We start from the raw sequence: 121896 nt of genomic DNA, 5'->3' as shown, positions 1-121896 counted from the left end.
TTTCCTGATGATGCCATGCAGCTGTGTCTTCTGTGCTGGGCCTCAGCCTGAACCTCCTGGCTCAGGTGTGTGGCTTCTGCCAGCTGCTTTTCACTCAGAAAGCAGAGCTGGAGGCTGCACAGTGCTTTCTAAGGATGGTTGCAGTGCCCAGCTTTCTTAGAATAAGTTTAACTGATTATTAAGGTTTTTTTCTTAAAACAAATAATCACTGCTGCAGATGCATGAAAATACTTCTTACCAGGGAAGAAATAATACGTTGAAGAAATGCCTCCACAGTACAGTTGTTCATTATTAGTTTGTGCTACTCTTTCAGATTTACTGCTGTAGTTAAAGTGTTTTCATCTGGATAAAAGGTTTTAGTTTTTGATGGCTTATTCACTGAATTAAGCTGGCATATTTTTGAATTCCAGTTTAGACATTTATAAACATTTGTTTCCTTGATGCCATCAGTTCCCTCAGCCCCAGCTCCAGCACGGAGGTACTTTTTACAGTGGGAATGTAGCTATTTTCACTTAATGTTATGTTTATTTTGACATTTCTGCCTGTGCTCTTCCCCAAACACTCACTCTGGGGCACCTTCACAAATGTTTGTTGCACAGAACATGCTGAGGTCCCAAAAGAAAAGCAGAGCAGAAAGACTTCATTTCAAACCAAGTCTCAAGGCAGTGGGAATTTTAAAGAGGCAAGCACATATTTTTTAACTTTTTTTCCCTCTTAATTGTCTATAATTTGTCATTTTATTTTTTAGTTTCTTGAGGATTGTTATGAGAGAATGGCAAACGAGTAAAATGCAGTGCAGTTCAAAGCAGACTGACTGCCAACTAGATTTAAAAAAAAAAAAAGGCTGTAATAAATCAGTGAGTCATCTGGCATTCAGAGGAAAAATGTAGGATGTACAGTAGGAAGGGAAAGTACACCACGGAAGGGGTTGCTGCAGCATGCCCCATTTTCCTGCCATGCCCATGTTACTGATGGCTGGAAGCAGGCTGCTGGGCTTGGGCCTTAACCAGCACGTAAGATAGAAGCTGCTTCTCCAGCATTTCACAGTAGCAAAGGGAAGAGGAAAGTTTGGCACTTGCATCGAGGGTATTGTCAGAAAAATGGTGGAGAAAGAAAAAAATGGTATGAATTACATCTAGGTATTTGTATGCATGGCATAGATTGACGTAGATCGGAAAACATTTCAGAAAGACAAGCAAAAGTCATTAGTGACTGTGACAATGGGGAGACAGTAGGGCATGAAGAAAAATGTCTTCTCTTTTAATTATACTGTAGACTTTTTCCCTTGGGTTCTCTCTTGGTTAGAGTATTAATGCTTTGTAGTTAATTAGCAATTCTTTCCTTGAGAGCAATTGTATTATATTAATTAATATAGCATTGTTAACTTATTAATCCTGCCAATTGGCTTGAGGTATTGCACAAATGGTTAAAAACAAATGACAATTAAAATGGATCCGTTATTTATCAGTGTTTTAACAATGAAGTAGACGACTCAGCCCAGTAAATGGAGACTGCAGGAGCCCTGCCTGTAGGGGATTCTCTGCAGGCACACTAAAGGCCATTTAGAAATGCAGGTCCCAACCCTGAGATACTGTCTCAGGTGAAGTTAAATCCTGATTCAACAAGCCTTTTCAAGTCATACATAGCTCTCAAGATGTGAACTGTCTCACAGGAATTGAAGGAATTAAAACATTTCCAGAGACCCAAGTGGTGTATTGCAACCCTGGTGATGCTGACCCAGCTATCAAGGTTCACTTCAGGAGGATTTTCATGTGCATGTGGATCTACAGCATCAAGGCCACTTTGGCCATCAGATGGCAAGAAGTGCTCAAATTTTCAAAACAAACCTTCAGACATCATTATAAAATAGCTTCTGGGAAGATGTGGGAGACAGTAAAGCAGGAAGAAGACTTGGTTTTGAGACAACCAGTAATTTAATGTTCTGCAGAGGGCCATCAGTAAAATATAGGGAGTACTGTGGTTGAGTCTAGACAGCACTTGCACTGAGCTATACTCGTGGTACGACATATTGGCACCTCCTATAAGCTGCTATTTTATTCTCCAGAAACTCAAGCTTCGTTAAAAGAAATATAGAAAGATAGAGAAAATATTTGTATAAATAAAAAGGCACAGTCTGGGCAGAGAGCAGGGCTGAACTTGCACAGGGTTTGGGACACTGCCACGGGGAGGTCAGAGGAGTCAACACCGCAATGATAGGTGAACTATCAACATTTTAAGTGCCGTATATACTTGTGTAATGGCTGGGTGCATGGAACAGGCACACCCTGCAATCACACCCCCGGCTGCCAGGGAACAAAAGATCTCTGGTAGTTTTAGAAGGTGTGCATGCAGCAGCAAAGCTGTCTTCTTAAACCAAAATCACAAGGTCTACCCTGCTCACTGTGACTTGCCATCTTGTAGAGATATTTTATTTTTTCCTCCTGTAAAGAAGGGACCAATCCTTCAACATCTACTGGAGTTCTCAGGTACATTTGACACATTAGGCAAAAGCAGAGTTCTGCCCTTGTAAGCTTTCCATCCTCCCAGGTGAGGGTAATTATCCAGAAAGCTGTGGGAGTCATTTGGATGGGTCAGTTCCACGTGGAATTTTATTTTGAAGAAAGGTATGATTCTGACAGAATATCATCAGCATTATTTTTTGTATTATATTGGACAATAAACTGTAATGCATTGCAGCCTGGTTTTAACAGAGAAGCTTCACAGTCATATTATAAACAGGAACATTAGCAGTTTTATCATCTTGTTCCAGGTAATCATCTTGTTCCATGTAATTATTAGCTTTCGCTTCTTGGATGAAGTAATCTTTTAAAATCTGTACCTATTTAATTAGCCACATTCCCTACTGACTGCCACAGGCATCTCCTGTGCAGGTGTAGTCTTGAAGCTGTAAATTCACTTTCAGAAGTGATTCCAAAAAGGAGCTACTCAGGCCGGAATCAGCAGCAGAAAACCTCTTCTCCGTCAGTCTTGCCATTCAAGACAAGAAGGCGATCAGGATGTGTAACAAGGACTACAGCTTACTTTTGGGCAGGAGACCAACCAAGCAGTGAGACCTGGTCAGGGGTAGGTGAAGGGATAATCATTTAAAAGATGGAGCAGAAAAGAAGGCATGCTGCACTGCATTGGACTGTACCGCAGACTGACTTTTCTTGTAATGCCTCTGTGCTCAGTGCTTAGAAAGCTTGATTTTAGCTCCCATGTTACTCGGGGTTTAGGTGTTCTTATCATCTTGTCACTTACTTAGCATCATCCAAAAGTAGATCCTAATTAGCTGATCAAAAGGCAGGTCTCACAGTGAATAATAGCCTGGGGATGGGCTTTATATCCCCACTGAGGGATAAATCCAGTGATCACACGTGCACGTTCATATCCTGCCCTTAGTCCATGATGATCTGCTCCATGTCATCTCAGGCTTTAATGCCAATGTAAAAGGCATTAAATCTGACAGCAGCATACAGCCACTCCCAGGATTTCAGCCTTTCCTGACTGGCTGTCTTTTTTTTGGTTGGTTTTTTTTTTGTTATTAAGGCAAAGAGGGATGGTGCAGCGCTGATTGTCACGGAAAGAAGAGAGTGGAAAGAGAATTAAGGATATAGGAAAAAAATGGGGCTTTACTATATTGCACAGTAAAACACAAATTAGTCTTTGAGCACCTCTGCCATACCACAAAGTAGGGTGCGATTAAATATATTCAGTTCTACCAGTCACGGTGATCCAGCAGTCTCCAGCATTCAATGAAACCAGTGTCTGAGGGGAACAAAAAGGAACAGTAACTCTCTGTCCTGGTTGGACCCCTTAAGGAGATGCTGCTGGCAAGTGTGGTATCCCTGCATTGAACACCTTGTCCATGAGTTTCCCGTTTGCTACCTCAGTACATTTGTGCCTACTCTGAAGCACCCAAACTTTGCCCAAACAGAGCTTTAGATGACGTCTGACTTAGTGAAAGTAATGACCGTCTGCTAAGAAATATAAGCCACTTTAAAAAATGGAAGCTGGATCTTCCTAGTGGTAATCTTTTCATCTCCACAAGCAGCTGATTTTCTTTAGGTGCTATAAAAAGAGACTTCTGGGTCCTCTGTAAGGGAGAGACTGGTAGGTCACATTCTGGTCTGTTTTCACAGCTAGAATAAATAGCCTAAGGTAAAGGGAATCCTCCTCCACTCAAAAAGGTTTATTCTCCTGACCCCAGGCTATAGCAACAAAGAAGTCCTTTGAAATTACTCCACAGTCCATGATAACCCTTGTGAATCCCACATCAGGAAGGGATCTGGCAGAGTTACAGCCACTGGTGGTGCCATTATACTTTCTTTGACCCCCATCCAAAGCACCTCTGTGTTGCAGAAGACCGAGTCCTCGCTGAATGCCTCTGTACCGCGTGGGCAGGGAGAAAGCCATGAAGGATCTCCTCTCTTCTCTTCTTGCTCCTCTCTCCTCCTTGCTGCTGCACTTGGCTGCAGTAGGTGTAAAAGACAACCTTCATGCGATAGTATCGTAATTATTATTGGTCTTGGATGATATCCCAAAATGATATCAAGCTCACTATAACATATAAGAAGTCATTAAAAGGATTAAATCAAACTTAAGCTCTGTCTAGTTCTCAATATCTACTGCCTACCTACTTGCATCTGAAATGGGAGGAGACTGTTCTTTGACAGAGAGCCTGTTTTTATTTCCACAGAAGGAATTTCACAGAGGTAAATCCATCAGTTTCAGGAGAGATGCTCTTGGTTAGAACTAATATAAAAAGAATGACAATCAAGCTCATAATATTAATATATTAACTTTCTCCTTGGCTAACCACCATCACTCCTTGTCCCCGTCATAAAGACATTGATGCTGGTGTGATTTCTGGATATAGTTAAATGGGGACCAACTCAATGAATTTTTCTGTGGGTGAATTGGTCACATACCATTCTGTGCATGTGGCTGGCATGACTGAAGGACCGTCAGACCCCTTTTCTGCTTTTTCTACATATTTTCTTTGATAGCCTGACAGTGTCTGAGCACTTCAAAAGCATACAGGGGTTCAACCTCACAGTGACCTTGTGCACTGGGATAGTATCCCAGTTCACAGGGGGTTACACATTCACACTGCCAACCTTTAAGCTTCTCACTCGGTCCATAGGAGCCTTAGGCTCCTTACAGAGTCAGTTAAGGCTCAAGCTACCTAAATTAGGTATTTTGAATTATTGCAAAGAGATTAAAACCCTGACTTTCAAGCATGGCTTCTGATATGGGGAAATGCCATTTCTTATTGCTCTTGAAGCATCTTGTCCTTGATGTGCTCATAGGAAAAACTGCAGATGCCAAGGACTTCAGCTGGAGTTGGAGGCATTAAAGGCCAGGCCACAGGTAGATCAGACTGACACACACAAACGCACACAACGGAAGCAGAAGCCACTTTTGAAAACAAGCCCTAAAGCTTTCTACTGAAGGAGGTCTGGGATAAATAGAGATTACTCCCCAAAATTTTGAGCCAGATGGCATGCCTTCACCACAATATTGTCCCTTGCTCTTCATCAGAGAAGCTGCAGAAAAGTATGAAACCTACAGGTCAAGCCAAAGTATTTCATATGTTTTTTAACCCATAATGCAAACCTCTGAAAAAGAGTGTATGGCAGGTACGATCAAGTACTTCCGTGTGGGAAGTTACTGTCCATGTAAAGAGGGGCAAAATAATTTTTGGGAGTGGCATCTTCCTGTGGCATTTGGCATCTTCCTACAAATAAACCACTTGTTCATAATGACAAAGATATGAATAAGCATGTTAGCATCTTGATCTGCAATTATTGATTTTTTTCCGTAAACGATCTTGTGGTTGCACTGCCTCTGAGAAGTGCAGGGTAATATTGATTATTATGGAGTTGTTAACTACTCGGTAAGGTCTCTATCATTGATTTTGTCTTTTACCTTTTCTCTCCTCTATTTCAGATTTTCTTTCTCTTTCCCAGAAATTCTGCCTGTCTGCTTAATATTGTGCTCTGCTTTATATTTCACTGCCTACAGTGAAACATACTTCCCAGATACCATAAGCTATAACGTGCTGGGCCATGCAATAACGTAGCTCACATGTATTCGCTGCATATCTTTGGTGCACCAAGCATCAGTCACTGCTGGAAACTTGCATAGTCTAAAAGGATTTTCTTGTGATGAAAGAATAGGCAGGAAGTTAAATGTTAAGGTTGTGATCTGCCTTGTGTCCTCAGAATTCAAGGAGAATGGAATTCAGAATAAAATACCACGTAACTGCAGCAGTCAGTACTTCTGGATCCCCGTGTAGAACTGACAATGCAGGTGAAATAGTGTGAAACATGAGAAAGCAAAAGCTGTGCAATGTGCTGGTATACATTAAAGCTGAGAAAACATATTTTTTATTTTTTTTCCATTCTCTTCCAGTTATTTTATCATCAGACATTGCTACAGGGAATGGAGGGATGAAATAGACTAAATCCTGGCATTTTCTTAAGTCATTGAATTATTAATGGAAAAACAAAACAATAACATCCCTATTAACCTGTATGAAGCACCTCTTGACATAAACAAAACAAAAACAAAGCCAGTAGGGAATCCTGAAATTGCTGGCATAAACTACTTGATAGTGTAGAAAGAAAAACACTTTGAAAAGACTTCTACAAACCCTCAATAAGTCCCTATATCTTATGTAATCCTGAAGTGCCTAACTGAATGATATAGATGTAAACTTTCATATCAGGGATCAAAGGTAAAAAATGTCCCCAAATTCCTCAACAAAAAATCTCCAAAGTCCTCTGCTTCTCTTGTGAATCTGGTCTGCGTTCCTTAGCAAGCAGAAAACTAGATGAGTTGTAAGTCTAGGGACAGGAGAAGATTTCACAAGTTCCAAAGCAGTAGGTTTCTCCTCTCTGTTTTTAAGGCTATCTGCCTTGAAAAAAAAATTAAACTCTGTTTTCCTTTCTCTTTCTCCCTTCCTCTCCCTCTTTATGATGTTGAAAGGAGGCCTGAGAAAACTGAACCTCTAAATCATGTCGCCTTGCTTTCCTTTCACCTCATACTATTTGGATTGTTGATTCTCTGTCTTTACTAGCTTTGCATGAAATCTGTTGGCATCCTGTAAGGGTGTGTGTCGATACATCTCACGTGTTAGGTAAAATCGACAGGAGGATGTGATGCAAAGGGAAAGATATGGTCGGTGCTGGATAGCTTCATAACAGGGACTTCCTTCCACCAACATGTTAATGAATTCAAAATCCAGACAGCAAAATACTTAGGAGAATATATAAAAAGAAAGATAGAAGCACCTGCAGCTACATCTGGGCCTGGATTTGGGCAGAAGGTTAGAGAGCACCTTTCAGGTAATCATAATCACAGAGAATTAAAAAGAAAATATCTCTTTCAATGTTTTTTAATTCTGTATTGCAGGTCACTTTCAGATGATATTCTGGGGGCGGCACAGGGACTCGTCCCGTGTTCTCACCTTCAGACGTATTTGCACTTTTTGAAGAAGGCTGTGTTGCTCGTGTCTGTCATCGCTTGTTGCCGTAACTTTTTAATTAAAAACTGACAACGTGAAGAAGATTGAATTTGCAGTTGTCAGTGATTGATTTATATGAAGTTTCTTGAAAGATCTCTCTATGAATGGAGGCTCTTTGTTACTCAACCAAAAGGAGAACGTGCAAGCCATGGACATGTTCTCAGAATCTGAAGAGGCATTATTAGTCATGACAGAGCATGAGCTTTCATTTGAAGTGCTCATGAAATTTGGCACGATAGGTTCCATTTTAAAATCAATCTGGTGGATTTATAGTTTCCCCAGGCAACTAGTCAAAAGTAATGCTGTATAACTATTTTTGGGGTAAAAGTACCATGCAGTGCCCATGGTTTTATCTGCTCTTCACTGGTGCAGCTAATCCTTTTTCTCAGCCTCGGGGGCACAAAGTGAGACATGGAGCAGAAATTTGACATCATCCAGCTGTCTGACAAATCAGATGACTTGATGACTTGTAGAATTGTTGTTAGAACAAAAAGCTGGGATAGGCAAATGATTCATAGCGCAATCCAGCTAATGATCTATGTGGAGTCTCTGGAATATGAAATCAGTCAGTGGCATTTTTAAGAGACCAGCACCATGCTCATCTCTACCAGTAGTTGCTTGTATTTGTCTTCATTTCTTCTGTTAAAATTATCTGTGCAATGCTGTTGGATGACATCAACAGCAGTTGACAAAGATGTTCCTACAATATATATTGCTGTGATGATTTGTTCAACTTCCTAATTAACTCTCTTCCACTTTATTAGTTATTTGGCCAAAGAGAATTGCTACAGTATTTTTGTTCTCCTAATTCTGTATGTTCATCAAATTACTTTGTCAAACGATAATCAATGTTTTTTTTTGTTTTGTTTTTTTAATGTCCCCTTTAAGAATGCTAAAATGAAATTCAGTATTACTAGGTACTGGTACACTATCACTTTAGCTTGAGTTTGTGAAATACACCACTGTCTTTACTGGTGTTGCAGGCAGGGTTAGCTGGCATGGTGGTAGAAGCCTCATTACCAACCCGCAACAATTTTCCTTTAACTTGTGCAGTGGAGTGGCCTGAGAGATTTTAAGGGAAAGCTTAGTGAAGATGGATCATTTATGATTTTAACAAAACAGCCAAGTTTTACCTTTTGGATCAGAACAGGAGATGTGTGCGTTGGTCATGGAGCTTTAAATCTCCAGAAAACACCCAGCATGTGAGTAGCTGCATGGAAGGTTACAGAACCTGTATTTTCTCACAGAGAGGCAGGTAGCAATCTGCTATAAACATGCAAATATTTAGTCTGAAGAAATCAGAGCTAGCTGCTTTGGTAACAGAAGTGCTGACTATGAAGTTACAGTGTGCGGCTAGTGACCATTGCAGGCTGTGATATGAGAGGATATATTCAGTCCTGCAGTGGTGCTAAGGAACAAATCTGAATTGATGTCTTAGAGTCGTAAAGCAGTTTTCAGAGGTAAAATGAAAACTAGCAGAGCATTAAGCAGATGTGTCATACAAGGTCTGTAAGATATTTACTGTGAGGAAGTAGTTACCAAAAGCAACCAAATCCTAATGGTCCTGCAGAATTTCTGTAGTCAGAACCACATCCCCCCTACATCTGTTTCCTACATTGGCTGTTGCAGCTCGTGGGCTCAAATACAGGACAGAGATGCTGCCACCACACACTGTCATCGTTGGCAAGCTGTGGATTTGGGACTTGCCAGGTTCCCCAGGCTAGGCTTAGATCAGGAGATAGAGGACTTGGGGTCAGACTTCATATAGGGCTAGTTTGGGGGTCCCCAGGTTAGAATATAATGTGTGAAGTTACCACTTTTTGATATTTTAACAGTGTCACTACCAGCATTGTAGCAACTGTGCCCTAGCATGTCTTTTCTATGAGCTAAGGTTTCACTGGCATTCCTCCAGACCTTCAACATCTCTCTCAGAAGAACCACCAGAATATGGAGTCCTTTAAAGAACTCTTCCAAGACAAATAGGGAATAATGAAGACCCTGTGCTGGTTGCTCTACCAAGGCAAAGCTAGAGAACACCAGATGACTTACCTACCAACAAGCTAGACCACCTTTTTCCAAGCATTGCAGGAAGTGACTCTGAACACTATGTGGTGGTTATCTATTCATAAAGCACCAAAGACTGCAGGTCAGGTACTGAAGGCAGCAAAATAAACAGTGTAAATCCCACTGAAAGCTCTTTTGATCTTGTGTATGCTTTGGGATTCGATCAGGAGACTTACGAGCAGACAACACTGCACAAACCTTCAGGGCTGAAAATTGCACAAGAGCACAGCACAAAGAGGAATACTGAAGCCACTAGGCCACCACCGTGACAAAGTCCTTTCTCTTGCACAAGGCCTTTGTAAGACTATGATTCCTGAGACTTGCCCTCACTGTAATGTCCTCCTATACAAAAAGAAGCTGGGGTCACAAGGGAATGACTGATCTGCAGACCAATGTCCTGTATTTACATGAAATACCACGATCCCCCCCCAGACTAAATTACCCCTTGCCTTGCCATGTTCCAAGGCATCTCCTCTTTGCTACACGAAGCCCTAGAACAAGCACAAATGATTTGTATTACACCTCACTGCCACGTCTGGACTCCAGAGTGTGAAATGAAGACGGAGTGTTGTTAGGAAACAGAAACATTTTATTGTAGTTGGCCTGTGACGGCACCCCAGACTGCTGCACTCTGGAGAAGATAATACACCATTCAGGGGTAAACACAGGGCCCTCCCACAACAAGAGACATACAGTCCCACCCCCTGGAGGATGGAGGAGAACAAATGCATTACCTATATTGGTGATTCTTAACCTTTTTGATTTGCAGACCTCTAACACTTTTCCAGCGGAGGTCCTGATTTATACAAAATTAATTTGAACCCTCTGCTTGCTTTATTACTTACCTACATAATTACCACAAGGTGAATTCAATAGAGAATTATGGGCTGCTTATACTTTTACATTTATGTTGTTATTATTCATCTTGAAATAAGCTTATCCTGATGCCACTCAGTTGCAAAATTTCATCGCAATACAACCTATAAATAGCATAATATCCTTCTATGCTGTTAACTCCAAATATGAGTAAATGCAAACACATATTCTTGGTTACACAACATTCCTTCCCTCCAACTATTTTCTGGTCTCTAAAAGCAGGCATAGGATCTTTTTTCCCTGACCACATGAGACAGCTTGCCAATGTACCCTCTTTGGCTTACATATGTCCAGAGGATCTCTTGACCTACTGTTCCACACAATCCTTCAAAATCTTTCTTTTCCACTCACAAATGTACAAAAACCATCAGGCAGCTAGCATCACAGGCTCATAAATCTAAGAAACATCAGCTTTTACTCAGGGTTTCCTACTTATTTCTGCTATTTCAGAGCGTATTTATAGCACTCTGTAAATACATAGTTCAGAATTAGACCACTGTTTTCCCCTGCCCAACCAACAGGCAAACAGTTTCAGAAAGTAGAGATGCATAGGGCAAGCTGTTTTTTCTGTAATGGTATGGAGCACTGAACTGACATGTCAAAAGCCACTGAGAAATAACCATTCTCACTGATGATGCCATTGCATGAAGGGTGTGAAAAGAGCCTAGGTTCATATAAATAACCTCTACAAGAAGGAAACCAGGGAGGTGATCATCCCCCTGTACTCCGCTCTGGTGGGGCCGCACCTCGAGTGCTGTGTTCAGCTTTGGGCCCCTCACTACAAGGAGGACATCGAGGCCCTGGAGCGTGTCCAGAGAAGGGCTACGAAGCTGGTGAGGGGCCTGGAGCACAAGTCCTGTGAGGAGCGGCTGAGGGAACCGGGGTTGTTTGGTCTGGAGAAGAGGAGGCTCAGGGGAGACCTCATTGCTCTCTGCAACTGCCTGAGACGAAGCTGTGGGGAGCTGGGGGTCGGCCTCTTCTCACAGGTAACCAGTGACAGGACTAGAGGGAATGGCCTCAAGTTGCACCAGGGGAGGTTCAGGTTGGAAATGAGGAGACATTTCTTCTCAGAAAGAGCAGTCAGGCATTGGGACGGGTTGCCCAGGGAGGTGGTGGAGTCACCGTCCCTGGGGGTGTTCAAGGCAAGGTTGGACGTGGTGCTTAGGGACATGGTTTAGAGGGTGATACTGGTGGTAGGGGGATGGTTGGACCAGATGGTCTTAGAGGTCTTTTCCAACCCTAAAGATTATTTGATTCTGTGATTAGTAATCAGAGTATTAATGTGTGCTGAAGGTATCTGATAAAACCCATTTGTCTGTCAGTAAAGAAAAAAAGGCCTTTTCCTAAACTGTTTGAAATGCGGTACCAGTAACAACCTCCTGTGCATTGCTCTGCCATGGGAAGTGATGCAGCAACAACCTTCTCACAAAACCACAGTCGCTCATATAACAGGCACCTCCACAGCTGACCAGTCATTATAAAACTGGCTTGCTACAGCCACCAGCAATTCAGAGTGGCAAAGGGAGAGGAGCTTTTGTGTCTGTGCCTGTTGCTGATGCAGGCCTGAGTGGAGCATTTAGATCTCCTGGGGACGAGTTGCTCTTGTTGGTCATCCCAGGAGGGTGTCCACATCGTGCTCCACTCACCACTGCACCAAAATCGGTGCTGCCCCGAGCTGAGCTGTTGCAGATGAATGCTCTGCTGAAGTACTTGCTCAGTTTCATCGTGACCAACGCATAGAGAAGAAGCAGGGCCGTTTGTTTCCACTTCCCCAGCCCCTACACTTTGTGGTGGCCACTCCGTGGTGTGCTGTGCGAGACATCCCCGGGTACAGGACAAAGCAGTATGTCACCACAGCAGGGGCTGTATTCCCAGAACACCATGCTGTTCATTCAAGCAAGATCATAGCTACGTAAACACAGTGGTCAACAAGGAGGATACTATAAACCAGCATTGTGGCTTGGCTATATTTAAACTCCACAAAGTTTAACGAGGCTTGAGCAAACAGAACAACGCAGCGCAATATCTGTGTGTAAACGTGTCTCTGTCACAGAAAATAACGCAGTGCTGGTTCTGCAGGGGAGGCCTCTCCCTCACCCGGATCCAGAGTGACACCTATGAGCCACTCCAGCAGCCTTCACACAAACCTGCCTTCCACTAGAAAGAATCGCATGAATGCAGCAGGCGATATAAATTCAGATGTAGCTCATGGAAAATGTTTCAGAAGCCGTTTGGCCTCGATCCAGCCTCGGGACAGCTGAGCGCCTGTGCGAGCTCCGGGCTCCTCACTGCGAGCGTTGTCCCAGTGCTGACAGTGCCGTGGCTGTGCAAGCGCACACCGAGGAGGCTTGGCAGGACATTTCACTTTACTCAGTTTGTGCAAAATATTGGTGTAGCATACGATGTTTTGGAGTAACCGTCTGAGTTATCAGTAAAGCTCTTTGAATGTGGTGATATTCCTCCACTGCCTGAGGCGTGCAGAGCCATCTGTTTATCGGATGTGAGTATGAGGGACTGGATCACGCTCCAGACATTTTTCATGTCATCCCAGCACACGCTGCCTTAAGAAAAAGAGAAATTGAAAAGGAAATTCCTGAATAAAAGCAAAAAGTTCATGCCATATATGGTCATGAGCATTTGAGGATGACATGCCGATAAAAAATGAAGATTAGAGTTGCACAGTAGATTATTGCCAACGTTCTGATGAACACTTTTGGCATATCTCATTTTATGGTGTCCAGTGCCTCTGAAGTATTAAAAAGAACTGCTCTAGAGACAATTAAAATAAGTGGGATCCACCTTGTGACTCCATTGGGATTTGGAACTTAAGTGCTAAACGCTGTCACTGTTTTATCACAAGCTTGGGTACTTCCTAGTGAATGTTACGTGTCTTAGATTTGAAGATCAGAACCCTTGAACAGATCACAAGAATTCCAGAATGAGACAGGCATAGAAACCTTGATAAACATATCGGATGGGAAACAGATAGATCCAGTATACTATAAGCATGACAGCAATGGCCATAAGTAAAGATGCCATCATGGTCAATATCAGTTTTTTGTGTTTTTTTTTTTTTTTTTTGTAATTGACTAATTGACTTCTAAACTGCCAGGGGTGAAACTCTTGTCCCACTGAAACCAATGGGATTTGTGTCACTGACTTCAAGACAGCCAGGATTTTACCCCATGCAATTAGCTATGAAACGAAGCCAAATCCCATGTCTGCCTTGAACTTTGACTGACTTGAAATCCAGTTTTGAACTTCATAGCCCATGTTCAGCTTTGTATGTAACAGATGCAAAGCAGAGGCTGTCATCTTGAGAAATACATCCGTAAGGGAGCTAGTCCCAGAGACAGCTTTAGGAAAAAAGAAAACCACAATCAAAAAATCTGTTTTTCATGTTGGTCTTGCTACTGCAGCTAACTGTACTGGAGTATTTGTCTCCACTTCCCTCCAATCCAAATGAATTTTCCCCCTTTTCTTGAAGGAAAGCATTTGAAGCCACCAAAATATTGCCAAAATTCTGCCTGTTAGTATCACAGACCAGTAGGAGTGATTTTTACTAACAAAAGATGATTTATGACCATATTTAGAAGACAACCAGGTTCATGATATTTTCATGGTAGATGGGAGTTTCTCTTGGAGAATCTTCCCACATCCAAGCCCCCATTTAATAGAAGAAAAAGATTCCTCTGTTGATGATTCTGTAACACAAGAAGAGCTTGGGTTTTAAAGTGCATATTTAATATACATGCATGATTTTATTTGCAAGTGTAATAGCTAGTTGTACATAAAGGAAGGTCTGTATCACCTCATTGGTGGTAAGCAATAAATTATTGACAGTAAGAATATGTGCCCAGTGGCTGCAATTCCTTTCTAGAGGGAATATGGAGGGACCTTAGTTTCTGGAGGATGTCCCCAGGTGCACTAATTAGTAGGCTGTTTTTCACTGTCCTCTCTCTCTCCTTTCCATCATTAATCTGTCTTCTCATGTCCATGTACATTGTACATCGAACTTGGTGGAATTTAATCTCAAATGAAGGGCAGAGTGACACACAATGACACCCTGCTGTGGGGAACTGAGAAAAATATGCTGCAATCAAAAATTAATAATGGATTTACAGGCTTGTCATGGCACACTTATCCATCTTTCTAAGCTGCTAACTGCAGAAGTGACAGTACAAGGAGCCAGCTGAAAGTTGGGGTGCATCCTGGACTTGTTCCTGACTGAGAATATTAAGAAATAAAAGCTGCCTGGGATGAGAGTACTTGCAGAAGGCTGTTTATATGATTTACTGATGGGAGAGAGGAAATTTTGTTATAGTCGGGCTGTGACAGCAGCACCATGAAAATATTTAGCAATGATATGTTTCCTTTATACTCAAAATATGCTTTAAGACAGCTATCCACACACTGTTGCTCATCAGTTGCATGCGATTATCAATATCCTTTCCCACGCATACAAGAGTAAAGACAGAAACTTTCACCTAAATGTCATCTTTGAAGCTTTTTAGCAGTTGTATATTTCTGTTTAGTCTTTTCCTGGATTTTATTAAAATCTCAGTGGTAAAAGCACTCCACTTTTTTTTTTTTTATTCTGTACTCTACGGCTTGATAAAATATTTTGCCACCAGGGAAATACAAGTGAGGTATTAATGGAAGCACAAAACCGTATCATGAATATGGTATAGGCTGTTTACCTGTGTCAAGAAGAAATGACACGCTGCAATGTGTGTGCTACCATGAGATAACACGTGCCTTCTGGGAATTAGGAAACACTGCTTTGCTTGTGCCTTCAGCACACCAGGAGGAATTATCTCATGATAATAAAATAAGTAACCCAAAATGTCTAATTCCTGCGACAAAATGGCAAGGAAAAAATAAACAATTACTTCATTGTTATGAAAGATCACGTTCCTTCCCACTGACAGAAACATTAGTAATTGAAGACGTCTTTGGGTTTTGTATGAGCTGTCTATATGACTGTACATAGCATATCCATGTATGTGCAGTTTATTATGCATACAGATGTAAATATATAGTGTTATGTACCATTTTCAGATGTGTACAGACATTTGAAAGAAATCACTTACACCTACGTCTTATAAATTATGCCAATATCTTTAACTTTGTAACTGTTTAACATGACGTTACCCTTTAATTGGAATTTGGAATTGTTTTGAACACGTAGCGTGATCGCACCTTTTAAAATGCTCTAAATGCTAATGCTGCAATAAAAGAACAGCTTTTCACTGCCAGGATTTACGTACAGGCTTATAACTCCGTTTTGGAAACATTTGACGATATTTAATTTTGCAAATAATTAAGCATATTTAAAGGGTGATATCAATGTAATTGTTTCTATAAATTGATTTTATTTATTTTTTTACAGAATGGTAGAGGGAAGCAGCTTTAATCCACAATGGAATACCTTTTGTCCCTAACTTTTCTTGTTTTATAGGTACTAGTTATTGAACTTTCTGTTGATTATCCTGCAGGATTCTGACACATTGTAAACCACTGAACTTTTGAGCTTACAGGGAACTTAGATACTTGAAATATGTCACAGAAAGTCAAGCACATGGCTGTTTGTTCTCATCAGCTCTGGGTAAAATTCTACTACGCTGCACCATGGCTTCTTTAGGAGTTTGCTGGAAGCCAAGAAACGGAGAGGAGAGGAGAGGAGAGGAGAGGAGAGGAGAGGAGAGGAGAGGAGAGGAGAGGAGAGGAGAGGAGAGGAGAGGAGAGGAGAGGAGAGGAGAGGAGAGGAGAGGAGAGGAGAGGAGAGGAGAGGAGAGGAGAGGAGAGGAGAGGAGAGGAGAGGAGAGGAAAAGGTAAGGTGACACTGGGATTTGACTTTAGGATTAGGAGGGTTTTCTGTTAGTTATTTATTTCTGTCATTTAATGTATATGATGTCCATTGAGAATGAAAAGACAGCAGTGGACTACTTACATTCCTTCCCTCAACTAACATTGAGCAAAATATTAATAACAAAAAATGCATTCTTCAGCATTATTATTGGTAAGAGACCAAAGAACAAATCTGTAAATAAATGAGCTCCATAAATATGACCATCAAGACACATTCCTTACACTAGAGTACAGGAATCAGCCCCATTCATCCATCTACAGTATCCAGCCTTCAGTGCGCATTACTATTTGATAAATGACTAACAAGGATACTTCAGCCAATGGCTTGCTCATGAACTAGGCATTAGGACTATTGCTTAGCATATCAACTGCCTATAGTTTGGCCTGATTCATCACATGGCACTGTTTCTAATCCCTGTCCGCACAACTGGTCAAACCATAGGAAGGTTTCCAGATGATCATATCATGCAGCTTATGAATTGCATGACCATTTGCACAAATATTTGTAAAGCTTTTTTGCTTGCAAGTGAAATTCTATCAATTAACATTGTCAGAGAAAACAAAAACACATTCTTACTGAAAGACCCAAAAATATGGGAAAAAGAAAAGAGAAGCCTGGATTAACATGTAGAAAGCACTGCTCCACAAAAGAACTCTGGGTAACAGCCTGCATGTGAGAAGATCCTTCCCTTCCCTTCCCTTCCCTTCCCTTCCCTTCCCTTCCCTTCCCTTCCCTTCCCTTCCCTTCCCTTCCCTTCCCTTCCCTTCCCTTCCCTTCCCTTCCCTTCCCTTCCCTTCCCTTCCCTTCCCTTCCCTTCCCTTCCCTTCCCTTCCCTTCCCTTCCCTTCCCTTCCCTTCCCTTCCCTTCCCTTCCCTTCCCTTCCCTTCCCTTCCCTTCCCTTCCCTTCCTCCCTTCCTTCCTCTCTCTTTCTCTCCCTTTCTTTCTTTTTCTTTTTTCTTTCTTTCTTTTTCTTTCTTTCTTTCTTTCTTTCTTTCTTTCTTTCTTTCTTTCTTTCTTTGTCTCTTTCTTTCTCTTTCTCTCTTTCTCTCTCTCTTTCTCTCTTTCTCTCTCTTTCTCTTTCTTTCTCTCTTTCTCTTTCTCTTTCTCTTTCTCTCTTTCCCTCTTTCTTTTCCCCTTCCTTCCTTCCTTCCTTCCTTCCTCCCTTCCTCCCTCCCTCCCTCCCTCCCTTCCTTCCTTCCTTCACAGTATCACAGTATCACAGATTTCTAGTTTGGAAGAGACCTCAAGATCATTGAGTCCAACCTTCGACCTAACACTAAGTACTCCACTAAACCATATCGCTAAGCTCTACATCTAAACGTCTTTTAAAGACCTCCAGGGATGGTGACTCCACCACTTCCCTGGGCAGCCCATTGCAATGCTTAATAACCCTTTCGGTAAAGAAGTACTTCCTAACATCCAACCTAAACCTCCCCTGTCGCAACTTTCGCCCATTCCCCCTCGTCCTGTCACCAGGCACGTAGGAGAACAGACCAACCCCCACCTCGCTACAGCCTCCTTTAAGGTAACTGTAGAGAGCGATAAGGTCGCCCCTGAGCCTCCTCTTCTCCAGGCTGAACAATCCCAGCTCCCTCAGCCGCTCCTCGTAAGACTTGTTCTCCAGACCCCTCACCAGCTTGGTCGCCCTTCTCTGGACTCGCTCGAGCACGTCCATGTCCTTCCTGTAGCGAGGGGCCCAAAACTGAACACAGTACTCGAGGTGCGGCCTCACCAGAGCCGAGTACAGGGGCACAATCACTTCCCTAGACCTGCTGGCCACACTGCTTCTTATGCAGGCCAGGATGCTGTTGGCCTTCTTGGCTACCTGAGCACACTGCTGGCTCATATTCAGCCGACTATCAACCAATACTCCCAGGTCCTTCTCGGCCAGGCAGCTTTCCAGCCACTCATCTCCCAGCCTGTAGCTCTGCTTGGGGTTGTTGCGCCCCAGGTGCAGGACTTCCTTCCTTCCTTCCTTCCTTCCTTCCTTCCTTCCTTCCTTCCTTCCTTCCTTCCTTCCTTCCTTCCTTCCTTCCTTCCTTCCTTCCTTCCTTCCTTCCTTCCTTCCTTCCTTCCTTCCTTCCTTCCTTCCTTCCTTTCGACTTTCTGAACAACTTCATTGATTCTTTCAACACTTCAGTTCCCATTAGTAAAAAAGACATAAGATTTCCCATGAATGCCAAGTAAATTTTGTGGTGGCATGGAGCAGGTCTGAAGGGGGGGAGGACTGGTAAGATCAGTGACATGCAGATGAGGATAGGAAGAGTAAGAGGTTTACTCCCTTTCCCACCTCTCCAAAAGCAGCAGCTCTCTCCTTTCCCCTGACAAGCAGCAGTCCCAGCCTATTCTCTTTTTTCATGTACCTACCATGAGGCCAGGAATAGGAGGAAACAAGGCTGAGATCAGGGCTTGGTCCTGCTGTAGGGAAGCCAAGAATGAAGGTGAAGAGAAGGATGGGATGGGATGGGATGGGATGGGATGGGATGGGATAGGAGTGGATGGAAGAATGGAATAGGGAAGGCTTGGAGAGTTGCTTCTAGAAGATGGTGCCAGCAGCTGTGCTAGTAGGAGGTAAGCATTGGCCACCCAGCCTAGGACAACCCATGAGGGCTGCGCCACCCCCAGCAGCCTGTCTCCCCAGGGATGGCTGCTCCTGTGGGCCTGCTCTAAAGCTTCCCAACTGCATGAGATACGAGGACTGTTACAAGCAAAACAGTCAGGTACCAAGGTACAAGTAGTTGTGTAAGTACTCGGACAGGATTATATCCCTTCTCACCTTGTTAAGGAATTTCCATATTCATTGATAACATTATTCTGAATCTAAATTAAGGAACAGTCATTTGCTAGTCATTAATATTTTTCTTGTTGCTGGCCACAGTAAATGAACCTACAGTGAGCAATGACTGTTAAATATTAGTCAATTTTGTTGGATCATCCTCCCTAAACTGAACAACCTTTTTCTTGGCCTTGCCCCTTTGTATTTCATTTTCTCCCTGCTACTTACTATGCCCATTTATTGCATCATTTGTATTTTAGACTGCCCTTCCATTTGTCCTTCATGTCTTGGCATGCTGTGTACTGGTGATAATAATAACCAAGATCCAGATTCTGAGCCTGTTAATAGAAGAATAAATCCGAAGCATTTGTGTTGGCCTCAGCTAAGGTTTACAGAGCTTGCAAGGACCATGATCTTGACACTGAAGTTGCAAATATGCATGGGCTTTTAGCACATATAGTGCTGTAGCATCCAAGCTTTTGTTTGTATGGAGACTTAAAAACACTAGGCTCCCGATCTCTAAGTGTTAAAACAAATGAGTGTTATAAAGAATTAGCAGCACTCCTAATTAGCAACACAGCTACAATGAGAGTGGAACCTATCACCATGCACTAGTTTGTTACTATTACTGGGGATTAATGCTTGCTTTGGCCTGTAAAATGAGTCACGCCAAGGACTGTCTGCATTAGAGATGACGGGGAGCAGATTGCCTTCTGGTATATACTGGGACAGCCCCAGTGGGGTCAACAGAGAGGAGCTGTCTCACAGCGCCGGGGGTGATGGCCTTGGGGACTCTGCCATCAGCCTCACCGGGAGCAGGATGCAGTCTCCAGAGTGTTTTCTCTGAGAGTGAAACAAAATGAATAGCTAACTAGGAATGAAAACTAGGGCAAGAAAAAAACACTTCCACAAATGTGCGGTTCACTTTCAGTGATTCAAGTTTACTGTACATGCTACATCAAAACAAACCTTTGCAATTAAATTTTTCTTGGGGGAAGGGAGGTATTTTTTTTCTGAACTCCTACACCCTTGTTAAAAGCTTAAAACAGGCCAAGTTGTGCAAGGATCTGTTGAGACTGATGCGGCAGGAAAGCGCGCTGTGACCACTCCCATCCGTGTGAAAGAAGAAAGGACCAGCTCCTGAAGTGAAGTCTGCCCTCGCGCAGCTTCATCTTCCTCCCACGTGCTCGTGTCAGCATTCCTGACGCGGGAGCAGGAGCCCTATCCAGCCCTTACTCAGCAACAACTGCGATGGAAATCAGAGGGAAGGGCGCGTGCTCAGCTGCTTTTTATCCGTCAGGATTAAACTACTGCGAGTTTTGTTTCCAGTAAGAGCTCCATAACAAATGACCAGAAGGCCTTAAGATTTGGTCGGGTGGACTTGTAATGTGCTGCTGTGGGGCAAAATCAGCAATGCAGTAAAAATGCCAAACATTAGGCTTAAGACACAAATCTAACCTGAAAAATTTGTATACCTTTTTTGCAACTGGAATAAACTCTGGTGTTCTTAAAGCTGGACTTGGAGACCTTACTGGAAAATTGGTTTAGTACTCCAGTGAGATCTTCTGACCCATGCTTCATGCCAAACATATCAGATCTCTGTTAAAAAACAAGCAAACAAACAAACAAACAAATATTTTCTTAAGTAAACCATTGGTTTACTAAACTTACTCTCTTCTATTTTAGTTAGTTTTTTTTTAGTGCTCATAAAATGTGCTGGACTTTATGATATTTCAGCTGTGTGTCTTTAATTTATTTTACATCACTATCACTAGCACTGCTTAGCTGTGTTTTGAACAGGATATTCCAGAACAAAGACTGGCATTTTCCTCCACCCGTGTGATCACTGGCATCACCACAGAGCATTTTCCTGGGATCTGAATGGAGCTGATGAGTTACAGAGGGGACAACTTCTTCTGTAGCAGCAGACGCATACTGGGTGTCAGATACCAATGACTGGCCACGCTTGACCCTGACGGATTTGAGTCGTGACCTAGATGTGGGAAGCAGCGGATCACTTAACAACATGAAATACAAACATAATCCATTACCTTTATTAAATACAGTGTTGCATTTCTTCCTACTACAGATATGTAATGACCGTGCTGTGGACAAAGATGAAAATAGCATGCTTGACATTATGCATTTATATAATACATAATAATGCTTAGCATTCATATAGTACTGCTCATTTTCAAGACCCTCAAAATCATTTAAAATTAAAAAAAAAATCAACTGTAAGATATATCAGTATATTGCTTCATAATTTTTAATTTTTTAAAATTTTTTTTCCACTAAAACTCACATGTAAATGCATCACATGAAGGAGTAATAGATCTATGGCCAGATTCTGATCAAATTTCTTTGGTGAAAATATTAAGCATCTTTGAAGTCAATGGAAAACTCCCAGCAATATAACCAAAATCAGAATCTGGATCGTATTTCTACGTGCCATAAAGCTGAGCTGTTATTGGATAGCATGGCACATCTAAAAATAAACCTTTGGGTTTATTTTTAGCTCATTCTGGAATTGTGTTGCCATTCTTTCTTTCTTTCTTCTCCAGCTAATTTAAAATGTTAAATCCAACGCTGTGCTTCTTTTCTTGCCTTTCATGTTCTTGTATCTGTTTCCATGCAGCCTCCCTTCCGAGACTGGGTGAGCAAGACGATGTGTTTGTGCAAGGTGATGGCACTGGTTGCAGACTTAAGGCCCTGCAGGGTCACTTATCACATCGTGTGTGTGTTGGGGGGGGGGGGGGGGGGAGTGCATTTTAATATGATATTTAACGCGCCCTGAAAACGCACAGGATGAGGCCTTAAAGTACTTCTGGACAACAAGGCTCTAGCCAGCAGTGCAGTTGCTTGCTAAATGCTGTAAGCTCTTTGAAGGAGATCTCTAGAACCTTTCCTCCTTTATATCCATCAGTAAAGCCATGACAGGCAAGGATATTACCAGCTCCGGCTCAGCTGCTGCTACAGGATGTCTGATGGCCTTTCTCTGCTCCCGATAACCTCAGAGAAGTCGGTACAAATTTCAATCCGGCCTTCAGTCTGCTGTGAGACGCAGTCAGTATGATTCGTGGCAGTAAGCAGTTGTTTACCATTTTGTTCCACAATCAAGTTCAGGGAGGGATAAAATTTACTTTCTCTTGTGGGAGTAACTCATTCATTTCAACAGGCCATTGTGGTTTAACTGTTAAAAAGTCCAAGAATGCCTGAGTCAGATATTTCCTTCCAACATTTTATTCCATCCTGTCATTTTGTCAATTATCTTTATGACTATTCTGCCAATTTAATGCCGTCAGCATAAAACAAAGCAGGGGCACTGCAATTTTTTCGGGGGGAGGTGGAAAAAAAAGTACCCAACTTCCCAAGACATTTGAAAATGGCAGAATGACTCAGTAAAAAATGAAACCCAGTCCACTCAGCAAGGTATCTTAACCAAATAAGATATTATAAAAATAAGAAATAATAGTAAAATAAAAGTTGTCCTTAATAGGTAAATAAATAAATTCACTCACGCAGACACACTCACATGCTTAAATCTTTCAGTCAGGAGTTTAGCTAAAACCTTAAAGCAAAAAGTAATCTTAAAATCTTCATCCATGGCACCTTCTTCGGCCAGCTTATAATGGGAGAGAAAAGACTGCTGGAAATGACCCCAGACTCACTCAAGATTACATAGGGTTTTTGTAGTAGTTAAAGACTTGCCTGCATCAGAATAATTTGTTGGATTAATTCTTATCAAACCCTGAAATTATTCCTAGATAATAATCCATTCTAGTTTGGGTCTGAATACACAGTGCTACTGCAGGATAGTTTTACACCTTTCTGCATCAACAAGCTCTTGTTGCGCTACCGCAACATGCATCTTTGGAAAAATCAGATCCTGCTAGGGACAGCAGCTCCATTTAGCACAGTTTCTGTTTCCACAGAAACCACACCACTGATGTCTGCAGAGGGCAGATGCAGAGTGAGAACATCTGTGACCACTTAGGTTAATTGCCTTTCCCAACTCTTCCCCCACTTCTGGTCTCTGATGGCCCTCTGAAGATCAATGGCAGATCACCAGGCTTCTTGTTGCAGGCATTCTGCCATCCTGCCCCATCTCCTGGGGTTATCTAAATCTGGTTTTAAATCTGTATCCAGAGGGTCCCAAAGGACTACTTATAGAGAGTCTGCTGTCTCCTTTGTCCCTGGCTTCCTCTCTGCTTGTCAGACCTACAGCTGTAGCAACAGCTAGAGAAGCTTCCCTGCTTCACAAGACTAATGCACACTATGTCTTGCGTGGCAGGCTCAGGCACAGCTTTGATAAGAATCATGGAAGTACCTGCTTTAAATAGTTATTTTACTCTTTAACTTACTTTCATAGCAAATAAATATTTTTCAGATAAAGACACACCAAAGTGTTGCCTTATGTTACAGATGTTTCAAATGCACTATATTACCTAAATTTATCTTTTCATTGTTATTACTTGCTGGTAGGTATTGTAGTTTTTTCAAAGAATGTTAATGTTAAAAAAAAAAAGAAAAAAAGATACAGACAATGATGATGCATGGAAATGATTCAAGCCTTACCTCCTCTACCATTATACTTAATCTAAATCCAAGCTACAAGAAGAAGAGAAAATGAAACTTCTAAGAAGTGAGTTTGAAACCACCATTGAAACCCACAACAGTCAAAAATGGCAGAGGAAAATGAAAACAAGTGCTTAAATTCATGCAGTTGCCATTGCCCCAGGTTTTGTTGTGGTTCTACCTCAGTGCTATGGTGGCTTGCTAGTTTCCTTTTTGAAACTCTTCAGATGTGGGAAGGAGTTGGCTGTGGCTGTAGAGACTGGGGGAGTCAAAAGAAAGATGAGATATCAAAGCTGAAGACAACAGTTTCAACTACTTACTTTTAGCAATGATTATTAAGATGCAGTACAGAGCTCTTTAGCAATCTAGGACCCATTTACAACCCTTTTCTGTTTTTCAGACCATCAGAGGCATGCCCAGGGACAAGGGGATCCTCCTTCAGACCACTGGCAATGAACTAGGACTGCCCTCACGGCTTGTTCCTCAAGGGTGCAGCTCATTTTCTGGTGCCCTTCCTTCTGTGAAACAGATTTGCTAATATTGTTTTAGAGGCTTTGGAGATTTACAAGTGCAAGAAAGCTCTGTAAATACAAAGTGCTTTTAGGATTTTATTGTACTCCTCCCAGGGATCCAGAGCAACCTGTGATAAATGCTGCTTTTATTTACTGTTTTCACATTAAGTTCTTACATGGACATTCTTATACCAGTTCCTTATAATGGTATGGAAACAATAAAATCTTCAGTTACCTAGAAAATGTAAAGAGACAAACTTAACTACAGTCAAATTTCAGTACAGTTGACCTTGAGATGAGTTTTGGCCTGTTAAATCTATGTAAACCTCTTTTTGCATACACACAATAAAACATTCACAGTAGTTGTGTATTCCTATTAAATTCAAAAATAATCTTTTTTTAAATTTAATTTTTTAGATTTGTTTGGAAGCTTAAAGTATAGGGGGCAAGCTCAAGTATAACTTTTCACCAACGCTGTGCTTTCTAATGATTCTTGTGGCAAAAACAGAATCTTGACTGCAACTAATAATATATTTACAAAGCCTACATACGTATAATTTTGTCATCTTTCATGAAAGTAAACAGTCCATGGAGCCTTGTATCAGTAGTTGGTAATGACCTCAGGAGTTAATGCTATTACAGTCTTATTACATACAGATAGAAGTATATTACTTACAAATTTTACCACAGGATGATTTGGGTTGGAATGGATCTTTGACGATGATCTAGTCCAACCCCCCTGCCATGGGCAGGGACACCTCCCACTACACAAAGTTTCTCAAAGCCCCATCCAACCCAGCCTTGAAACACCTCCAGGGATGGGGCGTCCACAGCTTCTCTGGGCAACCTGCTCCAGTGCCTCACCACCCACATAGGAAAGATTTTCTTCCTCATATCAAATCTAAACCTACTTTCTTTTAGTTTAAAACCATTGTCCCTTGTATTAACTCTACACTCCCTCATAAAAAGTCCCTCCCCAGCTTTCATGTAGGCCCTCTTTTAATACTGGAAGGCCACGATAATGTCCCCTGGAGCCTTCCCTTCTCTAGGATAAATTACCCCAACTCTCTCAGCCTGTCTTCATAGGAGAGGTGCTCCAGCCCTCTGATCACCCTGATGGCCTTCCTCTGGACTTGCTCCAACAGGTCTGTGTCTTTACTGTGCTGGGGGTTCTGGAGCTGAATGCAGAACTCCAGGTGGGGTCTCACAAGATCAGAGTACAGGGGGGGAATCACCTCAGTGATTTACCTGGATATTGAGCCTTCAAGCATGAGTCTTTAAGAGAGCGTGACCATCCAGCTAATTCCTTACCCACCAAGTGGTCTATCCATAAAATCCATGTCTCTCCAAGTTAGAGGCAACAATGTCGTGCAGGACAGTGTCCAATGCTTTGCCCAAGTCCAGGTAGACGATGTCAGTTGCTCTTCCCCTACCCACCAATGCTGTAACCCCATCATAGAAGACCACCAGATTTGTCAGGCATGATCTGCCCTTAGTGAAGCCATGGTGGCTGTCACCAATCACCTCCTTATTTTCCATGTGCCTTAGCACAGTTTCCAAGAGGAACTGCTTCATGATCTTGCCCAGCACAGAGGTGAGACTGACTGGCCTGTAGTTCCCTGGGTCTCCCTTTTTTCCCTTTTTAAAAATGGGGGCAATGTTTCCCCTCTTCCAGTCAATGGGAACTTCACTGGACTGCCATGACTTCTCAGATACGGTGGACAGTGACTTAGCAACTTCACCTGCCAATTCCCTCAGGACCTTCCTTTTTCAGGTCTTTCATTTTATTTTTCACTATATAGTAGATATTCTGGTATACTGAAAAGCAATAAAGACCAAGATTTAGGTCTATTTTGTTCACATTCATGTGGACACATTTTCCTGTGTTATTTCTGAGCCTCACTCATTTGATATTGAGAATCAGATTTGGAAAATTTTGGGGAAAAAAGTTCATTCAGGTTAGTGCCTGAAATTGCTAGTACAGTTGTGGATAATACTCATTTAGGGTTAAGGTGGTGGAACATCCATCCTCCAACCCTGTAGTTCAACCCAGTTACCTAATGCACTGTATGTAGAAGGTTCCCGGCCATCCCAGGCAGGTCCCAAGGCAGTAGGCTTATGCTGGGGAGCCATTTCTGTGCTTGCGCTTGCCTGTACGTGGCTCCCAGCCGGCACATCCCTGAGAACACAAAGTAAAGTAAAGTGGGCCTCAGAAGCAGCCAGCTGGCTTCTTGAAGGACAAGGCATTTGGGCTTGGCTTCAACAAGGCACAAGGCAATGAGTCTGTTTGCCTATGAGCCAAGGAGCTGAAGCTGACTCATTGCTGGAGGTCCCCTTGGGATGGACAAGTGCCTACAGAGCCTACTGACACCTTAATTTCCTCACTAAACAAAGTTGTCTGGTCATAAATAAAAGCGATTATTTCTGGGAAAAATGCGGAGAATTAGCACTTTTCAGAATAATAATGGCGTAGGAGCTTACATCTTGTACTCTGCCTCCTCTTCCTTTGCCTAACAAGCAGCCAGGGATAAAACAAAAACAGGTACTCACCCGGGCTCGAGTAGGGGCCTGTGCAAGTTTCTTAGAGCTTGGGCTAAAAGCTGAGATCCCATCCCAAATCTGCCTATTTACACGAGTCTGTTCCTCTCACTTGTGACGGGAGAAGTAAAGACTTCCTCCAGCCTCTCAAAACACGGATCCCAAGAGCAACACTCCTGCTGCCTTCCCACCTTTGCCAAACGATAGCTTTGGGTTGCAGCGTGCTGCTCGCAGCCCTCCATCCCTGCAGAGGCTGAGCGCAGAGCTCTGCTGCTGCTGGCATCCCAGCCCTGCCTGCGCTTCGTGACTCACGCTGGGCATGGAGTGGGAGTTAATGCTGCTTGGAGCAGCAATAACTTTCTGCATATTTTAGGGCAGGTCTCTGACAGTTCAGAGCATCCTTCTTCCAGGCTATTTTTGTGCTCAGCCCATTGCCCGTGTTGAGCTTTGTCTCTCCAGAGAGCAGGTGAGGGATGGCAGCATTACCTCCGGAGCTGCTTTCTCCTCCATGCAGCTCCTCAGCCGCCGTCTCCGCATTTTCTCACTGGGGGGTGGAGAGGCCTGTAATAATAACCAACAAAAATTAGACCAAGCTATTAAACAAATGGGTGACCTTATTACTGTGAAAGACGCAGATGATAAGAGTAACAACCACGGCCAAAACAACTGCAAAGCAGGTCTGCAGATAACAGGAATTATTATGTACTTTTAATTTCTGATGACCCAACATGTTCATATGTCTTACTGACCAAAACATTCAAGCTGCAAGGCAGGAAGTCTTTCTAAGCTTTCCCTTAGCCAGTGGTGTCATTAAATACATTTAGAAAACATTTGAGTTTACACTGCTTTCTTCTCTGACCACAAGCGCACAGACAAATCTATATATACCACGACGGGCTGGCATCGGGGGGAGCAGCGACCAAGGAAGGGTTGCAGAGCCAGGCCCCACGCAGAGCCCTAGACACAGCCTTGTACTTATTTGGGATAAAAGTGAGCGCATTTTGATGAGCTAAGCAACCAAACTGGGTTAATATCCAGTTTGTCAACAAACTTGTTTTGGCTTGCTGGTGAGACCATGGTTGTTTACCCCGAGTAAACCCAATCTTGGCTTATTTTGTTCCCATAAAAATGAAGGACTGTGAAAGTCTCCTCGCAGTCAGTAGTGCCAGCAATGAGCTAGGAGCTCGCTGAGGCCCTCACCAAGATTTCAGACGCTTTGAGCTGAGGACTAGCTGGGAAGCTCTGCCTTTCCAGACAGTCAAATCATGCATGCTCAGAGCAACGTGATGCTGAGTGTGCAAAGAGAGACTGGGCTAACGTGGAGATGTCCTCTGTGTGTGCGTGTGTCAGCAGCAGAGGAAGAGCTGTTTTCCCAAACATCTGGAAAACTGGTGTCGGCTGAGCAGTTGCTGAGGCTGTTTTCAGGCTTGGGGTACCTCGTGAATGACACCAGAGGTAAATCAGCCAGAACTGAACACATTTATAGGTAAAAAATAACAAAGTACTTCCTTTTGCAAGTGCATAAGGGCTTCCTGGAGATAGCTGTGGAGCGTATCAAGTGCACTCCGGAATATTTTTTGTAAATACAATCTTTGAGAACAAGGATTGTTTGCTGAATTTATTAACATGTTTACAAACTCAGCTATGAGAATCCTGAGTCGTTGCAATGGAAATTCAGGCACATTGTTTTTCTTTTGGTTTTGGTGGAGGGGAGCTCTTCCATTTTTCCGGATTATTTTTAGAGGGGCCGGTTGGTTTTACAGCAAAAGCTGCTGTCACGTAAACACCAGCAACTTCTCAGAGACAAAAATGCGCGTGTGTTTCTAATTTTAAGTACATGAGGTCAGCGGCTAAGCGTTCAAGGACTGCGTGCTGCCCGGGCACGAGCGGAGGGATGCGGTGCACGGCCCCGCCGGCCTGATGTCGGCCCGGGCTGGGTGCGGGCGGCCGGCCGAGGCGCACACGCACGCCTAGATGCGCACAGGTGCTGCCACGGGGCTTCGCGAGCCTCCCCCACGAAGCCTGCGACCCGGGGCGGGCACACAGCGCTGCCTGCCCCGCACACCAGCGAGCCCCGGGGGCGGCCTCGGCACCCCCGTCCCGCTGCCCCCAGCCCCCCTGCGTCGCCCCCCAGCCCCGCGGGGCCGAGGCCGGGCAGCAGCAGCGGGAGGAGGAGGAGGAGGAGCAGGGACGGGGAAGGCCGCGGCGGGAGGAGGAGGAGAAGGAGGAGGAGGAGGAGGAGGAGGAGGAGGAGGAGCCGCTGCCGCCGCCGGATGCTGCGAGGAGGCGCCGTGGCCGCCCTGCGCTGCCGGCCGCTCACCTGAGCGGGCAGCGGGAGGAGAAGGAGGGGCCGGCGGCCGAGCTGCGCGGGGCCCGGTGGCGGCTGCGGCGAGGCGGGCGGGCGCGGCCATGTCGCCGGGCGCCTAGCGGGGCCGGCAGGCGGCAGGAGGCCCGGCCCGCCCGGCTGCCGGCGGGGCTGCGCGGCCTAGGCTGAGCGGGCGGCCCCAGCACCCCCTCCCGGCACGCAAGATGTCCACCCGCACGCCGCTGCCCACCGTCAACGAGCGGGACGCGGAGAACGTGAGTGCTCCCTGCCTGCCTGCCTCCCCCCTGCCCTGCCCTGCCCTGCCCCGGCCCCGCGGGCCTCCCCCCGCCCGCAGGGCCGGCTGCACGCCTCGCTGGGCCGCCCTGCCCTGCCCTGCCCTGCGCCGAGCCGCCGCACGGCGCTGGCCGCGGCCCTCCGCCGGGGAAGAGGCCTCCGGGCCGGGCCGCCCCTGCCCGGGCACCCGCCCGCCCGCCTGGCGCTCGGCCCCGGCTGGCGTCCGGCTGCGCTCGCCCTTTGTTTGGTGTGCACCTTGGAGATGGGCTCCTGCCTTCCTGTGGCTGCGGGCCTGCCTCTGGTTGGCTTTGTGTGGCGCCGGAGAGAGGCCGTGTTCCCGTCCTCGGTGCCTCCCGAGTGGATCGTTTGTGTCTTCCTTTGTGCGCGGCTTAAACATCTTTGCGCCCTTCCTCCGCTCCGCCCGGACTGGTAGAAGCGTAGTGCTGTTCTCCATTGTGGCGGTCTTCCTGCAGAAAATAACCCCTCTCCGTCAGAGCAGCGTGCCCAAGAAATCCCAAAGTCCCCGACTTTGTCTGGCCCTGTCCGCCGGTGGTGATTACTTAAGTAGGCAGTGGTATGGGAGGTGTGAAATTTTCGTCTTAGGTGAGGGAACCAAGATTAAAAGAGGTATGTTTGGAATGCGCCCTTGATATCATTAGTTGCCTTCGGGAAAGCGCCAGGAGTTGCAGGAGCGGTCATATGAAATTTCACACACGCAATTTTACCCGGCTCGCAGTTGGATGGAAAGCGATCGGTAAAGGAGCGAAGGGAGGCGGGCAGGTGGGTCGCGACAGACAGGGCTCGGTTGTGTCGTGTCAGTGCTGCAGGTTCCAGCCAGCACCAGGGCCTCGTCGTGTGCAAGCCAGAGAAGCAGCATCTGCTGAATAGGTTACTGAATTACGTGAAATGAAGAGTAGACATGAGCAGAGGCGTTAGAAGGTGAAGGTAGCAGAAATGTAGTTAGAGAAACGAAGGCTTTAGTTTCAGTCGCTCAGTGGAAGTGTAATTGACATGTCAGTGTCTGTGTGGTTCCTAGTTAAAGCCTAAAGCAAGTAGAGAGATCCATTTGGTCTGTCCTTACTATTTATTCATGGACTGATGAGTCCTCTATTAGTGTCAGAATGGAAGCAAGTCCTTGAGATGAAAATGAATATTTAGATTTAATTAAATGACAAGGCCCAGATTTGAGTGATGCATGTTACTTAGGAGTTTCCATTTCAAATGTATATAGGAATGTAGACAAGGGATAGATGACAGGAAGAGATAAGAAATATTTATGCATGTATCCAGTAATACAGCGCATAAGACTTGCAAAGTGCGTTTACACAAGGCAAATGGAAATATTTTCAAATATCATCAACTTCTGTAGAATGAAAACTTCAATTAAACTGTTGGTAGTTCATTTAGAAAATGTGCTGGTTTTGAATGCTCTATTTTGACAAGTAGATATAAGTAAGGATATTTTATTTCTTTCAGAGAAGGCAAGGGTGTCTAAAAATCAGGTGTGTACAGGTTATCAAAGCCCTCAAAATTGCACATTTGCTACTGAAAATCTTGGTGTAAGTCTGTAACCTAATACTAATGAATATAATTCTCAGTTAGGCAACCTGTAAAGAGCTGTGCAGCAGTAAGTTCCCAAATCTGCACAAAGTGCTTCTTGTGCTGTTGTTAGCAGGGTGTCTGCTGGGTTTCAGGGCAGGGATCCCTCAAGGAGTTTGTTGCCTCTGCCCTCTGGGCATTGGGGAAGCCCCCTCGGGTACTGCTGGTCGCCGTTGCCCAAGAGCTTTGGCTAAAGTGGCAAATGTGGGAAGAAGGAGCTGGCCTGTTGTTGACTTTGGGGACAGCATAATTCCTTGGTTTAAAATGGACTCTGTCAGGGTGAGGTGAGACGCTTAATTTACTCTTAATGTGCTTCCTCCTGTTAATAAGCACTAATGGACGGGCAGAGTGTTTGTGCTGATGGGCCTTGATGTGCAGAGGTTAGCTGGTAAGCTCTGGTAGCTGGGGTAGCAAGACATTGCAACTACTGGGAGAAGTTACTTAAAAGAGAGGGGCTGGGAGAGCAGGAGTTAAATTAGAGCAGGGTAAGTACCAGTGTTCTCGGCCTGGTGAACTGACTCCCTCTTTGTAGTGCATATCTGCAATTCCCAAGCACATGTATTAGCAAAGCTCTCAGAAGTCGTGCAGTTAATGGTGATCTTCTGGGTAGCAATCTTTTCTTCCTTCCTTGTGGCCATCCCTCAGAAATGTTGCTCCATTGTGTGACTCTCAAGGGATAGGTCGTAGCTCTGCATCCCCGAGAGAGCTGACTGATGGGTCTGAGTACAAATCTACGTCTGCGTCCAGCTGTGCTTTGCACATGGTGTGAGATCGTTGCATGAAATCATTGGGAACTACCCTACCACTGCCACCCCCGGTCTCTCGGCAGCTGCTTTCACTGTTCTGTTTTTTTCTTGTTTTTAAGAAGAAAAGAAAAAGTTACGTGTATTTTTGTATATATTTCAATGTACACTTTTCTCAGTAAGTATGCAAGCGTGTGTTCTGTCATTTGAACGAAATAATAAAATTGGACAGAGCACCTGTCGTAAGAATATACACCCCTTGAAGAATTACGAGAGTTCCTGGCTGGATGTGTGAAAACAGCGCACGGTTCCGTAACTGGTTGTGCCTTTTACACCACAGTGCCCTTTGACAGTAGTCCAGAAGGGGTAGGGTCGTGCAGCAGGTTACCTGATAAATTCTTATCAGCCAGCTTGAGTGAAAGGTAGGAGGACCAATGGCAATGGACAAACAACAGGTGGAGGGGAGCAGTCATCGTGAAACAGTCGGTATGTGTATAACTGATAGCCCTGCATTATATAAATTCACACCCATTTTCTTTGTCCTTTTTGCTATTCTTTTCATCTCCCAATGTGATGTTTAATTTTTCTAACTCATATGCCCATAAGCGTTTTGCACTGGAAATTTTATTTCTCTTTCACCATAGCTATGTTTAAGGAAACAAAATACAGTATGATTGTCAAACACTTTTTCTTATTGAATAGTTTATTGGGAAAGCTGAGGAAAATTGAGGGGTAGAAGCAGTGCAGTAAACATTATTTTCATGCCTATTATCAGCTTTCTTTTTTTTTTTTTAAAGTGAGGGGTAAGAGTAGTATTGAAAGTAAACATTTTCCTGCGATTTGATTTTGTATGTGTAACTATGGTTTCCTCTTGATAGTGATGTGTAGGCTGCTGTAGGTAATGTTTCAGGGCATTCAGACAGTTGCAGTTGGGGTTAGTTTGGGTGAATGGAGCTTCCCATCTCTGCTGAGGCTGGAGGAGAGGGATAGGAATCAAAAGCTTGGAGCTTGTTAGCTCGTTTGTTTTCATCGAGTTGCTCTTGAGGCTTTTGTGTTTTCTCCTTCATATTGCCGTGTATGATGTGCTTAAATTGGGGGACGTTCTTCCTGAATTACAGTAAAAGAAAAGAAATGTGCAGGTAATACACGATCTTCAATGCTTTTTGAGAGTTCTATGTAAGGAAAGATGCATGGAGTTGCAGTGGTAGGCTGTATGCCACTTGCTTCGTGAAACTAATAAAAATGAGAAAGCTGTAGTTTGCTTCTTTTGACATAAAGACCTCGTAGGCTGGTATAAGTTGTTTTTTTTTATTATTATTTAAATTTGTTGGTAAATGTAATTCAATCTTTTGAAGCTCTTAGTCTTACTTGTGGAGGTATGCTGGGACTCTCTTTGCACTGCGGCGTCACCCCTCTCCGAGAAGGCCCAGGGAACTGTTTTGCCTTGTACTTCTCAGGCACGCAGAAGTTGGTACATCCTGCTCCGGAGATGGCGCGTGTTTACTGGAGGAGAAGGAACAAACAAGGCGGGAGAGCTGGCTGATAAGGCTGGCCGGAGCCGAGGAGGAACGTAGGAACTGCAGCTTGCCTTACCCAGCCAGCGCCCTATCAGAGCGATTAAGAGATGTCATGGCAGGGGGGAGTTCTAAGGCACGATAACACAGCGACTTACAGTCCTGCCATCGACTACATTATCATAGAAGTAATTGTGATAATTCTGACACACGCACGCCCCGCTGCAGGCTAGCGAGGGCAGGGTGATGTCTGAGATGCCAGCTAAAGCAGGTGTGGTGAAGGATGGCTGGCTGATAGTGGAGACTGGGAGACAGCTGCATTTTTAGAGGGAAACAAATTGAACGGGGCAAGAGATAAGAGGATGGAATGAAGTGGTGAGGTCAGGGAAATAATAATTATACCATGTTTAATTTTTTTTTTGCCTGGATTTGCTTTTGCACAATAAGAACACATGGTTTTGATTTGGACGGAGGGGGCGTGGGAGAAAGTATCTGACAAGAATTCTTTCTTTCAGTGCCTTAAGCAGAAGAATGGCCTAGTTTCCAGGCCTTGTGGGTTCAAGAGTACAGCTGTATCTTTCTTATCCACAAGAGATGGGCTTTAGCAAAGTGGAGAATGCCTGTGTTTTTTCCATGCAAGATGAATTTTCTTGATCATAAGGACTCCATTAGGCCATATGTTTGTTTGAATGGTAAGAACAGGGTATGCTCTCCTAATCTTACTTTGAAGGTTTGTGTTTTCTTTCTGCGCTTTTTTTTTTTTGGTTCAAGTCTTGAGCAACCTCCTACATTGTGGGGGGAAAACACATGTTTAGCTCCAGCATTAAGCACAAAGGAGAGAGCAAGGTTCATTTTATTACAAAGCGTGTTAACCACTTCGCGTTTAACCTTCTGTGTGAATTGCAGCTGGGACAGGTGATGCACGTGTTTAGTGTCCTTCTTCTCCCTTTCTGTAAAGGGAAATATTTTGGAACCAATCTGCCTGTGTACAGTCTCATTTCATGCTTCAGTGTTCTTTCTAGGTGTCATAAAAGAACATGCTGTTAGAGTTTAGAAGAGTTAATGCAGTTTGATTGTACTGCTGATGTCATTTCATACTTCATGGGTTTTTGGAGGTTCATAGGTAAACATAACATTTGATTGTTTGTGGCTGGTCTTCTGAAAACTGTGCTTACATGGTCAGGGGAGTGAAATGCGTAACTAGAACAATGAGGTTAAGTTCCCCGTAGCCTTGGGGGCGTGCCTCTGCCATCATCCTTTCTTCATCCTGCAGACTTACTGTTTGTTAGTACAGCTTTTTATTTTCTAACTCTGCACTTAAAATGTTTTAATCATCAGTCAAGACAGTGTGGTTTTCTTTTTTTTGTTTTTTTTTTAGTAGCACCCAATTCTATTTGGAAATTAATGTTTCTACTATGTGGTACACTGCTACTACACGACAGTTGCTGCTGTCGAGCTGAAGGAGCTCCTGCTAAATTCTCACACCAATAGCTTAAACACTAGAAAAGTAATATTTCATTTTTATTTTAAGTGCATATAGTGGGATTTCTCTAAAATTATGTTCTTGATCAGTGACTTTTATTTGCACTTGCAGGTTTCTTGTTCTCAGAATTTAATATAGATCTACTCTTGAAATCGTACTGGTATTTGAGAGAACTTCGAAAACTTTTTCAGCAGAGCAGATTCAATGAGAAACTATTGTGTAATTAGGCCAGAGATTATTTTACCTTTAACGTGGAGCTAGAAATCTGTAAGAAATCTGTTTCAGGGTTTTATTTGCACCACAAATTGCACAACTAACAAGTTGAGAGGTTGAGCAAACCTTTCAAATGTTTAGTGATATCACAGAGAAAGCATTTTATCACTGGTGTTTAGATATTATCTATTAGTAGCTACGACTTTTTTTCCCCTCTTTTTAAATACACGTTTATGCTCTATGCTGCCCTCCAGGTTAAATATGCTGTGACTAAGTTGCTGCAGACAGTGGTGTGTTTCAAACTTAGCTTATTTGTATTGTGGTCATGACGTGATCTGTTGATTTCTGTTGTTGGAAACACACTGCTTGCTTTTTGTGTGTGATTTTTATCTTTCTGGAATTTCATTATCACTATTTTTTTTAATGATTTCAGTAGTTCTTCTTGGTCTTTACTCTTAAATGTTTACTCTTCTTTAGGTAGTGGTAAATTAAGAAGAAATGGTCTCCAGTTGAATATTTTTGAAAACAACAAAGAAAGCAGGAAAGTTCCGTCGAAACATTCATATCCTTCAGTGTAATGAATACAATGCAACTGAATCTGAATTTTAATAATAAGCTCTTTCTCCACAGTTACTAGCAAGCCTTTGCTTGTTAACATTTTTTCACTTTTTTCAGATTGTAAATCAACTTTTTTATGTTCTCTGCTCAGTTCTGAACTGAATTTTAAATGCAGAAGGTAGTATTTCATCTAAGAAAGAAGTTTTCTTGTTTTTTTTTTCTCTGACTTAATAGAATAAATAGCTTAAAAAAAAAAGGTGAAATCAAAGGATTGCTGAGATCTGTGTCAGTTTACAACTTAATGGTGATGATGCAGTTTAGGCAGAGTCCTGGTGGGCATCCTAGTGAAGCTATGGGTAAAAATTCCAATTTCATTTCCAAATTTCATCTTATTTTACCCAAGTAGTGACCAAACATGCTTTAACAATCATGGTAAAATAGTTTAAGGCAGGAGCATTGGCAAGTACTCTCTCTGCTTCTTTGTGAACTGACATGGCAGTAGAAAAAAAAGTATTTTTCAGGGGAGCATTTAGTCAGGGGTTTCTTTATGTAAGCTTTTGTGGGAAACACCCACTTAGGCTGAAAAACGTATGTTTACATTCGTAGTAAGGCATCCGCATAGTTAAAAATCAGCCGGGTTACAATTAATCTTTAAGGCAATGGACTGGACGTGCTCATGGAGCAGTGCCATGGGTTAGACTGTAATGATCGATCAATAGAGCGTACTTATGTAAAACCCCAAAGTGCAGGTTTTCTGTGCATCTGTGGAAAACATAGGATCATTGTTATTCTAAAATTCTTCACCTTACCAGGGCAGCTGATCTACCGTCACTTTTACATTCACTTAAATCATTGGTAAGCAGGCTTTCTGTTCTGCTGAAAAAAAGGTGGTGTCTGTGTGTTCAAGTTTTTTTTTCTTTTTTTTTCTGTTGTATTTAGATCCAGTAAAAGTCATTTTGCTTCTTTTATCTTGCCATTCCTATGCTTGTCAAACACCTTAGGTGCAGGCTGTGGGTGAAACAATCAGAAGTGGTCTGCGCTCTGCTTACCTTCTTGGCATTAATGTGGCTTGCCGTCAAAATGACTTTTGTAAAGACTCCTGCTGAGCTGATCCTGATACAAGTGCTTGGTATCCCTGTCTCCTGACCCTTTGTGTGCCAACTGTTTCAAGTTTGTGACATTTTGCAAAAAATGTAGGACGTGATATGGTTTAGTGTAGGACTTGTTAGTGTTAGGGCTGAGGTTGGGCTAGATGATCTTGGAGGTCTCTTCCAACCTAGACGATTCTGTGATTCTGTTATAGAAACCTACACTCATAATAAAACAATCCAATGTGTTAATGTGTTTTGGAAAACAAAAAAGGAGGGGGGCTGTTTTTTCGTATCTGCATGTTTCTTAGCACTGCATTTCAAAAGCCTGGTAACGTATCAGAAAGAGGACTTTTGGTTAGAGTGAGCTTTAGGCAGTTTCTTTGTTTTCAATTCCAAGGTGTATATCACATCCAAAGAAGCACATACAGAAAATGAGCAGTAAACTATTCTTTAAATTCAGTTGTTTTGAATGTCCAGTAGCTATATTAGCTGGATACGTGTGGTCAGAGTCCCAGGGGTTTCTCTGGTAAAGATAGATCAGCAAGGTTGACTTGCACTGAGGAGAGAATGGAAACCCTTCCATAACCTTAGAGCGGTGTCAGCCTTGTTTAACATGACTGTCATGGTGTGTTGGCAGCAAGCAGAAGAATAATCCTGTTTGCAACACGTGGCCTGTGGAATTCACACAAGCAGCAAAATAAGAGATGCTAACCTGAGCAGAGAATGATACCCAAAACATGATACATTATAGGTTCAACATGAGGAGCTTTGCCTAGATGTGTTGCAGTACTGTATTTTAAACAAATATAGTAGTAAGGTCGATTGCTTGAAAAGTAAGAGGGCACAGCTTCTTCGTCTCTGATGGAAAGTACTGCTGAGCTTACAGAGTTACTGGATAGCCTATGGCAGTCCTTTGCGAGAGCAGATAATGGAAATATCACTGGTGACAGTCTAATTGTTTTTGTATTACAAAGTAATAGCAGTGCATGATAACTTTAAAATCTCAAGTAGAGACAAAATTAGTCAAGGTTGTTAGGTGCTATCTTGTATTAGCCCGATGTGGTTGGAGAAAACAGATGAGCTTTTGGATAGATGGGGCTCTAGCAGGGCTTGCAGGAAAGGCTCCTGCCCCAGGCTAACCTCGTGGCAGAACCTGTAGTGCTGCTGCCCTTCTGGGGGAGGACCTGCGCCTTGCTCGTGGTGCACTGAACACACACACACACCTTCAAAGTGAAGACACAGCCTGAGTCACGGTGTTTGAGGGCTATTTTCAGCTCCCGCGGAGCCTTTCCTCCTGGCTTCCACCTTTCGCTACTGTTGGGTCTCATCTTTTCCATCTCAGCCATGTACTTAGCAGGAGAGTGAAATAAAAATAAAGAAAAATGTCTTTTACTTGAATTCAAGCAGCTACTTTTTTCAGAGTGGAGAAGGCCTCTTAATTGTGTTCTTAAGGGTTATTACTTGGAGCGATTTTCTTATTTAGTCCCTCAAATATTTGATCAGGGTCATTTTAAACCTAGTGATAGTTGCTAACCTGCTGTCACAGCCCATTTTTCATTACATATTTCCCAATATCCATCTTTCTGAGATTCTGTCAATCCATGTTCATTAAGCTGCTGGCCACTTATATATATATATAATATATATATATATATATAAAAATATATATATAAATACCTGTAATTTCCTATTTTTATCACCCTTTTCCCCTCCCCTCTTTGTTTTTCCCCACATTTTGCTTACTTAAGTGCTTTTGTGCTTGAGCTTGCATAGCTGTTGCCAACTTCCTTGTGCTTCTCACTCTTTCTGGGACCTTTTCCAGTTTTGCTCGTGACATAACCAAAATCAATAGAGAGCTTTACTAAAGCTGTGTAGTGTATCTCCTGGTTATTCTTTGAGCAACGTCCTTTTGTTTGGATCTCAAGGAGTATGGGAATGATCTGAGTCGTAAAGTTAAAGGGAGTGAAGAAATGCTTTGCCTTGGGTTGGTTGGGGGAGTAGGCTTTGTTTTGGGGGCACTTTCTGAAGGTGCTAGCAAAAAAGATTGTTACAGCTTTAAATATTTGCCTGTTAGAGGTACGGTATTTTTCCCACTTTACATTTTCTTTTGCCCCCCAGTAGAGTTACTGTGCTTTATTCTCTTTGGTGACAGCTGAGAGTAACCAAGGTTTTGCAGTGATAAGTCAGGAAGGATGTACAATTTTATAATGTCCTTTGTAGAGAGAGGTTTTCAGTTTGAAGTCAGTTGATATGTCAGGAATGTATTGTGAGAGAACTGCGGAGTTAGGGGAGCTAAGTGTAGGAGATACTGCACTATGTGTAGCAGCAGCGTAAATTACTTGTGCTCAAACAGTAAATATCTGAAATTCCTTTCGAGAGTGCATGCTTGGCCTCAGATGTATGTAAGAATCTCTCTAATTCTTAGATGTTTCTGGCATTACTTAAGCAGAGGCATAGTTCAAAAACTCAGAGAACCTTGCACATTAAGAAGAGTCTGATTTTTGCCAGGGAAATTATGGTACTGTGTTAAATGCTATGTTGAGTTTTTACAGAGGATATGGTAGTTTTCTCCAAATGGATTGCATGTGTAATGTATTTGTTCATCTCTGTTCCAGACAGTGTTATCGATTGAAGGCAATAGAATTCTCTAAAGCATTTGGGTTTTTATTTAGTAAATTTTTTTCTAACAGTAATCAGATTTTCTTCCCCATGCAATTACTGTAGTAGGGACTGTCTACTGGTGGTTAAAAAAAAATCAGGAAAATATTGTTACTTGATGGAGTTAAAATAGTATTTTCTCCGTAAGATCAGACTCTAGAAGGAGCGACGATTGTAGTCATTTAACGCAATGAAATTTATACAAAAAATATTAGCAATACTGTCTCTGAGCAGTCTTAACCACGTGTACATATATATAGTAGCTTTTCAAATTTGTTTCTCTTATGTCAGTATTAAACAAGACTGCCTTCTTTTTAGAGTTCTGTCTTCCAGTGATGGACATAAGATGCATATGAAAAAAGAAAATACACGAGAGCACTTCACAATGAAACTCTTGCTCCATCTGCTGCATAGTCCAGAGCAATCTTATCTATAGAAAATTGGTATAAGCAATGAGGATCGATCTAATATAGATGCTGGAATTGGTCAATTCAAAACCTTGTTATCAGAGACGTGTGGCTGCAGTAGTGTTCGTGAACAGGATGAGAGAAACCTGATGGTTCAACCTCTGCAAAGAAAAGACCGATGAAATAAACTGCATTTAAAGGTCCTTTTTAATAAAGCTATTCTCACTTATCTGATGGCTGCAGAAACACTGTGCTTACATCAAAATCAAGTTATACATTTTTTAAATGCTAGAGGATTTTATTTATTTTCGGTTGTGTGACCTTTTGGGGAAATTCATGTTTTGGTATTGTATACCAGCTTTTTCACCATCACTCATTAAATCCTTTTCCTGCTGGCATGTAATATTTTGTTTAAATAGAATTACTTTCAAAGTGAGTGGTGTCAGGACTTCTAGAGTAGCATAGAAGAGACAAACTGCACTTCTGTATCCATCTGTTTGTTCTGTTTCCTTTCATATGATAGTTCTTAATCTGGAGAGGCTAAACTAAATGGAACAGTTGACTATCAGACTGAAGTTATTTATAATAAAGTGAAACATTAATGCTGCATGAGCTGTTTTCCTAATACTATCTTGGTTTCATTGGAGACATTTCCAAGACTAGCTCAGTGGGAGATCAGCAGAACAAAGAAGGAAGTGAATTGGGAGACTGGAGACTGGAAAGTACATTGACAGGTGGTAGGTAAAGTTTTTACCTCCAGATAATTTTTGGGAAAGGACAGAAAGCTCTGCCTAACCTCATGTCAGGCGGAACATGAACAGCTTCTTTGTCGTCTGCTTGGTGAAAAGAGAAAGATATCTAACATGAGAGCTCTCATCCCTGGAAATGGAAGGCTTAGTAGTTAATCTGGTAAATTTAAGGAAGAAAATACAGACTGAGCTCACAGTTAGCTTGCAATGATTCAGGCATTGCAACATTGTGATTGCATCTCGTGTACTCTGTGGCTTTCTCCATCTCCCAAGGGGCTAGGAGCATCTTAGGACTGCTGGTGGTGAAGAGAGAGCGTTACTGACTGACCCATCCTAAGGCTTGGAACAATGCAGTGATAGCCATCTCAAATGTGTGTAAGGACAGCTCTCCTTATAAACTTTTGAGGATAGATTCCCAGTTCCTGATACAGGAATTGGTCGTCTGTGTCACCTGCTGACATTGTCATCACGTTCCCGGGATTTCTGCTTTCCTCACTTGCCCGCCCTTACAACTGAATCAAATTAATTCCTGCTTTAATATGAGACACCATCTGATCAAGCAAGCCACTTAAACTGGAGAGTCCCAAACTGTAAAATACAGTTCTTTACTGCTTGCCAAGCTGGTTCAAAGTATGACCAGTTCCAGAGAGAGCCAAGAGCTGCCTCTGCTTATAGCGAGCTGGAGGCTGCCATTGCTGCTGCCAGTTATTTGCTGTCCCTCACTGTCCTGATAAAGAAGTCTGGAAATGCCTGACCTTGACAGGCTGGGAGTAGTGTCGGAAGGCCATAGCTGGGGATCTGTGATTCCTCACACACTGACTGTCAAGGACTGGAGAGAGAAAGCCACAGCAATTTTTTTGTAAAATATTTTTTTCTATTGTTGGATTGGATGTTTGTTTTAATGTCTGTGTTTGTTTTGAATAAGTGTTAGTTTTTGTTTGACTCTTTAGTCATAAATTCTTCATATTCTTAAGCTTCATCCATATATATATATATAAAGACACACACATATAACATTTCTTCCAAATTTTCTTACCTATTTATTTTAATGGACAGTAAATCCAGCATCTGTTGTTTTCAATATTTTCTTTGCATCCTGCAGTGTTTTTTCTTTCACGTCTTTTGGTGACTTTTGTCACCTGGACTATTTCATTAGTTATGCTCATTCTTTCTCTTGGGCTTGGCTTTTGCATTTCTTTTCAGTGCTTGCACGTAACTTCTGTTCATGACTTGAATTCAGTGCATTGACAGATGTCTGCAGTATATGTGTGCCTGTTAATATTCATAATCTACTGTATTACTGTATCAGCCTCCTTAAAACATGTAAGGAAATACTATTTTTAGCTATACTACGTACTTTGCAAAATCTTTGTGGTATATTGCTGTTGGCTGCTTTTTTTTTTTTTTTTCCTTCCCTAAATTGTGGTAGCTTGTAATGTTAAATAACTGAAGCCCAAAGGTTAAAAGATGTGATTGCATGAGCGTAGAAACAAGAGGCTCGGAGGAGATTGTTGTCTGAGCACTGCTCAGAGCACGCTCTTGGGCTGTAAGATATAAGCTGGTCCAAGGGGCAGGCTGTGTTTGGACAGCTTAAAGTTAAGCGTAAATCTGTGCAAGTCTGGGAAGATATTTGCTAAGCTGAAATGTGGTGTAGCATTACCCACATATAGGTAAATCGTTACTACGGTCCAACTAAGTCCATGTTTTCTGATCTGATATTTAACACTGCTATTAAAACAGACTAAATCATCTATCAGAGGAACCTCCTTTTAGAAGGCAGTTGATTTTCCTGAGCCAAAGATACATTACTCACTCTCCTCAGAAAGTCAAACTTTGTATCAGTGCTTATGAAAATAATGTGTCTACAGAATGCTGAGTCTGGTAAAATCCTGTCTTAAACATTAAAACTACATTTCTGTGGCTGAAGGTGTCCAAGAAACACTTTGCACTTCAGTCCTCTGAGGCAAGACTTGCTACTGACATCAGAAGGCCTTGGTGCAGAGAGGTGCACCAGGAAATACTGGCAAGCCTGACGCTTAATGAAGCTAAGCTGGTAACCTCTAGCACAAAGGTCCATGAACGTGCTCTCCGGATAAGGAAGGATCCTTGCTGGTGCCCCAAAGGGCATAAAATAGGCCCTATTAGTCTGTGCGATTTTTTTCCTCTTCTAACTGTCAAAATTAACAGGCTGCCTAACTACTTTTGGATGTGTTTGTATTGTATTGTTTGAAGGAAAAGATTAAAATAAATCTCTGTACCCTTTAAATTAGGTTTTCAAGCTCCTTAAAAGGAATGACAGAATGGTTTGGGTTGGAAGGGACCTTAAAGATCCCCTAATTCCAACCCCCCGCCATGGGCAGGGACACCTCCCACCAGGACAGGCTGCCCAAGGCCCCATCCAGCTTGGCCTTGAGCACCTCCAGGAATGGGGCATCCACAGCTTCTCTGGGCAACCTGTGCCAGTGCCTCACCACCCCTTTGAATATCTCAAAGGAATATTCCAACATCCTTCTCAATATTGGGGAACTTCAGTTGAAATATGGTGTAATGGAGGTTGTGGATCCCTGTGCTGCCCTCCAATTTCATTTGTGGGATGTGTGTGCATCAATCACAGAATCACAGAATTATAGGGGTTGGAAGGGACCTCAAGAGATCATCGGGTCCAACCCCCCCACCAAAGCAGGCTCCTTATAGCAGGCTGTCCAGGTAGGCATCCAGAGGGGCCTTGAATATCTCCAGAGAAGGAGACCCCACAACCTCCCTGGGCAGCCTGTGCCAGTGCTCCCTCACCCTCACCGTGAAGAAGTTCTTTTGCATGTTGGTGCGGAACTTCCTGTGCTCAATTTTGTGGCCATTGCCCCTTGTCCCCACAAACCACTGAAAAGACATTGGCCAAATCCCTCTGTCTCCCACACTTAAGGTATTTGTAAACATTAATAAGATCCCCCCTCAGTGTTCTCTTCTCAAGGCTGAACAGACCCAGGTCTCTCTCAGCCTTTCATCATAGGGGAGATGCTACAGGCCTCGTATCATCTTTGTGGCCATCCACTAAATTAGCTTATATTGCTTTCAGTTTGGATACTGTAATTGGTCATCTTGTCGCTTTTTAGCAGCGGGCTTGATTTTAGAAAGCTAATAAAACCTTGAGGTAAAATGTTCTTTTCAAAAAAAGATGGCAACCTGTCTTGATGGATTCATCATTGGTGAATCCAGTAATGGGAATGTAAAGACTAAGGCCTACTGTCCAGCTTGCTAAAGGAATAACTTTTATGAAGTAGAAAAGTGGTGTGATAGGTTTTCTTTTCCTGTTCCTGCCCTGACAGTGTGATTCCATGAGAGGTCAAAATGGAGCTGGCGTGGTCCCGGCCACCTGGGCCGGGTGTTCCCCTGATGATGGTGGCGCTGCCGAGGGATTTCTGTGCTCAGGGGCTGGAGGTCACCCCACGTGAGCCTCCTGTGGCACAGATGTGTCTTAGGTATCCAATAGACGAGAAAAAAAAATCACATTTTGTAAACTTGGAGAGAAAGAGGTGGGATTTGGAGCCTGGCGCTAGTTAGCTGTGCGGATGTTCTTCTGCCCTCTGTAGAAGAAACCTCAGGTGGCCCAGAAGGCTGTTGTTTGATCGTGATTGAAGGAGATGCTTAACTCTATCAACTGGTCGCTCTTTTGTGAGTAAACCTTGCATCTTGCTGTTCTTCTCATCATTTGGAGGCAATCCTCAGGTTTCCAGACTGTCGTCTGCAGGCTGCAGAAACAGCCCTTTCCCCTCAGTTTTGAAGTTGGATATTCAAGCTTTTTCCATTTCTTGTACTATTGCAAACACTTTGAGAAGCTCCATGTGCTTGACACAATCCTGAACTGTAAGTTGTTTCATGTTTCTTTTCGCCTGCCTTTCATCAGGCCAGCTGAAAAATGACCTGCCTGTGTCCTTTATAAGCGCAATAAAAGCTCCTGCCGGTTTCCTTTGCCAGAAGTTTCTCTTTCTGGGTGTGTTCTTGTTTGGTTGGTTCAAATTAACTATCGGCATTAGCTTTTCATTCCTTTTTTTCCTACTGAATGTTTTTGAGCTACCTGTGAGTGCCATGGCACTGAGCAGTAGTGCCCTGTACCTGAGGATGTCTCTGGGCGCTGGCAGGGTGCTCTCTGGGAGCTGCGAGGGCTCGTCTGGAGCTCAGCACTGGCAGGCTTGAAGATCTCGTAAGGTAGGTCAAAAAACACTGGCAAAGCTAAACTGATCACCTCCTGAGGAAAGAGCTATAGCTTGCGAGAGGCACTGAATGCTTTAAATGTGTCTAGTAGGCTGCAGCAGTAATAACCTTTCTTTTTCCTTCCTTCCCCCTTCCACTTCTGATACACACTTTCTGTCAAAAACACGGAAGTCATGTTAGGTTTCATATGTGAGGTACATTAACCATTTTATTTTTGATTTAAAAAAAAAAGATGAACAGGTTTACTCTTTTGCTTGGTAAGGCTTGATTGCAGTGTCTAGGACTACACTGAATGATAAATAACTAGAAGCTATTAGGTGTAAGATTTTAAGAAAAGTAGATTTTCCTCCCCTTGGCTACACCTGTGGTTTACTGCAGCAGCTTTTAGCAGGCTTGTCTTGATTTTCTTTGTGTTTAAGGTGGTGGGCTCTCAGTTGATTTGTTGTAGCAATTAATGGAGGTGATAACGGGCTGACTGTCCTAAATTAGCCTTGGAAAACATTGTTTGTGTTTGAGATGAGTCAGGAATGAAAGTGCCAGGTTGAAGTAACTGTGCCAATTCTGAGTGAAATAAAACAAATGCAGGAAGGTGCTGCTCTTCTGCACCTGCACGCCAGGCTGGGGGGAGGCTTCCTGAGGGGGAACGATAAGCTGAGGAAATGTGTTAGCTGATTTCGGGTTATGAGACCTGCTTTGCTGCCACGAAGGTATTTGTTTTTCTGAAATGTTTTGACTGGCTTCTTTCCTCAGAGGGGGATGAGAGTATTTTTTTTTTTTTTTAAACCTTTGAATAGAAAGTATCTGTGATTGCATTTGATAATGAAGTCCACTCTTCCATGTAACACTGTTGTGTTTAGAAAAAAAGGGAGAAAGCCTGCTATAACATGGACAGGATTTGTTAGTGTCGCTATATAAAATTACACGTGTTCTTCAGAGCTCTGTGCGCGTTAGAACTGTGTTGGGTAGCTGTGCATGACATTGCGCTTGTAGAGCAGCTCTGCGCTCTGTCTGAGGCTGCTTGAAGCACAGACCTGTAAACATTGCATCCTGTGACTAGAAAAACAGTTCAGTCTCAAAGCTGGCAAACTTATTTCTGTCTCATGAAGCTATCTTGAGCATTTAAGACTAGAATAACTGCTGTGGGACTTAAAAACCTTCATAATGCTCATAGTGTAAGATATACTCCGTGCTCAAAATAAGCTTACCTGTCACCAGCACGCGTGAATGCTTCCAGAAAGCAATCCTTATTTTGCGTGGACATTAATGTATTGTACTTTATCTTTCACAGAGATAAGTTTTAATATTTTCTTTGAAGCTGTGTTTCTGAAATTGAGAAAGTTACAGTTAGGGAGAAGAGGAAAGATACAAAAAAGAGTGAGAGAGTTATTCTCTTTAGTATCTTACTTGATACTGTATAGTGAGCTCCATGCATCTAGTCTGGACTTCCAAATATATGTATATATATAAATGCATTTCAGAGTCACAGCATCAGTTAATAAATTGTTTGCATATGCTTGACTTAGACGAGCTTTATTCAAACTTGTTTCTTATTGCTGATAGCTGCGAGCTCTTTTAAAAGTTCATGCCTGGAATTCCTCCGTGTTATGTAAATCAGATATAAACAGAAAGATGCACATGCATGTGTTTGATTATTTTCTTTGTGCACTGCTGGAAAGCCTGTGTGAGCAGGGGGTTTTGTCTGATCCCCTTCTGTCTCTGCCGTCCATTGGTCTTGGTATCCAGTTAAAAACCTGTGTATTCCATTTCCCTCACTAAGTTTTTGTTTGTTTTGAGCCCAGTCCTGCATGTTGTCCTGTTTCAGTGGAATAGGTTGATTGCTTCATTTCTTTTAGTAACAAAGTTTCTATACTGCATTCACAGTCTAGTTTAATTGCTGGTAAGAAATGATGAAGAGAGTCGTGTGCATACACACACATTCTGTCTTTCTAATTGCTCCATCCAAAGTACTTTCTTATGTGTGTCATATGAAAAGTTAGGGTAGATAGTGCTCCAGTAATCTTTTGATTGAGATCGGAGGTGCTTTACTAATTGTAGTGTGACATGATGGGTGTGTGTGGCAAAAGTAAGCTGTGATTTTGTGCAGACGTGATGTTTACCTGGGAGAAAAGTGAATCCCCTTCTGGCAGTAGGTGGTGGATGCAGTGCTGTCATCTCATGAGGCTCTGAGTGGTACCACGCTTCATGCCTGCAAACCCTGCAGCTCTGTGTGCTGTTGATGTATGATGCTGAAGAAGCTGATCCAAACGGCTGTGCTAGTTTCTGTATTGAGGCCTACCAAGACTTCACAAAACTTGGACTCCTCTAGTTTGGGTTTGTTTCTTCAGCAGAAGGAAAAAGGCAGTTTGTGAGAAGCTCTTCACTACTGAAGGAATAGCAACAGACAGCAAGCAGTTAAATATGAAAAGAACTGGGCATTCAGGACGTGACTTCTAAGCTTTCTCCCCTTTTTCTCCCTGCCTCGGTATTGTGAATTAAAGCTGTTACTAATCAGACCTGTATAGAAGGTCTTCTAAACCATTTAGGCTCCTCTATCTGGGCTAGTTATTTTGATTACCTTGCAAAATACGACAGCAGTTACAAATGCTCATGTGTATGACACATGCTTGAAAATGTTTGGGGTTATGAATATTAAAAATTGTCTGAAAGGAACTTGAATTCAGAGCAGGAGATAATACTGAGTGAGGAAATGTGATGCTGTGCCCTATCCAGCAATATGTGTACTTTCTTTGATTCTGGGGGTTGACTGTACTGAGGATTTGACTCGCTGTAATGCAAGAAGGGGGAATTCAGGACTAAGAAGTTTGCTTAATCAAATGAGGTGTGATGGTAGGCACCTTGATACGTTACCGTGTAACTCAGAAGGACTATCAAGCCTTACGTGTTTGCTTGAAAGAGAGTGTGGTTTGGTGGCCAGAGTAGTCCTGGGGACTTCTCAAGACTAAGCTGTAAGAATGGGTAATATAGCTGATGATATTTATGTTTATATTTGAAGATTAATTCAAGCGTGTAATTAGTGAGAATACCACCCCAGCGGCTAGCGAAGTGGCTAAAAGATGCTGAGTGAGTAAAGCAGAGGAGCACCCGCTTGGCAGCCACTTCATGGTGTTAGCTCTTCAGTGCTGTCTCAGGGGTGGTGTTGCTGAGCATGGCACTGTCTCGCCTTTGCAAAGCTGCGTTGGGTAGAGAAGGGGAACGACAGCTTTGGTTCTTGGCAGCAGGGCGTGGGGAGCAAGGGGTGCGACTCGTGCAGTTTGAGTAAGATTGGCTTGCTGCAGTAATCCTAATGTAACTTGTCAGAAACAAACCTAGCTAGCAGTAGTAAGAGTTAATCAGCTCTCTTCAGTAATAATGATCTAAAATTGAATGCCAGAATTACTACTTTCTGTTTATATTTCTGAAAAGGTTGTTTTTAAATATTTGACTAATGCCAAATACCTAAATGGCTGCTTTAATATACTGTTTCAGCTCTCGACGTTTAGTACTGCCACACCTTTTTGTTTAAAATTGTTTTATGAAACATCTAATTTTGTGTTGATTTTTAGACATTTTACTGAACACTGACATAAACAGAATATACAGGGAGCCTTGTTTGTGACATACTGGGAAACAGTGCATTACTAGTACATGATACACGTCAAGACAAATTACAAGATATCTCCAGAAATGTGAGAATCCCTAATTAAAGCCCTGTGCAGGAAGTGCAGATTATTAGCTAGAACTGTTATTAGGTGGCAGGGATCTTAAAGGGGAGTGGTGGTGTGGTGGATTTTTTTTTTTTACAGCCTGTTTGTTTCCACCATCCTAAAATTCTCAGAATTTAGCGGTTGTTCTTCTGAAATAGCATTTTAAAATAGCCTCATAGCAGCTGATGCATAATGAATGAATGTGTAATGGACCAGCAAGGGCTTAAAACGACATACTCTCTCCCTTTCTGGACAGCGTGGATGTTGCGTGGATGTTGCACGCTGCCCTGGAATTCAGCTTTTGCATCAGCTGGGAGTAATCTCTGAGATACTGTTATGTGACCTAAGTTGATTTTTGCAATATCTCAACCTTGTCATGTTTTCATCTCATTTAATGCTGATCTATAGAAGCTGTTGAGTTTGATGTTTAAATTCCTTTCTGTTTTCCTTCACTAGCAAGCTATGTGCAAAAGAGAGGCTCCTTTCAGAACTTAAAAAAAAAAAAATTGAAATTGATTCAGTGCTCTTCAAATTCAGAGATTATAGCTATGTGACTCTCAAACTAAGACAGTTGACCTGTTTTATGCTTGTTTTCTGCCTTCTGCTTTCTGCCTAGCTGTGGAGAAGGCCCTGTGTAAGAGGGAATACTCAAACTGTAAGGAGGGGTATACTTTTTCTGCCACGAAAAGCCCAACATCCAGAGTCGTCATGGCCATGAACCTGGGGTAGTTTTTTTCTTCTTCAGACAGGTTCTGTTGTGTTGTCGTTATGATTAAATAACTGATTTCGATGTTAAGTCTGCATTGAAATGATCTCTGTGGGGAAGCTGTCTTTTTCTTGGCCATTGGCGTTGGTTTTCCTCGCCTGTCCAACTGCTCAGCTAAAAGATCCTTTCCAGTGCCTAGTGGAAGTAGGCTAACCCTGTGAAACTGGCGATTGATACTAAGGGTAAATGCTTTTGGTAGGCATTATATTTCATGTTGGGGAGGTCTAATCGTGTGCAGAAATAGGCTCAGAGACTTCTTAAAACTTGCTTGTCTAACGTAGTACAGGAGCTCTGGATGGGCTTCTAGGTACAGCTCTAATATTCATGGTCAGCGTCGTACAAATACTATTAATAAAATATAAATTACCTTGCAGGGTGTTTTCTTAGGCAAGATTTTCATTTGGGCTCTGTTTTTATCACGTGTAGGACTGGTGTCCTACCTTGAAGGAATGTTTCAAAGCCTCTTAGCCTGGAGCTGTCCTTCTGATCCTCTGAGTCCACAGAAAGTATTTTAATTACGCGCTTCTAAGGGATAAATACTACCGGCAGCGTGGTGCTTCATGGCTGAATGTGTTCATCCGATACACAGAGCCTAAACACGCCTGACTTCCTTGGTTCTGTAACAACTTGGAAAATGCTTTAGCTCTATATTAAGCAGTGGGGGAAAAGCAGTGTTTTGCAGAGACGCTCGGATAATGAAAAGAGAACCAGAAAACTATATTTAGGAGCGCTGTCCTGGCCATGGTGAATAATTACTGCTGATGGAAGTGATGTAAGCAGAGCTGTGCTGCCTTTGGGAGGAACGTTTGGGCTGTGCTGTGCTCCTTGTTCGTGCCGGTTTCGTTGCAGCTGTTTGCTGGTTTTCCCAGTCCTCGTGGTGCCTGCACACCGAAATAACTCCTCGCAGCTCGACGGGGCTGCGTGGAAGCCTGGGTGTTTACAGGAGGGGGCTGCCATCGGTCTGCGGTAACGGCATGCTAAAGTTGGAAGCACTGCTTCAAATTCTGTCTTGTACGAGGAAATACTGACTTGCATGAGGATCGGCTGGTGGGGAGAAACAGTAAACCTAAGTGCTGCCTGCTGGCTCTGTGCTCAGCTGAAGGGGAAAGGTCTGGGAACCTTTGGGCTGTGTCTGGCTCAGTGCTCCGCTCAGAGGAACTGAGACACCCCTTCTTGATTGAAGCAGGGAATAAAGAGAAAATACTAATGTATCTGGAGTTGTGCTGTGCTTTATGCTTACTGAAAACTTGAGTCTTGGGAGAAGGAAGCATGCCTTTCTGTTACAAATCTACACGTTATTCTGGGAAGACGCTGTTTCTACCTGCAGTACTTGCCATCCTTAAAATCTGTATCTTAAAAGATTGGAGGCTAAATTTCATGTGTTAAAAAGTTTGTACCCGTTTGCTGCCGATACTGTAATGCACCTGAAATACAGAAACCTTTAACCCCACTTTGACACCTTCTGTTCTTTTGCTATCTACTCAGAAGGTTTCCAAGACTCGCCTGTATCTTGCCCTATGTACTTGGAAGTTGAGGAGTACAGAAGCAGTGCAAACTTAGATTACTAACATTTAGCGTTGGGTGCTGTATTGTATCAAATCTTGTTTTAAAAATAACATCCTTTTAGTTCTTCAGACTTTTGAGGTTTAAAGTATATTTATGAGCTTTATGGAGGCTTGTTTTGATAATTTGTGACTTTTTAACTAAATACGTACTGTTAATGACTTGACTAAGAAATCCTACGGCTTACAGAAAGATGCAAACAGGTTTTGGGAGCAAAGCTTGCTTGAAAAATGCGTATTTTCTCATACTGTTACTTGAGATGAAGGAAGTTGGGGAAAAAAATGAGTGAAATCTTGTTTCCAGGCATGCCAAAATACAATGTTTTTGGTATTATGTATTTATAAAAGATTAAATTTGGTTATGATTGTACAAATATATCTGCAACAGTAGTGTGTAGTTTGGCATAGTTTCATATTAGAAAAAAAATCTGTAATGGCTTAATGATTAGCGCGTAGATGTCTGCAGTCTTACTTCTGGAGCTAGTAAAATCTTTCTGCAGACCTTTTTCTTGAGACATGCATCAAACTCCGTGTAAAGGCAGCATGCTCCGCTTAGACTACAATCTAAAATCATCACTTATACTTGTGAAAAGTAAATAAATTACTCCTCTCCACGCTTCCTTTGATTTTAGTCTATTCAGCTGCAACAGTCTAAAATCCAAGTAAGTTAATTACTAAATATTTTATTTGCCTTACAGCATACCTCTGTGGATGGATACACTGAACCACATGTCCAGCCTATCAAGTCAAGTAGCAGACAGAACATCCCCCGATGTAGAAACTCAATTACATCTACCAATGAAGAGCATCCTCACATTGGAAACTATCGCTTACTGAAAACAATAGGAAAAGGAAATTTTGCCAAAGTGAAACTGGCAAGGCATGTTCTTACTGGAAGAGAGGTAAGCCTTTGCAAATACTAAGATAATAAAAAGGCTGACATAATATTTTATATTCTCTTTGGTTATCTTTATAACAAGTATCTCTGCGCTTGTTTTACCTTTCTCTTCTGAATATGAAAAGCCCAATTTCTGTCATCACAAAGGAAGACGCAGAAAGGCTGTTGCAGGCTGTATGAAAAATTATCCGATATGCCTAAACTTTTTCTCCTAACCATGCTCCTCTTTTGAAAATGTAAATTCTTGGAGAAGAGATGAGAAAAAGGTTGCCAATCAGAGAGGGTATTTTAGGTCTGGGAGGAGGTCCATTTCATATCTCTATTTCCAAAGCCAAACTTAGAGAAATTGATAGAGTACCTCCTGGTGCTTGGGAGGGGGGGTGGTTTTCCAGTGGACAAGGTAACATTGTTCTGTCCAAACACTGACAGAAGTGTAAAATGATTCCTTTGTGATACCATCCAGTGGCAAAGTCCTGAACTCCTGCTGGTAGATCCTGATAGGTGAGAAATTTTGCTTGCTGAAATGCATAAAAGCAGACATACACTTACATGTGTCTTACAGGCACTTAAGACATATGTGTCTTAGGCACATATATGGCTTTGCTCATAGATTGTTGTTCAGATATTCTTTCTGAGATTAGTAATCCATGATTGCTGTTTTGTTTTTTTCCTCAAGGTTGCTGTGAAAATAATAGATAAAACCCAGCTAAACCCTACTAGTCTGCAAAAGGTAAGCAAACCATAATGTTTGAAACTCTGTAAACGGTTGAACTGTGATCTTTTATTTCCTTTGCAAAAATATTTGGTCCCTTTATCTTGCTAAACAAACATCTCTGTGTATCTGTGACCTTGGGGGACAGTGGTATCCTACTGTCTTCGCTATAATGTGCGTGTGTGATTTGTTTGCTGGCAGTTACTCTATATGGTTCTTAACTAAGCACTGCTTCTTTGCTCTTCCTTCTTCCTCCAGCTTTAGTTTTTGCTGACAATAAAGTTCATGTGTAATTATATACACAAATAACTTGTCTACATACTAAATCAAAATGAAATGCTATAAAGGACAGTGTTTTTCTTGGATTTTTCTTTAATGTAGTAATTGGTTTTTGTGGAGCTGTAAGAGTGCCAATTTCTGCAGCTTTAATGTTTTTTTTACCTTTGTCTTTGTTCTTTCAACTTTAATAAAATATTTGTTAACTTAAGGGACCTTAGACAATTACTTTCTGTGTATAGAATTGAAGAAATGGCTGAAGGTAATCAGAGCATTCTGATTGGGTTTGTTGCACTGTCAGTACCTGTAGATTGAAATTCAGAATCCCTTTATAGCCGTTGTGATGCTGTGATAAGTGTTTTACCAAAAACCTGGATTGTAATTTTGTTTGTTTGTTTGTATGATTTAACCATGCATATGTTTGGTTGTTGGCTGAAGCACGGAAACCTTGTATTGTCCTGCTGGAGGTTACTTGTTTACAAACAAAAATATACCTTTTTCTTTTTTTAAATACTTGACTCCTGTTTGTAGCTGTAGAATAAAAGAACAGTAAGCCTGAGCTTCTCTCTTATCTCTGGCTGCTGTTACATTTATTTTATTGTGTAGTTTTGGTTATGGGGAGTTATGAACAGCTTTGTTTTATCTTCCTTTTACTTTAATTTCTTTTAGCTCTTTAATTTGTTTACTTTAATTTCTCTTCCGTGGTATTTTTGTTTGCATGTGGGTTCTTGAGGATTTTTTTTAATTCAACCTGTTGTTCAGGGTCCATGCAAAAGCTTTGCTGTCCTTGAGTCCTGTCCTGTATTAAGCAAATCTCTTTGCTACTAATGAGCTGGTGGAGAGGGACCCGCTGAGGCTGTACTTGACAGAGCATATTGGGGAAATCCTGTGCTGCTTGTGTAGCTTGTTTCCTACATAGCCTGGAATTTATGCTGGGAGAGTTAGATGAGCTTGTCTCATTGTCCAGCAGTAAGAGGGTGAAAGACATACTTTCCCAGTGTATTTTAATTGAGTTGCCTTTTAGGGTTGGGTGGTTCATCAGCATGCTTTGAATTACTAATTCTGCTACTGTTTTGACATGTCATCTGTGTGTATATATGAAAAGTATAAGTTCTGTTCTATGAAGTCTCCAAGTTTCACAGTCCTTATATAAGGTTCAGGACAAAAATAAAAATATAAAAGCTTGTTTCTTTGTGCATTATATAGTGTCAGTGTAATGGGAATTTTCAGAATTTTATCATTGGGGTTGTACTGTGCATAAGTACTTTAAGCAGTCAGTTTTTCTTCAAGATATGTTAGAAATGGGGAATGGTGATGAGTACTATAGTTTTAATAGGAACAGGCACTTTTCTAATGGATATTTATAGAGGAATGCTGAAGTTACTAAGCAGGGTACAGAAATACCACTCCTGAGTTTTTACTCACCTAAGGTAGCGGTTGAGACTACCATCTCTAGAACCTAAAAGCTGATGAACTGTATGCAGGTCAGCAAAACTGGTAGGCCTTCAATAACTTGCTGACATGCATTATTAATCAGACATGACAAATACGTGGTGGTGTGTGGTTTTGTGAATGACCCCTGTGCCTTTCTATTTCCATTCACTGCAGTATAAGGGATACAGAGGGCAAGTAGGTTTTGCTTTAATAGTTGCTATTGACCTAGTTGGATAAAAGGAGTTGAAGCATCAGTTTCACATGTCCTGTTCTGTTATAAACAGGAATATTTGAGCATACAACCTCAGTTGCTGCAAGTGTCATACAAGCTGGGTCTGTAGTTAGTCATGGATATGAAAGCAGAGAAAGTTTACGTTGTCCTTAGCCACTTTCTGATGTTATTTATGCTATATAGTATAGACAGGCTACTTTGCAGGCATAGTAGCTACTTGAACTTAAAACATCAGGTGTTAGCAGATGACAGAAGAAAGCTGTGAATCTTTCATTTGGCATCACTGGACATACAATGTGAAAATTTGTCTTAAACTATAATATAGTTCCATCTTCAGGACCTCTTCCTCATTAAATAGATAAACAATGTTGAATTACGGGCACTGTCTTTTATTTTGTTTTCTAGTTGTGTGGTTCCCATCTTACTCCATGAGCACCTGGTTAAGAGACAGAACTGTTCTTTTTTTTGGTAGACTTTTGTCCTGATAGTAGTGTATTGTACTGACAGAGCTTTTTCCACTGTCACGATGATAATTTTTTCCCAAATATAAGAAATAACTCTTCTACTTTCTGCATGTCTACTACATAAAGGTGTCTTCTTGTATTGACTTCACTGATGATGTTTCTGAAATAGCATTGTGCTGCTCTTATGCAAAAGCACTGATGAAACAGAAGATGCTCTTTTTCCTAATAGGTTTGATTACTGAGTGACATTTCCAGGTTTTCCCTTTTCAGGGTGGTCGGCGGGGCTTTTTTTACTCACCAAGCATATCTTAGGCCTAGAACTTAGGTTGTGTTATTATTAAAACTAGAACAAAAGTGGTAGCAGTGGAACAATTTCAATGTTTTACCTATTCAAAGCTCTGCGTTGTGTTGGTTGGTTTTTTTTTGCGTTTGCAACATCCCTTCTCAGTAGTTAATTAGGGACTAGACTGACTCAATTAAGATTTTTAGTGTTTTTTTAGTGACTTACGGTAATAAATCTTAAATGTAGATGTCAACCTTACAGCAAGCAGATGTGGTAGCAATAGCATGACAGAAGATCTTTTGTATTTTCTGCAGCCTGTGCCCTGAAAAATGAAACTGCAAAAGCAGGAGTCACATTTTCAGGCCTTCTGCCTTTTCCACAGGTACCGGTACTACAAATTGAGTTTGATGTTGGCTGTCCTCTTCTATAAGTAAAGCCATTGAGGCTATAACTCGTTTGCAACAAGGAGACACTTGTTTGAGAGCTTTTTTAATGGTAACACTCTAAGACTGAAGAGCAGTCTTATACATGCGTGGCAAGCAGGGGAAAGGGAAGTCAGAAAGCACTCTCACCTTTTGAGACAGCAGTATGCTGGTGCTCAAGAAAATCTGGTTATGCTTGAATTCTGAAACAGCTTTTTTCTTTTTTTTTTTAACAGTAAAATAGATCATTATATAATCCTGTAACTCAGTTTATAAGTGAAAGGAGAGCCAATTCCATTATTTTGTCCAAATTTCTGTAAAATTAACAAATGTAGCTTTGTAGAAAATAATTGTGGTCTGTTTTTTAATACATCTCTTCCTTTGCATATACAAGAATGCTAGGTATTAACTGAGGGGTGTGGTGGCTGTTGTTCAAAGATGTATCTGTTTGTAAATACATCATTATTGACGTAAGTAATGCTAATGACCAACATACTTCTGCAAGGGGAAGGTGAGAAAAATACAAGATTATACTCCATGGAGCATTAATTTGGGATAAGAGTTGCAATATAAATTAATTTACCCTAATACCTGTAGACTGTTTACAGTCTTATTCAAGTGTTATCTGTTGTTCAAAGGTTTTCTAGATTGTTTACTTCTTGGGAGAGAAAGCTGGAGGGTGGAGGAGTACGTGTTGGCATTTCCTTAGTTTGTATAAATGTTCATTTATACTGGACCACATCGAATCCTGAATATACACCAGGAATGTAGAGAACAGGGTTGTTTGTGTTTTTTTGCATGACTTCCATCACACTCCCCTCTGCTTTTTTGAATATCTGTATTCAAATAAGGTTTCCTACTCTTCCTTCCAACTTCTTGAGACACCTTCCCACGTCCACTTGGGTCGTATGGGCCAGGAGCTACGCAAGCTGTAGCGTGGCTGTTTGTTGTCCTTTGTGTAGTACTCTTCCCTTATTTCAGTTGTTTGTCCTGGTTGGAAGGTATCTGGCAGGCCAAGCAGCTTTAACAAAGCCGTGTGGCTTAGTTATCTGTCAGTATTGCAGAATACATGCATTACCTGTGCTGAATTTACAAGATGCCTATACCTCAGTTACTTCAGATGAAGGTCTGAAAATGTCAATTTCTTCAGCAAGAACTGCACCAGGTAAACAACTACTGGACATTTGTCAAGAAGCCAGTGTTAACAACTGCAAAACACAAGCTCTGAAGAGAAATGCGGATCTTCCCATGTAGAAGGCAATCTTAGGTTCTGTGGTTTCAGTAGCGGACAGTTGTTCAGGTGGGGAGTCTTATGAGAAGTACAGCCACCAAGGTGTTTTTCATCTTTTCTCAGAACGAGGAATTTAGTTACTAGATACCTGCAGATAGGTTCCAAGATTTGAATTGCGTATTTCAAGTAATATGTTTTTAATTTTATCAGTGATGTAACTCATGTTTCCTATCAATTCTCATAAAGAAATGTAAAGCATTTCTAGCTTCACTCTATAGGACTCTGCCTGTAATACTACAAATGACTTACATTCTAGTGAAACTGTCCTAGTTCACAAGATTTCTTTTCCTTTTGACTACTCAGTAGCTGCCAATTTGACTCATATTATTTTTTTTTCTAACTAGTTATATTATTTTCTTAACTAAGTTTTTCACAGTATAACTGTGACCAGAAAGAATGAGTGGATGCAGGTAGCTAGAGCCATGCACAGAAGATGATGTCAAGTTGTTGGTCAGAGAGATAAGCAGTGGTTTTGTTTCAACAGCAGGTCAACCTTTCCCAGTTTTTTTTTTTTTTTCAGCCATAAAAAAGTGTTTTTGAGGTAGCTTTATCAATATCAGCAGCAAAGTGAGGCAGAAGAACATCAGAAACTGTTACCCACAAGTTTGAAAACTTGTCCCTTTCTGTTGTGTGCAGGCAGGCCCTAATTTTGGCCAGGTCAGCATGTTGCAATGGGGAATATGATGATAGGGAAAAGTCATGAAAATATTTGAAAATAAATAGTTTAACAAAAGGGAAGTTAGTTGCATGTGCACCAAGAGGATTAGTATGCAAGTACCATATTGGGAAAATGTCTATGTAGCTGCAGTGGGCTGTATACAAAAGCAGGACAGAATTTCCTGAGCCTAAGAAAATGTCAGTAACTGAGACACCATCATTTCCCATGGGACATGGAAATCTCATGGTCAATAGATTACCCTTTTTCAATTCTTACTCTGCTGATTTCTCACTTTACCTGCTTTCATACATTTGTAGGGTAGCAGACGTTATCTCAACTGTAAAATAAAATATCCAGTTTCTATTCAGCTTGTGCTTGGCCTAATTTGTGTGAATGAGTATCATCCAAGATAATTTCTGCTGTTTCAATCTCATCTAGTTATTGCTCTAAGTATGCACACACATCTCAACCAGCAGGAGAAATGCTTTTGAGTCACAAAAACAACAACAACAAACCCACCCAGAACTGCCCTCCCTGCCAAAACCTGCCTCAGAGACATTCTCCAAGAAGGCAATACCCAAATTCACCTTATGAGTTCATTCAGTTCATTTAGAATTTGCCTTAGAACAGCTCATTGCTTTTAAAAGGATTGAAACTATACTATGTGTTGTTGATGACTACCAGGCCTGTGTACCAGCTTTGATATGAGAACATACACGTTAGTTTTCTGAAAAATGTCTGTTCCACAGGAGATCTAATGCAAGAAGTTGGGGGTGGTGGTGGTGGTGAATCTGTTGGCGTTTGTATGGAATAAACCTAGGCCCATACTTGGGGTCTTGGTGATGTCTTCTAATCAGAACCTGAGCAAGTCATTGTTTCATATAACAGAGTGTATGCATCAAGCTAGTGGTCAGTAATGTTCTGTATTGAGGAAAACAGACTTTTATGTCCATTTCCTTTCTGGATGAAAAAATTACACACGTAGAATGAAAGCTGTTGTCACTATGAAATTGATTTGAATCTTAAACCAATTAGTAAACTTTTAAATCTGGTGAAAGTATTGAATAGAATAATTCCATGGAAAATTGTGTTTCTTAATGGTGTTTTTTCTAGATTTGAAATTATTTATAGAAATTTAATATTTTAATCCTACTTATGAAGATGTGTTCATTGCTATAACTTTGATACCAACCGTAGCACTGTTAAGTTGTGAAATACTTTTCCAGTCTTCTGGCAGGAATTGCAATTTTGCATATATCTGCTTAGTATTTCTTCTTAAGCTGCCGTGTTGTGCAGTCCATTGGTTTAGAGTTGTTTAGCTTCTGATGAATTCATTTACCTGAGGAACCTTTTCATTTTTTGTGCAACAAATTCAAGTACTTAAAAAAACAAACAAAAATGCTTAAAGAGCAGCCTGATGTGATGCTTTTTAACCAGCTTTGTGAACAAACAAGAATATTTGCCGAGGTTCATTCTAGTGCATTGCATTACATTTTGAACACGAGTGAACTGCATCATATTGCTCGTGTTGTCCCAGAGGAATGCCTTTGTAGGCATTACAATATACAAACTAAAATGCTACTCTTTCAGGAGGGGTTCGGTCTCCAGCTTGCATCATTGTGCCCTTTTGCAAAGGTAGCATCTGAATCAACGAAACTAATCTTGAAACAGAGAGGTGTCCTCTGAGACATCAGACGAGCATAACAGCCACAGCACGCTTCTCTGTCGAGCCAAGTTTCTGTGTAAGAAGGACTGTAGTGCTAATATGTTTGCAAAATAGCTAAATGTTATGCTGAAGACAGTGAGCTTTTGTCCCTGCATTTCAGCATCCTACTGGGATTAGAGAGTGTGCAGCATAGTGAATAACTTGGACACTGGGGATATGCTGAAGTTCGCTGAAGTAAAACAGTGCAGAGTTGCCAGTGTTTACAGCTTCAAGTACAGGGTAGCAGAACTATCTTGTTGCTTTCGGGTTGCTTCTGTCTGTCTTCCCTTTGAGCCCCTCGGTTAGTCTTGCTTCGCTTCTTCTTTAATTGGTAAAACCAAACTCAAAAATGCTAAAAATGCAAGAGCAGAAACCTCTTAATGCTCTATCTTCTTTCTGGTCTTAAATGTATATATTTAGGGCTATAAATTTTTTCCGGTTGTTTTTAATTATGTGACTCAGGATCATCAAGCAGACTTCAATAAAAAACCTTCCAGCCTTGGCAGGAAAGAGAGGGGACATTGTTGTCTGTGACCCAGTGTAGGGTCGGGCACTTGTGAGGAAAGGAAATTTGGTCACCTCACCTCTGGAGCGTAAGGACTGGGATGTCAGGGTTCCTGGTCTATAATTCTGTTGTAACATTGGTGTGTGAGACTTTGTAGTAGTAGTAGTAGTACACCTTGTGCGTGCACCCACACTTATGTATGTACTCAGAGTAGTTAACTGAGCTTGCCAGGAACCAAAATAACTGATTTTGCACCGATTGTTTTTGGTCAATGGAAACTCTAAAAATTGTTACTCCAGACAGGGCTATAAAATTTATCTGTGTCTGTGTAAAGCTTAAAAATTAGTGTGGCTTTGGTATAGATTTGGTAGTAATTTACGGTCCTAGCTATTACTGGTTGTTATATAATTTACAATATGTGGATTTCATTTTCTGGACTTCAGTGCATTATATTTATGTACCCATAGAAATAGAACATTTTATGCTAATGTTAATCCCTATGGTTTATGCTGTTTCTATTTAACATATGGAACATATGGTTTATGCTGTTCCTTATAAAATTGCTTATCTTGAGTAACTTTTCCCTAATAAACTCACTTTAAGAATGTTGTCTTGCTTCCTTAACAGTTGTTTCGAGAAGTACGAATAATGAAGATACTGAATCATCCCAATATTGGTAGGAGTCCTGCATTTCTGCAAACTTTTTTATTCTTATGCTGTTTATACTTTACTCTTTTGGCTTTATTTTGAGTATACTTCACAGCTATGCTTTTTTTTTTTCCCTTAAAGTTTTTTGAGATAATAGGACAGTAAGTGTTCGTTGCCTTACCTACCTCATTGCCCCTGCTTGAAATAAGAGTTTTGGTGTGAGGAGATAAATTGTTCAGTCAAGGAAGACAGCATCACTGAGCACTCTGGTCCACTGAGGGCCCAAATTTTCCGCTCTTTACACTGAAATCACGAGTTCCCTAGGTGAAACAAGCAAGACTCCACTATTTCAGCCTAGGAAAGACTCCTACCGCCTGATATTTCCAGAAAATTAGAATTGCCAAGTATGTAATTTTCCCTTTCTGCTTTAGTTCTTTCACCTGCCCCACAGCCTCAGGGCCTTACTTTGTGATGACAATTCTTCTGGCTGAGGAGGGCTGGACAGTCTTGTTCCAGAGACACTTAATGCTCCTGAATCGGCCAGAGGGCTTGTTGCATACAAGGTATGGACAAGGCATACAAGTTCCTACATGCTAGGCACTCCCCTTTCATCCCTTGAATCGTTTGTTGCTTTTCCAGCATTCTCAGCTTCTGCTGGTTTTTGTGTTTTCGTGGGGGGTGGTGATGAGGTTGTGTTTGTTTTAAAAGAGTGGTTACTGGCTGGCATCTGAGGAGAGTCTGTCAGACTCCTAACAGTTCTGGTACCTATTCAGCTTTTAGTTGGTCAGCATCTCAAGTTTCTAACTGGGAGCAGTTTACTAGTGGAACAGGGAAGGCTTGTATGATCTTGCAGAAGTCTGTCAAATTAAGCACTAATTCCAGCATGAACTTGTTTGTATAGTGTGCATAAACTTCTGAGGAAATTGTAAATTAATATGCTTTATTATCAACCCTGAAATTAATTTTGCTTTTTTTCCCCCTCAAAAGAATGCTAACCTAAAGGATATAAAGTTTTCTTACAGTGCAGTGTTCTCACTGACAATAAATTATACTCACTTCATGAATAAGGCTTTTTTTTTTGTTTGCATTGTGCATTTGCTCCCTGCTGCAATCTCTCTCTCATTCATTTTTCTTGCAGTAAAATTATTTGAAGTTATTGAAACAGAAAAGACATTGTATTTGGTAATGGAATATGCCAGTGGGGGTAAGTGGATTCTTAATTCTGCTTTAAGGATAAACTGAAATACAGAAAGCCATGCCGGTTGCATGCCTAGGAACAATTTAAGGATTTTATGATTAATGGGCTATTCCAGTTTGCCCTTCACAACGATCCTAGCAGACCTCCCAGGGCAAAATCTTTTTTGCTTGCATAATGTTCTGTAAAGTAGCCTGTTAGTTTCATGCTGAAGGGTAGTTACTGATCTGAGGTTTACTGCAGAAAACTTGGTGCCTATTCTGGGTGAAAACTTGACTTGGTACTTATCTGCTATATTTAGGCAAGCACTAGTCCTCATTTTACCTTGAAAATGCATGCTGAAGCTCTTGGAGAGGCAGGTCCAGGGGATGGAAATAAGGAACAAGAGAAAAGGATCATAAAGAGCATGATGGACAGTGGGTGCATGCTCGGGAAGCTGCTTATCATCTGAATGGGAATTGTTTGAATGGGCAGAGGGAGTCTAGCACAAGGCTAGCGACCTTAGGAAAGTCTGTTGGTCACATAGTGCAAAGATGGGGATCTGAAAGGAATTTGAGCAGCTTTGTTAGAAAGAGAACAATGAGGAAGAAAAAAGGAAGTAATACATACACTGTTAAGTGAGATGGCTAGAGATAAGTGAAACGAATCTGGTGTATAAGAAGTGGTTTGTTTCCTAGCCTATTTTATATCTGACAAATATTTTTCATGATCACTTTTTTTCTGTTTTGCAGTGTTTTTGAAATAAATTCATTTGAAAAGTTGAGGAAGTCTTAGTATGAAAGTTTCAATTTTTGTGTTTCTTGATTTATACATGTCTGAAAAAAGGCAAATAAATGCAAGCAGTAAAAAGGATTTTTTTCCTGGCTGCTTCCATTTCTCTCCTCTCTGGAAAAGGGGAGGGTTTGTTTTCAAGCATTGCTTGATTGTGCTTGACAGTCAAAAATAAAACCTGGGCGCTAGAACTGATGTTTTATCCTTCCCATGTTTAGGAGAAGTGTTTGACTACTTAGTTGCACATGGAAGAATGAAAGAGAAAGAGGCTCGTGCAAAATTCAGGCAGGTATGAAATTAACATTCACTCTTTCTTTTGTTTCTATTTATGGTATTTTTAGATAGACTTGAGTGTTTGCATACTTCTTTTGCTTAAAAAGAAGTTCATTGTTGTGGTAATGTTTATTAAAGCTGGAGTGGAAAAAATCCCTGAAGAGAAAAAATATCTGCTTCCTACGTAGTATCTAAAAATAGTGATAGACTGCTTTACATTCTTTTTAGTGGATGTTCCTAGGAGCCACATTTTTTTTATTGTGACTCACTTGAGGCTTTAATTCTTTTCTGAATATTTTAGTATTTAACAAACATTTTATCTAGAGGCGTTGATATTATTGCGTGTATATTGCTGTATTATGTCACATTGTTTTGTATGACGGATATTCCATAACAGGTTTTTAGGTCCTTACTTCCAAACATTCTCATCCTAATCTTTTTCTTGGACTGTTTTTAGTGTTTAAAACACTTTCTGTGAAAAGCTTTAAGAAAGAAATAAACAAAATTTAGTATTTTTCAGAATTAAGGTGTATGGTTTACATGTAAAGAACCTGCTTTTAACTTGCTGTTTCATACTTGTTTATATTTATATATATGTGTGTATATATATATATATGCAAAAGATATGTATGAAAATGTGTAACAAACTATTCTGCTAACAATTTAATGCACAGGTATGCTGCTAATATTTTGGAGTATAAAATATAAGGTGGAATATACAGCTGTTGTTTTTTTTTGAAAAAGAGAATTTTGATTTCCCTTTATAGCTATCGGTATGGGGTGATCATTGTTTAAAATAGATGTTTCCCTTGTTACCTTGAGGAGTATATATAGAACTTTTTAATAACAAAATGAGCTGCTCTTAGGGATTTTCCAGTCTTAATATTTGAACTGTAAAGAAACTTACACGAATATTTACTAAAATGAAAGCTGTATGTATTAACTTTATTATGTTTTGCTGAATCGTATCAGGAGCTAAAATTACTTGCTGATACCTGAAAACTTATGCTGAGGTTGAGCTAATATATTTCACTGATCATCTTGTTTCAGATTGTATCTGCTGTGCAGTACTGTCACCAGAAATGCATAGTTCATCGTGATCTTAAGGTAGGCTGTTATTCATTCTTCATTTTACTGATTGACAGTGTAGACTTAATTTCATCCTATATACTTCTCCTTGCCATAGACCCTGAACATGTGAATGTTCTATCGCTTGTTTGTTTTATTCCTGATTTTGTAAAGCACAAATGTAATGTAGCTTGCCTGCTGAAACAGGCAATACAAGAATAGAACATGTGTTACTTTCATCCCAGTTTTGGCTCTAGGAGAAAAACGTGTTCTCTGAAGTATTATATCTGTACGCCAGCAGGTATCTACACATTGAAGCTGCAGAATTTCAATGACAGCAGTCAACACCACTTAATTAAAATATTTTCAATTAAAAAATATATCGCAAGATATGTAGAACATACATTTCTTAGTGATTAATAAGAACTATATTAGGCTTTTAATTGATGTGAACTTCTGGTTTGTACTTTATTGTTTAATTCAGGCCAAAAAATAAATTGAAGGTAAACCAAAATTACTGCTACTGCATGTGCAACCTAAGCCTTTAGTCTGAAGTTGTCTTCATGCCAAACCTAGGTACTATAGGACTTGGACACAAGATCTTCACCCATTTAAAAGTTTGCTTGTACTCTTGCTTTTATGTCTCTATGTTTAAAAAGAAAACACTGGTATACACTAGTATAGGTTGTGGGGTTTTTTTTGTTAGTATATCTAAATAGTTGTGAAAAGCTGAGCTTGAGTTATTCCTAAGTTTTTATTTCCCCAGTATATTTTCTCTAACTTCCTTACAGTACACTGCAGTATGCTTTCAACCTCTTTCTTACAAATCTCTTGTTGAGCTGTCTTCTCCTGCATGTGCATATGGTGCTGGCTAATGCATCCCTTTCTGCTGAGTCCTCCTTTCCCGGGACTGTTATTATGTGGTGTTGGAGGTACTATTGAATGGCCAGTGCTCTTGAGTGAGAATGGAAGGAAAGGGACGGATCTTATTAAAAGTTTTTTTTTTAATTAATTAATTAAAAAGAAACAAACAAAAAACCACAAACTACTCTTCTTGCATGGGGGTTTGGCGTCTGCGAATGTTTTGTCAAGCTCTCTGGAGCTTGCTCCCACCACTGCTTTTGGGCTTTCTAGAAGACTGCACCTCGAGATGTGTTGGCTGAGCTGAAGAAGCCCCTTTCATTGGCGATCTCTTACTACTTGTGACTGAGGGTGGGAAGGAGGAGCCGGCCATCTCCTCACCCTTATGTGGCACTTGCTTGTTCTGCCCAGCTATGTAACTAACTCTTGCTGTATTTATTTAGCATCCTGCATCTTTCTTTTTCTCATAGAGCCCGTTACAGCCTCCATCCTTCATTCATTTCTTAGTTGCACAGCATGCATACACTTCTCTGCATAGCTCACAAGAGTATAGAAAACTGCTCTGCAGTATTCACATGATATCCCTTTTACTATCTGTCCTAAGTGCTCTGCTGCTGTCTCCTTCCTTGTTGCAGAACAGGCAGGCAGGCTCCAAAATAATTTCTTTGTTTGCTTTTCACTCTCCACTTTCTCTTGGATGGAGTTATGCTAGACTCATTTGAAAAGTTCAGCACTAGGTGTGATTAAGAGCTAGTCAGCCTAGCCAATGGAAAATACATTACCCAGAGTAAAAGGACTAAACGTATGGTTTTGAGGATGTGCTCTCACTTCCTCTCTCCTTTCCAAACATTGTGTGTCATCTCTGTCTCACTTAAAACTCTTTGCATGGAGCTGGAGAGAAGGAAGAAGCAACTTTAAAGTTACTTGCATTCACATCTGCTTCTGTTGCTTTTCTCCAAGTTACAGGCGTGGCTGACCAATTTACTTCATTAGCACCATCAAGACTGAGGTCTAGCACCATACTGGAGATTTGATAAGCTTTTTTTGGTTAGAGAAAGGGTGAACTCTAAGAAATGTAAGCTACTTCAGACTAAAGTAGGAAGAAGCATAAGAAAATCTGCAATTTTGTCCAGCCTATTCCGGCAGAAGAGGAGTGCAAGGCCCCTTGCTACTTAACCTGTCTCCCTTCAATTTGTTTCTGTGATCCTGAACAGCTTGCGGAGAAAGTGCTATAACTGAACCCAGCTTTGCTCATACTGTGATGGACAAAGCTTATTGTGCCCTTTCAGTGTTAACGCTTTTGCTCTGAACATGTAACCAACAAGAGCATAGTCTTGTTATTTGGCATATTAATAAGGGTTCTTTTTGGTTGCTTGTTTTTGATGTTTTTGTTTAAGAAAGAAACCTAAAAGTGCAGGGTATTTGAGTAACAGAGTACTGTTGAACTAGGAGGGCTATTGTAATCGCAGAGCAGCTGCACTGACAGTAATGTTTTCACCACAAGGAAAATGAAGTCTTTGTGCAGTAATGTAGAAGGCTGTCAAATCTGGAAAATAGCTTTGTGGGTCTGTCTGCAGGCATATCAGCTGGAACCAGCTGAGATTACAGGTCATGAATTGGGAAAATAAAATATTTTTCAGGAAAGTTGGTTGGAATTTAGCCTTTTACAGGAATAAAATATAACCTGTTATGTTTCCCATCTATTGGCTTGATATGCTGGTAGTTGATTGTCTCCTTTTCTTTTTACTTTTAGCAAAGTAAGCAACAAATTGTCTGCTGCTTCGGTGATCCTAAACTAAGATATTTGCGGAATTTGTTTTCTTGTCTTTGTTTTGTTTGTTTGTTTTTCCCTTCTCTGAGTAGAAGGAAAGAACAGTTTTCCATCTGTTTCAAAGAGGGCTCAACTCTGAACACAGTAACCAATGAGAGACTTCTGTGTTTGCTATAAAGCTGATGTTTGGCAATTAAGGGAATCCTGTACTTTGGCTAATGTCTGTCCTCCTGTTGAAAGAGAAGGATTCTTGCACTTCTCAGTTACTGAGAAGTAATTGTGCTGTTGATATGTACATCTGGAGCCTGGACACGTCAGGAGCCTGGATACAGTTAGATGAATAAACATTATCCAGTTCTGCTGTGCACATTGCATTCTTGTATCTTAAGAAATGCACTTTATTCTTTTCCAGTAACATATTATTATTTCTCTAACCACACTCTTTTTATCTTCTGATGTTAAGTGTAAGATGCGGTTCACTGATTGTCCAGGTTCTTGAGTGATTGCATAGATGTATATGTGATGCATTCCATGCACGTGGTGGTTGCTGAACAGCCATTAATATTATGAGATGTATAATACATGCATTTTTCATATGCAACGTAATAGAGTATTAAATACCTTGGTGATGTTATTGCTGAAGCAAACGCTAGCAATAAAGGAGGGAGAATTTTTTTGGCACGGGATGCTAAGTTAGGGCATGTGGTGTGAAGTGTTTCATCTTGCAAGCAGAAGAGATCTGCTTTTAAAGTCTTAAATGCCTATTATCATCTATCCCACCAAAATGGAAGATATCTGGGATTCAGTATATGCTCCTTGGTGTCAGAAGTTGGCTTTCAAAAGCTGAAACTGCTGTTCTGAGATGTCTATATGCTTCAGTCTTAAGCTGAACAGTTCTATTTTCCTGGGTAAATATAGCCAATTTTCAGTCTTAGCCATGTATTAAGGAGGATTAGTTCCTTTCTTTCATTTTCTGTATCTTTCTTGCAGAAACGCTTTTGCATTTATTGATTAAATGATACACTGTAGTGTATTGATCATATACCTAGCTTGTCCTTTTTCATTTTCCTCTTAGGCAGAAAACCTTCTACTTGATGCAGATATGAACATTAAGATTGCAGACTTTGGCTTTAGTAATGAATTTACAGTTGGTAATAAACTGGACACATTTTGTGGAAGCCCGCCTTATGCTGCTCCTGAACTTTTCCAAGGAAAGAAATACGATGGTCCTGAAGTGGACGTGTGGAGCCTTGGGGTGATTTTGTACACACTAGTAAGCGGATCATTGCCATTTGATGGTCAGAATCTAAAGGTAGGGTTACAATGTGAAATCTTGACTTTTATTGTCTTTAAAATCTTCAATATCATTTGTAGGTTCATCTTTTAAAACTTTATTTTAAAGGAATTGAGGGAGCGAGTACTGAGGGGGAAGTACCGTATTCCGTTCTATATGTCCACAGACTGTGAAAATCTACTTAAGAAGCTACTAGTACTGAATCCAATAAAACGAGGCAGCTTGGAAGTAAGTAATTTCATCTTTAAGAAAAAAAGTTTTTGAGATTTAATAATGAGCAAAATGCAGTAATTGCTTAACATTTCTATATTTACTCATGATCGGTATTTCCTGTTTTAAGGGCTGAAAGTTTTATTTGTATTAACAAAACAAACAAACAAAAAAGAAACTTAGGAAACATCTCAGAAACAACACAGCTTGAATATAAAGGTGCCAGTTAAGGTGTCTAACCTTAATTACAGCTGACTAAAGACTGTCATTTAAGAGCATTTCAAAGTGCAAACTGCTCACACTTGTTTGGATCAGATAATAGACTCAAAATGTGGGGAAAACAGGACAAGATTGTAAATATCTTTATCTTTGAGGAATTTTTCAGAAACAGAAAAGCAGCACCCAGCCATACCATAGGCATTTTTGAAAATAACACCTCCTTACCATAGAGATGAAAATAGAGCAGGAGATAAATAGAATGCTTTTAAAATAGTATTTGCATGAGTTAATCACCAGCGACCTTTGTTTCTTCTTTCTGTGTACAGTTGTGCAGCAGTGGATAGCGTTCCAGAGATTAAATCCCATTTAAGCAGCTTTATATTTGTTTTGGTGTGACTTCTGTTTCCTGGCATGGATGCTACCTACCTGTTCAAGGAAGCATACATTTACTGAGCTCTGTCTGCATGCAACTTGTTTGAAGCTGACACTGTTTTGTGACTTGATATAGTTTTAAATTGAAAATAATATGTATTGAAGAGAATAGAGTGGTGACTTCTGTTTGGATATTTATTAACTATGCTATACTTACTACCATCGAGAGGATGAAGTGATAAGAGTTAGGTCACTGCAAGATGGTGAATTTTTTTTTCCCCATGTTGTTTTTCAGTTTTAGGAAATAAATTTTCCTTTTCTCAAACTCTTCTCTGGACTTCTAGCTGTTTCCTTTCAGCTCTAATTTCACTTTCATTCTCGATATTATGGTGTCTTCCAATTCTTTTAAACTTCCCTTTTATCCCTGGAGAGAGGTGTTGCATAGCAGCCTTACAGGAAACTATAGTTGTCAGATTGTATAGAAGAGAGTAAGTAAATGTTATGTGGCTCAAGGGTGTCTGGAGTCAGCACTAAAAGTAGTGATGATAATTGTCAGTGATCAGTACACCAATGCGAGGGGAAAAAATATCAGAAACCTGTTTTAAATGAGCGTTCATGAAATCGCATTTGGTAAAGTAGAAAGATATGGTACGTGGTTTAGAAAGAAATGGCTATTTCTTCTGTATAAGCACTTCTAAAAATACATAGAATGAAAGTATATATTTATTTTAAACTTTTGAGATAAAACAGGCAAGATTTTTATTAGCCTTGAAAGTCAAGGGAATCTTCATCAATAACATCTAGCTGGATGCAATGCAGTTTGGGTTGATGATAGTCAGATCTTTAAATACCCTGACCAAGGCTGCTGTTCTGTAATCAGCTAACTAGAAGCCAAGCTGAATTTACGTAGATGTAATATTGATCCCAGAAATTTCCAAATGCTTGTAAGAACCTGTTTCAACAGTTGCACAATAACTCAGAGTGCCTGTGAAATCTTGTGTTTCAAAGACAGAAGATAGCAAGAAGATAATGTTTAAGAAATGTAAACCTAGAGTAGCTTACACCGAACTGTAGATCCATGTACCTGAGACATGAAATACAGTGAATGGAAATTGCTGGGTTTGCCTACTCAAGAAGGATGAAGAAAAGGAAGTAGGATTTGAGCAGTGTGATTTGTCATCCAAAAATCCCATTGTGCTTCACTCTAGATTCAATTAACAGTATTTAAAAACAAATAAAAATTGCAGATCGTGTAGTATTATTCTGGGAGCCTATCACATTGCCACAAGGCTACAAATAAATAACCAGAATCTATTGTCAAGTAAGCTCATGGTATATGTACCAGAAATGCAATATAGCAATAAGCATTCACAGTCCCTTCCCTCCAGCCCCTTCAAAAGCCCCCAAATCAGTTCTGTGGCAGAACTTTGAACAAATCTTTGTCTTCTTGTCAGCAAAATGCTAACTGGCTCTAGTACAAAGTTTTGTATTGTACTTGTAAGGATACAGCTATTTGGGTCTGTAATTTGGCAGCAGCACTGCATACAAAGAATTTGGTTATATCAGTGGAAAATTGAGTCTTTTGCTCTTTGTGAGAGATAACTTAATTCGGTGTTTGCAAGGCATATTTGGAGCCTGTGGGAAACTTGACTTGTTGGCACTTGTTTCTCTCTTCTGTCAGTCTGGTGAGTGATATTAGCATCCGTCCCTGAAGAGGCATGTATGCCTGTTGCTGTAAGAGGAAAATCGCTTTTAGCTGGTTTTTGTTTTTTGGTTTTTTTTTTTAAATGAATATGTCCTTAAGGAGAAATTGTAGTGGTGGTTAGGCTGGAACGCTGCTCAATGTTGCAGGCATATGAAAGGTCCAGGCCACAGTAGGAAATTTTCCAAGGAATGCAGGAGAAATTTTTGAAGTAAATATCTGCATGGCATAGAGAGAGTTAAGAGGCATTTTCCCCTCCGGCTGAACTGTGAAAGTCTTTAGTTCAAGTGCAGTGAGAAGATGCATAAGAAAAACACGACCAGTTGGGACCAAGGTCTTGAAATGTATGACTCTGGGAAGCGTAGGCGTGCTTCTGAAATATTCCTTAGTTTCTAAAATCCCAAAACCTCATTTTGTTATTACTTGAAGAAATTATTTATTATGATACAGTTTGTATTGTAGTAACATCCAGAGACCTTAACCAAGATTAGGGCATAAGTGTGTCAGTCCCTAAACTAGCCAAGATTAAGAGACCAATGAAAGTGAAAGGAACAAAATGAAAAACTTGTATTTGTTGGAAGTGTAGTCTTCTCATAGTTTTTCTGATGTTTCAGCTGGTTGCTTCTGTTGTAAATGGTAAACAAACAGTATAGGGAATGAATTAATGGAAAAAAAAAAAAGAATGTGAAAGATCAAAGGAGAAACTGTAAGATGTTAAGGGGGAAAAGGTGGGAGGGAAAGAGCAACACTCAAATTATTATGAATTTCAAGTTATCTTATTTCCCTTCGGCTATCACAGATTTAATCAGGTACAGAAAATGGCATATTGAACTAATGCTTATTTCTTTACTTAGCAAATTATGAAGGATCGGTGGATGAATGTTGGCCACGAAGAAGAAGAATTAAAGCCATATACTGAGCCTGAACCAGACTTTAATGACACCAAGAGAATAGGTAAGACTTCTACAAGGATGTTACGCATGACTTACATAGGCAATTTTATCTTGTAAGTCAAGCTAAACTCTTACACAGAATTTCAGATACAAGCTCATCGTACAAGCAAAATATTTTCTTTTTATTTAAATGAGAAACTTTATTACAATGCCTCCCTTATAGCTACTCTTGTGACTGAGCTGACATGAATCTACACGCACAGGAAAGAACAAATAAGATTACAGAATTCAAAAGGCAAAAGGAAACAGGCTTTGTTATGAAGGCATCAATTTTTATCAGCCATGGTCAGAGAAAGATACTTTGGCACTATAGCTGTCATGGTTTCTCTTTGCCAGTGCTTTATTTTTTGAATTACATTTAATAATGTTGAGATTTTTCAAGAAGCAGCAAAAAAAAAAAAGGGGGAGTTGTAGCCTTTTTGATTTTGCACAGCAAAAGGTGCTCAATGATTTGAATTTTAGTTACCTTTTACGTCATTAGTTTGTTGATTTTCATTTGTTTATTTTTAGTGTTCTTAAACCTGTCAGTAATCCCAAATGCTTAATTCTGCTAACGTCCCTAACTCTCTATTTCTAGACATTATGGTCACTATGGGTTTTTCAAGAGAAGAAATCCATGAATCTTTAGTAAACCAAAAGTACGATGAAGTCATGGCTACCTATTTGCTGCTGGGTAGAAAACCACCTGAAGTAAGTGCTACCTAATTTGCATCTTCTCTCTTGGCCTTAAAATCTGTCTGAATATTTGAATATTCTGATTGTCAATGATTTGATCAGCTATTGTGGAAAAATCTAAACGAAAATAGTAATTTGGAATTGGTAACTTTAGTAATGTGTTTACCTTGCTTTTAATATCATCTTGGATATCTAGTTAGTTCCCATATGAAGGAATAGTCTGAATATAGTGTCTTGGCATTTGCTTCTAAACATGTTGAACTGGTTTTTAAGAAAGCTAGCTGTTAATCTGGAGTGGTGTGACTTTTAAGTGCCGAGCCTTTCTGTTATGTCATAGTTTACAGTTAAAATCTGAAATAGTTAAGAATATTACTAAATCACTTATTTTTCTAAGTTGTGACATCCTTTTTTCTCAGAAATGTACTCATCCTTTCTCATTTACTTATTTAAAAAAAATACATATAGCAACAGTATATAATTTCATTATAGCAATTAATACATATGCGATGGAAAATCATTTGGCTTTTTGGAACGAGAGGTATCTGCAGATCTTTTGGGACCACAGGTATTTTCAAGAAATCCAAGCTGAGACCAAGGGTTTCTTTTTTGAAGGATTTTTTTCCTGCTGCTTCATTGACCTTCCTTCATTTCTAAGATAGTGTAGTTCTGATATGAGTACATTTTTCCCACAACATCTGTGAACCGGAATTCCCTTGTGATGGCAGAGCATGGGGAGAATAGGTCTAAAATGATTTTGACTTTAACTGTGTAGAAGAAGAGATTTCTTTTCCACTGCTCTTAAAATTTATGCTTCTTAGGTATCATCAAACCAGCGGCTGAGTTACGTACCTTATAAAGACATCTCAAAGGCTGTAAAGAATCCGTGAATCAATAACACTGGCTTTTTTAGACACTGTGACTCAGTCCTACAAATTCTCTTTAAACTTATAAAAAAAAAAAAGGGGGGGGGGGGGAGAGGGCAGGGGGAGCAATACTTTGGCTTAAGTTTTAAAACGACACAATTTTTGCTGCTGTCAAGATTCTTCTAATTTTATTTTGACCATTTATTAACTTCTTCGCTTTAGATACGTTTTCTAAAATACATGAAACACTGAAGTGATAAAATTCATCTTGAAGAAAACTGAACTCCAAATACCATTTTAAAATTAAAAGATAACACTTGTGGTTGGAACTCTTTGCCTTATTATGCTGTAAAAGTACTGGTAATGATGAATTCTGTTTATGTTTTGGAAAAATGTTTTTGTTGCAGTTTGAAGGAGGTGATTCCCTCTCCAGCAGCAACTTGGGTCAAAGGTCTCGTCCTAGCAGTGACCTCAACAACAGTTCTGTGCAGTCTCCTGCTCACTTGAAGGTCCAACGGAGTATATCGACTAATCAGAAACAACGGCGGTTCAGTGATCATGGTGGGGATGACATTCCAACAAGTAAAGTAACATACACAATTTAAGTCTGAATGTGCAGTGTTTTGTGAACCTGGCAGGTCCACCACTCTGTGCATTTGTTGTGTTCTTGTCATGCTCCGCTGTGATGCTTTTATCTGTATCAACGTTTCTGTGGTAAATCTAGGTCAATGTAATCTATGGATTGAATTTCTTGGATTCGTTACTTGGTTGACTCACTAAATAAGAGCTTGAGGATGTTTCCTGTTTAGTAGGTAGTGGCAAAGTATTGATCTGAACAAACTCAAACTTGAAAACCACTATGTTTAGCAGTACATTTGGAGTTGGGGCCAAATTGTTTGTTACCCAAAGACAACAATTTGACCAAGTGTTCAGGAAACATTTTCAGATGAAAGTGGTTACATCAAAAATGAGTGCATTATATATAAACATTAAATGAAAGATTTCTATCTCATAGAGAGAACTGTCAGATACTATAAACATTTTTAAGTTGTTTGGCCCTTCTCTCTGCCTAATTTATATCATTCTAATTTTTCCATTGTTTTCCCTCTGTGTTAGTGTGGTGTTTTTTTCAAAAAAAAATAAAAAAGTAAAATAACCAATATTGTGGAAGAGATCATCAGCTGATGTGAAAGTACTAATACAAAATAGAAGTTTTCCTCTAATTTCTCTTTAAAAATAATATTGCAGAAATTGCATTGGTTTAAGGTTGAGAATTAAAATTCTATTCTAAGCTTTACATATTGATATGAAATGTGAACTAATTCTGAACTGCACATCAGTAATGTAGAGGGAGTGGATAAAAAGAAATTAGACTGTCAAAGCTCAGTTTAATAGGTTGGCATATGTTCTGAGTTTGCAGTCATGGTTGTTCAGATAGTCTAAATATAATCCCCTGAATAAATAAATAATAATAAAAAAAACTATTTTGGGCAAGAGATTATTTTTAGGTATTATTAATATTGTTTTTCTTTGGCAGTTGGTCCGTCAATTCCTCCTGCTGTGTCATACACAAAAAGGGCTCAGGCAAACAGTGTGGAAAGCGAACAGAAAGAAGACTGGGACAAAGATGTGTCACGCAAACTTAGCAGCACTACAGTGGGATCCAAAGGAGAGATGGCTGCAAGTCCACTTGTGGGTCCAGAAAGAAAGAAATCAACCACAGTTCCCAGTGTGAGTGTGTGCGCGTTTGGTTTGTTGTATTTATTTTTCTCTATTTAAACAGAATCTGCAGCATAATGTTACTATAGACATAATGGTTACTGAATAAGCTACTAAGCCTATTTCTGGTAACTTCTGGCAGACAGAAGTAGGCTACAGTGAATGTGTTTTAAAATAAACCTCCCCCCCCTCCCCGCAACTTTTTCTAACACTAACATAACAGTAAGCATGAGAACGTCTGGATTTGGGTAAAATGAAGGTCTGTCAAGACAAACAGTGAATATTTAGGAAAATAATGTAAGATCAGAGCCAATATTGAGTGTCCCTGGTTTCTAATGCTTGTGTTATCCAGAAGGATGTCACGGGACTTTCTGAATTGGAGGTTTCATCTGAATGATCTTTTGTAATAATATGTCTGTCTGTCTTTCTGAAACCACCCTATTTTGGACTTCAGAAATGGGATGAGGTGAGGGGGAACAACGCATTTGTTCCCTTATTTGTGTGCCTGTCGATGTCATAGAATCATAGAATATCCCAAGATAGAAGGGACCCAGGAGGATCATCGTATCCAACGTCTGGCTCCACACAGGACTACCTAAAAATTAAACCAAACGTATGAGAGCATTGTCCAAACACTTCTTGAACTCCAGTAGGCTCGGTACCACTTCCCTGAAAAGTGTGTCCCAGTGCCCAAGCACCCTCTGGGTGCAGAACCTTTCCCTAACATCCAGCCTGACCCTCCCCTGTCCCAGCTCCATGCCGTTCCCTCAGGTCCTGTCGCTGTCCCCAGAGAGCAGAGCTCAGCGCCTGCCCCTCCGCTCCCCTCGTGAGGGAGCTGCAGGCCACCCTGAGTTGTTTCATAAACCATCATGTGTTGTTTCATAAACCACAGTCATGTTGTTGCCTTAGACATCTTTGTTCTAAGTAGGAGAGTCTATCTCTCCTAATGTGAAAGCATTTACTTTGTCTTTTGGAAGTTCATGTATAGTATTACAAGTGTTTGGAACGCAAAATGAAGAAATGCTGCATAGAAGCAGGAGTTCATGTTTAAAAAAAAAAAAAGTATGCACAGGCTATAACGTTAAGTAAGATTGAAGTACAGTTTTTGCTATTCGAGACCAGTTCTACTAAATATAAAAGTTTGGGCCACCTTTTAGTACAGTAGACAGGAAGCATGAATTCTCATCATCCTTTGGAATTGTACTTGCTGTCTTCTATCTTGGATATTCTGTGAAGATCATACACATTTCTACTAGAATTCTCTTTAAACAAAATAAAATACTGAAGTTCATTTAACTCTTGACGTTCTGCAGGCTTTGTATTCAGTGCTTACAAAGATGCTTTAAATACTTTTTTCAATTTTTTTACTATTTTTTTCCTGCACAGAGCCTTTGAAATTAAGGCTCTATAGATTGTGTGCAGAAATTTTGCATCTTCTAAGTTTAGATTTCATATCTGAACTTTCCCAAAGCTATATTGCCCCAAAGCTGATTAGTCATGTATGTTGTAAGTTGGTATGTCAAAAGCGTTTCTCTCCTTTGTGAGATCTGGTTAAATAGAATATCTTTGCTATGATTGAGAAATTGATTTTCTTACAAATACTGAAGTTTCTATTAGTATATGTTACATCAGTAAGGAATAGCAGTGTTTGATATTGCAACAGTAGTTATGGTTGAGCAGCTTACACAGAAAGAAGTAACTTTATTCTTTGAAAAACGCTTCAAGTTAACATATAGCTATTATAACGTGGAAAATCTGTAAAAGCTTTTTCGTGCAGCTTTGAGGGTAGTATAGTGCAGGGAAGGCAAGCTTTCTCAACATATTTATCACCTTCAGTCGTATTAGTCTGACTTCAATTTCAAAAATATTTATTGCATTTCATAATTTTCCTTATGAAATGGCTTTGAAACAGTTTATTCAAGAGTCTCTGTGGGATGATACTAAAGCAGAAAAGCTGTTGATGAGGGCATCATAAATCCACAATAGATCTTGCAGTTTGTGATATTCTACCGTACTGGAGTTTAGTGTATTTTGAAATCACGCAAGTCTTCAGCAGCTATTTTGTGCTTAATAAGGGGAGGAGGAGGAGAATGTTTGCAAGTATTTTATGAAATGCACACAAACTAAAATTAGTAGTGGAAAGAGAGAAGGTCCCATCACTGTTCATTACTACAAGACACATTTACCACATATGTAAATTCTTACAGTCAAATTCCTCTGTGTTCTGCGTGATAATTTCAGGGTTGACTGACACAGATTAATAAAATTTTCATTTTTCTCTTGAAAACCCTTTTGACAGAGTAACAACAAACCATAAGACTGGAGCTCTAGTTAGCAACTTAATCTGCACAGGAAAGCCTTGAAACGAGCCAGATGCACGTGTTCTCAGGGATTTCAGTTAGTTGCTTCAGCTCTTGATCACAGAGTGAAATAATTCAGCAGTGCAGGATGTGGGAATTGGATAGTAATACTCAGAGAAACTTAGTTGTGTTGACATCTGTTTCACTATGCTTTCTCTTAGTGTTCTTTCAATGGCATAGTAAGGAGATGGTGAATGTATGGGGGGGGAATATCTGATGATGCAACTTATTTGTGTTGACAGATTAGTACATTTGAAAGCATTAGGGGTGGCTGAAATTCTGTTCTAATTTCTGAGGCTCAGGTTTGTTGTTTGCTTTGTTTTTTAACATAATAGGTAGTAGAAGACAACAAAGTATTTAATTTAATTTTGGTCTTAATTTTCTTCTAGAACAATGTATTTTCTGGCAGTGGAATGACAAGAAGGAACACTTACGTTTGTGAACGTTCTTCAGATCGTTATTCTGCAATACAGAATGGGAAGGACAACAGGTATTCCTCAACTTTTCTTGCATTATTAATTGGGATATGCAAACTAAGGCATAGAAGTAGGTTATACAATAAATCAATACAAGCGTGAAGCATGGTGTAAAATACAAAGTTTACTGCGTGTTTCCATCTTCGCTTCCACCACAGTTTCTAGATTTGTGATGAAATTTAAAACTGTAAGTGTAGATCTGCCTTTGTCTTGTTTTTTGGATCCTCTTTCAGTTCCACATATAATTGCTCAAAAAGTGCTTTTTTAAAAAAAAAAAATAATATTAAAAAAAAGTTATTTTTAAAAAAGACTACAGTGATTTTCAATGTTTTTTGTTGTTGTCATTTTCATCAGTGGAATGAATATACTCAGTTCTTTTTGAAAAATGAAGAAGAATTTTCATTTGAGTTGTTTGGTGTAGCTGAACATCTTGTGCCATCATCAGATTAGTCTGAATCTGAAACCTTTACTTCTTTGCTACAGATATGGTTTAGCTTTGGGACTGTTGTTGCTAATACATTATTAATGCAATTTCACTTATGTTTATGGAGGCAAAGCTGTAGTTTGGCTGAAGTCATTTGACTTTGTTTTTAAAAATTCATAACACAGTAGTTCTGCTGCTTTCATCCCTTCCTTGCCACTTAGGCAAAGCAGAAATAAAAATGCTGATGGAAGGAACTGTTATCTGGAAAGGTTCAGCTCAGTCTAGCAGTGGCTGGGGCAAAGAGCTGATGAAGAAGGTGAATATTTTGCTTGAAGCAGAGTAGCCTGTTCTGTTCTCTGTGGAAGGCAGCTGCAGGCACTGCTCTGCGAGACTTGTGCCTGAGGGACTCTGCAGCCCCAGGGGGCAATGCTGCTTTCTTCATGGGGATTTAAACGAGCATAGTCTTAAATCTTGTCTCAGTCAGACCAGTAAGCTCCCGAGTGAGCTTTTACAGCTTTTTAAAATTTTATTTCACTTACAATACTTATTTAACGATAGATTTGGGGGGTTTTAGTTATAATTTGTCTGTAGGGTTTTCATCTCTTGGAAGATAGCCAGCACAGCAGCCCTGGTACTGATCACCAGAGGGTTTTTCAAATTCCAGTGCTGTCATTGTCAGAGGCATTTTGTGGCATATTGATATTCTCCAAGGTATTGAAGATGTCTTTCAGAAATACTACACTTCTCAAGCAACACAAAAAATGTATTACCAAACTTCATGGTACGCATAATTCCAAATGCATAGCTTTCCAGGGTGTGTTACCATGACAGAAAGCAAGGTGATAAAAATACGGACATGAGGCTATGTTTTAATTGCTCCATATAGATGTAATGCCGTTGTTTAATGGCTAAAGACGTTTTGGCTAAAGACACTGTGGAGTACTTAATCAGAATTAAGAGGAACTTCTTTCTCTCCTGAGGATAATTTAACCACTTGCAGAAAATTCAAAATTTGCAACTTTTTGGTAAACAAGTGGGGGGGGGGGGGGGGGCACATAATTCAGAATTGTTTTCATGGCTGCTGGGTGGTTGCTGCAGGTTGCTCGAGTTGATTTCTTCCATAGGTCAGGGCTTTCTCATGAAGCCACATTTCCCTTAATGTGCCTTGCAAAAGTCCAGAGGAAAAGTACAACTTGGGAGTGATTGTGTTTTAAAGAACTAAGAGACAATGTGACAGCAGTTCCAAGTAAAAAATGCTTTGAGTTTTAGGTGTTTAAGTTTTAACTGAAAATAAGAGTATTCACTTGGCAGGAGAGATTCTGTTTAAGCCTTTTACAATATTTTTTTCAGTATTTTTTTTTTTTAGTATTTCCACGTAGCTGGCATAGACTTTCTTCATCACTTCAAATAACGTGTGTAAGGCTTTAATTGCAGGAGGAATGAAAAAGCCCTATTTAATATATATGGCAGCTTGATTTACACTTTCTTGTATACAATACTGATGAACATTTAATGGTTTACTCATGATTCCATATTCTTTACTACAGCTGAAGAAGGTAGCCTAGTCACTTTGTCTTATGATTCTTTAAACAGCACTCACTATGTTTTAAAAGAAAAAATGACTAAACACTTTCCATAGGGTTTTATTCTAACTATTCTTTTCCCCTTTCGTTTGTCTGGCCCTCCTGCCTTGCTGCTGTGATAAAAGTCTAACAGAAATGTCTGCAAGTAGCACATCTTCTGCAGGCTCTGCAGTAGCTTCGGCTGTATCAACACGGCCTCGACATCAAAAGTCTATGTCTGCCTCTGGTCATCCTATAAAAGTTACACTGCCAACCATCAAAGATGGCACTGAAGCTTACCGGCCAAGGTAACAGATTAAAGAAATAACAAACAATGCTTAAAAAATTGTGTTCCTCAGTTCATTATATACTCCCCATATGTTTGTAATCAATTTAAACCTGGTGTGTTGCATTCTGTTTTGAAACAGTAGCTTTCTCAAGTAATATGGTGTGTTACAGATGATTTAAAACTGATTTTGATCATCACACGTTTGTGTGCATTTAAAGAAGTTCCTTGACTGCCTCCCTCTGGAAGCTCCTGGAAAACTTTTCTAGTTTTAAATTTAACTAATTTGGACAGGACCGTACAACATAGACCACCGTAAATTCATATGAAATACTGAAATGTTAACCATTTGGTTTTGGAGATTACTAAGCTTATTTCTATCTGAAAGCACCATAATGTATCTGCTCTTGCTATTAACTGCCCAAATAGCTTTAAAAATTTATTTGTGCCAGCTGGTTACTTCTTCAGAAACACTGAAGTTTTTGGAATACTTGTATGTTAAAGATTTTGATTAATGTGTTTTTCAGGAAGAGGGCTGGGAAACAGTTTCAAATCTCACTAAAGACTCTCTTACCTTTCTCCTTTGTCCTATAACTTGTGTATACTTTTCTAATTGCTCTTAATACGTGAGATAGGTGGATTCTACACTGAAAATCTCTCTTGATTTGTTTCCAAGCATGAATCTTAACAATCAATAGCGGATTCAACTTTGAAAAAAGGGGAAAAAATTGAGAGCAGGGTTTTCTTCCTGTCTTTGAGAAATGGTTGTCATGTAGGAGGGTTTCTAGCATAGTCTTTCTCTTTATTTATGCTTCTGTTTTCCCAGCAGTGCAACTCAAAGAGTGCCTGCTGCTTCCCCGTCTGCTCATAGTATTAGCACTACTACTCCAGACCGAACCCGCTTTCCTCGGGGGAGTTCAAGTCGAAGCACTTTCCATGGTGAGCAGCTAAGGGAGCGGCGTAATGCCACTTACAATGGACCACCTGCCTCACCATCACATGAAACCGGTGCTTTTGCACATGCTAGAAGAGGGACATCAACTGGTATAATAAGCAAGATAACTTCCAAGTTTGTTCGCAGGTTAGTACCTCGATTTCTAAGAAAAAAAAGTGCCCAGCCTATAACTAGGGCCATATTTGCAAAGTCATTGAGAATTTCCAGTTTAACAGTCTGAATTAAATGTAAATTTAGTCAGAATACTGCTTGTTTTGTGTTCCTTCCAGAACCTGCCTTGTACTTCTGTGTCTACAGTAACCATTCATGTTTGACCAGCTATTCTCCTGTTCCTTTATATTAAAAGAGCAAGAGAATGCTTCTCAAATGTTTTTTTCTTCATGCTTTATAGATAAAAGATGCTACTTTTAAGTTAAAATGAAATGAACTTAAATACTGAAAGCAGTGACTTAAAAATGAGTCACTAATGTTGATGATATTTTACTTTTTAACGATTAACTAGTGAGTCTGGGTGCAGTTTGCTGCAAGGGCTGTATTTGCAATGAATGTATTACTGTGCTTAGAGGGATTTAGTGTTTACAAATTATTTCAGGGAATTACATTTCTGTGAATAAATGAGAAGCTTAGAAGTGGGCAGAAATCTGGATATCTGGAAATACTAATATTTCAGTATCATGCAGCCTCTCATATCGTGTTTTTGTGATACAATAAGAAGTCTTCAAAACTAAGTTCAGGATTCTGAAAGAAGAGAAAGGACACATGCAGTGGAGGTTCCTGGAACCACGTTCATTCCAGTGATGATGCTGGCAGTAATAATACCGTGAGGAGAGGTGCTGGGGAAGATTTTTAAATACACTGTTTGATTTCAAGTGACTGTTTACTTAGCAGTCATAATAGCTTTCCCAAAAGAAGACTTAATTTTCAGTTTTCCTCTGACAGCGATTTACCTATAATTCTTAAGCCTATTCATGGATGTGTCCTTACTGCTCAACTGTCAGTTTTGCAACAGAATTATGTTTGGGAAGCATCTATTTTCTTTGCAGAATCATACTGTTGTGTACTGAATTCTCTAGTTTTTGCATAAAAGAAGGATAAATTCAAAGCTAGCTTAAGCTTGTAGTTGCAAATTCATAAGTACAAGAACATGAATTGCTTAAGGTGATGTTACAAGGGGAAAAAAAGAGCAAAAGCTGGGAATGCAGCGATGTTCCTTGTAAAAGTAACTTAACCTGGTCTGCAGAAATCATGTCAATTATGTCTTATGTAATACCTCCTATAATGACTGACCCCCCCCCCCCCCAAAAAAAAAAAAAAAGTATGTGAATAATTTTCTTGTTTCAGAAACCTGAAGATACAGCACTATGATTCTCCACTGTTGGTATCTCCAGCACTCACATAGTTGGGGGGAGGGAGTCTGTTCTCTCTATGAAAGATACAGCAAAGTTACTTAACTGTGTTGTCAGTTGTAGATTTCCAAATGTGAACAGAGGTATTTTCTGATAAGTAACTCATCAGTTTCATGAACAGAGGCTGGTTTTTGTGTTAGAACTCATTGCTTTCTTATAAAGAATAGTATATTGAATTTTTTTTAGAAGAGGGATGGAAGGATTAACACAGTCATTACGTTAAACTGCAACATTACAATATTATTGTAAACTGCATATTTAAAATTAGCATAAAATTAGCATATTGTACATTGTGTTGTCTTTTGATTGAAACAATCTATTCTATGGAACTCTATGCAATTTACTGGTGTGCTTTATACTGCTAAAAATGTCAAATGACAAATATGTTTGCTTATAGTGAAGGCCTCAGTATTTTGCTTTGTTTTTAAATTTGCTGTTTGAGACTTACAGTGGCTAGGATTACATACATGTAGGTTTTGTTCTTTCAGTTGGCATCACATAACTTGCATGCCTTTAACTTCTGTACTGTTTAGGAAAAAATGATTTAAAGCATATTTTGATTAGAAGGTGTCATGAAAGTTTTTTTTACTTTATCTTTTGACAAATGTAAATGTGTTTTCTGGTAAGTATGTAAAATAAATGCATAGTGTTTAATGTATAGGGCATTGAAATACTTTGTATTAGTGTTTTATAACAAATGATACTTCTCTGATGTTAGTTCCTAAGGTATCTGTTTTGAAGGTATTAAATTAATTAGCTAATTATAAATGTGTTCTCAAAATGTTTACACTGCAGCATTAGGAGCGTACCTGGGTTGTTTGTACAGCCTGTGAATGTTTTTCAAGCTGCTCCAGACTAAAAAGGCATAATACAAAGTAGTTCCTTTATAAAGTACAACCTGTAATCCAACAAGATGGAAAAGATATGTTTAACTTACAGCTCACCAGTAATCCTACTGAAGTCAGTATAACAGCTGATGTGCTTAAAGCTGAGCAGATGTTGAAGTAACCTTTCTGAACTGGGCCCCAAACATTTGGTCTTGCAAACTCTTAGGCATGCCTTATCTTTAATGATGTGAGTCTATTTAAGCGTGGGCATGCACCTAAGTGCTTTCAGGACTGAAAAGCCTGGCTCAAAAGGGTACAGAGCGGAGCCCCCTTGGACCACCCTGGCTGACTGCTGTTCCGTGCTTGCTGGACTTACGTGTGGCAATTGCTCTGTCTGCAGTAGGTTGAGAACAACATGTTAATTTTACCACGAGTTTTTTTTTTTTTAAAAAAGAAAATTAAAATCTTAACTATTACATGTCAGAGCTGAAAGAGGTGAAGGTATTGTAAAGGAAAATTAAAATTACAGCTGTGAAAAAATACTATTAAACAGTATTAGGCTTGACATTATTATGCTGATTTTTTTTTTGTTCAGTAGCTATTTAACATTGTACTAGATGTAGGTTATTCTTAACTTTTTATTTTTCACCTTTATCATTGAATCTCAACCTTAACTTTGTTTTGAGGGATCCAAGTGAAGGCGAAGCCAGTGGCAGAACTGACACCTCAAGGTGAGGAGCCACTATTAATACTTCGCTCCTAGATCTTTTGCATCAAGCTTTAAGTGATTTCTTAAAGATTTTAAATCAGGATGTAAAATAGAATAGTACTCAAGTAATTTTAAAAATGTTATGGATTGGGGTGGGAGGGGGTTTTGGTGAGGTCCTTTTTACCCATCATTCTTGCTTTTTTGCAAAGTACTTTAATATTAAACTTAAGTATATTCCTTTGAATAATAATGCCCCCTGTAGGAGTAAACTAATTATTTAGACACTTAAAATCATGCTTTGGCTTATAAATATTTCATGGTGTTTACTTTTGGTTTCAGTAGAAAACATAGTATAATTTATGTGTGTGTTTGCATATATGTATATATTAAATTTTTACTGTAGTTACATACTTTATTACTAAAGCTGCTGATTGCCAGAAGTAAACATCCTACAGTGCCTGAGAAATGAATGCCACTTTGCACTGAGAAAATAAGTGACATTCATACAAAAAAAGTGGTGATTGCTAAATATTGAATTTGTATGGCAACTGCCTAACATAAATCTGTAGGTGATTCCTTCATATGCTCATTTTCCAATATATCTGCTCCTTTGCCATCTTTCAGCATTTTATTCTGCATTTTTGGTGTGCTTAGCATAGTGCGTAACTTTTTCTTTTTATGCTATCTGAAGAACAGGCATTGCAGTTTGCATTCTAAACTGGTCAAGTACGCAAAGTTGTTGACTTAATTTTCAAAACAGAGCCAGTAAACCTTTATTTAAAAAAATAAAAGCAGATTATTAGTGGGATACGTTATTCGATGCACAGCATGTTTTACATTAAAGTCTACTAGCTGTATAGTCTTGACATGGAAAGGGGAAAGATGAATCAAATGTTAAAATGAAATTGTGAAATTGCTTTCAGCTCTTGCTTTCATTCTCTAGCTTCCTCTACTTTTTGTCATCCTACATTGTCTGTTTTGGCCTAAAAGTTGTTTGAGATCCTATCCCTATCATGCTCTATCCCATAGTGTTGATGTGGTTCTCAGGGGTTCGCAATGAAAGTTAAACTTAAAATGTTTATTTTGGCTCCTCTCTGAATAGCAACAGCTTATAGACAAAATGAGAGCAGCACCTTTCCCCCCTCACTTTCGCCAGTGATGGATGGGGAGGCGTCAGGCATCTGAAATACCTGGGACAAGAACAGAAATAGTTGGCTGTGGAATTACTTGAAACTCTAAAATAGTTAGTGCTGTTTCTCAAAATGCTTTTTACAATGGTAAGGAAGTGTTATTGCAAGAACACTTGCTGGGAGTTAATTACTTGGAATTTTATCCAAGTAATTTTATCAGCTAAAAAACTTTGTGTCTACATGCCACTGTTTCTTCTGTGGGGGGGGGGAAAAAAGCTGTTGGATGGGTATTTCAGTTGTTGACAAGCAAGGTGTGCTTGTGGTGAAGCACAAAATGCTGCTTCATCAGCTGAAATAAAGCATATTATGATAAGGTCTCTGAACCAGAGAGAGGTCAAAAATAGACAAATGAGAAAAGGGGGAAGAGTGAAAAGGGGTGAAGGGGAATTAAGTGAAGACTTGTGAATCGCAGGGTGGGGTTATTTCCTCTGCTGCTTTTACAGTATGATTTATGCCTCAGGATTGTGTCCCTCAACTTCAGTTTTGTTGGTGTATGGCATGCTGCAGATCATGAAATCAGCAGAACTTCAGTCATGCTTTACATAGATTCCACTTTCTTTGGAGCAGTATGGAGTAACGTTTGTCTGCAGTTATCATTACATATGTTGTCATCAGAATGCTTTAGAGCAGGGGTTTCCAAACTCGTGTGTGCCATTTGCTCGCGTGCCCCCACTGGTAGCTGAACCAGTGCTGGCAGCAGCTCCCAGTGCTGTACCAAATTGCACTTGAGTGCAGGAGATGGTGCACAACTCTTCCGATAGTACCCATTTAATGCTTTGGATTAGCTTGCATGTGACTAGTGTAGTGGTGTGTCAGTTGCAGTTTAGAAACCCCTGTTCAAGAACTATATTTCTCTTCTTTCTCTTGGTTGCACTGCTTTCACTTTTGACTGTTCTGTATGTCACTTCTTCCAGGAGTGTTTCTGGAGAGCCAAAAGACAGGGAGAAGGAGGATAGCAAAGATTCGAAGCCACGTTCCTTGCGATTCACGTGGAGTATGAAGACCACTAGTTCTATGGACCCGAACGATATGATGAGAGAGATTCGGAAAGTGTTAGATGCTAATAACTGTGATTATGAACAAAAAGAGAGGTTTTTGCTCTTCTGCGTTCATGGTGATGCACGACAAGATAGCCTTGTTCAGTGGGAGATGGAGGTCTGCAAACTGCCACGATTGTCACTCAATGGAGTTCGTTTCAAGAGAATATCTGGGACTTCTATTGCATTTAAGAACATTGCATCCAAGATAGCAAACGAGCTTAAGCTGTAAAGAGAAACTAAATTTTCTGGGATCAGGGAAGATTCATACATGATCTACACTTTGAATGTACTGGTTACGCCTAATGTGATTGGCCTGTGAAACTCCCCATGTAGAAATTGCCCTTATTGCAATAAGGTTATACATAGTTATTCAGAATTGTAAAGTTAAATCCAGTATGACCTATATTAAAAAACTGTAGCTGAAGAAGTTATGTTCACATGTACAGGTAAGTATATAGAGCATTCTGTTCATTTTATGTTCATAGAGTTGTATAATAAAAAGATGACTGCTTAAATTCAGATCTTGTATAGTTGTCTAGATTTCTGCACAGAAATGTATGTTTGATGCTTTGAGTTGGAAAAGTTCTTCTCTATCATTTACATTTTTGGTGGTTTTATAAGTCTTACCTTTATCATGCGTTTGTTTTTTAAAAAAGAAAACAACAAAAAAGAAAACAAAAAAACAAACTTGTGTCCTGAGTCAAATGCACAAAAATAGTTTTCACAACTGTAGCATGACCATTTTTAATTATTTAAAGATTGTTCGTGATTTGAACCAAAGTCGATGAATAAATCGGCTTTTGTTCTACACAAGACTGTTCCTGCTTATCTTTGGCTCTTATCCTTGTTATTGGACAGTGTTTAGTTGAAAAATACAAACGTTTACAGTGTTGGCACTTACAGTTTAAAAACTTTGGTTTGCCTTGGGCCAGCTCAGAGCTATGGGGGAACAGAAACCAGGCGTAAGTGATGTTCTGTCTGCAAATTATAGTGCTTACTCCCATGGCCCATTAACAAATGTAGCACCAAAATGGAGAACCGTAATTATTTCATTTGAATATCATGGTGTAAAATATCACTTGTTTGCTGCCTTCAGAATACTATAAATTCCATTTTATGGAAGTATATTAATATTGGGACTGTTTAATAGCACAAGATAATCTGAAATGTTGACCAATTGTATACAGTTAATAATACCACCTCAGGAATTAGCTTGGCTTTTGGAATATGTGCCCCCAAAGAGTACATGCAATTCCACATAATATTTTACAGCTAAACATACATTGTTTATAATGATAAATCGTTGATTTATGCTTTTGTGGTTGTACAGTTTGTTCCCATGTAACCTGTTTGTGTTTAATATTTTACCAGATTTCTTGTATTTATTCCACATCATTATGCCTGTAATGTGCAGCTTTGTAATTAGGCATTTGCCTACAGAAAAGAAAAAAAAAAACACATTTTTTTCCTTCATAATTAATGATTATAAACTATGTAAAACCACTAGTACTGGTACATTTTAATACTTGTTATTTTGTACTGAATTAACCATAGAGGTTGGTTGTGCAATGTTATTTAATGTCGTAATTACTGTAATATCAACATATGGGCCCCATCTGCACACTCTTGTGAAGAATAGAAAGTTCATTAAGAAATTGTCACTTTAAAAAATAAAAATTAAAAAAAAACTGTGGTAAACTCTGTAACCCTAAGTTAGAAGGCTGTAAGTGTAGTAAGTGTGCCATTCAGTAATGGCTTCTTGACCGAGATGGACTTTACATACTGTACTGTGATGTAGCTTTCCTCTGTAACAGTTATGTTCTGAAATGGACGTGTATTGTTGCCTTAGAAAAAGGGTGATGTTTGGAAAGAAAGAACTGTAGCCCCTTTTTTTTTTTATCTGATGTTCATTGAAACAAAATCCGATGCAAGTCATCTTGATTCACTGGTGCACTCTATTAAAACTTACTTGAACAGTTCTCATACTAAAATACTTGTTGTTGGCCCTTTATAAAAGTGCAATATTTACTGCAGTTAGCCAGCATAGTCTAGAGGTCTCTGATTGCAGGTGTACATTATGTCTGTGAGCGTTTTAGTGTGAAGACTTCCTACCCTCCATGGTATTAGGGCCCGACGTGGTGGAGGAGGTGAGCCCGAGCCTCAGGGCTTCCTCCCGAGCTCAGACTTTCTACCCTCCATGGTAATTCAGGATTAGCGTTGCCTCAGTTCTGTGCTTCTGCAGTCTCCTGAAAATGTCAGTGGCTTAGTACTGCTTAGAAAGGGATGTCTGGGAGCCTTTCCAGAAATTCATCAGAAGTCGGTCTCAGGAAGGGTTTATGTATCTACTCAGTTGACCCGCGAATGTCCATTTATCCTTGAAAGTACACCACTAGGGTATAACCATGAAATGAATCAAAGATCGTGTCTGAATTTAGTAATGAAACAAAACCCTTTGCCTTTTCAGAAGGTTCAGTGAAAAAAATGTAGGTCATACTCTGAGACGGTAGATTAAGTGCTTATGACAGCTTCCTGCTTTACAGGCTCTGTTTTCACCAGGCTGACTTGGCCCCAGATTGTTACTGGTGTTCACCGCTTCACATAACAGGAGATGGATTGATGTTCCTTAAAATACAGGTAGCACTTCAAGAGCACAGGGATTACAAACCTTAGTTCTGTTCTCCCATGAAACACTTACAGCATCCCACTGCCAATTTAATATTTCTGTATGGGAAAGGGACAGTTTTGCAAATAGTATTATTGCCAGTAACTGCCAGCAGCATGAAATTGTGCTGATCCCAAATCCCGTTAAATACCATCTTATTTTTGTGCCTTGTTGGAAGTTACTAGTTTGGTCGTGAGCCAAGTTACGTTCTCTACAGCATTTTGCCACGCAATGCCTCAGCAAGGGCACAATCAATCTGAGTGCAGAAGTTGTAGCTGTGCTGCACCCAGATGTGTCATTCAGCTTGTCCTGTTACTGGCAGGAATAAGATGCAAAGGTCCAAGGAAGAGAATTATCAGATTTTATTGGCAAGCAGCGTGTACTTAAGTATGGAAATCAGTAAGGCACTGCATATCGTATCCTCAGTGCTTGGTTTTTTGAGCCCCTCAACAGCTGCTTTGTTACGCAGCAGCTACACGAGTTACCCTTTGGGTGTGGGAGGCGGGCTAAGACCACTGGGATCTGAAATGCAGCTTGACTTTCCTGGGAGAGAGGGTCAGTGTGGCATTTTATCAGCATAGCTTTAACTTGAGAAATCTGAAGGTTAAATGCCACCTTGTTCTGCAGATCTAGGAGGGTGTCACAAGTAGATACCGTACACAACTTTCATTTACCGGCAATTTAAGATTTATTAATATTTTATGGTAAATCACAAGATTAGATTACACTTAGTCATTAGTCAATTTAACACAATGATTCAACATAAGATACAATTGAAAGAGTAACTTAGTTAAACGGGAGAATGGCAAGGTTCACCTGAGACTTACTGCAGGGTAATGGGGGGGGGTGTCAAAATTTGGTCACACACTTTTGGCTTCCCCCCCGTTCTGGTGAATTACTCACCCTTCTCCTTCCTCTGTGTTTGTCAGCGGATGATCCTGATCCTCACGAAATGTACCCTGAGAGGCATCCCAGCTCAGGGGGAGACCGAGGGTCACAGCCTACTGTGATCCCTGGAGAGCTCAAGGGGCTCTTTGCTTAGCACCACTATTTATAGGACTGCAAGACGATTGTTAGTCAGTACTTTTCCATCTTGGCTATGGTTCAGATAAGGCAATTTTGGTATTTTCCTCCAACTGCACCATTCCCCTACCTTCCAGAACGTACAGTTCTGGTACTTTCCAGGCCCCTGGCTGCAAAGTGAGATCGGGGAGCCCCTGTTTGTCCTCACCTGTTCTGGCTGTTGCCCACTGATGTGACATCAGTTAATCTTGGGCCACAGCTGAGCTGGGGAAAGAACCGCTCCACCACAGAGGGGATAGGGATGTCTCAGCTCCTCAGACGGCTTTGATTGTAATTGTGTTTTGTGGGGCGGGTTTGGCTTTGGGGGGAGTATGGGGATTTGAGCAGTTAGACTACAGTGTGGTTCTGCTGTTCTGTTTTGGGGTTGCTTTTTTGCTGGCTTTCTTTACATAAGGCATGCAGATACTTCCAAACTGAGTTATGTCCTTTTTGATGCAGCCCAGTTGAAAACATTAAAATGTACGCAGGTCTATGAAAGGACTATCCGTTTTCACTCCTGCTTCTGTGGACAAAAAATAATGCTTGAGAACTAAGTGGCATCAGTAATGCCACCTGGTTACAATGACTGAAATCCTAGGAGCTCTTGGATGGGAGACTTCAGATACCCAGTGTCTTACACTTAAGAGGTACCTTGGGGCTCCTAATCTTGGAGAACACGTTGTTGGGGTTCCTCTGCTGCCAAGCAAACTGAGACAGCAGATCCTAATTGAGAGATGATCATTCTCTGAGTTTTTGATACCTGAGTTCAGGATAGTGAAACAAACCTGTTGGGTGCAAATGTGTGGAAGGGCCTTCCCCTCTTGAGAAAGCAGGTGATCTTTTGCTATCTTTGCACAGTAACGAGTCTATAAATAATAATAACTAGATGCAAACACTTTTAAAATCCCCAGAAATATATTCAATGCTTTTTTTTGTTTGTTTTGTTTTTGTTTTCCCTGGAAAATTTTCAAGGTAGCTTGAGGTTAACAAGATGAAAGAACCCGTTCAACAGTTGCTTATAGGTTTTTGATATTTTATTTCTCAGCGCTGGTACTTCAGCATCAAACCTTACCTCATCCTTCAAGCCACGTAAGGATGGTTAGAAGCACGTCAAAAGCTACAGCGCCGTATCAAAAAGCGTGCAGTAGCCAAGTTTCGGGCTCTCTGCCATGTGAACGCTGTTGGGGTTGGCGCTTGGGAGGGAAGCTGTGGTGCTGCTGTGCTTTACTTCACGGCGGAGCGGGGGCTGTCTCTACACACGCACACGTCCAGCGCCTCGCTGCAGGCCCGGCGGGGGGCCGGGTGACCCCGCAATGGGCTGTGGCGGCACTGACACGGGGCCGGGGCCGGGTCCCGGTCCCGGTCCCGCCCCGGGAGGGGCAGCGGCCGCCTCGGGCCACACCTGCGCGGCGGCGGCGGCGGCGGCGGCGGCGGCACCATGACGGTGGGGGCGCGGGGCCGCTTCTCCCGGCGGGGGCCCGGCGACGACCGGGTCCGCATCCTGAGCGGCCCGGAGGAGGACGAGGAGCCGGGGGTCGGCGCGGGGACCCCGCGGGCGGAGCGGGACCCGGAGCGGGACGCGGAGCAGGCCGGGGCGGGCGGCAGGACGGTGCGCTTCGCCCTCCTGCCCGACGCCTACCAGCCGCTGCGGCCGCCGGCCCCCGGGGGGAAGCGGCCCTACGGCAAGCGGCTGAGGAAGTACGGCAAGGTGAGGGAGACGGGGGGAGACGGGGGGTCGGGGGGGGGGCGAAGCCAAGTCAAAAAGCTGCGAGGCTTTCCCGTGCCCCCGCCGCCGTTTGGCCGGGGTTGTTGTTGTTGCCTTCCTGCGTGGAAGGACGGCCGCCGGCCCCGCAGCCTCCGCTCCGCAGGCTTTGGTTAGGAAAGGGCCGTTTAGAAGAGCTTGGTTGTTTTGATTATTAATTTGGTTGTTTTCCCTTGTTCGTGTTACTTAAATACTGCTACCTCTTGTGCAGCTGTAGCGAAAAGTCGTTTCAGTGTCAGCAGGAAGGAGGGTCCTGTCCTGGTGTCTGGGATCATTTCCCACCTGAGGGGGAGCACAGACGTCCGTCCAACAACAGGCTTTCTGCAGCATTCTTAAAAAAAAAACAAACAAAAAAACCCCCATGATTTTGTTAAAGATATGCTTGGGAAGCGTGACATCCAAAGCACTCCAGTCAGCTTGGCAAAGTTACTTAGCTCTGAATCTCCTAAGACTTTACAGATGACAGCATAGTCATGAGCTGCCCTGCAAGTATTCCTGCTTCATGCAGCGGGGATGAATGGGAGCCGCTTACTTCAGCCTCTCGTGATGGATTTGCTGTTTCGGGTTTGGCTTCCAAGTCGCAGGAAGCACGCTTTAAGAAGCAGCCTCAGCTCGGGAGGGCTCGCGGCACGCGCCCGATTCCCGCAGAGGCGTTTTGTGGGCGTGCGGCCGTGCTGCGGTGTGAAGGAGCTGGTGAAAGCGCTCAGGGCACACGGCCGCCCTGGGATGTTGTTGCGTGCTGCCTCTGCACTGCCCAGGCTCCAGCCTCGCGGGGAGGGTTTGCAGGGCTTGCCTTTGCCAGTAAGGAACAAGTCGTGTAAGCGCGGGTGAGGTTGGGGTAAGTAAGTTGTGTGCGGTGCGGGAAGGAGGAAAGAAGTCTGCGGTGCGACACAGCAGGGCAGCGGCGGGTGGAGACGGGAACGGCCCCACGTCTCCTCCTCCGGTCCCCTCCATTTTGCTGTCTTGACTCCCTTCCAGTAAGTTCCCAGAGGTGCAAATACGATGGCATTTGGCATTGCAGGAGGCTTTCCTGTGTCAGTACCGTTGTACTAGCTTTAACAAATCCTGGGGATATAATAGAGTGGATTTCACTGATTTCATTAAATGTGAAAACATATCCCCAGCTGCAGTGTTTTTCATGTTACAAGAGGCAATTTTGATCTAGTCCCAGGCAACCGTAAGGTGGAACTGACTACCAGCTAGTTTGGATTTCTCCCCAAACTGACTCACCTTGTATTAATTCCCCAGTCATGACCAGCCCCATGATCTAAACTGTTGAAAGTGAAATTTAATCAGGTTTTTCGTTTTAATCATCCGTAGCAAGTTTTCTCTCAGGCAGCACACGCATGACTTTTTGAACACAGAGGTGAAGGTGGGTCAAAATGTTCTTGTTTTGACCAAAACAATCTTGTTTTGACACATTGTTTGTAACTTAAAGCACACAAATTTACTTACGGCATGTGTTTGTGAGACACACGTACTAGGTATGAACTTAAACTGTTTTTATTCCTGAATAGAAATCCACATAAAAGCCTCACTTCCTGTGGAGCTGCATCCGCTCAGTTTAACTATGCTCTGTGGGTGTGTATTTATATGTAAAAATAGATTATAAAACATTGCGCCGTGCTTAAGCCCCCATCAGCTGTGGGAGAAGTCCATTTTCGGGGTTGGGGACACTGTGTGCGAAGGAGGCTGTTGCAACAATTTCATGGCAAGCTGTTTTCCATTACCTGTCCTTCTTTTCCCCCTGTTCCCGCACCTCTCCCTGCAGAACGTCGGCAAAGCCCTGCAGAAAGGATGTCGCTACTTGGTGGTCGGCTTGCAAGGACTGGCAGCAGCCTACTCCGCTCCCTTCGGGGTGGCCGTGCAGGTGGCATCGCTGGTCCGCTAGAGCACAGGGTGAGCACGAGCCTTTCCCAGAAGACTGCGGCGATTTCGGCTTTTTTAGGATTGAATCATCATCCAAGACCATATCTGAGAAACCTCTTGGACATGCACAGCCCCGACCCCCTCCCGCAGCCCAATTCCCTGGACCTGGTGCTCTTTCCTGCAAAAATCTCCAGCGCTTTTCAACCTTTAAAATCGGATGGGGTCAAAGAAATGCAAGGACACGGAGGTAATTGTGGACTAACTGAGCTGAAGTTTCATGACAGACATGCACTGGTTTTCTAAAGTTACTTGTGAAAAGGAGCCAAGGATGGATGGGAAAGCAGGTAGATGAGGGACAGAGAAGTGAAGGGAAGTAGAGGATGAGGGTGGTGGTTGGGAGGTGCATGAGAGTTGAGTCTGGCAGGGGGAGGAATAGTCAAAGCTGTGGAGGAAACGGGTAATGAAGGATGAGTAAGATGTAGCCTTTGGTTTCTTATGTCTTTTTCTGAGATGGTTAAAATTGAGTATACGTAAAGATATACTTGGATATAAATGGGCTGTGATCTGAGACACGGTGAGCTTTGCTGCATCACTGTTGTTCATCTCAAACACTGGAAATCATGAGCCCTTAAGTCTTAGCACTGCTGTAAAAATCCAGAAAGGAAACAAGGTGTGTTTGTCTTCTGATTTTGGGGCATTAAAGGTTCACTGTGATTAATATGTTAAAACTTCCCTCTGCTGCTGTGAAATACACATACTGTTTTTTTAGACGTGGTTTATATCTAATGTACCTGACTCTAGAAAATGAGGCTTTAAGAACACCCAGCTCTGTGGTGTTCATTGGGAGGGGAAAAAAAATCACTAGCTGCATCTGAAAAAACTACACGTGCCGTTTAGGGCAGCGTGTTTTGTATAAGAGTGGGGCCAAGTAACCTGCTGGCTCCGTTTCCACACGTGGAAGCTGTAGCCAGAGAATGTCAGCGCAGGATGGAGCAGCTTCCATGTCACGCCCCGAGGGATATAAATCTCCTGTTGATGACACAGGAACAAGTGTTTTTATGGGCCTTCAAAATTCTGTGAATTGTTTTTTTTTATTTTTTTTATTGCCCTCCCCCATCAGCCTTTCATGGTAGCAGTAAATGATTTCCCCGCTAGCGCTTTCTCTGTATTATAGATCTTTCTAGTTTTGATAGTGTTTTTGTAATCAAGGAATTGAGATGTTCTGGAAACAAATGCTGCTCAGTTGATTTCTTTGCCTTTTCTGAATGGAGGGGAACTGCATGTCTTAGCACACTGGACTGTATTTCTTTTAAATGTAGCAAATGGAATGGATTTGGAAAAGAAGGATGGAAAAGAAGTGTTTTTTTAGTGCTCTTTTCTAACTGGACTGTAAATAAAAGTATGTGATCCTTGTGCTGTGATTACCTAGGCACATAAGCGTGCACACAAGCGAGGAGCTTCTCAGCCGTGGCCCGAGCAGAGAGGGGAAGCTGCAGTGTAAACTTCCCTGCATTGTTCTGCCTGTGGCCTCAGCCCTCTCCTAGGAAGACAGGGCTGGAGTCCAGGCTGTGTGGAAACAAACGCTCAGGAAAGCCAAGGTGTAGAAAGCTGACTGCAGAGGACAGTGGTGGCTTCTAGTTGTAGCTTTCTTGAGCTTCCCTGTGTGGGCAGACCTGTGCCTTTGGTCTGCCCCACCAGTGTGCCAGAGGGTATGGATAACTGCTCTGTATTCTGCAGTGGGAACAGAGCGGTCCCAAAACCCACGGGTCAAAACAGTCAGCATGTTTTGGGGTTAATTTTAAATTTTGTTATACCGCTGTATATACCACTTCGTAGTGGTCTTAAAATATGAATCATTAACATTTTTCTAATGACTAAAGCGATGTTGGAGGGATCACAGAATGCTTTGAGTTGTAAGGAGCCTTAAAGATCCCATAATTCCAACACCCCTTCTGTGGGCAGGGGCACCTCCTACTAGACCAGGTTGCTCAGAGCCCCATCCAGCCTGGCCTTGAGCACCTCCAGGGATGGGGCATCCACAGCTTCTCTGGGCAGCCTGTTCTAGCACCTTACCTCCCTCTGAATAAAGATTCTCATCCTAATATCTAATATCTCTCCAGCCTGCCAAGGTCCCTCTGGATGTATCCTTTCCCTCCAGTATTCAGCTTGGTGTCATCAGCAAACTTGCTGAGAGTGCACTTGATCCCACTGTCCATGACGTTAATAAAGATACTAAACAGCATCAGTCCCAGTACGGACCCCTGAGGGACACCGCTCATCACTGGTCTCCACCTGGACACCGAGCTGTTGTCTGCAACTCTCTGGATGCACCCATACGTCCAGGATGTGTCTCCATTTTCTTTGTGAAGTGTGTGCCCACCTATTCGTCCCCGTGTCATCACAGAATCAGAGCATGACAGAATGGTTTGGGGTGGAAGGGACCTTAAAGATCATCTAGTTCCACCCCCCCTGCCATGGGCATGGATACCTTCTACTAGACAGGGCTGCCCAAAGCCCCATCCAACCTGGCCTTCAACACTTGCAGGGATGGGGGATCCACAGCTTCTCTGGGCAACCCCTTCCAGTGCCTCATCACCCTCTGAACAGAGATTTTCTTCCTAATATCTAATCTAAATCTACCCTCTCAGTTTAAAGCCGCTCCCCCTCGTCCTATCCCTACACTCCCTGGCACAGAGTCCCTCCCCAGCTGTCCTGCAGGCCCCCTTTAGGTACTGGAAGGCCGCTGTAAGGTTTCCCTGGAGCCTTCTCCAGGCTGAACAGCCCCAACTCTCTCCGCCTGTCTTTACAGGAGAGGTGCTCCAGCACTTTGTGGCCCTCCTCTGGACTCACTCCGACAGGTCCCTGTCCTTGTGCTGGAGGCCCCAGAGCTGAGCGCAGTGCTCCAGGTGTCCTCTGCACAGAAAGAATGCTCCCTCATTGCCCCACGCAGGGTACAACCCATTCAGGGCAGGGACTTTCCACAAAGGTAAACATGAACTTTAGCTTGTAAATTGCTCAGCACAGAGCTTGCCACTGACTTTTTTCTGCTGACCTATGCCTCTGCTCACATGGTGCAACTTTAAGGGAATAATTTTGTTGCCATCCATGTGGACCCAGAATGATACCTAGAAGTAGTGAGCCTGAGGAAAGAAAAACTTGGTGCATATTGGTGGGCCAAGGGCAGAAGAACAGTGTCTCTAAAATAGACTAAAAACAAAGAAAGAGAATCACAGAATCATTAGGGTTGGAAAAGACCTCCAAGATCATCTGGTCCAACCATCCCCCTACCACCAGCATCACCCACTAAACCATGTCCCTAAGCACCACGTCCAACCTTTCCTTGAACACCTCCAGGGACGGTGACTCCACCACCTCCCTGGGCAACCCGTCCCAATGCCTGACTGCTCTTTCTGAGAAGAAATGTCTCCTCATTTCCAACCTGAACCTCCCCTGGCGCAACTTGAGGCCATTCCCTCTAGTCCTATCACTAGTTATCTGTGAGAAGAGGCCGACCCCCAGCCCCCCACACCTTCCTTTCAGGCAGTTGCAGAGAGCAATGAGGTCTCCTCTGAGCCTCCTCTTCTCCAGACCAAACAACCCCAGTTCCCTCAGCCGCTCCTCACAGGACTTATGCTCCAGGCCCCTCACCAGCTTCGTAGCCCTTCTCTGGACACGCTCCAGGGCCTCGATGTCCTTCTTGTAGTGAGGGGCCCAAAGCTGAACGCAGGATTCGAGGTTTGGCCTCACCAGAGCAGAGTACAGGGGGATGATCACCTCCCTGCTCCTGCTGGCTACACTATTTCTACTACAGGCCAGGATGCCGTTGGCCTTCTGGGCCACCTGGGCACACTGCCGGCTCATGTTGAGGCGAGCATCAACCAGCACCCCCAGATCCTTTTCCTCTGCACAGCTTTCCAGCCACTCTGCCCCAAGCCTGTAGCGCTGCATGGGGTTGGTGTGGCCAAAGTGCAGGACCCGGCACTTGGCCATGTTGAACCTCATCCCGTTGGCCTCTGCCCATCGACCCAACTTGTCCAGGTCCCTCTGCAGGGCCTTCCTACCCCCTGGCAAATTGACACGCCCCCCAACTTGTCTTGTCTGCAAACTTACTGAGGGTACACTCGAGAAAGAAAGAGAAAGAAAAAGTAAGCTGTTGCAATAAAACATGGTGATTCATGCAAGACTATTTTCTTCCTCAAAATGGACTCTGTCTCACTGAGGCTACTAATTACTGCTGCTTATCAGTGCTGCTTTATCAGTAATTCACTCCTCAGTGGGTGCAGTGCATTTGTGAAGCCAAGCTGAGGCCTGAGGGCTTGCTACTCCCTTCACCAGCCCAGCTCCAACGGCAGAACCCAGAAAATGTGTCTCACCAGGGAGAGCTCTCAGCTTTTGGGCATAGGCAGGCTATTTTATTAACAGGGGGTTGCCCTCAGCCTTGTTCTCCAAGCTCCTTTTAGCCTCTCAAAGTGAGCGCTTGACCCTCTCGTAGAAAAAGGTGGGACATGGTGGACGTTACCATTGGGGAAGATTTGATTTGACGTTGGAGCTGGATGAAGAACGTGCCTCCCCTTCAGGCCCTTGCTTTGCAACTCTACCCATTGCTGCACCAAGCAGGTGTAGGTTTTCAGGGGTATGCTATGGTGCTGTCTGGTTCCCTTCACATTTCCACCCCTTTCACCGTGTTTTATAACGCACGGCAACATAAATAAGTTCAGGAAGCTGGATATATATATATATATATACAGGAGTGGCAAGGAGCACCCATCCCTCCCAAGCTTCTCTCAGAAATGGACTCCACTTACCGGACAGCCCAGCAGGTCGCTTGTAAAATGAAATCCCCAGTGCTGTTCAGTGAGTCATGGAGCAGAACGAAGCTCATTTCTGCTGTTTTTGCCAGAGCATTTAATTACTGCTTCAGCTTGCCATAGGTTCTGAGGAAATGGCAGAGGCCTAACAGTTATTGTCCTTTGTCCTGCAGCGCTAGCAGTGAGGAAGTGCTCTGGCACGGCCTGCTTTTGAAGTGCCGTGACCAGGGAAAACCATACCACAGAGCACCACGTCACTCGGGTGCTCCCAGGACTTTGCCAGCCCCAAGCCAAGGTTCACTGCAGGGATGAATGGCCTTTCTGTCCTCCACCCTTCCGTGGGACTGGCAAGGGGGCAGGTTTTGTCAGCCGCCTCTTTTCTTTGCATCCCAAGCCCCCGTCCTCTCCTGAGATAAGGCTGGTCCTAAAATCTGCGCAAAGTTGCTGCAGTTACCTGTACACAGAGAGCTCTGGAAATCCTTTTTCTTCAAGGAGCAACAGAGAAACTAAAGAGCGGGTAGAATAATGGAGATAATTAAAAGAAAACAGTGGAAGAAATATCTTCCCTTCCTTGTCCTTGCAGGAGGTTGTATCAGGCTGCCAGAGCTGTTTTGGAGTAAAGTGCAGGCTGAGCTCAGCAAGGGTGATGCTCCTTCCTGGATCCTGCATCTCTGATGAGAAGCTCAGGGCCCTGGGCTTGTCGAGCTGGAGGAGATAAGGCTTAGGAAAGACCTACCAGCAGCTTTTCAATACCAAAGAAGGGGTTGTGCACAGGATGGAGCCAGGGTCTTTACTGAGGTGCACAGATGGACAGCAAGGGACAACGGTCATCAGTTGAAATGGGGGAGTTTCCAGCTGGATACAAGAAAACAAATTCACTAATACGAAATTAAGCATGAGAAGAGGCTGTCCTGGGAGGCTGGGGGGGTCTCTATCCCATGAGACTTTCTAGGCATGACTACAAAGAGCAGAGCAACCCAGTCTAAATTCAATGTTGACCCCGCTGTGAGCAGGTTGGACTAGGGACCTGGCACCTCTCCCAGCTTATATTTACCTCCTGTATGGAGATGTAGAGGAAAGGTATCCCCACCCTTCACTATCCCTTCCTAAAAACACAGAATGAAATTTTGCTTCGGATAACAGGGAGGAGGAACTCGCAAAGATGTCAGTACAAACTGCACGAAAGTTTGGCCCTCAGCAAGGTTTCCGCTGAACCGAACGATGCTGGCTGAAAGGCAATTGTCCTTTAGTGCCATCTCCTGGGAAAAAAACAGATTTCCACCCTTGTTAGCTTCACTCATTGTTCTGCATCATCTCCTCTCCGGGAGGGGGGTGGTGGTGGTGGTTTCCTGCCCTCCTCTAAGCAGGCCACAGTTTGACAACAGCGATCTTCAGGATTTTCGGTCCCAGCAGTGCAATGTGCATCTCTGCATACCAGTGTTTTCCACCCTGTTAAATCCTGAGTCTCTGAGTCCCGTTTGCAAGTGTTTCAAACATAAAGACAAAGGAACATTGTTCCTGTTTTTTGTTTTGTTTTGTTTTTCTTTCAAAACCCAAAAATACATTATATTTTCCTCTGTGATTCTTGCTGTGCCTTAAAAACACTTATGAAGGATGCCTCACTGGAGGAAGGGGGATGAGCCCCAGCCACTTTTTGTTTCTGAATCTCATCCTCCACTGGAGAGATCCCAGCTGCTGAAGACAGGACATGTAATTTCAAACACGGGAGGAGCAGAGCCCAGCAGACTGGAAGGACCTGCCCCAGGAGTCACCAGCTCCAGCATTCATGCATAACTAGCCCACATTAGCGGGATAATCTTGCTATACGGCTGGCCAGTGAACAAAGCACCCCACTGGTTTTATATATTTATAATTCCTTGGGTAGGAAAATCCTCACAAAAAAAAAAAAAGACCTCCTTACCTCATTGCTCTGACTTCATTAAAAGGCATCTATCATTAATGAGACTATTTTTAATTCTATCATCACCAATTATTCACCTGAGATTTTTCCCTACATTAATTTCAGTGAGCTCATTTCTAGTGCATGACTCACCAAACTCTGATTTCCTTGATTATTATAAGAGGAAACAGCAACACTTTTATCTTCCCCTCCTCTCTATGAAGGAATCTTTTGAATTTATGTATTTTTCGTTCTGACTTTGGAAAAAGGACATGATTTGTGTGTGGGTGTGGACGTAATATAATTTTTATCATATTTGGCTTAAATCATTGTTGGATGACTGCATACTCAGCAGTGTCACCCCCTCATCTCCACCTTTTGTGGAATTAGCATTCACTGGAAAAATACCTGGCATGTCCCTGGTGTGGGACAGTTAACTCCTTCACTGGGACAAGCCCAGCCTACACTTAGCTCTACCCTAACACCCTTTCTCCTCATCTAGGCCAATGTTTTGCTGCCTTCGTCGTTGCAAATTTCTTTGTAATGTCCACCCAAATCTCCCGAGTTCAGCATTTCCAAATGTGTATGTCGGGTCTATGCCTTTCCAAATACTGCACTGTTCACATATCTGAAGACCTACGGCATCACTAGTCACTTGTCTTTTTTCACTTGAAACAAGCAAAATCCTTTAAATATTTCCTCACAATTCACCTTTCTTAGACTTCTGATTGATCCATTGCTACAAGAGTCTAGATTTGCCTCTAGAAGAATGATCAGTGCATCTGAATGCACTTTTACTTTTTCCTTTGTTTGACTTTATCGGTTTGTCTCATGGGTGCTTCTGAGCCGACCACATTGCTTCGCAAGATCCATTGGTTGCACAACCGAGAGAGCCCCAGTTTGCCATGGGATTGACACCACAAATCCTCCAACTGAGCAGTCACATTTTAAGCAAATTTAGCCTGAGGCAAGGATCTGGTGCAGAGAATTTCAGCACAGATGTCCTGCAGTTGAAGTTATAAGCAACTGAAAACAAGGTTGTTTCCTGTTGAGTACAGGCTTACCGTACCCACTCTGGCTATGACAATTCTGCTGTATGAGATGCTGTGTTTGGATTGTAACAAAAACATATATATATATATATATTTTCTAATCGGCTTTATTCACACTGCTTTATAGCAGGAATTAGTTGCCCCTAGGTAAGCACAGGTGCACCTGATGTGGGGGATAAAACAAACCTGCTGATTAAAAATCTTACAAGAGGTTTTTGAGAGTCTGTTTTATGGGTGAAGAGAGCTTTTCTTAAAGGCTGCAGTCTTAGACATGGAACATTATGCCATGAACGTGCTCTCTACAGCCAAATCTAAATTTACATCCCTTGCATCACAACAGGAGAGGAGAGATTATGCAGATGCTGCCGCCTTCTGTTATTCCTCCTTAAGCTCCTCCATGTCATAGTCTTCAAGAAGAGTCAGAGCTGAATGTAACAGCTGCTTGTCAGAGCTGGTCTGAACAAAATCTCACTAGCGACCAGGCTGGCAGATTTAGAGAACAAGTTTAAAGTCCTTCTTGGATTTAGAGATATATTTTTCTTCAAATTAATATGCAATCTCTAGGAAAGGCCAGCTACATCTGCTGCTGTTGTTTCATGTGAGCACCACTGATATAGCCAAGAGCAGTCTGAGGAGTATCAAGAAAAGTTATAGTGAGTGGCAAGGGACTCAGGAGCACAGGTAGTTTTCTCATCAGTCCTCACAGTTAAAGGGAAGGGGTTTGGAAGGACCGTTCGAATCTGGCAAACCAACAAACGGCTACAGGACTGGTGCTGCAGCCAGGGGTCTGACTACTTAGACCATGGGACTTGCTTTGAGAAACCCAGTCTGCTGGGGCCCACCTGTCAGGGAATTTTTGGTCACAGGCTGGCCATGCCGGTGAAGAGGGCTTTGTAGTAAAGTTGCTGGGGCAGGGGAACCTTTAATCATTCCACTCCTCGCTGCTAGTGTCAGCGGTAGATGCCCAAAGCCTGGAGAAGGCTCACGGGTCAGCAGGAGAGCACCTGAAGAGCAGCACAAGGCAGTTCCAGCCAGTAAGTCGGCTCCATCAGGGGTCAGACTTTAAATGTCTCTATGGAGAACGAACACCCTCCCAGAGGGTCCTGCAGGGACCAATTTGCTCAACAAAGCACCGCAAGAAGGGGTTTCAAGGGATTTGGCAGGGACGCCGGCAGAACGCCTTCACCTTGGAAGGGGACACACGGCGGGGGGGGACACAGCCCCCAGCGGGCGGAGCGGGCCTGGGACCCCCCCCCCCCATGCGGCAGCGGCGGCGCTGTGAGGGCGAGCGGCCCCGCGCCGGAAGGGGGCGGCCCCGCACCTCCCCTCACCGCCCCCGTGTCCGTCCCCGTCCCGTCCCTGCGTGCGGCCCGGGCGCCATGAGCGGGCCGTGGGGGGCTGCGGGCCCGGCGCTGCGGGCGCCCCGGGCGGGCTGGGTGTGGGCGGCGGCGGCGGCCCTGGCGCTGGGCGCCCTGCTGGGGGCTTGGCGCTGGGCCGCGGGGCGCCGCCGCCGCCCAGCCCGGCTGCAGCGTGTGGGGACGGTGTCGAGCCTCTTCGTGTACCCCGTGAAGTCGTGCCGGGGGGTGGCCGTGCCGCGGGCGCAGGTGACGCCGATGGGGCTGCAGAGCGGGGAGCTGCGGGACAGGTAGGGGGGAGCGGTGGGGAGCGGTGCGGGGCCGGCTGGTGCGGGGCGCCGCTGCGCAGCGTGGTCCTGAGCCTCTGCGCGCCCCCCGCGCCGCAGGTTCTGGCTGGTGACCAAGGAGGACGGGCACATGGTCACCGCCCGGCAGGAGCCCCGGCTCGTCCTCGTTTCGGTCGGCTGCGAGGATGGCTGCCTGGCCCTGAGCGCCCCCGGCATGGAGGAGCTGCGTGTGCCCGTGAGGCTCCCCAGGAAAAACCCGGTGCGGAACTGCAGGTACGGGGGGTAGGGAGGCTGGGGGGGGGGCTCCTGCTTCGTCCCTTCTCCCTGGTTATAGTGTGCCCCTCCCTTGTACGCCTTGTTTTCCGAGTCTGGGGAACGGCTGGTGTTTTCTTATTTAGGAATTTGCAGGTGCTGTGTATTACGCCAAAGGCCAGGGCTGACTGCCGTAACGCTTTAATTTTAATCTGCTACACAGCACCGTAAATAAATATTAGGAAAGATAACAGTAGTCACAGACCATAAATCATGATCTCCAGTCTTCATGCCGTGCCGTGTTTACTCACCTATGTTTACTCCCCGCTTGGGTAATTGCACCTCAAAGCCTCGGTCATGCGTTACCGCTGTAACGTGCGTGTGCCAGGCAGTGACACGCATGTCCAACACATACACAACTTTCTAAAACTTGTTAGAAAAAGATTTAAGTAGTCTAAATATATTTCAGTAACGAAAAACTGCCAGGCCTTCTTATGGGTGCTGGCTCGTGCCCAGGAGTTTGGAGCTGAGGCAACGCAGCAGGGTGTCCGGCTGCAAAAGGCTGCGTAGGCTTTATCTGTAACCTCTACAAATGGTAAGTCCAGTTGCAGGTTTTATTTGGATGTTTAAAAACCCCGTGTTTGGGGGAGTCAAGTGTAGGACTGAAGCCACTGAGTAGGCACGGTTTCTATTCATGCAGGTAACTCATTAGTGAGTTTTTACAGCTCTCTGGTGAAGCAGCCTCTGTGTTCTTCCTCTGTGCCTGTTGGTATGTGGCGTGATACTTAAATTTGTGATTGTGCGCTGTTCCCATGGATCCCTAAACCCCTGAGTTAATCAGTATAGATCTGCTTCTGAGGTGGAAAACAGTGTTGTTGGAAGCTGCTTCGTGCCAGCCCCCAGGCAGGCAGCGACAGAGAGAAGGGAGGGAAGCAAAAGGCAGTCAGGTGCTCTCTTGGGCAGTGGCAATTTCATCTCCACCTGTGCCGCAGAGCTGGTGTGAGGATCCCAGCAAACAGCAGGGATGTGGCTGGTGGAGTTAGTGGGTGAGAACAGATGTGATGCAGAGATTGGTGAGTGAGAGGGCTGCCGTACGGGCGCTGTGTTGAGAGTTTCTGACAGCCATAGGAATACCCCGAAGAGCTGGGGGCTTGGCTGAGAGGAACACACAGCCACTTCAAGTGTTTGGGTGCGTGCACACACCAAGAAACCCTGGGTGTTTCTGAAAAGACAGAAAATAAGTAGGAGTGAGCTGTCAGTAGCTCCTTTTGCAGGGGCAGTTATGCTGTGCATGAACCAAATTAATCTTTTTGCAAGCAGAAGCCCGCTGCTAGCCGTCGCTGCCTGGAGCCCTGCAGCCTGCCTGTGGGTGAGGAGGGCATGCCCGTGAGATGCGAGCAGAGAGGAGAGGACCTTTAGGAACCGGGCCAAGCTAGATGAGCTGCCTGGGCATCTACGTGCTTTAAGCTGTGCAGCACAGGTAGAAGAAACTGCAGTGTAGTTGGGTCAAAATCACTACTGTGAAGACAGTCTTAGCTTATTCATGACTGTTGTGGAAGTTTATTGGAAGATTGAGTTGAGGTTTACCTTGTGTGCCAGGAAAGTGTTCTGGGCATAAACTTGTTTTGTATTGTGCGGCCAGTGGGTTTTCGTGCACCGTGGACTTTGCTTCCATTATAAATCTTTAACCTCTCCTAGCGTATAGCTCAGTATCTTAGGTTTGAGCTTTGCTTGTTGAATTAGTAGCCTGTTGCCAGTTCTCACTGGGGTGAGGTCTTGCCAGCAGCCTTATGAGAAGCTGACATACATCCTTTTGTTGTTATTCTTAACAGATTTGTGCGGTGTGGGAAAAACAAACAAACAAACACCTTCCAGAGACTTTTCAGGAGGCAGCTAGTTTTTGGGGAAGGGTCTTGCTGAGAACAAGGGCTGAAATTTACATTGCTCTTTCTGCTCTGCCTCATGTGCTGACAGGCTGATCCTCAAGTGGTCTAGACCTGGTGTGTGATTTGATTGGATTGGATTTTTTTTGAGGAATGTGTGAACACCAGGTTTTTATGTCCTGTTTTGCAGCCTCAGCAATAAGGTGTTCATTGCTGCTTTATAGTAAAAAATAATTACAGCACATACAAATTTATTAATTAGTGTCAGAATGTAAGCTGAAGGGGTCTGTTAGGCAGCAGAGTTTCACTCCACTCTGGGTAAATTTTCACAGCACTAAAATTTGAACAAAAGCTTCCTTAACAATCAGGGACATCAGCAAGTGCTAATTACAGTGACTAACTGCACCGCAATGTTCATTTTCTCAAATTAATTACATTTCAGTTGATTTCTGGGCAGAGATCTTTTGTTGTTAGTCACACGCAAATGCAAGAATAGACTTTTTTTTTTAAGCTCTGAGCACCTAGTCTGTTCATGGCGCATTCTTTCACCAACTGTTACTGTCTGGCCATGTCCACGGTACGTAGCTTCCAAAACAAAGTTGCCACAAGATTGCACACTGGAAATGATCCTTGTGCCAAATCCAGAAACCAGCTTCTACCTCACTAATTCATGCAGTTTGTTAAATGTATCTAGCTTCTACTATTAAAATGAGATGCCTACTTTTAAATAATAAGCATGCTTGAGTCTTTGGTTTTACAACTAGCTTGCTGATATGTCTTATCCTTCAGGTTGTTCGGACTGGATATTCAAGGCAGGGACTGTGGAGATGAAGTGGCTCGGTGGCTCACCACTTTCCTGAATTCGGAGCCCTATCGACTGGTGCACTTTGAGCCTTCCATGGTGCCAAGAAAGTCAAAGGACGTAATAAATCTTTTCCGAAGCACAGATGAGGTAAATGAATGTTCTTGTTCTCAGAATTACCTTCTTCTCATTGTTTCCTTCCCCAGCCACCGAATCTGCACATTCAGTTGTTTGTGATGAGTCCATTTTAGGTTTATATCATGTACATAAACCATGTGAATGTTTTCCTTTTCTATGATGAAATTACTTGCTTTAATTTTACCTTAAATTTGTTCTAAGCTGTTGACCACTCACAACTAGAGTCTGACACTGACATTTAAAGAGGAACTGCAGAATTAAACACCATTCCTTTTGTGTCTCGGAGAATAGAAGAAAATCATGTTTTTAAAGGTGTTTTGGTGTTATAACCCGTATTGTGTAGAAAACTTTCATTCAGTATCCCTTGTGAGATCTAGGAGTTTACTGATATGAGTTGTATTACCTCATAGTTTATTTAAAGGGACAACATTCAACCCCAGTGTCTATAGTTACAGTCCTAGTCTATAGTTACCATCCAGAAAGGGTTACAGAGGTTTCATCTCCTTCTTTCTGTGGGAAGAAGCTTGACGATGTGATATTAGATAAAGATAATGTAGGAAGGGAAGGGAGTTGCCATGCTCTGATGTCTTTATATCATTGGAGCTATTGATGTCCTCCTTGTCTGAACACAGCTCCTATATGAAGATGGAGTGAACTCTACCTGATGAGTGCATACTTTTTAAGGAAGTACAGTTTGTGAATGCCTTACATTATTCTCGTGACGTTTTTATCTATAGGACATCGGTGTAGTGCTTGTTGTTGCACAAAGAAAAGAAAGTATATAATCTATTCTGGATTCTCATGCATATGCGTTTACCATGTAACTGAGACCGGTACAGAAGACTAATGGTTTCAGCATATGGTGTGTCAGGTTACGAGGGGTGGCGTTCAGGAATCCTAGCGTGAAGAATAGAAGAAGCATAGAAGAATTCAGTTAGTCAATTATAGTCGACCATGTAAGTTTAGCAGATCCATAAACAACTTGGTATCCTTCAAAGCTTGCCATAGCATGCTTTACTGATATATTTAGCTCTGTTTGTAACACCTAGGATAAATGTCTGGGATGTGCATACAATATCAGCTTGTAAGAAGTTGTGGCAGCTTATATAATTTCAGCTTCATTCTATAAATAGAAGTTTAATTTTACAGTTTGAGCAAAGGAAAGTTGTGGCAGTTCTGAAATAGGAAAAGGCAGGTGTTTTACTAGATAACATCCTTCCATCAAAATTAAAATGTGAATACAGCAGCCTAACACTGCCAGGCTAATACATGGTCACTGGTTCCAACATATCAGTCCTTTTGCTGTTCAGTAGTTTTGCCAACTTCGCACCCATGCTCTTAGAGCAGCCTTACATTTTTTGGTGTTTGTTTATGTAGGTTGCCTATCCTGACTGTAGCCCGCTCTTGATCATCTCAGAAGCTTCACTGGAGGACTTAAATACCAGACTGGAGAAGAAAGTTAAGATACAGAACTTCAGACCGAATATTTTTGTGACAGGTTGCAGTGCTTTTGAGGAGGTAAAATAACTCTTAAATGTCTTTTTGAAGGCTTGGATGTGTTTTTTTTGTAACTGTTTCCTTGGGGGATGGTGCCAACAAGGTTGAGGAAAGCTGCGGTTTGGTGATATGCAGCTGGATTCCAGAGAGATACAGCTTCTGCTCGCTTGCATGTGAAGCATAGAGGGAGAAAACAGGTCTGTGAATACTTATTAGCTTGGGAAAGGAAGAAAAAAGTGACAGGCTGCTACTTAAAGCTCACTTTCAAGTGTGAAGTAAGGAAGGCTATGCATGCTGTCATTGATCAAACTAATGATACAAATGAGCAGTTAGTAAATTGTGAGTGTGATGTTTTATAGTCTTTGGCACAAGAGTAAAACTGACCATTGTGATTCTGCAGCACCAACACTACATCTCTGACTATATTCTGGTAGTTCAAAAAGCACCATCTATGAAGGTATCTGGCGATGAAATGAACAGGTGATGATGGCATTTAAGTGTTTTGACATCCTGTTCCCTTTTTCCAAAGAACTTGCTCTGGATAGATCTGGTAATTCCCAAATCTGTGAAGTTTCTAAAAACAAAAATGGGTCTCCCAAGAAGAGTTGCAATGTTAACCTTGTGCAGAGAAGTGAAAACTTACTTCCACTAAAAAATTCCTTTCTGTGGAAGTAGTGACTAGCAGAGGTCACAGATCAGATTCTCACATGCACAGTTAGAATAAACTTGCTTTAAGTTCAGACAACTGCGTGCTGCAAAATGGGTTTTGTTACCTACATACCTTTCTTTCCAGATATTATTACTGGTGGGTCATGGATTGGATGAATGTAGGGACAACAGGGTTTTCATTAAAATTGTACCGTAATATAACTGCACTTATTTGAAGATGCAAGTGAAGGTGACCATCTGGAATGGTACAGCCTCTTTAAGAATGACTGTGCCACTCCTAGAAGAATGGTTGTACATGCACATGTCTAAAATGTGCTTAATATTTTCCTTCCCTCAGGACACCTGGGAGGAAATTCTTATTGGCAGTGTGGAAATGAAAGGGACAGTGTGCTGTGCAAGGTAAATATTTGAGACGGTTATTTTATATAGATGGACAGAGATTTATAATCAGAAGCTGTTACTGATTTGGTGCTGTCTGTAATTGCAGGTGTATTTTAACAACTGTTAACCCAGACACTGGGGTCCTGGACAGGAAGGAGCCCCTGGAAACATTGAAAAGGTTGTAAAAATACCAGTGTGTCTCAGGCTGTGGGATTGGATTTAGGTTAGATCCAACAGATGCTGGGCTGATGTTTTAAAAGTGCTTTGAAGTATGTGCAGGATGTAATAACGCAGTGTAAAGTTGTGTGTATTGGCTTCTGTTCTACTTTATGCAATTCTATACAGTAAGAAAATTCAGGAAATTCTCTCTTCTTACTTGCAAACTTTACATTCTCTGCCTCTTCCGTCAGTGCTAGTGTGAATGCCTGGCGTATCAGAAATTTGAGGTATTTAAAAGTCTAACTCAGCAACTTCAGCATTTCTTTTTAAAATATCTTCTGTATGTGTATTATGTACGTGGACCTGTGAATACAGTCAGGTTCTTTCTCTCTATTTGAACTGCTTAGTTCTCAGTAATTATAGTATTTATTTATTTTGTAGTATAATATGGTGACTGTTCATATGTCCTCTCTCTCACCACTGATATCTTGATATTTAGGATTTGCTACCACTGATTCTAAAAAAAAGTGTTCTCTCTCTGCAGTTACCGCTTATGTGATCCGTCTGAGCGACACATTTACAAATCCAGCCCTCTCTTTGGAAGATACTTTGCCGTTGACAAAACTGGAACAATTCAAGTTGGAGACCCTGTGTACAAGATGGTCCAGTAGTGAGGGATGTTTTTATCAGAAGATGACTCTTCACTTCAACATGTTTTTCTTTTTCTCTGTGAACGTGGTCACTGTCATAACTTTTTCTTATCTCTTGCAATATTTTTAATACTATGTTCCTTTGTAAGGTGCGGGAGGTCTTGGAGGCTATGAGCTGTCAGTCATTTCAGATCATGATCATCTAGTAGCATGCATGTAGCAAACAAGTCTTCATTTTTTCTGCAGGATGTGGTAGAGGAGAGTCAAATCCAAGACAGATTTGACAGCACTACTGTATCACACCTCATAAAATTTAGTGTCAAGCTTGATGTCAGAATCCAAAGTTATTTACAAGGGCTTTGCATCATGTATTAGGTACATTCAGTGCCTATAAAGAACCACAAAAACAGTCATGCCAAGCATAAAATGCATATGTTGATCACAGAGCTCCTTTTGCAATTGAACTGTGAGTGCTGATGGCAAGGCTGTGTCTTAAATTCTACACTTCTTTGGTCCCAAGTATCTTCATCTATGTCTGGAGTTACTTTCCTGCAGTGTTACTTATTCTGCAGTCATTTCCAGAAGATTGCTTTTGTCTTTTGAGATTGGAGCAATGTCTGAAGGAGAAGCTTTGTGAGCTGACTAAACGCTCCTCTGTTCTGTAGGTGGGAACACTGTAAGACTATAGGCTCACTTATTTTATGACCTGTGCTTGAAAGAATTTGAATATTTTTTTTCTCCTGTGAAGCATACTGTATTGGCTTAGCTGTAAAGTAGTGATTTGTTTGGAGTAGTGTTTGCTGCCTTATCAGTAGAACTTCCAATTTGACTAAAGGCATTAGGCGTTCATTAGATCAGAGGCTGGATGCACATTTAGAGGGAGAAAAAAGTTGTTCGGAATGATCTGATTCCAAGCCTGCCCCTATTCAAGCTGATGTCCAGGCCAGTCTTGCAGGGCTTTGTGTTCATGCTTCACTCCTCTGTGACTAAGTGAACCTCTTCCTATAGAAAGTTAAGCTGCTTCCGCAAGATTTAGACCAAAGGGATCTGGATATGTAGAGAAGTAAGGCTTTATGCATCAAGGGAGAGAAAAAAAAATAGATTTCCAGTGTCAAATAGCACTGAGCAGACGTTTGGGAAGCTGCAGTTATAGACTGAGCATGTTAAAGTCTTTATGTATTATGCATTTAGATCTCTCCCTCCCTGTTCTAACCAAATGTCAAATAATTATATTTTTTTTACTGTATTTTATACTGCACAAAACAAACAGGGGGCTGATGTAGAGGGAAGAAATTAGCTGGGTGATGGCAGTAGTATCTTTTCTTTAAATATAATTATGAAGAAAAAAAAACCTGAAGCCCGACATTTTTCAAATGCTTGGCTGCCTGTTGCTTTGTTATGGGTTGCTAGGTCTAGAAAGACTGTTGAACTAGCAAAGAAGAGGAATTTAATTGAGTGTGAAGGACAAATAATGACCCAATTTGGCGTTTCGAATCTTTGTTTTTTATTGTGAATATGAAATTGGAATTTTGCTGCATGTTCACGGCTCAGACTTGTAAGATGAAGAGCTCTTGTGCCTTTGAGCAAATTCAGATGGCTGTATGTGGTAAGCATGAAGCAAGCATATGGGGAAGGTAGTTTTCTATTATTCGTGAACTCAGAGTTGTTCCAAATAGCCTTTTATTAGCAGTGCTCTGTAAGTACTGTTTTCCTGTGACATACAAGTACCCAGCTAGGTCTACATGTTGCATACTTGTGCGTTACTATGCCTAATGCAGCAACTAGTGGGAGAAGTGAGAGAAAAAGCATCGTCTTATAAAAGGAAAGTAATCCTGAGGCTCACTTTAAAAAAAAAAAGCGTATATTGAAAATCATGAATATTAGAGGCTGAAACATTGTGGAATTCCTAATAATATTATTAAGCAAAGACAGCCTGCTGGCCTGCCAAAGCAATTAGTTAAGAGTGTGTCTCTTCATTAAGTCAAAGACATTGAAGGAACAAGAGCTGAACATAGCCTCTAGCCAAGTGTACTTCTTCGTTGTGGTTCTATCATCACTTTAGGAGTTACGTAACGCATTGTCTGATATAGATTGTGTTGCATCTTTGATTTTGATTGTTCATTGATTGGACTAATTTTCAAATGGTGCTGTCTTTTCAATGAGAAACTGCATCTGTGTTCCTGTTAGGAAAATGCCATAGATCTAAACCCCTGATTTACCCTGTAAAAGCCTCTTAGAAGAATTTAGAATCCTAAACCAGGTATGCGTCTGAGTATTACAGATTTGACAACTGACATTTAAATCCATTATGTGATGAAAGAGGGCCATATATGGGAGCTGGAGAGGGTAATTAACATTGCAATATAAACATCTTCATACAAATGTTGTACTGTTGTAACTTTAGGAATTGTATTTGATTTCACTAAAGCCATTTAGAAAATTGAAAAACATGTAAATCATAAAACTTGGTTTTTTTAAATTGTGCACTTAAAAATGTTTAATTATTTTTTAACTAGAGAAAAAAACAAGTATAAACTTCTATTGAATTGTAACTGTTGTAAGGTGTGAAATTTGTGAATCTTTTTTCTGTGTTTTCCTTTTTCATATTTAACTTCTGGTGCTGTTTACTGGATCTCATGTATAATTGTTTCTTCTTTCAATCTTTATTTTTTTAATCTTACCTCAAAGTTCGAGAAAATACCCAGTTAATCAGAGGAAGCCACCCACATGCATAAGAAAGCAGACCCATGAGATTATTCTCACTTCGAGATCTGTAAGAAGTTCCCCGTACTGGGCAGCTGCAGGGCTGAAGACTAACTTCAGATTTCAGCTAACTGAACTTTCTCTACCTGTTCAGTCTATAGACACAATGAAGGCTGTGGCATGTTTTTGTGAAGAGCTGGGGTAGAAATGAAATTTTTCTGACTGTGTAAGGCTAGAGCATCTCCGTTTGCTTTTGGACCATATGTGTTAGGCTCCTAGCTGACTGAAATCTCAGTTTCCTACGGCATTGCAGAGCAGCACTGGTACCGTGCTTCATCTAACCCTCATAGCCTCTTTGCTGTTGTACTCCAAAAACAATAGCTCCATTTATTATTGATTGAGATATGTCTTCCAAAGCTTATGAAGGATGATGCTTGTTGTGGTTTAACCCAGCAGGCAGCTTAGTACCATACAGCCATTCTCTCACTCCAGTCCCCATCCATGCAGTGGGATGGGGGAAGGAATTAGGGAAAAGAACAGTGGAACTCATGGGTTGAGATAAAAACAGTTTAATAGGACAGAAAAGAAAGGGAAATAACGATAATAAAAGATGATACAAAACAAGTGATGAATACCACAATTGCTAACCGCCTGGCCAGTCCCCAAAAAACAACTGCCCTTCCCTCCCATATTAATTGTTCAGCATGACATTGCATGGTATGGAATACCTCTTTGGCCATTTGGGTTCAGGTGTCCTGGTTCTGTCCCCTCACAGCTTCTTGTGCACCCCTAGTCTCTCTGACCAGGGCAGTAGGAGAAGCTCAAAAGCCTTTGACTTGGTGTAAGCGCTGCTCTGTAACAACTGAAACACTGGTGTGTTAGCAATGTTATTTTTCTCCTAAACACAAAACACAGCACCATACCAGCCACTCTGAAGAAAATTATCTCAGCTGAAACCAGGATACTGCTTCAGGCATAGCGGGCACAATTATATGGACTGACTCATGGATAGTTCACAGAATCGTCTAGGTTGGAAGAGACCTCCAAGATCATCTAGTCCAACCTCTGATCTAACACTAACAAGTCCTACACTAAACCAGATCACTAAGCTCTACATCTAAACGTCTTTTAAAGACCTCCAGGGATGGTGACTCAACCACTTCCCTGGGCAGCCTATTCCAATGCCTAACAACCCTTTCAGTAAAGAAGTTTTTCCTAATATCCAACCTAAACCTCCCCTGGCGCAACTTTAGCCCATTCCCCCTCGTCCTGTCACCAGGCACGTGGGAGAATAGACCAACCCCCATCTCGCTACAGCCTCCTTTAAGGTACCTGTAGAGAGCGATAAGGTCGCCCCTGAGCCTCCTCTTCTCCAGGCTGAACAATCCCAGCTCTCTCAGCCGCTCCTCATAAGACTTGTTCTCCAGGCCCCTCACCAGCTTCGTTGCCCTTCTCTGGACTCTCTCAAGCACCTCGATGTCCTTCTTGTAGCGAGGGGCCCAAAACTGAACACAGTACTCGAGGTGCGGCCTCACCAGAGCCAAGTACAGGGGCACAATCACTTCCCTAAACCTGCTGGCCACACTGCTTCTTATACAAGCCAGGATGCTGTTGGCCTTCTTGGCTACCTGAGCACACTGCTGGCTCATATTCAGCCGACTATCAACCAATACTCCCAGGTCCTTCTCTGCCAGGCAGCTTTCCAACCACTCTTCTCCCAGCCTGTAGCTCTGCTTGGGGTTGTTGCGCCCCAGGTGCAGGACCCAGCACTTGGCCTTGTTGAACTTCATACAGTTGACCTCAGCCCATCGGTCCAGCCTATCCAGATCCTCCTGCAGAGCCTTCCTACTCTCGAGCAGATTGACACATGCACCTAACATGGTGTTGTCTGCAAACTTACTGAGGGTGCACTCGATCCCCTCATCCAGATCATCAATAAAGATATTGAAGAGGACTGGCCCCAGTACTGAACCCTGGGGGACTCCACTAGTGACCGGCCTCCAACTGGATTTGACTCCATTCACCACAACTCTTTGGGCCTGGCCATCCAGCCAGTTTTTAACCCAACGAAGCATACACCAGTCCAAGTCAAGAGCAGCCAGTTTCTTGAGGAGAATGTTGTGGGAAACGGTGTCAAAAGCCTTACTGAAATCAAGGTACACCACATCCACAGCCTTTCCCTCATCCACTAAGCATGTCACTTCGTCATAGAAGGAGACCAGGTTCGTCAAGCAGGATGTGCCTTTCATAAACCCATGCTGACTGGGCCTGATCGCCTGGTTGCCCTGCAAGTGCGGCGTGATGACACTCGAGATAATCTGCTCCATGAGCTTCCCTGGCACTGAGGTCAAACTGACAGGCCTATAGTTCCCCGGGTCTACCCTCCGGCCCTTCTTGTAGATGGGTGTCATGTTTTCTAGCCGCCAGTCAACTGGGACCTCCCCTGATAGCCAGGACTGCTGATAAATGACGGAAAGCGGCTTGGCCAGCTCCTCCACCAGTTCTCTCAATACCCTCGGGTGGATCCCATCCGGCCCCATCGACTTGTGTACATGCAAGTGCTGTAGCAGGTCACCAACCATTTCCTCATGGATAGTGAGGGTCACATTCTGCTCCCCATCCCCTTCCACCAGCTCAGGGTACTGGGTATCCAGAGAACAACTAGTTTTGCGGCTAAAGACTGAGGCAAAGAAGGCATTAAGCACCTCAGCCTTTTCCTCATCTCTTGGAACTAAGTTTCCCCCTGCATCCAGTAAAGGATGGAGATTCTCCTTAGTCCTCCTTTTTGTGTTGATGTATTTATAAAAACATTTTTTGTTATCTTTAATGGCAGTAGCCAGATTGAGCTCCAGATGAGCTTTGGCCTTTCTAATTTTGTCCCTGCACAGCCTTGTAACATCCTTATAGTCCTCCTGAGTGGCCCGCCCTCTTTTCCAAAGATTATAAACCCTCTTTTTTCTCCTAAGCTCGAGCCACAACTCTCTGTTCAGCCAGGCCGGTCTTCTTCCGCGCCGGCTTGTCTTTGGGCACGTGGGGACAGACCGCTCCTGAGCCATTAAGATTTCCTTCTTGAAGAGTGCCCAGCCTTCCTGGACTCCTCTGCCCTTCAGAACCACCTCCCAAGGGACTCGGCCAACCAGCGTCCTGAACAGCTCAAAGTCAGCCCTCCGGAAATCCAAGACAGCAGTTTTACTGATCCCCTTCCTGACTTCGCCAAGAATAGAGAACTCTACCATTTCGTCGTCACTCTGCCCAAGACAGCGCCCGACTACCACATCTCCCACCAGTCCGTCACTGTTTGTGAACAGAAGGTCTAGCGGGGCACCTCCCCTGGTAGGCTCACTAACCAGCTGCATCAGGAAGCTATCTTCCACGCTCTCCAGAAACCTCCTAGGCTGCTTTCTCTGGGCTGTGTTGTGCTTCCAGGATATGTCTGGGAAGTTGAAGTCCCCCACGAGAACAAGCGCTGACGATTTCGCGGCTTCTGCCAGCTGCCTGTAGAACTCCTCATCCATCTCCTCATCCTGGTTTGGCGGTCTATAACAGACCCCCACCAGGATGCTTGCCTTGTTGGCCTTCCCTCTGATCCTAACCCACAGGGACTCAACCTTATCATTCCCAGCCTCAAGTTCCACAACATCAAAACACTCTCTAATATAGAGAGCCACACCACCACCCCTTCTGTGCTGCCTGTCCCTTCTGAAGAGCCTATAGCCAGACACTGCAGCACTCCAGTCATGAGAGTGGTCCCACCACGTCTCCGTGATGGCAACCAAGTCATAGCCTGCCTGCTGCACGATGGCTTCCAGCTCCTCTTGTTTGTTACCCATGCTGCGTGCATTAGTGTAGATGCACTTCATTTGGGCCATTGCCTTCTCCCCTGGCCTTGCCATTGTTCCCCCGGCACACCTCTAACAAGCTTTATTTCAGCCCCGTCCCCCTTCTTACCTAGTTTAAAGCCCTCTCAATGAGCCCTGCCAGCTCCTGGGCTAGGATCCATGAGCTGGCAGGGCTCAGTTATTTTTTATAGACCTACCTCTCCTGCCTTGGCATAAATCAAAAGTGATGGCTGAATCTCTTAACTTCATTTTACCAAGATTTCACTCATAGAAGTGTAGGACTGAATTAAAATCAGCTGGGTCACAAAGTACATTCTTCTCTGTCAGAAACAAAGCAATAGACAGTAAATTCAGACTCAGGGAATACGTGCTTCATCTGTGTCCACATACCACTGGGCACTTCCCATTATGCTATGAAAACTTCAGATTTGTAGTAAAAGACCAAAAGCCACAATGAAAAAGATCATGGGAGAGATCAATAGTACCAACAGCATCCTAGATCATTTCAAAGGTAAAGTCAGAGCTCCTGAACTGGTCCCGGAATGGCAATCTTTCACCATGTTTACAGTTGTGTGGTTTGGTGGTCAATATTAACTCTCCATTCCTTGGACAGAGCAGAGTAAGGCAGAGCAGAATATCACTTCCATTCCAATTAGCTCAAGTGACAGGAGACATGAACTTTCTCTCAGCCTTCCTTTATTCCTATATTTGTTTGATAGGCCTAAAGCTGTCAGACAATGGTTTGCCACATCCCAAGCCACCCGGCCTTTAGCAGAACTTAGTGTCCCAGCTCATGCTCTCATGTTCAGAAATGTGCCCTTGTGAGTCACAAACATCCTAATGGGGTGGCGTGAGAGCTGCTATGTAATTACTCCTGGAAGAATACCAGGAAGCCAGATAGGTCCATCAAGCTAAACTTCACTGTAGAAAGTCTGGAAAAAACATCTCATCCTTTCAGACTTCTGAGAAAAGTATCTGCGCAGCCCCATTAGTGATTATTGGAAGAGGCTGCATTTACTGTCTCCACCTGCACCAGAGGAGGTTTAGGTTGGACATTACTAAAAATTTATTCACAGAGAGGGTGGTTAAGTTCAGGAACAGGCTGCTCAGGGAGGTGGTGGTGTTCCCATCTCCAGAGGTGTTTAAGAGATATGCGGTTGTGGCACTAAGGGACATGGTTTAGTGAAGGGACTCAAAAGGTCAGGTTGATGGTTGGACCTGATGATCTTGAAGGTCTTTTCCAACCTAGATGATTCTATGATTCTGTGATCTCCCTCCTTGCGAAGGAACCCTTCATCTGCTGAACAAGGTGACAATGCTGGCTGCATCTTCAGGGAGTACCTGTTCTGGAAGCAACTGTCTTTGTTTTGTTTGGTTTATTATGAAAAAGTTCCTAATGTCTCAGCTCCAAGCAGTAGAAAAGCTGTACAGATGATCGACAAGTTGAGTCCTATACTTAGTACATGCAATTGTGACAGAGCTATATACCAGCATCTTTGTACCAAAATTGTGCTTTCCTAAAAAGTTCTGAGCATCTTCTGCAGTCCTTGGGATGCCAGTGCTTGTCTTGCATTCCTCTGACTGTCCCCCTCCACTGAACTTTCTGCATAAATAAATATAGTTGATGCCAACTACTTCTGAAGGAAATAGACTATATTTAAAGCTATTAGCTAGTATAATAATTTCTGCCCTCCCTGGTCCCTCTGGGATTGTTTGCCCTTTTTAAGTGCAGTACATTTGGATAAAGAATATGTCTCTGCCCTTTCTGAAGGGTCTTCTGACAGATGCTATTTAATATATCCTCCATAAATCCAAGTAGGAGAGGTCAGTGTATTTTAACCAGTCATTTAGAGGGATCTGTCAAAGTGGATTTGGAGCCAGATTAGAAGACATCAAGACGCATAAATTGGAAAGAGGGGTAAGCATGCCCACAAGTGAGTCTGAATATAACTGCAGTTATACTGTGTGTTTATTCTAAATAAAAATAAAATAATAATAATAAAATATTGTATTGCAGTATTTATAATAGGCCTCAGACAATGTTTTCGGATTTGTCTGGGGTTTACTTGCTAAGTGTCAATGTGTAGTCTACATGATCTCCCATAAGTGACAAAATCAAAAAATTCTCCACAAAATGCATTTTTGAAAAAGCAATTCTATTACCCCCCGTCCTTTCTTCTTTCTTCAGCGGGGGTAATGTAATAGAGACATTGTATTTCCTTCACTCTTAAACCCTTGTTGTAGTCAGCTGTTTTTACAGTGTGTGTGCCTACATATATATGTATGTATGCGTATTTAGCATTGCATGCAAAGCAATCAACTTTTATATCAAGATGGCATGGTTTGCATTTATAATCAGGTACTTTGTTTTTTTCAGGCTTGCCAGCCCCAAACAAATGTCTGAAGGCATCTCAAGTTGGCAACATAATAATAATTTCTACTTTATTTCCATTCCTGATTGCTTACTTTTTCCCATGAGAAAATCCTTTTGAATGACATTTAACTTGTGTAAGGGACTGGAAGCTCCATTCCTGCAAAATGTGAAGGTTCCCTGGCTTGCTATTCTTACTTGATTCTCACCACAACCTATTATAGATGCCTGCACGGATTTTTTTTTATCTTCCCTGGCAGATTTCCACTCAAGATGGAGGCATCGCTTTTGATCAGTCCCTGGGACTAACAGTGTCCTGGCGTCAGTGAAATACAGCACGATGGTACGTCTTGTCCCAGCCCTGTATGAAGTTGTTTCCTTGTGATAATTAGCTTTTGAAACTTTAGAACAAGTATTTTATTTTTCTTTCTTGTATTTTTCTTGGCTTAATTTTCCCCTTAATTTGTTTCTCCGGCCTTAGTAACTGGAAAACATCTGGTGTAAAGGACCTTAAAGGAAGTTTTTTCTAAATGTCCAGCCTCAGATATATTCCTCAGTGCATCCTTCAGCGTATCTGAGTACTCAGTCATCTTTCTGCAGGTTGGACACCTGCCTTGGACCTGTGGTGGCTCTCCCTCCAGTTGCTTGTGTAGCTCTTGGGGCAGTGGGATGGCGTGGGGACTCTCAGCCCTCCTGCGTGGCCCTTCTGCCCCAGCCGTGCTTCAGCTGCAGCTGCCTGAGCAGTTCGGAGGAGGAGCTGGAGATAAAGTGCTGGCGCAGTTTTGGGCTGAGCATGCTTAAGCAGCCAAAATTTAGTGTATATTAGCACTGTTAAGACACCTGTTTCTCAACAAAGGCTTTTGTGGAGCAAAGGGTGAGGGCATGGTCATAAACGCAGCTCTGTCCTGAAATGGCAACCACCAGCGGGTTTCCACCAGGCTCCTGCAGGGACCTTCCCTGGCATAACCTGAGACCACTGAATTTCTTTGTTGCAGTCTGTGGTCCAGCAGATCATTAACAGATGGCAAGTGCTACATGATGTACTCTTCAAGCAGACCTGTACACACAGCAGCCTTGCATGTGGGTAGCCGTTTGTCCAGGTTCAGCATCGGTCGGGAAAATCATTGAGTGGCAAAGACAGGGGAGAAGCTGCAATGGATTGCACAGGCTTTGGGAGAGGTTTTGTTGTTGGGGATATTTAAGGACAAGCTGGACAAGCCATGCTCTGAAACAACATATTCCCTTGCTGCAGGGAGTAAATTGGATGTTTTATCATGGTCCTTTCCAGCCTCCTTGTTGTGTTTCTTTTGTTTGTTTGCTTACTTGTTTGTTTGCTAATTTAGCCTATAAACTTGCTGTGTGCAGCAGCTTCCTTTGTGATGTCCTCTCCCATGGGTGCTGGCAGAACAGACATGGGAGCCTCCTAGAGAACTTCCCTCTTCCCTGATTATAAAAGCATGTCAGCCTGTGCTAATGCATCCTCCCACACAGAAATGGTCTTCAGGGGATGTAAGTAAAATGCAAATATGGGTATTGCACAGTCGGCATGGCCCGGAAAGGTGTTTAAAGCATTGTACCCTATAGGTTCAGCCATTTACATGATACATCTGACATTTTACATCATTAAAACATGCTAATTCCTGCCTATGCTGGAATAGATAACTTTGGATACAACATTCTGTACAAAGAATAGAGAGGCAAAAGCAATTTAAATTGTTGTTGAAATCTTCTTTCACCTTCTGGAAACAACAAACAAACAAACAAACTAAAGTACTAGGGCATTTGTGATCTGTGGAAACAATGAAAAACTGAATTAGTCTAACATGTTCAGAGAGCACAACAAACACGCTTTGATTCATTGCAGTTTTCGTTTGTACTTGTCAAAACTCGCAGCACAATATGGTACATTTTCACCCTCAGTTTTCACTGGAAATTGCTTTTAGAGTGACTCACTCCTTGTTTGTGTTTTCTGTGATTCCTGAGACATTCCACATTTCAGTAGCTCTTCATTTGTCTACTCTCTGCCTTGATCACTGGCATTTTTAGTTATCTTCTTTGAACCATTTCATTTAAAGGTTTGTTAGCCCTAAGAAGCCCTATGTCTAATATATCCAAGAAACCTGGATCTGAAGAAGCATTTCACTTGAATAAGGCGACTAGAATGTGACTTGAGATCTCCATGTGCTGCCACAGGTGTTCGTTGCCTTTCTCCTTTCTTCAGCATCTTTTTTGTGAACAACACTGCAGAGATTTGTGACCTTAAGCCTGGTTGCTTCCTCTTCAGATCTCTGTTTTTTGTTTTTGTTTTTGTTTGTAATGTGAGCTGTTTAGCCTAAAGTTTTATGATAAATTTTCAGGAGCATCCCTGTTTTTGTTAATATGTTGTTTATATACACAAATGCAGCACTGGAAGAGAAATTTTGCTGCAAGACCCAGTCCAGCTGAGGTCTGCATCCACAAAGCCTCATTATGGTCTGCTGCCACTTACTATAGGGGACTTATACATGTGTCTGTAAGGGACTCTAATGCAAATCAGCTGAATTCTGCCCATTTTTGACCATCTTACAAAACTCATAAATCGAAAGAATTCGTCATGAACTCTCCAGCCAGTGTTAGGACTCTGTCCATAAAGTTCAAGCTACCATAAATATAACAAAGTGTAGGTTTCCAGGAAAGGGAGTCATTAATTTGAGAGACAGGTGTCCTTTGCAGCATCCCAGAGGACAGATCCAGCTGAGCATCCTTCACTCTTGCCTGAAGAGGTTTTGCATTTGGCAGCACTGGGTCCAAAATCTGTGCTAGCTCTACAGTTGTCAGCAAACTATTCTCCTACCCCTATGATTTTCCAGATGTTCAATAAGTAAAGCTGCATTTTATTCTTATTGTCAGCTGTTTGACAGTGCTTCTGCTTTTTAAATAAATACAAGAGTTAAGATCTTAAATCAGTGATGCAGTATAAATACACTTTAAAACCACATTTGAATAGAGTTGCTGTTGCTCACCTGTTAGGACTCTGGTCATTGCTGGAGCTCAGATCACCCTTGGCTGAACATTTCGGGGAGCTTTGCCACCCTTGCTATTTAGGTGGAAGTACAACTCTTTCAGCTGGGATCCTGGGGGAGATCTCCCTCTCCCTTGTGCTGGGAGAATCTTTTACTGTGGAATTGCCTACCCTGTGTATCAATGGAAATTGTGCCATTGTTCTCAATAGAAAGAAGACCAGACCTTGAATGGTTTAAGAATTTATGTACTTCTCCTATTTAGGAGCATTTTAGTGAACCGTAGAAAAAAAAACATACAAAATATCTGTTGAAAGAGGCCACCCATACTAGGCAGCCTGTAGACATACAAAATTTCCCAAACACACCCTGAATATTCAGAAAGCACCCAGCTCTTTTGCTACTAAGGGTGTGGTTTCTAATGATGAGCTGCATATCCCCAAACAGGCACAGCAAACACATTGTACTGCAACATATTTTGACCTCTTTTGTTTCTGGGGGAAAAAAAGGGCTGTCATAAATCTGTGCTTTTGAAACAGTACTTCTGTTTTTCTGATGGTGAGCTTAATTTTTGGGGGTGCTTGAGGCACAACTTAAATGATCCTCCTCTGAATCATTTCAACAAACTGGTTTTGCTTTCAGTTAGGGTCTTTCTTAAAGCATCAGCTGCTCAGAGATACATTTCCATGTGGAGACACCATCCTGAAAGCTTCCTTCCTGGCTGGAGGCATCTAGCAGAGGAGCCTGCTGTTTGCTGGGCCAAATCACGCCCAGGACACGCTTCTGCCTTTCCCCTAGCTACAGAGGAAACTAAGGTAGACAATCTGGTACCTGGATCTGGGAGAGAAGCATCCAGGATCCCATTCACAAACTGAGCAAGGGAATGCATTTTCTCTTACAGCCGATTTTTTTTTTTTTCTGAATACAATTTTATGAAACAACTGCTGTATTCCCTTCTTATTTGGGTTATGCATTGCATAGATCTCCAGAAAAACATTATCTCTATAGCGATCTTAACAACTTGCCAAATTTTATTTATTCTTTCCTCTCAAGTCACCAGGTGATAGGTTGATGTTCAGCCTCGAAGTTTTCTTTACAGAATTAATTTACTCCTCCTAATAGAAAAACAGTCCCAAAAGGAATATGAAGTATATTTTAGAACATATGTTTTATGTTGTCAGTAGAGTAGGGACATGCAAGACAGCTCTGTTGCACTGTATTTTTTCTAGCAGGCCAATGTAACTCACACAAAGTTAGTTTAGATGAGAGGGATAGGAAGGATAGGATGTCTTTGCTTTCTTTTCTGTGCAATTACAGCTTAGGGAATGACCCTGAGAAACTACTCTGAAGCAGAAGGAATGCCGTAAGATGGTAAATGCAAGCCATCTAGTAATGGGCATCATTAGCTGCATTGTGATAGTCTGTATTCGTGTGCTTCCTTCACCACCTGTCTGCTCTCTCCAGTCCATCCCTGTGGCTTTACTT

At 41.9% G+C, this 121896-nt stretch overlaps 3 protein-coding genes and 1 long non-coding RNA gene across 18 annotated transcripts; 3 read left to right on the top strand and 1 right to left on the bottom strand.

The window, feature by feature from the left end:
• Window positions 1–20786: 20786 nt before the first annotated feature.
• On the bottom strand, window positions 20787–29971 carry LOC310896357. Of its 6 annotated transcripts, none has more exons than XR_014581418.1 (4): window positions 29602–29971; window positions 27234–27308; window positions 22655–26388; window positions 20787–22312 (listed from the first exon to the last, which is right to left on the bottom strand). It is a non-coding gene; the product is annotated as an uncharacterized lncRNA (long non-coding RNA). The 6 variants fall into 6 exon arrangements; XR_014581419.1 differs by having other exon boundaries at window positions 22831–26388; XR_014581420.1 differs by having other exon boundaries at window positions 23879–26388.
• Window positions 29007–87302, top strand: MARK1 (microtubule affinity regulating kinase 1). 10 transcript variants are annotated; one of them, XM_083828548.1, is made up of 18 exons: window positions 29007–29327; window positions 51301–51504; window positions 52177–52230; window positions 60110–60158; window positions 61269–61334; window positions 62315–62385; window positions 63420–63476; window positions 67145–67381; window positions 67472–67591; window positions 70721–70820; window positions 71397–71509; window positions 72765–72939; window positions 73895–74088; window positions 76826–76926; window positions 79045–79206; window positions 80056–80265; window positions 83059–83103; window positions 85186–87302. In XM_083828548.1, the coding sequence occupies exons 1-18, from the start codon at window positions 29277–29279 to the stop codon at window positions 85538–85540; spliced, it is 2364 nt and encodes a 787-aa protein (XP_083684674.1). In that variant the 5' UTR covers window positions 29007–29276; the 3' UTR covers window positions 85541–87302. The 10 variants fall into 10 exon arrangements, with proteins under 10 accessions (XP_083684674.1, XP_083684669.1, XP_083684675.1 ...); XM_083828543.1 differs by having other exon boundaries at window positions 80011–80265; XM_083828545.1 differs by having other exon boundaries at window positions 29008–29327; window positions 80014–80265.
• Window positions 87303–88550: 1248 nt separating this feature from the next.
• On the top strand, window positions 88551–94079 carry LOC310896356 (required for drug-induced death protein 1). The gene is made up of 2 exons (XM_083828554.1): window positions 88551–90743; window positions 92569–94079. The coding sequence occupies exons 1-2, from the start codon at window positions 90474–90476 to the stop codon at window positions 92686–92688; spliced, it is 390 nt and encodes a 129-aa protein (XP_083684680.1). The 5' UTR covers window positions 88551–90473; the 3' UTR covers window positions 92689–94079.
• Window positions 94080–101782: 7703 nt separating this feature from the next.
• On the top strand, window positions 101783–111051 carry MTARC2 (mitochondrial amidoxime reducing component 2). Its single transcript, XM_083828553.1, has 7 exons — window positions 101783–102071; window positions 102168–102341; window positions 104993–105155; window positions 106521–106661; window positions 107647–107708; window positions 107797–107868; window positions 108394–111051. The coding sequence occupies exons 1-7, from the start codon at window positions 101806–101808 to the stop codon at window positions 108518–108520; spliced, it is 1005 nt and encodes a 334-aa protein (XP_083684679.1). The 5' UTR covers window positions 101783–101805; the 3' UTR covers window positions 108521–111051.
• Window positions 111052–121896: the final 10845 nt, after the last annotated feature.

Source organism: Anser anser (assembly GCF_964211835.1).
Source record: "Anser anser genome assembly, chromosome: 3".
Taxonomy (NCBI): domain Eukaryota; kingdom Metazoa; phylum Chordata; class Aves; order Anseriformes; family Anatidae; genus Anser; species Anser anser.
The sequence above is the reverse complement of the archived record's forward strand: the minus strand, read 5'-3'. Positions and strand labels throughout refer to the sequence as shown.

What these genes read in the sequence shown, in the direction of transcription:
- LOC310896356 (XM_083828554.1), top strand. Translation starts at nt 90,474, where the DNA reads ATGACGGTGGGGGCGCGGGGCCGCTTCTCCCGGCGGGGGCCCGGCGAC. An exon ending in GGCTGAGGAAGTACGGCAAG is followed by an intron (nt 90,744 to 92,568) that starts GTGAGGGAGACG and finishes CTCTCCCTGCAG; the next exon opens with AACGTCGGCAAAGCCCTGCA.
- MTARC2 (XM_083828553.1), top strand. Translation starts at nt 101,806, where the DNA reads ATGAGCGGGCCGTGGGGGGCTGCGGGCCCGGCGCTGCGGGCGCCCCGG. An exon ending in AACCCGGTGCGGAACTGCAG is followed by an intron (nt 102,342 to 104,992) that starts GTACGGGGGGTA and finishes CTTATCCTTCAG; the next exon opens with GTTGTTCGGACTGGATATTC. An exon ending in GGGACAGTGTGCTGTGCAAG is followed by an intron (nt 107,709 to 107,796) that starts GTAAATATTTGA and finishes CTGTAATTGCAG; the next exon opens with GTGTATTTTAACAACTGTTA.
- MARK1 (XM_083828543.1), top strand. Translation starts at nt 29,277, where the DNA reads ATGTCCACCCGCACGCCGCTGCCCACCGTCAACGAGCGGGACGCGGAG. An exon ending in AATGGAATATGCCAGTGGGG is followed by an intron (nt 61,335 to 62,314) that starts GTAAGTGGATTC and finishes TCCCATGTTTAG; the next exon opens with GAGAAGTGTTTGACTACTTA. An exon ending in ACTGAAGCTTACCGGCCAAG is followed by an intron (nt 79,207 to 80,010) that starts GTAACAGATTAA and finishes CTGTTTTCCCAG; the next exon opens with CAGTGCAACTCAAAGAGTGC.